Genomic DNA, 144,179 nt, shown 5'->3' with positions numbered 1-144,179 from the left:
GACCTCAGAGAAGAGACATGAAGACTTTGTTTGAAGAACGAATTCAGGGTCGTGGGAAGTTTCTGTCATTAATGAAAGGATATATTTCAGCACTTGAAAGCAGTCATCAGATGCTGCTGCACTAAGCAGAGGAAGAAGGAAAAATGTTCAAAGTCTCCCAGAGAAATCTTCTCTGAGTTACTGACTTTAGGCAGAATAAAACCCAGATTTGCTACTTTAGACATATGGAATGCATATTTTAACTTTGGCAGGAGCACACAGCTCCCTCTCTACTGTTGCCTTGCAAAATTTCACTTGCAGTTATTTATTTGACAAAGCATTCTCTGTCTAGTACTTTTGGATCAAAGTTTGCATAGCTTAGTGTGAAAAAAGACAAGAAAGCCAGCACAGAAGAGGTCACGTAAAGAAAAGATGTAAAAGTACATTCCTGAATTATTACTTTTCAACAGCAAAGTATTTCCACTGTTTACATTTTTACGATTGTCATGACAAAGAAACAAAATATTTCTGCAAAACAGTTGTGATGTCCAACAATAGTCACTCCTCGTTGAAATATGCAGTAATGCTGAGCTAAAGATATCCACCAGTTCCTCCATCTCCTTCAACAGTTTGAAGGCTGTAAGGAAAAGTAACAACTAGAATGAACTATTTAATGATTCATTGATGTTACTTTAAATCTTAGAATAACAGTTCTATAAATGTCTTGTGCAGCTGCACCTTCATATTCCTCATTTAGTGTTTGAAAAGTTTAGTAAAAGATGAAAATGTTCATTTGAAAATAGTTTATTTGCATGAACCTAACATGTCACACAGAGATTGTGATGAAGATAATTGTTCTTATCTTACAGCTACATAATTTAAATAATCCATGTTCAAATCCAGAGTTTATTTACAGATAGATATTCTATCCCTGAATAATTTGTCCCATGTGATTTGTTTGCAAAAGCCTCGACTCATTTTGTAGTTTTTGGATGCACATGCATTCCTGCAGACGGCAAGCCAACATACATGAACATACACACACACACACACACACACACACACACACACACACACACACACACACACACACAGAGAGACTAAGGAGATTTGTGTGATGAATCTATTTTTTACTCTGTACAAGTGACATTTCAGGTTTGTCGTGGTGAATAAAAACTCAATGCAAAATAGAATCTGGGTCATTTAAATTAAAAAAAGATGAGAGCAATGAATGCAAGCTCACACACTTGGAACTGAGTCAGTCCTGACTCGGTTCTAAACTGGAACAGACTGTATATAATAAGGCTCATTGTGTCAAAACGCCCCTTCAAAAGTTGAACAGTAAAACTTAGAGAGTATTTGTTGGACATGAAACGACATGGCCCTGATAGGAAAGTAGCTGCTTCATTGACAATGTTTTGGAGTCAAATCTTTGTTGTTGTTTCCTTTTCACAGAAATTTTCTTCATTCAGTCATTGAAAGATGAAATGTGTGAAGAGGTATTCGTTCTTACCATATTTATTTATAAAGCACCATTTCAAAATAGCATGGCAGCTAACCAAAGTGCTGTACATAAAAAGCCAAATGCTTGACCAAGAAACACAATAAGAACAGGCAAAATACATAAGAACAAAGCATAAATAGTCGGAGATAAAAATTCCTACTAAAAACAATAAAATAGGAGAACAGTTAACAGCACTATAAAATAAAATAATGCGACCAATGATAAAAACATGTGAAATGGCACTTATAAAACGAAATAAAATACCAGATGGTGCGAGGTGCCAAAAGTGAGCAACTAAATCATAAAAATGGAATGAAAAACTCAAATCCGGTGCTAGATTGTCATGAAAAGTGTCACGGAGGGAAGGCAATGCTAAAGGCCGACTTGAAACTGCTAACAGAGGGAGCCAGACGCACACGGAGGGGCAGAGAGTTCCAGAGTTTTGGGGCTGCATAAGAGAAGGCACGCTCCCCCGGTGATTTGTACCGAACCTTCTGAACAACAAGCAGCAGATGATCTGCTGACGGAAGGGCACGGGTGGGAACATATGGGGTCAGCAGGTCTGTCAGATAGGATGGGGATGGGCATACAAAGCCTTGTAAACATAAAACAAGACCTTGAAGTTAATCCTAAATTTGACTGGGAGCCAGTGTAAATCTGCGAGGATGGGTGTGATGTGCATGCGTCTGTCGGTGTTGGTTAAAAATCTGGCCACGGCAACAATGCTGGTGCTCACAAAGGCAGCTAAATAAGTCATGCATGTGCTTGTCTTTCTGTGTGTGCGTGTGTGTGTGTGTGTGTGTGTGTGTGTGTGTGTGTGTGTGTCTGTGTGTGTGTGTGTGTGTGTGTGTGTGTGTGTGTGTGTGTGTGTGTGTGTGTGTTTGTGTGTGTGAGAGAGAGAGAGAGAACTGGACAATACTGCCTGCATTACATGATTGGCACTCCCAACTGTCTGCTTGATTCTCTGCAGGCTCACACTCTACAGATAAAAGAAGCAGAGGAATTGAGATAATGCAGCCACGATATATCACACACACGCGCACACATACACACATGTGCATGCATGCACATGCACACACACGCATGCACGCACTCCCATACACACACACACACATACACACAAATGCACGCACACACACACACACACACACACGCACGCACGCACACACACACGCACGCACGCACACACACGCACGCACGCACGCACACACACACACACACACACACACACACACACACACACACACTATCCAGTCCCCAGAGAGCCAGCACCGTGATAGCCCCATTCCAACCCTGATTCAGTGACTCTGACATAATTACTTCACAACAGAGATAATCACAATCTGTATCAATGAGCAATTAGTGTATACATGAGCTGAGAGCTCTCCTGGGGATGATGCAGACCTGCAGGGAGGTTAGAGATGATCCGGTCCTTCGTGGAGGTTCTGAAAGTCTTTCTGACAGACTGTTGAATCTCAGCAGAGAACATTCAACCTCACCTGTCCTTACAGACATCTGGAGGAGAGAAACAATATATAGAAGAGTGGTGGTCAAGTGGAGTTTTGGTTTTAAAACACACAACTATTAATTGTAACACATGTCACAGCCTAATAAATTAAATGTTAGCTTTACTCAACCTTGTAATGTCCTCCAGACAGTTCCACTAAACCTGGTGTAAAAGCCAAAAATCACCTGCAACAAAAATCTACCACAGTCAAGTCAGCATTATGTTCAAATGCCTTCTATTAGTTTGAATTATTAATAAAAACTGATTTAATATGACCAGACCATCAAGTGCACTAAAATGAGCTCTAACAATGTGTTTTGTGCCTCTTGGAACTAATTCAAATTAATTAGATGCACTAGAAATTTAACAAATGTAGAAGGATTTTTATGTAACTTTAAAGAGGAAATGAGAATCTATTAAGGATTAAAATATGCACATGCAGTTGTTAAATACTCCGTATGTCCAAAAGATGTTTGAAAATGAAGGTGTTAATACAATCTCAGACAGTTTGTTAAACATTCACAATAAACGGTGGATTGAAAACCAAAAGTTTAGCTGAAAAATTAAGAACATTTTAAGTCTAATATTTAAGGACACTTTTAGAAACGAGGTACTTAGTTGCTTTAACCCTCCCAATGTCTTTATGGGTGACCCTGCAAGCAAAGTTGACCATTGAGCAGGATTGATGGTTTATCTCTTGAGGTCCATGTGGCAGGGGTGAGGTGGTGCTCACTCCTCACCCCTGCCACATGGACCCAAGGGATAAACCATCAACCCTGCTCAATGGTCTACTTTCCTCGCGGGGTCACACCCATTAGGACAGTGGGAGGGTTAAACTGTCTTTAATAATCTTTTACATTATTTAACAGAATTTGCTTTGTTAACACAGTCACAAACACTTTGGGGTTTACACAGAAATCTTGTGTAAAGTGTTTCAGGTGAGTTCTAGATATCCACAACATACGTATTCAATGTTTCAGCAACACGAGACTCACGTTTGTAACTCACGTTAGCAAACTGGGAACTCTTGAAAACATTTCAAGACAGTTTGAAAACTATCATGGGTGCCATCAACATTTTTTCACCAGTAGTTAATTTAAACTTACAGTATGATGAAACAGCAGCATATGTACATAATATATAATATTTTAAATAATAAATAAATCATATTTTTTCTTTTCTTTGTTTTAATGAAAGGCCGAGTCTCCTGTCGAAATAGAAGACATTTCAATAATCTAGACCAGTTTTTAATGATCAAGATAATTAAAAGAAAAGCTAAATTTACCCAAATCCTCAAGGACTTGTTGAACCTCAGATTTGACTTGCTTTGACTTGCTAGAAGTGGTTTAATATATATTTAATTTTTGCAATGCAAAACTCTAATTAAGATGACGTAATAAAGATTGGCACAAAGTCAGATTTGATTCCAGCAACCTCTTAGCCCAGTTAAGGAGGTTAATCTAATAGTTTAATGCCTGAACCATAATAACCATTGGCTCTATATCTCGCTAATCTAATTTAGTTAATGTTATTTTCAAAAAGGGAAACAGAGAATAAGAGATCCAACAACATGTTCAACTCTGATGCTCGTAGTTCAGAAATCAGGATGAGAGATCATCAGATTTCAGAACCGAAAGATTCTGATGAACACTCTAGAAACCAAATGTTGAATTTACTTAAAGCAAATTGGGAAACCAAATGAGTGTAAAGGGATGCTATGCAACTTTTTCATTTTTAAACCTAATGTTCTTGAGCCAGTATGTGCTAAAATGACCTTTTATAGGGTTAATGAAATGTCACTCAGTGTGTTTACATGCGCATCAGAAAAAGAAGAAAAAATAAGAAAGTGGTTTTCTTGCATTCGTCTTAAAACCTCCTCCAATGACACAGCTCACACCAAAGGCAAATATTGGATCATCCAGTTGTTGGTCTCACTGAACTGCTGCACTTACGCACTTCTCTGGGCTCTCCACTCATAATAATTACTCAGATTTGCTCATTTAGCAACAGAACACTACTGGTATGAGAGGATTGTGGCTCAATAATATCAAAGAAGAAGACATAGCTGGCTTGAAAACTGTGATTGTGTATAGCAGAGTTATTCTTTTCCGGTCCTGGAGGGCCGGTACACAGCACGTTTTAGTGGTTTCTCTGCTCCAAAACACTTCATTCTGTGGTTGAAGCACCTGTGCAACAGCTCATCAGGCTCTGCAGAAGCCTGTTTATCATCTGCTGAATGAAACTGAGAACTCTGGATACCGGCCTTCCAGGACCAGGATTGAATACCACTGGTGTATAGCACTCTCTTGTTTCCTCTGGCAGTGTGGGTTTCCAGTTCCGGTGGATGGGGAAGATACCTATGCTTCATAATCCATACTCATTTCAGCAGTGGCTGATTTAGCAATTTGGGGCCAAGGCAAACACAGACACTAAATTTTTGACAATGTTATCTGTAACTGGATTTGTGAAACTCTACCCTCTTCTGACATGTTATTTTGACTTTTTCTTAGTCCTCCTCTTTTTTCCTGTCTTTCTCTCCCTTTGAGTGCCTTCAGTATTTGCTCTGCTTTCTTCTTCCTGTCAGTGCTCCTGTGCTTTTGCCTTTCTTTGTTTTCTTCTCTTTTCCATTTTGGTCCATGTTTTCCTCCCTTTAAACATTTTCCATTGTCTTTCCTTTTCTGCTTCCTTTTGATGTTTGCATTGAAAAACAACGTTTTGTCACGACGTGCCGGTGAGTGGAACGGAGGTGAGGATCCACGACCTGGGGAGGAATCAGGCAGGTAGACAAACTGGGTAACGAAAAAGGTTTTAATAACAAACGCACGCAGGACATGGGAACAATGAGCCAACAGGAGACACAGAACTGGAGAGGTTTAAGTTTAAGAGGGCTGGGAGCTTGGGTGATTGGAAAACGAGAGGCAGGTGGGAGCACATGGCTGAACAGAATGGGGAGACAGGACAGGGTGTGACAGTTTTTTGGAAGCGAAGATAAAAGCTTTTTTAAAGCAAGGTGCTTCTTTCTCTTATTGGAGCCACTAGGATAACTCCTTTTCATGCTTAATGTTTTGACTACCTCTTCAAGTTGGTTACGAACGCTCCCATCTCTTTTTCTTTGTCTGCTTTCTCTTCTCCTTCTTCTTATTTGTGGTCTTATGGCACGTGGCAAACAACAATTTGGTGCATTACTGCCACCAACTGGATTGGAGTGGATTGACTACCATTCACTTCCTGTTTGTGCATCGGTGTCTTAAAGGAATAGTTCATTGTGGCATTAACAGCGGGGTGCCAGCAGCCAGGGCTAAGGGGCCTCTCAACATAAGGGGGCCCCAGGCGGCCGCCGACCTATGCCTAATGGTAAAACCGCCACTGCATTTCAGTTTAAATCTCCCGAACCACTGACTCATTTCTGATGCTTCGATCACAGAGAGAGGATTTTTGGCACTTCCACGTAAACATGAACTCGACTGTCTTTGACCTCTGACCTCTTGCTGCTGGATGAGACTCTGATGACACCACGACAGCTGTGGCTGCTATTCAGTCAGCTTGCCGACCGTGTGAATGGCACAAAGCGTTTGATGTGAAGGACTCTGTAATTAGAGATCCTCTCGGAGTGGGAGAGAGAGAAGGAGAAGTGAGACCTCTCTATAGACTGCTGCCAGTGCAGAGAAGATAGCTGTTCCTTCAAACATGATTTAAAAAAGAAATACACTAAAGTTGTATTCATCTGTCACTGAGGTTTGTCAGTTGTCATCCTCTGTGAGTCTAAAAATGGTCACACCTATAAAGAGCTTCATGAGTACTGCGTGAAGTCTGAACTTATGTAGAATAATGACTGTGGGGTTTGGGTATATGTCACAAGACTGATTAATTCTAACACAGGTTGACAGTTCTCCTGCAGTAGTGACATATACTAGCACACATGTGCAGCAGATTGGAGAGCGTTTAAACCGTTCACCTTTCTCCTGTGTCCCTTTAGCTTGATGGCCGTGAAGCAGCTTTGTCTCTCACAGTCTGTCACAGCAGGAAGAAACTGACTTATGTGGCTAGCCATCTTGTCAAGATTCAGAAAAATAACACACCAAAGTAAAACAAGGCTCAGGATGATTTATGATGCATGGAATGTTTATTTTATTTGGATGGGCATCACTTTAAGTTGAAGAAAGGGGTGCAAAATAACAGTCTTAACTTTTTGAGTGCATTTTTTTAAAGACTTTTATCCTCCATTTCTATTTTCTTTTTTTCATTGTATTAAATAAAAAGTTTATCTGTGGTTGTGCAACTCCGCATTCATGAACACAGGTGCTTAGTTATTATGCAGAAACAGCTGGGGAGATAAAAGCATTAAGATGAAGTAATGAGAGTAGGACAAGATGCTTTCATAACAAGCCTTCGTGTACAAACAGTTTACATATAGCTATAAAGGTAAATTAACCGTTTCAAACTCTCTATACAGAAACCAGAGTTTATTTTAAATTACTTTATGAAATTGTATATCAGCTCTGTATCAAAATGTGTGCTTTCAGGGTTATTTAGAAAAATGTCCAAAATGCATTGAAAATCTGTGAAATTTATGATTTTTAAATAATCTTTATTAACAGGAAAAAGTACAAACATGCTTTTTTTTAGGGGTTTTAGCTGACCAGAGTTTTTCATAGTTAATTTTGTAAATTTTCAATTTATTCACCATTCCATTCATATAGTGATAGAAATGGTGTCAGGACATGAAAGGCCGTACAGGCCTGAAATAGCCTGGAAGATAATATTTAGGGGTTGGAATTTTACACATTTTTTATGTTTAAATAATTCAGAAAATAAGTAAATTTTCTTTTAAATGTATGCATTTCATCACAGCTTGCACTTCAAGCGTGCGGAACGTTTTTCAGTGCGTGATTTCCTGGTACACCGATTACACTGACGCACCGATTCCACTGACGCACACAAAGCCCTGCCTTTAAAGCCATCCATAATCTCGCTCCCCCTTATCTTTCTAATCTCCTCCACATTGTCACTCCCACTCGCTCTCTCCGATCATCATCTTCACCTTCCCTGTCTGTTCCTCGCACTCGTCTCTGTACTATGGGAGCCAGAGCTTTCAGCCACTCAGCTCCAAAACTCTGGAACACCCTACCGCCTGACCTCCGCAATATAAACTCTTTCTCAACCTTCAAGTCTCAACTCAAAACTCACATGTTCCACCTGGCTTACTCAATGTTACTGTCCTCCCTCCATCTACTCTTTTTAGTCTATTATCCATTGTACTGCTCTCACTCTACCCTTGGGAATTACTCTTAGCACTTATTTCTTGTTGTTTGTATTGCTTGCTGTTCCTTATATTTTATCTTGTACAGTGACCTTGAGAGCTTTGAAAGGCATCTGAAATAAAATGTATTATTATTATTATTATCAATGGCTACTAAGATAAAGGAATTTGAAGAAAGCACTTTAAAGTTACCTTGGACTGATGTGTTTGAGACAACACATCAGCTGGACATTACTGTTTCAATATTGTCTGACAAAAAAAAGTAAAATCGTCAAACATGTTAGACTGCGGCTCCCTGCAGGAAAACCCATTATTGATCGGCACACTGGAAGAATCAAAGATGTTCAAACAAAACGTAAGATACATTTTTTTATAACATTTGTGCAACAATGAAAGCACCAGACAAAATTACGGTCTTATTTAAAGGCAATACCATTATGAAAATATACTTAAAATAGTACTGTACTGTTAGGTCTGTCCTATTTTTGACAGAGATATATTTTGTTTTTGGTGTTTTGAAGAGCTTCAGTTTGCAGTATTAATGTCCATGTCTGTTGTATGATTCTGTTTCTCACTAAAATATTTTAATTAAAAACAAAATCTTTGGTGATAAGCAATTAAAATGCGATTAATCAAGATTAATTAGTTACAAAGTCTGTGATTAATTAGATTGTATTTTTTTTAATAAAGTCCCAATCCAAAAGTAGACACATCTGGGACAGCAGTAGCACAGGAGGTAGAGCGGGTTGACCAGTAATGCATAGGTTGTAGGTTCGATCCCGGCTTCCATCAGAAAATTCTGCTGTTGTGTCTTTGGGCAAGACACTTAACCCGTCTTGTTTGCTGGTGGTGGTCAAAGGGACTGGTGGTATCAGTACATGGCAGCCTTGCCTCTGTCAGTATGTGGCTACATAGCTCATCATCACCTGTGTGTGAATAGGTGAATGCCTGATTGTGTTGCGAAACACCTTGGGGGGTTGTAGAACCCTATACAAGTACAGGCCATTCACCATCTAGTTATTCACAAATTCTGATAGAAGGGCAAGATACGCTTAATGCTCCAGTTCTGACCAGAACGAAGTCTGAAGTGTGTCTACTGATATGTGCATACACTCAAAATCTAATGTCAGATATTTCACTCTTGTAGTATTCATGTTTTCCCTTTAAAACAGTCTTTACTTCCCCTGTGGGGATGTGTTTACCATAAACAATAGACAAAGATTCCGAGCTGCAGGAAACAGACATCAACTGAGTTTTAACTCGCCTCTGAAAGCTGATTATGAGCTTCAGACCTCCAGGTGGATTTGGTGAGCAGAGGCCATTTTCTTTTCAAAGCCAAATCAGGTAATCCCATTAATCCTCTGCTCTGTGGCGTCCAGGTCCAGGAGAGAAAACCGGGAAACAAAAATCACCAGCGATCTTGATTAAAGCAGGAGGAAGTTCATCAGACATCAGGTTTGCGCCAATACATAATTTGAAACCTTACTTTTTTTTGTTGATAAAAGAACACAAAGACGAGAGATCAGGTTCTAAATGTGATATTTTTGCTGTGTATGAACACGATTTGACCACATCTGACACCACTGACGTATCCCTTGCTAATATATTTTAGAATCAAATGCCAAAGAAGACAGGCACACTGCAGTGTGCCAGCTGTGCCTCTCTGCTACTGTGCTCCTACCAGGCTGTGTGCAGAGGGATCTGGAGGGATTATAAAATATTAGACGCACCAAATAATTTGCCAACATGTTGACAGACACATCAGGCTGTCTACATCTGTAGCTGGAGCTAACAGCGCTTGCGAAACAATGATTGCACACATGTATTCTCTGTAAGATGGTGCACATCAAACAGAGAACATATTGACACTTTTAAGTAGGCAAAAAACTGAAAATCCTGCTGTTTCCTACTGCTGATTTGGAAAAAGATGCAAATGTTTATAATTTATTTTCAAAAATAAATAAAAGCTTAAGCAGTTTTGCAGATGTTGGTTGGGTCAGTCGTTTTCCTTACGTTAGCTTGTTTCCCCTGGGGGTCTATATGAGGATTTTTGTTGCAGTGTCTCAGACATTAATTATAAGCAAATCTAAACATGTCTCCGAGCTGGAGTGGATCCGCAAAGGAAGAACACGCTGCTTTAGGAAGTGGAAATCTTCAACATGGTGATCAGCAGTGAACCATACGTATTTCAGAGTTCATCTCTCGAGCTGCCTGGCTGCGGCTCAACACGCTGCAGAGCAGATGGACTTCCTTTAAGGTGCAAAGGGCAGAGAGTTTATTGAGCCAAAATCCTATGGGTATCTGTCTGACTGCAAAGGCAGGGGGAAGTTCATTCCACACTTCCATACACACATATGCTCACACCATTGAACCAAAAGTATACATGTTTTTTTTTTCTAAACAGAGGAGACATGGTGTTAGTCGGGAGGCTGCTGCACCTGGGGTCTGTCAACCTGGTCTGGAAGAGGGCCTCCAATTCACAGATGGCAGAGATGATGTGGGGTTTTTAATTACATGACCTGATTTTGGGGCTCGACGAAAGCCGTGGAATGTGGAAAACAGATTTTCCTGCAATTTATAGGGAAAACTAAAAAAAATCACAGCTTTCCATGGTCCTTTAAGAATGTGGTAATGTTTGAATGGCTTTGTGTAAATCTGTGTTTGAAATGTGACAATTATACAATGCTCGAATAAGGTCAAACTGTTTGATTTAAAATAAATTTAAAATCATTTGAATGATGTCAAATTTTCAGTTTTGTTTTTTCTACATGTTGTGTTTGAACTGTTTTACACTATTGTCTTACATTTACATCAAACCTCCGCTGACCTTGTTGCAGCTGGATGGAGTTCTTATACAGGTGCTGGCCAGTAAATTAGAATATCATCAAAAGGTTGAAAATATTTCAGTAATTCCATTCAAAACGTGAAACATGTACATTATATTCATGCAATGCACACAGACCAATGTATTTCCAATGTTCATTACATTTAAATTTGATATTCATAAGTGACAACTAATGAAAACTCCAAATTTGGTATCTCAAAAAATTAGAATATTCTGAAAAGGCTGAATATAGAAGACACCTGCTGCCACTCTAATCAGCTGATTTACTCAAAACACCTGCAAAGGCCTTTAAAAGGTCCCTCAGTCTTGTTTTGAAGGCACCACAATCATGGGGAAGACTTCTGACTTAACAGCTGTCCAAAAGACAATCATTGACACCTTGCACAAGGAGGGCAAGACACAAAAGGTGATTGCTAAAGAAGCTGGCTGTTCGCAGAGCTCTGTGTCCAAGCACATTAACAGACAGGCAAAGGGATGGAAAAAATGTGGTAGAAAAAAGTGTACAAGCTCTAGGGATAACCGCACCCTGCAGAGAATTGTGACGACAAACCCATTCAAAAATGTGGGGGAGATCCACAAAGAGTGGACTGCAGCTGGAGTCAGCGCTTCAAGAACCACCACGAGGAGACTCATGAAAGACATGGGATTCAGGTGTCGCATTCCGTGTGTCAAGCCACTCTTGAACAAGAAACAGCGCAAGAAGCGTCTCGCCTGGGCCAAGGACAAAAAGGACTGGACTGATGCTGAGTGGTCCAAAGTTATGTTTTCTGATGAAAGCAAGTTCTGCATTTCCTTTGGAAATCAAGAACCCAGAGTCTGGAGGAAGAGCGGAGAAGCACAGAATCCACGTTGCATGAGGTCCAGTGTAAAGTTTCCACCGTCAGTGATGGTGTGGGGTGCCATGTCATCTGCCGGTGTTGGCCCACTCTGTTTCCTGAGGTCCAGGGTCAATGCAGCCGTCTACCAGGAAGTTTTAGAGCACTTCATGCTTCCTGCTGCTGACCAACTTTATGGGGATGCAGACTTCACCTTTCAACAGGACTTGGCACCTGCACACAGTGCCAAAACCACCAGCACCTGGTTCAAGGACCATGGTATCCCTGTCCTTGATTGGCCAGCAAACTCGCCTGACCTTAACCCCATAGAAAATCTATGGGGTATTGTGAAGCGGAGGATGCAATACGCTAGACCCAACAATGCAGAGGAGCTGAAGACGACTATCAGAGCAACCTGGGCTCTCATAACACCTGAGCAGTGCCACAGACTGATCGAGTCCATGCCACGCCGCATTACTGCAGTTATTGAGGCAAAAGGAGCCCCGACTAAGTATTGAGTGCTATACATGCACATTCTTTTCATGTTCATTCTTTTCAGTTGGCCAACATTAGAGAAACAAACATTTTTTCATTGGCCTTTAGAATATTCTAATTTTCTGAGATACCAGATTTGATGTTTTCATTGGTTGTCACCTATAAATATCAAATTTAAATGTAATAAACATCGGAAATACATTGGTCTGTGTGCATTGCATGAATATAATGTACAAGTTTCACGTTTTGAATGGAATTACTGAAATATTTTCAACCTTTTGATGATATTCTAATTTACTGGCCAGCACCTGTAAATATTAGTATTTAATCCAAATCCTGTCAATCCTAATCTGTTACATGTCTTCTGCTGTCTGACGAAGGATCTACAGGTGGAAAGGACCAATATTAACTCTCTATTGTTGACATACTGGTATCTGAAAACTTAATAAAATAAACAGCTTTTAATCATTTCATATTTCAGGCTTTAGGATGTTAAATTAATTTAACTTTTACTCTGTTTGAACCAGATCTCTTTAAAGAGAAAATAAGAAATGTGTACCTTTAATTCCTGAAAATAAAATGATGTCCAGTTGTTGAAAAATGGTGGCAAATTCGTAACATATATAAAAATCATATCTAAAATACACGGGAGCGGGTCTGACTTTCTAGGCGACGCCATGTTTCCTTCTACGTGAGCTGGTGAGGACCAAATCCCTTTACGGGTTAGTAGCTCTATTGACTTGTTTTATTCTATTGACCTACTCCTAAATCCAGTCACACCAGCACACGTACATTTTATTCCGCAGAAAAAAGTATCATCAGATAGCAAAACTGATTGTAAGAATCATTTTTTGTCTTGTTTTTTTTTGTTTCTAGAAATTGTGCCTGATTCTACACACACGTCCACGATGTATTTAATGTGATTTTCTCTCTTCTGAGTTTTCATTACAATCTTTGTCCAGCTGAGAACTTTAGCTTGCATCCTCTAAGATTAGATGTGCTGTTTGTTTTGCTTTTTGACATTACCATTAAAACTAAAACATAAAAAATGGGTGATTCTATAATCTGGACTCTAATTGGAACCTAGAAATTATACCAGACTAAATAAGAACCTTCTGAAGGGGTGACTCCAGTCTAAGTTTTAAGCCACGCTCCATACTTACAAAAAAATTTGAGATTTTTCTGATTAAAAACATGCAGGATGCTTTAGCTTTCATTTTTACCAAGGTAGGTTGGAAGAAACATACTCTTTTTTTTCTGCAATATTCTTCCATCCCTGTGTTAACAATTGAAATATTCCTAGTTTGCGATCCTCTTTGCTTAAAAACTGAAAATGTTTGGCTGAATCTTTCCCACCCGCAAAAAAATATTGAATGTTTTGGCTCACATGACCATCTGAGTCATTTGGCTCCTTACTGGATTTTACCAACATGAGGGACTCACGTTGATGCTGACAGACTAGGTTTCCATCACTAAAGGTCCACAGTTCAGTAACTTTTACACCTACTGAGCCATTTAATATCCACAAAATTAATAACAAAGACCTTTTGAATTAATTTGAATATTACTATTTCCTATATGCATTATGTTTATTCCTAGATGTCTCTCGTGGCTAATAAAAGCGTACAGGTAGGTGCATGTTGACAATAAAGCATGCCCTCAAGGTCACAAGAGTCAGTGAAAATCCTATTTTAGCAGCCAAACAAGCCATCTGCCCTATCCCCACTCTTCCAGCAATTGGCTGCTTGCTGATTTACTTGCAGTTGTCCACTTTTCTGTCTCTCTGAACAAATTTATCATCATTTCAGAAGAACAAAAGACTCATATATATATCATAAATATGTGCCATAACATTTGAACAAGGTTTTTGTTATCGTCCTCATAAAAAGTTGGGTTTTAGACTCGTACCTTTGTGGCTACACTGTGTCAGTCAGGCCAAATGTGTCCAGCAAGCTTCCTTTACTTACTCTTTCCTGATGATACCTGACCCTGTTTGCAAACACAGAAACACCCACCCTACCTCATTAGTGTGCTTCGAGCCCGTGGAGACACCAAACAAATGTGGTCCACGGGTGGGAAGATTTACGGAACTGACAAGACACCATCCCGCTTGATAAAGTAACCGTGTGTGTGTGTGTGTGTGTGTGTGTGTGTGTGTGTGTGTGTGTGTGTGTGTGTGTGTGTGTGTGTGTGTGTGTGTGTATGTGCTGGCTGTAAAGCTCAGGATTCTTGCTGCAAGTGCACTCAGGCTTAAATGTGTCTGGAACGGCAGGATGGTGCCAGGTCACTGTGACAGGACACGTCAGCTGCCATATACGTTTGACTTGTGCTGTATGATGTTCAGCCTTCTCAACATTAATCAGCACACACACACACGCGCACGCACGCACGCACGCACACTCACACACGCACGCACGCACGCATGCACACACACACGCACGCGCGCGCGTACACACACACACACACACAAACACAGTGAAATTATAAAATTCATGCTTTGATGACATTCATTCCTGCTCTGTGTGAAGTTATCTCCAAACATGTCAGCAGAAAGAGATTTGTTTTTGTTTGAAACTGTAAAAATCTGTGCCTGTTTCTAAGCTTTTAATTTTATTATCAGGAATGTTAACAAAGAGTAATATCTCAATGAAAAAACATCAGTCTCTCTTTGCAGATTATTATAAGTTACTGTAAATTTAAAACACATGGAGTTAGTCAATAAAACATGTTAAATTTGACTTCCACTTGTTTTCTATAGATTTATCAATGTCTTTAAGTCATAATACAAAAGGATTACCGAATTCCATTGGTTGGAGGTCTAGAAACTGATAACTTACAGTAAAGACATTTCAATAAAAATAAATACTGAAATGACAGAAAACAGAGTCAAGAGGGTCTTGAAGCTGTTTGCGTTTTCTAATATGGAATAAAGTCAGTGTGATTCTGAATAGTTTCATTTACTTCAACAGATGGGCTTGTTTGTGGAATAAGCATGAGTTTCAATCAGCGCCAAGGAAGCGTGTGTGTGTGTGTGTGTGTGTGTGTGTGTGTGTGTGTGTGTGTGTGTGTGTGTGTGTGTGTGTGTGTGTGTGTGACTGCTTTAAAATGACAGGACATGTTAACCATGCTGGTTAAAGGAGGCACGTTGACACATTTTAGTCAAGCAGGTATAGATGATGCTGTGCTTGGGAGATGATAAAAGCTTGCAAAGTAAAAAAAAAAAGTGTGCTTGTATAACAATCCAACTCAATACATGAAACACAAACCTTTTCCAAACACTTGGCTCCAACTCCAGCTCTTTTAGTTTTTGACACAATTTTTCAATTGTGTCAAACTTTTAATATTCAATTACTTAGATGTTTTGGGGGCTATTTGTTAAATAACTGAATTAGGTTTAATGTTTTTGGATGTTAATGACAACAAGAACACACCTCTACCTGTAATAGATCATCTTTTTCCACCTGAATTTTTTTCTGGTGTGAAATAAAAAAGTAAGAGATGAAACAGTAATTATTGCATCTTTTCAAGCGGACATTTTATGCAAACTCATCTGTCGCATCCATTTGTGCTGCCATGTGGGTCTCTACTGTCTCTATAAACACTTCAAATGTAAAATAAATCCGTCCATCCGTTGTCTGTTGGTGTTTGGTTTTTGGAATTATGTGCCTAAAACAATCCGTTTCAAAAAGTCACCAATTGTGACATCACAAATGGGAAAATTGCATAAAGCCACCTCTCATGCTGCTTCTGGAGGAGCAGTGGCTCTACTTCGAACACCTACCAAATATCAGAGATCCTCACCTCATAGCATCCTAAGCAGGGGCTGGATGGCCACGGTCGACTCCAGCTTGTTTTCTTAAAGTGGCAGAGCCCTGGAACGACTCATTCTGGAAGTTTTTAAGAATTCAACTTCTGAAATCGCTCCATGTGAGGGCGAATTAGTGCAAGTAACTTCATGAACATGTTTTTTTACCAACTGTAAAACTATTATTACTCTGGAAAAGAGCCGTAATACAGCTCCTCTAATGACTCATGATGACAAGAGCTATGCATGTCCTTTTTTCTAATAACATCTGAAGCTCATTTGTTTGTGCACAACTCTGTTATGCATTTTAACTTGTTGCATGAGAAACCTCCAGAAGTGTTTCATCAACATGACAGAGAACACTTTGAACCGGTGATCTTAAAAACAAACATGTACCGTAGATTGGGCTGTTGCTACGGGCGAGCCCTCATCACCCTGCGTTTGAATTTCAGCTGACGTACATCAGTGCATCAGCAGCTCACTCCATGGCAGGCTGTCAGACATGCAAAAGTTAACCCTCCCCACTTCCCCATGTTCATGCATGCTGCACGGTAGGAGAGTGTCAGCCTTGAGCTTCATTAATATTAAAAGGTGAAGCCACCAGCAGGCGCCGAGCACAGCTGTGCCTGAGCTCGATTATTCCTCCAGCTGTGCAAATGGAGAGAACATTCCTGTGAAAGGCTGTAAACTGGTGGAAAAGGTGTGGGAATAATCTTTGGCTATCAAATCTGGGACATCTTTCTTAAAGAGGCACAAAAGGAAACACCCATGTGAGAGCAGAGAACCTGAGTGCTTCGGCGGAGATCCCTTTGGATGTACAGTAGATGATCTGCTGACTCTCACCTGATTATTTTATGTTAACGAGAGGCGACACTAAAGATCTGGCTGATTTCCAACACGGCCCCAGGAGTCGCTCTGCATTAGCAGAGATGACAGATGAGTTATGGGGAGGGGGGCATCTTGCAGAGTTACTCTCAAATGAAGGGAAAACACAAGTAAGGCAAAAACTCTGAGATGCAGGTGCTTGATTACTCCATTGCTTCTTCGCTATTTGCCACTGCAAATAAACGTGGGCACCCCGGCAATAATTTAATGAGAAAATGATGTAGATGTAGATAGTCCAGCTGAGTATCCATTAGAACTAGGACCATAAATGTGTGACTGTTGAAAGATGATGAGATTTAGTGCCAGCAAGCTGTTTGTTGAGATGTTGAATCTAAAATCTCTGCAGCAATGCAAAAACACTGCACAGGTCGGCATATTGTTGTGTTTTTTGAAATGCAGCCTTTTTCATGTTGATCTTAAACATTCTATGTTGGCATGTCACTGGCATTTTGCATGGAAAGAGCCTGGTGCTTCATGATTTCTTCAATCAGAACAAAAGCGCCTGTGCTCCTTTGTTGTGAGTCCAGCAGACCTCATCACTAAAACATCCTACTTTTCTTGACATTTAAATATCTGACCGCCTTTGTTTGAAAGTTTTGATTCAGTTACCTCCTTGTAAATTCTAGTTTATCGGTTCTGATGGCACTAAATAAATCAGAGCCTGCTGAGGGCACTCTGCTTCAGGGGGAGCTGCACGGTGGCTTTTGTTCCCATGAAGGGATTAGCAAACATTTGTTGATAACTGCTGCCTCCTCCTCAACCTCTTCACATTAGTTGTTGGTGTTTGAGAGTTGTTTCTCATCCTGAGGCATCTCAGCCCACCTCCTCGAACTGTTCAAAATCGAATAAACCGCATCCAATTAATTACCATGTTTGACTCAAATGGACATCCTTCAGCTGGATTTTAAGACCTTTCAAAAATGAACAACAAAGCAAGCACGCCTCGTGACATTTCCCATACATATCGCTTTACATAACACTGGTTTGGTAAGTAAGTACTGCAGGGTGAGGGGTCACGTCAGAGCTGACAGTGACCTGGGTCTTTGGTGTCTGAAGAAGGAAGTCTCAGCATAGTGCTGTCGAGTAGTTCAAACTGCAACTGTCTCTAAAAGTCATAATCCCTCAGAAAATGACAGATAATGTCTCCCCAATGCTGAACCTCTGTGACAAAAATCTAAAGAATCTCATGACTTGTAATGAAAGCTAATAAATTATCATTTGCGATACTCAAACAAATTTATTTTCCTGTAAGTACAGGAGGGACAACTCCAGTATGTTTGAAGAGTTTAATTGATTGAAAACGTATTTTTAAAGAACATTCTCACGACTAACTTTAGCCTTCAACAGTCTTCAAGCTTGAAAATCTACGGCTCCTGTTTGCAATGAAAATGCATCTAGGGAGTGACGCGAAGAACTAGTGATGAGAGTAGAATATGCAACATTAGCTACAGCGACTATGCAGACCGCTACTTTTTAGGGTTCAATTCAGAGTCTAATAAAATAAATGTAAACGGCAAAGCTTTTTACTCCTTTCAACATCGTTTTTGTAGTTAGCTGTTAGCTTTTAGTGAGTGATGACGTATGCTTTTTGGGGGTGTGCTTGTGACATTAGCATGTTCTGCTAGAGCAAGACGTCGTGCAGTTTGGCTCACTGAAATCTTGGGCTGCACAGTGTGCCACCTTTCTGGAGTCCTCACAGTGTGACATGAGCAGTCAATTCAATTCAATTCAAGTTTATTTATATAGCGCCAAATCACGACAAGAGTCGTCTCAAGGCACTTCACATAATAAACATTCCAATTCAGGTCAGTTCATTAAGCCAATCAGAAAAAAGTTTCCTATATAAGGAACCCAGCAAATTGCATCGAGTTACTGACTAGTGTCAGTGTCTTTACAGCAATCCTCATACTAAGCAAGCATGCAGCGACAGTGGAGAGGAAAACTCCCTTTTAACAGGAAGAAACCTCCAGAGGATTCCTGGTTCAGTATAAGCAGCCATCCACCACGACTCACTGGGGATCGAGAAGACAGAGCAGGCACACACACACACACACACACACACACACACACACACACACACACACACACACACACACACACACACAAAGTAATGTTTCCATGGTTACATTGAGATTTCTTAGTAAATGTTCTATTTGGTGAGAGATAAACTTTATTGTATTTATCCTAGTGGATCTATAATTAAACGGGTAAACTAGTAGTAGCACATTCAATGTCAAGGAAAGTAAATGTTATTATCAAGAAAGGGAGAATGGTTAAAAGATAGCAACAGTGTTCAAGACAATGCCCCCCTCCATGAGGCTACCACAGCTCAGCAGAACATCATCTGGGGAGACAAAAACTTAGAGAAAAAATAAGGTTAACAGCTGAAATTGCAGGAAATAATACAGGTAAAGAACAGATTGTCCTGTGCGACAGCCGAGAAACTGGGCTTAACGCAGCTAGACGGAATTTTTCTGGCACCATCTAGTGGCTGACAAGCAGATCACACAAAAAGTCTGTCGATCCATTTTATTAAGATGGCAACTTCACGTTTCTTGTTTAGTAATGTGCTTCTACAGCTGACAAACAGAGCCAAAACACGCTGTTTCACAAGTATTATTCTCATGTCATGTTGTGTTCCCATATATTTATGTTTTAGAGGCTTACTTGTCCATGAAAAGTTCATCAACTCTGTATCAGTTGCACTGCTTCCTTAAATTTGAAGCATGTAAGCGGTAGTCTAATGCTATTGGTTAGTTCTGATCGGCGCTCAGTTTCCTATTGCAAGGAGCTCAGCGGGCAGGGGGAGTGCTTAGCAAAAACACGGTGCAGCGGGCGTACATGCGTCATTTACCCAAACAAAGCCATTCAGTCCAACATGGCAGACGAAGAGATAGAATTCTTCTCACTGATCGGACTTATGTTAAGCATAATTCTGCGCACACGAAGACGCATAAGAGACCTGGATGATGAAGCTCAATGGTTAAAGGAATCACCGAAGCAGTGTGAAGCGCTCCGTCACGCGTCTAGACGGTACCGTAGGAGGTGAGCTGCCATGGTTCACCGCATGCTACAGGAGCGAGCCATCTAGGTGCGCACAGCGTCCCCCGGTCCACCCCTCCTCCCCTCCCTGTCCGGAACTCGACCTCACCAGTCTGAAGCAGCCACCTTGTCCGTGACAAGTCCGGACCTGTTACTAGGGTCGTCGTCCGGTTTAATTACGGAAAACGTTATCCGGATGTTTGTATTCAGACACAAAGGTCTTACGGACAGAGTCCTGAACATTTCCGTTTTTCATGGCCTGTCTGAAGGGGCCTCAAGTCAGGGCGCTCAGAGGAGGGGGAGCATAGACCCCCACCTCCAATTAAACACTACCTGTAGAGTAAGTAAGTAAAATGTATTGATGTAGCGCCTTTCACAGATATAAATCACAAAGCGTAACATGATAAAGATCAGGGCAAATACCTCTAACCAATAAAAACATCCGAAAAACAATAGCAGTGATAAAGTAGAAAATAAAATCATGAGTATAAACAAAGTGAAGGTGTAGAGCGCCCAGGAAGAACAGTCGACCACCGCCCCTGGGGCAGAGGGCTCCCACAGAGAACGCACTGGATTAAAATGAGTAAAAATATGAAAATAAAAGAGTTACAGTGCAGAAGGTGCAGCTTCAAAGGCTGATGAAAACATAAAAGTTTTTGGTTTTGATTTAAAAGTTTCTAGAGTTGGAGCACATTTGAGGGCATAAGGAAGCTGATTCAATCTGTGTGCAGCATAGTAGCTAGAAGCAGCGTCACCCTGTTTGGTTCTGACTCGAGGTATGACTAATGATTCTGCTTAGTTTTGTAAATTTATTTATTTTAAAGTACGAAATGATAATTCCTAGTTTGTGAAATTACTTCCCTTTTATTTTCTGACAAAATCTCACTTGTGACACTATTTTTCCAGACTGTGAATCCAGAATAGTGTAGGATGAGATTTATTGTTTTATATTGTTTGTGTCTGGTGAATGTCTCTGGCGGAGTGATACACCTGAGAGAGGTCGCTGTTCGGTCGGTTTAGAGCTAGCGGAGGGGGAGAAGAATAGGGAGAAAAAAACAAAGGTTAATAAAGTTTGGGCTGCAGCTCTGATGAAGATGTTTCCCCGTGTTGTTTCTTCAATCTCTCTCCACCCATGACCCAGCTCACTCAGAGTTTTACCCTGGTGGCAGCGGGTTGTGTGGATTACGAGATGTGAAGTTTGCCGGGGCACTCTTTAAGGATGCGCTGTCGAGTTTTCCCTCCTCACCCGGACCTGCTTAGCTGGAAGCTAATGCTAAGCTACTGTTGCCTGTTTCTTTGAGAGTGGATCACGACAGAGAGGCTGTTGGACATTTGTTCAGCATCACGCCACAGGTGGACTATATTAAGGAGTGAGGACAAGACACAGTGACGGCTAAGTTCCTTCTTTTAGTGTAGTTTTTTGCCCATAGCTGTGTAGAGACACGCTGCGTGGACTAGTGCTACAGGACAGACATCAAGGGTACAGCTCACTGTTATGGCTGCAGCGGGTAAAGATTGGAACGAACTGCCTTTTCATCCTGCTGCTCCCACCTTAAACATGTGGAATTTTTACAAGGGCGATTTTGCAAACGTTTTCATGGGAGATGGTAAAGAGGACTTTTTGACGTGGTGTAGAAGATTTGAGGTGGCTGGCGAGGCTGCTCCACAGTTTGAGGAGGACAGTTAAGATAAGTTGTTGCCTACAAAACTGGGTGGTGCTGCTTTTAGCTATTGGGATAGCTCACCAGAGCCCTTTCAGATAGACATTCTGGAACATTTGTGGACAATTCAATCTGGTTTTTAACCGGAACTGTGTTTTCAGACACACCACTTTTGTATCGGAACTTGTCCTTTCGGCTGCGTTCACACAGCAGGGAAAAGTTCCAGATGTCGGGGGGGGGGGGGGGGGGGGGGATCGGACTCATGTTAAGAAGAAGAAGAAGAAAATATCATTTCTATAGCACCTCTCAAGATAAAAATCCCGAGGCGCTTAAGCATAATTCTGTGCACACGAAGACGCATAAGAGACCTGGATGATGAAGCTTAATGGTTAAAGGAATCACTGAAGCGGTGTGAAGGGCTCCGTCGCGCATCTAGACGGTACCGTAGGAGGCAAGCTGCCGTAGGAGGTGAGCTGCCGTGGTTCGCTGCATGCTACAGGAGCGAGCTATCTAGGTGCGCACAGCGTCCCCCGGTCCCCTCCTCCTCCCCCTTGTCCGGAAATCGACCTCACCAGTCTGAAGCAGCCACCCTGTCCGTAACAACTCCGGACCTGTTACTAGGGGCTTCGTCCGGATAAATTCCGGATCACGTTATCCGGATGTTTGTATTCAGACACAAAGGTCTTCCGGACAGAGTCCGGAACATTTCAGTTTTTCATGGCCTGTCTGAAGGGGGCTCTACTGAAACGAAATCTGACTTTGCAGCTGTGAAGGATCAACGTAAAGCTGTTTTTTGGACAGACTACTTTTCTCTCTACTTTCCAAAGTTATGTTAATGCACGCACTCATCTGCCACGGGAACCATTACCGGTGTTTGCTGCAGAAATAAGCCGAATGGTGGAGGAAGTTTTTCCCGTCTAAGAGAAAGATGTAAAGGATGGAGAAAAGTTCCGGCAGTTTATTGCAGGCATTGAGCCATATCATCAGGTCCAATGTCACGAACAGGGCTTAAATACGTTAGAGACTGCTCTTCAGTTTTCCATACAGATTGAAAATGTTCACTAGGTGAGAAGAGTTTTTTTCTGCCTCAAATTTTCAGCTAGTTTGTACTCAGAGCAATGTTTCACCCTCTTTTCCATCTGGATGTGCCGCACCCCTTACTGTGAATTCTGTAACTTCAGAAGATTTTCAGAGAATGCAGAAGACGTTGGATTCTCTGTCGAAGAGGGTGGAGCAGCTACAACTGCAAATGCAATGCCAGAAATGGGACACACAGTGCCAAGATGACCACAGACCACGTCAGCGGAGCCTTACTCCTGACCATGAGCGGGGATGGCATTCTCAATTCTCTTCACCAAGATCGGCTCACTCACCTGATCGAAGAGAAGACAGGGGACGGCCCAGACATTCTCCTAGTCCTGGACATATCCGGTTCCACTCTCCTGCATGTAACACTTCTGACCAGGTAAACTACCAGTAGTTGGTAATGAGGGCCAATTACCAGCTGCTGAGCCTACCCGGGCCCAGAGTGAGGAGAATGGTGCATCACAGACAGATGGGGACACAGTGAGCATATCGGACCTTGATTTGTCTTCTAGATATGTGTCACTCGTCATTGAGAGCATTGTTGTGCATGCATTTATTGACACCGGTGCTGATATTTCACTGTGAGTGAGGACTTTAGGATGTGTAACTCTGCTCTCCGGAAGAAGCCACTTCTGACAGATTTCACACCCCTTTCCAGTGTTACTGGAGCACCTCTTGACTCTGTGGGTTCAATCACTGTGAATCTAAGCATTGCACACATACCTATGTCACATACCCTCCAGGTTGTGAGAAACTGTACAAAACCCCTGATTTTGGGCTGGGACTTTCTAGCTGCTAATGGTATTATTGTAAATCTAATGTCTAAATGTCTTGAAACAGAAGACACGGTGCTCCCATTAGTCAGCCCACGTTTGTATGCTCCCAAGCTTAGTGAGGTTTCTGTGTCTTCAACCTTATCAGTTCCATCTATGTCGGAACTAGTCATTAACGCAAAGCTGGATGCACTACTTACGGGTTTAGTGCCCACAGGGTATGTCGGTGTGTTTGAGCCACATTACACTTCTAAATCAGAGACGGGTTGTGCATGGACAGTTACAAAGGCTGAACAGGGTTACATCAGTGTTAAGGTGGCTAATCCTTCCACAGATGAGGTTGTGTTACATGCTGGGACTCATTTCGGGACTTTTCATGCTGTTTCAGAAGGTGAAAGGGACAGGTATTCAGTAGTGGAGGTGTGTAATATTAACAATGATGTGCCAGTAACACCTTTTTCATTCCAGCAGGAAGACGTCTCAAATCCCGATCTCACGGCTACACAACAAAATCATCTGAGAACTCATTTTATGATGTTTTTAGCCAGCACTCCCATGATTTTGGATGCACAAACCTGGTTACTCACAAAATTCACACTAGTCGTGACAAGCCAATCTCACAAAGGGCGTATCGTACCTCTCCTTCCATGAAAACTGAAATCCACCGTCAGGTGGAGAAGCTGAAAGCTCAGGACCTGATTGAAGACGGCACGAGCCGCTGGGCCAGCCCAGTAGTGATGGTTAAAAAGAAGGATGGTACGTACAGATTTTGTGTTGACTTCAGGAAGCTGAATTCAGTGACCATCACCGATGCCCATCCTCTTCCTAGAGTTGATGACAGTTTGGATGCACTCTCTGGGTCTCAGTTTTTCTCCACCATGGATATGTCGAATGGATAATGGCAAGTGGACATGGAACCTGCCGATAGACCAAAAACTGCATTCACAACAGGTGATGGTCTCCCTCAATTCAAAGTAATGCCCATGGGTCTGAAAAATTCACCACCAACATTCCAACGGTTAATGGAGCTTGTTCTGAGGGGTCTCCATTGGACAACATGTGTGATTTATTTGGATGACATCATTTGTAGGGGCCGCAGTTTTGATGATCACCTGGAAAACTTGACTGCCATTCTCACACAATTTAGGAAGGCAGGATTGAAGCTTAATCCCAAGAAATGTGATTTTTGCAAAACGGCCTTGAAGAATATGGGTCACATCGTCTCATGTGATGGATTGAAACTAGATCCTGAAAACAGCAAGCACATATGTGAATGGCCTGTTCCCACTGCCTCTTCTCAAGTCAGAGCTTTCCTTGGTCTCTGTTCCTACTACAGGCGCTTTGTACACAAATATGCCTTCGTTGCTCATCCTTTGCACAGACTCACACAAAAAGATGTGGCATTTGAATGGACGAATGAATGTTCAGCTGCGTTCCAAACATTGAAAGCTGCACTAACCAGTGCTCCTATTATGGCTTTTCCCAACTTTCATCAGCCATTCATCCTCAGTACTGATGCTTCCAATTATGCTGTGGGTTCAGTGCTGTCACAGGTCCAAAATGGGGAGGAACGAGTCATTGCATATGCCAGCCATGTTCTGACCCATGCAGAAAGGAAATGGTCCACATATGTTAAAGAGTTCTGGGCCATTGTCTGGTCAGTCAGACATTTCCGGCACTACTTAAGTTCAAACCCCTTCACAATCATCCCTGATCATCATCTACTACTCAGCCTCAGGAAAATCGATGTTACACGTGACCCGACAGGACGGAGAGCTCGTTGGACATTGGAACTGGATCCATTTGTGTGGACGATCATACATAAGGAGGGACAGAAGCAAGGAAATGCAGATGATATGTCACGTATCCCGACCCAAACCCAGAACCCAGAAGATACGGAGGAAAAACCACCACCCCCTCAAGGAGATCCTCCTGCTCCTGTCAACCTTGAACCGGAAACTGCTCAGGGGTTAAACGTTACACAGTCACAGCTTCCGTTTGACATTAACACGTCAGCTTAAGTTTGTATTTCACAGACAGTTATGCTCCTCAACCTGATGATGCAGATGGAGACATTCTGACGCATACATTTTCTAGCCAGAGAGGTTACATTTTGGCTGAACAGTCGGCAGATCCAGTTCTTGCTGAAGTGTATACATGGGTACAGGGGAACAAAATACCTTATCTCAGAAAAGTTAAAGGAAAGCTACAAAGAAAGCTATGGTGGCAGTTTCTAAAACTTATGATTTCAGATGGGTTACTTTGTAAGCAGGCTAACACTGCACCAGGAAAGCCATCTGTCATTCGGGTTTTAATACCCCAAAAGCTTATTACAGAGACTTTACGTATGCTACATGGAAATCCATCTTCTGGTCACTACAGCGCTGACCGCACACTTAGTAAAACTAAGTATGTGCTATTGGCCAAGTATGAGATCTGATGTTTACCAGTTTTGCTCAGTGTGCCCCACATGTGAGGCTTACAGGAAACCAGTTCCACAGAACAGGGCTCCCCTACAGTCCATACAGGCACACAGGCCTTTCCAGTTGGTATGCGCAGACATCACTGAACAGCCACTCACCTCGAAGGGGAACAGATATGTACTTGTAGTGCAGGATCATTTTACAAAATATGTGAAAGCGTTTCCGATGCATGATCAGAGAGCACAGACTGTTGCAGAGCTCCTGTGTGAATGTTTCATGCCTGAGCATGGGGTTCCGGAAGAGCTGTCTTCAGATCAGGGACGGTAGTTTGAATCTGAAATTATGCAGACAGTCTGCCAAAGGCTTCAGATCAAGAAATGAAGAACCTCACCACATCATCCTCGTGGAAATGGGATGGTTGAGCGGTTTAATAGGATGTTGAAGGAACAGCCAGCGAAACTCATTCACCAGTTTGGTGGTGAATGGGATCCCTTATTGCCAGCTGTGGTTCTCTCCTTTAATTCCACACCTCATTGAGTGCGTTTACATGCAGCCAGTAACCCTTTTAAAACCCGAATATTCACAACAACCCGGGTCAGCAGGTCCTTGAAAACACCGCCAAAAACCCGGATATGCTTACTACACCTGGGGTAACCCTTTTCTAACCCGAATGTTTGGTCGTGTAAACGCATATCGGGATATCCCCATCAAAGCGTGTGTTCTGCGCATGCACTTTTCGCAAGGAATCTTGGTCTTTTGAGTAGCGAGACGTCTTGTATGCGCCAGAACACCGGAAGTAAACAACAAGTTGGGAGCAAAATGGCGAGTTGCGGCACAGCACCACATTTTTGGAGTGACGAAGAAACTAAAGCACAAACAAACGCGGTCGCTATCTCTTCCGAACTGGGAAACATGTTGTTGTTTTCACGGATACCGGGACAAGAAGAACCGGAAATGAGGCATATTGCATCTGGACGTAGTCCATACGTCTTGACGCTACCCCAACGTCCGCATTTAAATCGGGTTATGCAAGTTAGAGGTAACTCTTTCTATTTATGCTTGAAAACAGGTTATTCTGATCAACTCAGAAACCCGAATACCGACCTTAACCCGGATATTGGCTGCATGTAAACGTAGTCATTCAAGCACAGGTTACTCCCCTTACTTTCTTGTCCACGGTCGGGAACCCCGTCTACCTGCTGCTGTGTCTCTGTCTACACTGGGTTTGCAACGGACTCCTCAGAACTATGGCGCGGAGCTGGTGAGTCATCTGGATGCAGCATTCGAGGCCCTTCACTTTCATCGCGAGGATCATAGGCTTAGGCGTGAGTATTATTAGGACAGACATGCAAGATTCAAGCCATATGAAGGTGGTGATCTCGTGTGGATGGACGATCCCACAGCACAGACAAAGAAACTGGAACCAAACTGGACTGGGCCTCATCAGGTCATTTCCTCAGACAATGATGGATGCATTTACAGGCTACTGGATTTGAAGCGACCTGGGCCTGACCATAACGTCATTCACTATGATTGCCTAAAACCATACCGATCTACTTGGGAGGGATCAGACACATACATCGATCGGCCTAAAGGTTTACAACCTGTGGACAGTGTTCCACGGTATACTGCATTGTCAGGTTCCCTTCCCCTACTCTTTGGGCATCCTGACCTAGGGCAGGGTGTGACTCCTCCACGCCCATCTGTACCTGTACAAAGCGAACCCTCGGAGGCGCAGTCCGCTCCTGTGGTGCCGGCACAGCAATGGTCAGGAAAGACTCATTCAGGTCGTGTGGTTCGCTGGCCAAAGCGTTTGATGCTGTGATACCCTTGTATTAACTGATTAAAAAAAATTAAATAAACGTTCTGATGTCACGGTTGCATGCTTTGTTTGGAAAGCATTTTATGATCCTCCATTTTATTTTGTGATGAGATTGTTTTTTTGTTCATCTAGGCCTGAAATGAGGACATTTCATTTAAAGAGAGGGAAGAACGTAGGATGATATTTATTGTTTTATATTGTTATATTGTAAGAAGAGGGAGAAAACAAAGAAGGTTAATAAAGTTTGGGCTGCAGCTCTGATGAAGATGTTTCCCCGTGTCGTTTCTTCGATCTTCCTCAAGTGGAGTAACATTCAGCTCACCCAGACTGTTACAATAGTCAGATGTGGTTATCTCTGATTTTCAGAGCCGCAGTAGTAGTTTTTATTTTTCAGCACCCAGTTGGCGGTTAGCTCTCAACAGCTGCTGCGTTCCATGAACTGACCAAACAACTTATCACATCAATCGTAACACTTTCGGCTTTTATCATCCAAGATGCATGTAGCATGACACACGGCGTGCTGGTTGCACTCCAGCATGGATTAAATGTGATGTACTTCATATATCTGCAGGGGCTGTCACAAATGTGGGCTATTAAAAGCTAACACGTTTCCCTGAGCCCATCCTCGGCTCTGCAAATAGCCTAAAATGTTCCCATCTTTTGCCAAAAGCACTTCTCAATTTTATCAGCCTCGGATTTTTGCATAAGTCAGATGCACTTTGGATTACGTCAGCCAGCATGTGGAAGATTGTTGGGAGTCCTTGTCTGCTTTGAGGGATGCTAGTGCAGCCTTGACTGGCATGCCTGTGAGAGTGAGCCATCCATGGCTGCTGTCCTGGGCATCGTGCCACAGGTCTATTGCTGGAGACGTGAACTCTTGGGAATGTTGGGATGAACAGTAGGTTGCTGTGTGATTGCAGCACATGTTCTTCTTTTTTCTGTAACACAACAACAGTAGAACGGGGACAGGTCTGTGCAGACGAATATCTGCTTGGTAAGCTAAATGTGATACTGGAGAGCCATTATCATTAGCTTCAATCACAATATGAGGAACGACCCGGGCCCTGCTGGAGACGCCAAGAAGGAATTAGTGGTTGTGAAAGAAACTTTATATCGTATTTGTTTCAAAATTACAGTCATCAAATTGTTAAAATAATTAGAGAAGTTGGAGGGTTTGTGTTTTTGGGCTTTGCTCTGGGAAATCTGTTGTCAACGCAAAACAAAATAAATCAGGAAGTCAACATGAGTTCAGCCCCACTGGCTCTATTCTTTTTTTATTTGGGTATCTTTGTCTCTTGTTTCTATTTTATACTTTAGGAATAAAAAATGAAGTTGAATGTTTAACATAAGCTTTTTAAAGAGTCATTCAACATACACTCAACAAAAAAATAAAAGCAACACCTTTATTTCTGCTCCGATTTTTCATGAGATGGACTTAAAGATCTAAAATTCATTCCAGATACACAATATTACCATTTCTCTCAAACATTGTTCACAAATCAGTCTAAATGTGTGATAGTGAGCACCTGTGCTTTGCCGAGATAATCCATCCCACTTCACAGGTGTGCCACATCAAGATGCTGATCTGACATCATGAGTAGTGCACAGGTGTACCTTATTCTGCCCACAATAAAAGGTCACCCTGGAATGTGCAGTTTTTTGCTTTATTGGGCGTCTGGGGACTCTGAACCGGTCAGTATCTGGTGTGACCACCATTTGTCTCATGCAGCGCAACACATCTTCTTCGCATAGAGTTTATCAGATTGTCAATCGTGGCCTGTGGAATGTTGGTCCACTCCTCTTCAATGGCTGTGCGAAGTTGTTGGATATTAGTGGGAACTGGTACACACTGTCGTATACGCTGGTCAAGCACATCCCAAACATGCTCAATGGGTGACATGTCCGGTGAGTATGCTGGCCATGCAAGAACTGGGACATTTTCAGCTTCCAAGAATTGTGTACAGATCCTTGCAACATGGGGCCGTGCATTATCTTGCTGAAACATGAGGTGATGTTCATGGATGTACGGCACAACAGTGGGCCTCAGGATCTCATCACGTTATCTCTGTGCATTCAAAATGCCATCAATAAAATGCACCTGTGTTATTCGTCCATAATGCCTGCCCATACCATAACCCCACCACCACCATGGGCCACTCGATCCACAACATTGACATTGGCAAAGTGCTCACCCACACGACGCCACACACACTGTCTGCCATCTGCCCTGTGCAATGTAAACCGAGATTCATCTGTGAAGAGAACACCTCTCCAACGTGCCAGACGCCATCAAATGTGAGCATTTGCCCACTCAAGTCTGTTACAGCGACGAGCTGGAGTCAGGTCAAGACCCCGATGAGGATGACGAGCAGGCAGTTGAGCTTCCCTGAGACGGTTTCTGACAGTTTGTGCAGAAATTGTTTGGTTATGCAAACCAATTGTTTCAACAGCTGTCTGAGTGGCTGGTCTCAGACAATCTTGGAGGTGAACATGCTGGATGTGGAGGTCCTGGGCTGGTGTGGTTACACGTTGTCTGCGGTTGTGAGGCCGGTTGGATGTACTGCCATATTCTTTGAAACACCTTTGGAGATGGCTTATGGTGGAGAAATGAACATCCAATGCACGAGCAACAGATCTGGTTGACATTCATGCTGTCTGCATGCCAGTTGCATGCTCCTTCAATGCTTGTGGCATCTGTGGCATTTTGCTGTGAGACAAAACTGCACATTCCAGGGTGGCCTTTTATTGTGGGCTGTATAAGGTACACCTGTGCACTACTCGTGATATCGGATCAGCATCTTGATGTGGCACACCTGTGAGGTGGGATGGATTATCACATCAAAGCAGAAGTGCTCACTATCACACATTTAGACTGATTTGTGAACAATGTTTGAGAGAAATTGTAATATTGTGTATCTGGAATGAAATTTAGATTTTTAAGTCCATCTCATGAAAAATCAGAGCAGAAACAAAGGTGTTGCGTTTATATTTTTGTTGAGTGTAAATGTTTCATTTGAAAGAAGTATCTGACAAACAAAAAATGTGTTAAAAATTGCATTAGATGTTGAGCAGTGTTTAGGGTTGTTGTCGTGTTGAAAGATCCAGCCCCGATGCAGCTTCAGCTTTGTCACTGATTCCTGGACATTGGTCTCCAGAATCTGCTGATAATGACTGGAATCCATGCATCCCTCAACTTCAGTCCCTGCATTGGCCACACAGCCCCACAGCATGATGGAACCACCACCATGTTTTACTATAGGTAGCTGGTGTTTTTCTTGGAATGCTATATTCTTTTCCCTCCATGCATAATGCACCTTGTTATGCCCAGATAACTCAGTTTTGATTTCATTGGTCCACAGCACCTTATTCCAAAAGGAAGCAGGCTTGTCTAAACGTGCTTTAGCATACCTCAAGCAGCTCTGTTTGTGCTGTGGGTGGAGAAAAGGCTTCCTCTGCATCACTCTCACGTGCAGCATCTCCTTGTGTAAAGTGCTCCGAATAGTTGAACGATGCACAGTGACTCCATCTGCAGCAAAATGATGTTGTAGATCTTTGGTGCTGGTCTGTGGGTTAACTCTGGATGTTCTTATCATTCTTCTTCTTCTTCTTCTTCTTCTTCTTCTTCTTCTTCTTCTTCTTTTTCTCCTTCTCCTTCTCCTTCTCCTTCTCTTTCTCTTTCTCCTTCTCCTTCTCCTCCACCAGCTCCTCCGGTAGGACCCCAAGGCGTTCCCGGTTCAGTTCGGAGATATACTTTCATCAACGTGTCCTGGGTCGACCAGGGGGCCTCCTGCTGGCAGGGAATGCGTGAAACACCTCCTTGGGGAGGGGTCCAGGAGGCATCCGAACAGATGCCCAAACCACCTTAACTGACTCCTCTCAATATGGAGGAGCAGCGGCTCTACTCCGAGTCTCTCCCGAATGTCCGAGCTCCTCACCCTATCCCTAAGGCTGAGCCCAGCCACCCCGCAGAGAAACTCATTTTGGCCGCTTGTATCCACGATCTTGCTCTTTCGGTCATTACCCAAAGCTCATGACCACAGGTGAGACTGGGCGGTAGATCGACTGGCAAATCGAGTGCCTTCTTCTTCCTGTACTTCCTTTGCCTCTGCTTTTAATTTTTTCTCCTTGTTTATTTTCTTATCATTGTAGAATGAAATATTTGACTCTTTTTGTTTTTTAATCTTCTATTTCTTGTTCTCTCTTTGTTATCCTCTTTTTCTTTTTATTCTTTTTGACACCTTCTTTCTCTCCATTGTTTTTTCTGCTGTACTTCTCATTTTCTCATTTTTTCTTCTCCTTTTGTTCTCCTCCTGTTGCAGTGGCGCTATGTAGCTGAGGATATTGTTATTTTAAAGTTCCTGTCATGGAAACTAACAGACAAACTGAGGTTTTTAGAAACAAAACAACCGAGGGCGGTGAGCATAAACTCATAGTGTCGTTATATTGTCCAAAACACTGAAACTGGAAAATGGCCTTGAAACTTGCAGGCTCTCCCCGTATCCTAACTGTTATCAAAAACTTTAGGCCACAAATTGCTGCTTTTTTGTTAATCAGTGACACAGTAAAAATCTTCCAGTCAAAAAGCAGATAAATGATTTTCTCTAAAACAAAGTGAAAAAACAAAAACTTTCACGAACAGTTTAATGCCCAGTTTTTGTTCAACCAGGTAATAATTTAGTTCTGTGTGCAGAAATGAAGCTCTCGTATTAATATTTCATGTGTGCACTGACAAAATTGAGTTTTAAGCTCTAAGGAAATGTTTGGATCCATGCAGGAAAGAACACCTGACCTTTAAGGCAGGAAAGCGTCTCGACACACGGGGGAAAATGTAAAAAAAAAAACCACATGAAAAGGTCTTAAACCACCTGCTACTTATCACAGCAGGTGAGTCTCTTTCCGACATGAGTTAGATGCTATCGTTTGTTTCAGTGATTGGCAAGAGGCTTGACGAGGGCTCGGGGAGGGGGCTGTTAGACCCACTTGGTATGCCGTGGGCTCTCAGGGGGCACAGAGTCAGGACGGGGTTTCAGACTAAGCTAATCTGATTGGCGGATGACTGACGTCCCCCCCGTCCATCAAAGTGTGACCTGGGGCGTACTTTTAATGAGATCCATTCCACATGACAGGCGCCACCTCTCCCTGGGCTGTCTGACTGATCGCCTCCTCTGTTTCAATCAGGTTGCCGTCTACATGTGTTGCTGCTTTGTGTGTTATCCCGACGTGGCTCCTTGTCTATCGAAACGTCTTAGAAAGGAAAATTATGTTGAGATTTTCCAACAAAAACTGAATTAACTTGTCAAACTCAACACCAGCCTGTCAGCCGTTCCTGTTGGAGTCAGCAATCGGAGTTCTGTGTTGCTTTCTCTAACGTCTCATTTGAATATGAAAATGAGTCTGTCGGCTTTGTAAAAGTGTCTTTACAGTCAGGGTGAAACACTCACACTGACAAGGTTTATGCTGTGTAACGGATAAAAGCAAGTTAGTCAGTTTTATGTGATGTAGAAGAATTTATGTGCACAAGCTGACATCCTTCATACGATCAGAAAGAAGCACGCTTGTTGCTTTGTTTGACTTGAAGCAGCAGCGCGTCTCGCTGAGACCCTCAGCAGTAAACTGACAAAGGCACAAACAATTAAAGGATACAGATCAGCACAAGGAGAAGCACATGGTCTCGTCCTGCCTCTCGCACTCTTTTCAGCAACTCTTGCATAGATCAGCCCATGTGGACAACAATAATAGTAACGACGTCTGCTCGGTGTGAGTTACCTGCAACAAATGAAGAAACTTTCGCTCCACAAATTACAGTTTCACACACTCACAAAAAAGTCTTGACCTATCGTGTGACAGAGGAGCTAATCGGGAGAAACGCAGAGATAAATTATCTGGTTGGCATCTTCACATAAAGGAGATAATTAGTTTGGCTCACGAACGATGGAACGACTGGTTCAACTGGAGGTATCTTGCTTCTTTTTGGTGGGTCTGAGAACCAGATGTGCCCATTGCTGACAGCTGTGTGAGTCTGGACACCGTCCCCAGAGATTGGCTGTAAAACAGTCAGCATATTGGCAGGCCTGAGCTGGAGAAACTGAGCAGATATTGGAAAAACTTAGCAAAAATGAAACAATCTGAGCAGAATACTATGTTATGGAAGATTCAAATGAAAGTGACTCAGATGTGAATTACTGATGCTACATGATGTGTAACTCGTTTTTTTGGAGAAGAGGGCACTGATGGGAGCACAGACGGTAATGAGCCCGAGTGTCTCTCCTCTGGGATTAACTGGAGAGCCACCGACAGTTGTGACATCCCTCCAACAACATTTCCACTGTAATTAGATTGTGGACTAAGCTGTAGAGAAATACTTCATTTCAGTGATGCTCTTGATCTCAGATGTTGTCTGCAGACATCAGTTAGCTGAAACCTTTACAACACAGCCGGTGCTGGATGTGTATTACAAACAGATGTCCTTGACCATTCTAGGTCTTTCTGCAGAAAGGCCCAAATCTAGTCAGTGCTTTTTTCATATAAAGTAATTATCTTTGCAAAAGTATATCTGTTTCAAATTAACTTTATAAAGTCTGTTCTGTAAAAGGTCCAATCTGCCATAGCCTCAAATTCTTTCTCGTCATGTTCTGCTAAGTTTAACTTAATCTAAGAGTGTCCTGAAAGCAGCAAGAAGAGTCTGGAATAACCAGATTAGTTTGTTATTGTTGGGTGGTCTTCCTCACTCGTTTTCCTCTCCTGTCTTTAAAGGACGTGCAACATTCTTCTCTGTTTCTCTCTCTCTCTCTCTCTCACACACACACACACACACACACACACACACAGTTCGGTCTCTGTCTCTCCTGTCATGTTGAATTCTTGAGCCACCTGTTTCACGGTCTCATCAGAACAAGTGATGACAGGATGATGAGAGGGGAGGAGTGGAGGGAGGAAGTCTAAAGGACATGGCTGGTTCACCAGCAGTGGATGCAGATGGGAAGGAAAGACGAAAAAGTAATCTTAGATAGACTTGTCATGGAAGGTGGTGGTTGTTTGGGAATTAACTTGAAATTCTCTAGTTTTTACACCTACCTGTTATTAAAGGGGACATATTATGACTTTTTTATTAAGTCATATTAGTACTATGGTCGATGTAAACACCGTTACAAAACTGTTGGCACTAAATCCCTCTCACATGAAGTGATCTCAGCAGCTTTCGTCTTGAAAATTTCAGTACCTTCCACAATGAGGCATTTCAGGGCTCAGTCGCTTTAGGAAAAAAAGCTGGAGCTAGCCACGCCCACCCACCCCCCACACAGGCTGCTATAAACTGAGAAGCTCCAACGTCAGGCTCAGAGTAGAGCTGCTGCTGGAGGACCAGCAGCTCTTTCTTTCATGTGATAGGTTGATTTAATCTAATTTTTCCATTTGTGACATCACAAACGGGATTTTTTTAAACCAGTTGGTTTAGGCACATATCCTAAAACCAATCACTGACAGAAAACAGATGGATGGACTTTTTTACCCTTGTGGGGTGTTTATAGAGACAGTAGAGACCAACATGGCAAAACAAAAGGATATAAAAGGTGAGTTTTGTATAATATGTCACCTTTACCTTTCCATAAATATGTAGTTTTGTTTAAAAATCTGTTTCACTTTATCAAAAGAAAAAACTCACAGACTGAAAGACTGTTAAAAACCTGTCATTTAGGAGCAAAAAATACTTATTACAAAAATTTTGTGTGCTGTGATTTTTTAAAGGAAAAATTCTCCCTATTCCCCCGACAGACCACAGACTGCGGCAGGCCAAGTTCGGCTAATGCTCTCCACTTTTGAGTGGAGTGACGAGACCCCTCATTTCCCCTCCCGTCTACAGTATCTCCCTCCAGCCGGAGACCTGCGGTGTGGCTGAAGCCTCATGAAGAACGACACGGACAGACCAGACTCTCAGGAAGCTCTCCCCAACAAACACTGCCTGGGAAAAACTCCTACACAGTCTCCTCCCTATCAGCCAATCACAGGTGGCAGGACTCAGGCACCATCATCCATAAAATTATATTAAATATGAAACCACTGTTTCTGTTTTGGGAGGGATTTAATGCATGAGCTAGAAAAGACAAGAAAGAATAAGACTTAAAATAACATAATGCACTCTATTGCTCGGGTTGAAAATGGAGGAGATAATCCAGCATGCGAGCAGGGGACAGAATCAGACCCCGTGGAGCCTGTTAGGAAACAGCTTTAATTCATACCAAATCATCCCACCACAGCTGCCCTCCTCCCTCTGTTCCCAGGCAGAATTCATCTCAGCCAGATACAATGAGACTAACTTTTTTGTCATTTATAAAAGGCAGCTGTCCCATTTTTAGCCCCACAAAGCTCCAGCTGAGTCATAGTCAGACTCTGACAACAAACACAGGCAGAAAAATTACAATCAGCCAAACACAATGAGATCTAATGGGCCAAGTATATGTACCAAAATAATAATTGAGAAAGAGACAAGAACAGAATGTATGGCACAGGTTTAACCTCTACTTACAATTTCAGTTGTGAAAAACACTGAGGCTGTTTCAACAATACATGGTATTAAAATCAGCTAGACCAGCATTGTGTCTGGCCAAGAAAAATAACAAAATCCTGACTTCTTTTTATAGTCAGGGTTCACAAACAGTGTGAGGTTTCAGTGAAAATCGAACAAAACGGGCTGAAAGTCTCTCCTGCGGGCAGAAACAAAGAATAACAGACAAACATTAGTGTATTTATCAGGCCAACGCGCAATGTGCTTATAATATTAACAAGACATCTGGAAGCTCTCCAAAAACAAGACGCTGACCCCAAAGTCAGCGTTTTCTTGTTCAGATTTCTCTTTTTTTAACCAATAAAATATACTTTTTACATATTTCTTGCAGTGCTGAAAGTAAATATTAGCTTCAAACTAAAACAAATAAGAAGATTAATTAATTTAAGTCATTTGTTCTTCAATTTATACATAAAAAAGCTGTCTCAAATGAGTAAAAGTTTTAGTCTTCTCGTTTATTTTATTATTTTTTTCCCTGCTGTCTGGCAGCTTTGTGATGGAGGTATGACTCTGAGAAGTGCAGAGTTATCTTTTCCCATTTAAATGCTAATGAGCATGCTGCCATAGCAGTCAAAGCGCTGCAGAAACAGTGTGAATTTTTAATATCTTATCGCACCAAAAGGTAACAGCTCTCCTGGTGAGGTGGAGGAATGAGTGCATGTTCCCTCATTAAGTCCAACACAATTGATGTGTCCCTCCGAGTGTGTCACGGCACTTTCAACTGGTGTGCTGTACGTACATGTGTGTGTGTGGGCTTTCACATCTGTCTGTGTCATTTAGGCATGCAGATGTGCACAGCAGCTCGTTTCTCCCCATTGACGGTAATGAACAGCTGTTAATTGCCTCCTGATCGTGCGGGGAAGCCAGAGGACAGAGGTGGAAGTTGTCACAGCCTGTTAATAATTACTTTCTGGAGACGTTGGTGGCAAAAGGTTGGAGGGAGAAGTCAGTAAATGTAATAACACCCTTATTAGATAATGACCTCTGCTCATCTAGTCCTGTATTCCCCGCTGAGGTATGCAAACCACTTGTGGAAAGATTTGATTTAATATTTGTAAAGTGCATAGTCTGCAAAAGTGAGAGCATGTAGCTGTGCACTTTTGTGTTCTCCAACAAAATGACAACTTTCTTAAAATAGATTTTTAAAACTATTTTCACGGCTCCACGACATCTTTAGACAGAATACGACTGGAGTGATGTGATTTCTGTGACAGAACTCCTCAGGAAGGTTGAAAATATTTCCCCCTCAGTGGCAATCAACGAGAGATTTATAAACCCGGTTCCTCCTCTGCAGAAGAAAAGACCTTAACGTCTGATTTCACATCATCTCAGTAACTGTTTTTCCACCGTCTCTTAGTACCCGGCGGTGATCTTTGGTTTCACTGACATCTTTCACTCCTCGGATTGTTACCACGGAAAGCTGAAAAGGAAAGCAAATGGAAAAGCATGAGGGACTTCTGTGAAAGCTGGGGCTGCCTAAAGCCAGGATTCAATAATTGCTTTCCTCTTGTCTCACGCAAGTGACAGATGGTGAGGCCACCAGAGGCCTGAAGATGGGAATAATATTGTTGATTAAAAAGAAATATAGGAAAACAGCATGCAGCTGTTGGCTAAGAGACAGAGAAAAAGGAGGGATGGAAGAGAGAAAATGAGAAAAGGTTAACAATGACACAATAAGTCTCAGCTGGCCCACACACACACACACGCACACACACACACACACACACACACACACACACACACACACACACACACACACACACACACACACACACACACACACACACGCACGTTGACTGGTGGTTTTATCAACTACTGGTGTGTGAAGTTTGGAGAAATTGGCAACTAACTCATAACTTCTTGTTTATTCCAGAGTTTTGATGCTGACGTTCTTTAGGGATGTTTGGATCTCATATAGCAAAGGAGTTAAGTGTGTAACCGAAGGGTTGCAGGTTCAAGCCCCTTCTGTTGCAGAAGTTGTGTCCTTGGGCAAGACACTAGTTCTGAGGAACTAGTGATACCTGTGTTAGGCAGCCTCGCTTCACCAGTGTGTGTGTGTGTGTGTGTGTGTGTGTGTGTGTGTGTGTGTGTGTGTGTGTGTGTGTGTGTGTGTGTGTGTGTGTGTGTGTGTGTGTGTGTGTGTGTGTGTGACTTTCTCACAGTTTTTTGCTCATATGAGAGAAACATTAACACCTCTAATATGAAACACTGATGCTGTCTTTTCTCTCTCAACATCAAAGCCTGCAGCCAAACTGCGAAGCTACTTTTGTATAAACTCGTGTAAAATTCCTCTAAACGTTTCTCAGGATAGAAATGAAAACTTAAAACCTCAGACCAGATATCTAATATCCTTTTGTTAGGATAAAGATGTCTCAGTGGCCTTTTATTTAAAATATTCATGAAAACAGATGTGAAAGTAACAGGTTATAAAACTTTTTATGATCTTTCCATAAGACGTTTTCCGTAGGACAATATGTTTCGTTGCTTTGACCATATTTCAACAATATGTTAGAAAAATCAGCAAAGAAAAACATCCTGCTAGTACTGACTCCTCGTCGCTGTAATTCTGTTGTGACGTCCTGCAGCTACTGTATCCATCGTTGTTGGAATAAAAAAGGACTGAGTGCTGTGTATGTTGTCTGGATAAGAAGCAAAATAAGCCAATGTGATCGGGCAGGAGGAGGAGGGGGAATCAAGCCAGATTAAAAGATTTAGGCTCCATTTGCCCAAGAATATCTGAGGCGAGAGCCGCTGATCCCTCATCAGGTCACTGAGGTGTTGGAGGAAATCTGTTCTTATCTGCTTCTGGCCCTTTTTCAACTCTTGATTTCTCTCAATCGAATGATATTTAAAACAAAAAGCTTCATATCTGCAAACCAAGCTGATACAAATAATTGCTCAGCTCAGACTTCACACACTCAGCAGCTGGTGATCACTGCAGCTAATTAAAGCTGTGAACTGACCTCAGTCTGATCCTTCTCCACTGGTAAAACAAACCTCCAGTGGTTCCTCTGAAACTCTTCCACAGATTATCCACAAATTCCCACAATTCTTCTGCTCTGCAGTGTTTTTAAGCAGGAATCTCCTATTTTCAATTTATCCTAATCAGATCTTTTGTCTGAAGCCACAGGTTTTATTTCAGTTTTTATGAGCAGCTGAAATGTTTTGGTGACGAACAACCAGTCATTCACACACACACACACACACACACACACACACACACACACACACACACACACACACACACACACACACACACACACACACACACACACACACGCACGCACGCACGCACACACACACACGCACATTATGGAAAATGTGGTTTGATACTAACTGCCAAACGCAGACTGTGAGATTCCGGATGCAAACACAATAAATCGCTTAATGTTTTCGTGGAACCGCTTCCGTTTTATTTTTCCTGAAGGTATAATTGCAGGTGGCCTTGTGATGGATGCAGATTTGATTTGGCAACTCAGCGAGGCGGGATGTCGGAATGAAGATGAAGAGAAAAGTCATTTTGTTGAATCAGAATCTTTTTTGGGAGGAATGATGGGAGTATGTAAGGTAGGTTCCCTCCCCCATGGGTGTGTCCACAGCTGGGGGGGGGAGACCTCAGCCTATCCACCTGCAGGATCCGCTCCTCTCCACTCCACATCGGATCTCCTATGCGCGCGGCTCGACCTCCGTCTCCAGGAGCAACTCTTTTGTTTTCTTTTTTAAAATCACATCCTCCACTGGGAATAACGGGATCTGTTGCTCCAGTTTAGGTGAACACCCGAAGTTGAGAGGGCTGCGTGAAGGTAAATTAAATCCGAGCTTTGTTGGGATAATCGGCCAGGATTTGCGGCGGATACGCCTGCGGACGGAGCAGCTCAAACAATCTGGATGGATGGTTATAAATGTTCGCCGGCTTTAGCGCTGTATTCCCCGGACGTGACTAAAAAAGGGTAGGTGAAACGCAAATGTGATGTGTTGTCTGACAAGTACAAATAAATCATAGAAATGCTTCTGACATGACGTGCATTCGATTGCACGCGTTTTGCGTTCTGTGTGCGAAATACATTTAAAGTTTCTGAAAATAATCTAATCAAAGAGCTAAAATTCAATTTTAAATTTTAGGTTGTCCTCCCTGACGCGTGGGGGGGTCTCTTTTATTGAGCCAGTCCAAAATTCTGTTGCGGATCCTCGCCAGACGCACGAGCCGTGCGCTTTTTTTGTGCGAGTTTAGTTGGCTATTTGTAGATTTTCTGACATTTGAAGTTTACTCTACGTGCACGTCTGTGGATTATTTTCAAACTAAATGTATAAATAGTCTTGAGCTGATAACTTGGATGATAAAACCCTTGATTGTGTGCTTATGGCACGTGCGGGCACGCGTCCTGACAAACCCAAAGCTCGGCTTTATTTTGGTGAAGGGGCATTTCTTTGGATTGCTGCCTTCTGGGGCTCAATGTGGAAATTGATCTTAAACCCTGACTTTCAATTTGACCCCAAACTCTGACCTACAAGTAGATCAGTGCCATGCATGCATGATCACAGCAAAAAAATAAAATAAATAATAAATAAATCCTCCCCAACAGCTGATTTATTGTCTCCAAACCTCCTCGGAGAGCAAGTTTTTTCCACAGTGCGCAGTTGATCCAGCTCGTCCGCACATGCACGCTGATAACTTGGACAGCCTTCAGATCCTTTTATGAGGATATTATCTCAGCTCTCTTTGTGGCGGATAACAGCATGCTGATGCGCTTTGTGATTTAATCTGCGAGCGCTGCTGCCAGAGCGCACCAGGCTTAAGAAGCAACTGCACTATTGGTGAAATTCAGCTCACGCTGTGCAACAGAGAAGCAATCATTTTTTTAAAGTAATTACCATCCATTTGCAGCTCTCACAAATACTTGTGATGTTTCAGCTGAGGAGCTGCAAAGAGAGAAGGGGGGAAAGGTTGAATGATTCGCCCCTTTAGAGTTGCAGTAGAATGATGAATTCAGCAGAAAAGCAGGGTGATGATGACCAAACAGCAGATTGGTTCAAAAGGACAGACTTCATGACTTCATGAGATTCCAAACTAAAATGAAAAGTTACAAGTCTAACACTTTTTGTGAATTAAAAAAGGGACACCAATAGCTCTGCTCTTTGCAGTTGTTGTGAATTGCTTGATGCTTGTCTTTGTCTCTCAGCTACTGCGGACACCCCTTCTCTTTTGTTAGCAGAGGGACAATGTTGTGGGACAAACTGTCCTGGCTGTTGGCCCTGCTGGCCTTATCGTCTGGGGGACTGCCTCCTTCCAACGAGCCTCTCTCAGCTCCCAGAATCTTCCTGTCCTTCAAAGGTAAGACCCTGAAAAATGCTGTGACCTACTTTGTGCAGGTTTTTGCAGATTTCATTTATTGTGGCACAATTCCGTTTCGTTCAGTGTAAGGAATGAGTTAAACATTGGCAACAGCTGAATTTATGTCCTGGCGAAGCCGGGCTTTTTGTCTGCTCGGGGCTTAACTGGAGTTTGATTGTGTGAGTGGGGCCAACAGGAAGAATGAGGAGATGTGCCAGTGATTGTCCTGCCTGTTTGGGGCTGGAAGATTTGTCTTCATCAAATCACATGGCTGCTATTAGTTCTCCAAACAGGCCTTGGTGTGACCTCGGCTCCCTTCTGAAATCAAGTCAGATTTAACACTTGGCTGTGCACAAACACACACACACACACTCGCTGCACATCCAGCATGTTATGAATGTTGGCTGGTGCCACATGAGACCTCCTGAACTGTCCCATTAAAATAGGTCCCATCTCCTGCTGCTTTGTCATTCCAGCGCAGACACCATGAGGGTTGTGTTCTCGAAGTTTTATCGCACCTCTGGAGAAGACTTTAATAAGGTTATGAGTTCAGATTCATGTTGTTTTATCAGATCAGGTCAGCTGTTTGCCATAAGTTTGTTCACGTGTGAAGATTCTGGATTGCTAAAAGAAAGCAGGAGTTTGCCATGCTTGAAAAGTCTTTGTTGGAGATAATCTGTATTTTTTTTCCCCCCGATCCAATTCAAAGATAAAGATGAAGAAACATGTATTTGTCAGTTGGATGTTTCTATGTGGTGTGGAAAAGTGTTTGACTCTTACAGATTCCGTCTGTGTTTGCGTTTTGGGCGAACTTGAAGCTACAATGGAAAATCTGCCAAACAAGCTAGCTTAAAAGTTGGTTTCATGCTTCTTAACATTCTAACATAGTATAGCTATGAATATATTGTGGAGAAAAAAAAAGGAATAAAAGAATGAAGAGGTTCTCTTACATTTGTCTAAAAACCTCAGCCAATGACACAACTCGGTACGAAACCAATGGTTGGACCTCACCGACCACCGCACTGCTGCACTTACCTGGGTCTCCCACTCACTGTGCGCTCATGCATTTTGTAACAGAACACCACTGGTGTGAGAGGTTCCCCGCACCATTTAGCAGAACACATCTTGATGATACCGTTATGGCAAGCCGAATGAGCATTTATTCAGATATCCGGATATCAGGCAAAATTGTCATGAACATGTAAGCAATTTCTGTCCACTGGTTAACTAGAGGGCCATGTTTGTGTCAACTAGTTAACTAGTGAGGGTCAAAATGTGCACACTAGTTAACTAGATACAGCAGACATGTGCACTAGTTAACTAGTGAACACATTTTGGCTTCACTAAATAACTAGTAAAGGCCAAAATGCGTACCAGTCAGCTAGCTGAAGGTATTTGTGTCTCACTAGTTAACTAGTGATGGTCAAAATGGGCACAGTAGTTAACTAGTGACAGCAGAAATGCGCACTAGTTAACTAGTGAATACATTTAGGCTTCACTAGTCAACTTGTTGACACAAAAACATCTTACTAGTTAACTAGTAAAGGCCAAAATGCATACCAGTCAGCTAGCTGAATATATTTGTGTCTCACTAGTTAACTAGTGAGGGTCAAAATGTGCACACTACTTAACTAGTGGGAGACAGACATGTGCACTAGTTAACTAGTGAACACATTTTGGTTTCACTAGTTAACTAGTTGACACAAAAAAATGGCTCACTAGTTGACTAGTAAAGGCCAAAATGCATACCAGTCAGCTAGCTGAAGGTATTTGTGTCTCACTAGTTAACTAGTGAGGGTCAAAATGTGCACACTAGTTAACTGGTGGGAGACAAAAATGTGTACAAGTTAACTAGTGAACATATTTTGTCTTCACTAGTTAACTAGATGGCACAAAAATGGCTTACTAGTTAACTAGAAAAGGCCAAAATGCATTCCAGTCAGCTAGTTGAAGGTTTTTGTGTCTCACTAGTTAACTAGTGACAGCCAAAATTGTCCACACCTTCACTAGTGAAGGCATAACTCCTAACTAGTTAGCTAGTTGGAGTAAGTCAATGCCACTAGTTAACTAGAGAACCCTAAATGGCTCACTAGTTGCTTAGTTTATGCATCCTTTGTCCAAACTAGTTAACTAGTGAGGGTCAATTGTGCACACTAGTTAACTATTGGGAGACAGACATGTGCAGTAGTTAACTAGTGAACACATTTTGGCTTCACTAGTTAACTAGTTGACACAAGAAATGGCTCACTAGTTAACTAGTAAAGGCCAAAATGCGTACCAGTCAGCTAGCTGAAGGTGTTTGTGTCTCACTAGTTAACTAGTGAGGGTCAAAATGTGCACACTAGTTAACTAGTGGGAGACAGAAATGTGTGCTATTTACCTAGTGAACATATTTTGGCTTCACTAGTTAACTAGATGACACAAAAATGGCTTACTAGTTAACTAGAAAAGGCCAAAATGCATACCAGTCAGCTAGTTGAAGGTTTTTGTGTCCCACTAGTTAACTAGTGACAGCCAAAAGTGTCCACACATTCACTAGTGAAGGCATAACTCCTAACTAGTTAACTAGTTGGAGTAAGTCAATGCCACTAGTTAACTAGAGAACCCTAAATGGCTCACTAGCTAGCTAGTTGCTGGTAGCAGGCTCACTAGTTAATTAGTTTATGCATCCTTTGTCCAAACTAGGTAACTAGTGAAGATATAAATGTATACTAGTAAACTAGTTCAAGCCTACATTCACACTAGTTAGCTAGTTCTGCAGAAAACTAATTAGGAGGTGGAGAATTTCTCAAATTGAGAATTTCTCTTGGCTCCCTATGTCCAAATAAAATATGACAACCAATCACAGCGCAGAATTTCACAAAATCCCACCCCAAACATTTGCATGTGGCACACAAGTTAACATGCTGGCCAAAGGAACCTCAGCTAGTGAACTAGTGGCTTAAGTGTGACACTTACATGTAAACTTGTGAAGGCAGAACTGCTCACTAGTTAACTAGTGAGGGTACAAATGCCCACTAGTTAACTAGTAAGGTGCAAAATAAGTGTCACTAGTTTACTAGTGGGCCCAAAAACGCCCATTAGTTAACTAGTGAGGTGCGGATATGCTCACTAGTTAACTAGTGGGGTGCAGATTTGCTCACTAGTTAACTAGTGTGCCCCAAAACACCCACTAGTTAACTAGTTAGGTGCAAAAAAATGTCACTAGTTAACATGTGATGTGCAGGTATTCTCACTAGTGGGCCCCAAAATGCCAACTAGTTAACTAGTGAGGTGTGGATTTGCTCACTAGTTAACTAGTGTGGTGCAGATATGCTCACTAGTTAAATAGTGGGCCCCCAAACACCAACTAGTTAACTAGTGAGGTGCAAATTTGCTCACTAGTTAACTAGTGAGGCGCAGATATGCTCACTAGTTAACTAGTGAAGTGTGGATATGCTCACTAGTTAACTAGTGAGGTGCGGATTTGCTCACTAGTTAACTAGTGGGCCCCAAAATGCCCACCAGTTAACTAGTGAGGGTGTTGCAGACCTTACTAGTTAACTAGTGGCATGCCTGTTTTGCTCACTAGTTAACTGGTTACACCTAAAAACACATACAAGCTGACCATTTTTGTCCACTAGTTAACTAGTGGAACAACTAAAGTCTCACTAGTTTGCATGTGTGGCAGTGCAGCAGCCCACTAGTTAACTAGTGCGCACAAGACGCACACTAGTTGCTGTTTTTGGAGCTATCTTGTTCACTTGTAATGCAAACATGTGCTCTTACTAGTTAACTTGTGACAAATTTACCTTCACTAGTTAACTAGTTGACATATTTGGCCTTTCTAGTTCACTTGTAATGGGACAGGATGGAGTCACTAGTTAACTAGTGAGCATATATGCATTATAATTTTCTCAGCAGCTTATAGAGGGCAAATTGAGCATTACATGTTAACTAGTGAACACAAAACACTGTCACTAGTTAACTTGCTGCAGAAAAGTGCCCCTAAAACTAGTAAACTAGTGGATTTTGAATAAATACACACTTGGCTGGCATTTTGTGTAACTAGTTAACTAGTTGGCAGTATTGCGGTTGCACTAGTTAACTAGTGAGCAATATCGGCCTTCACATGCAAATGAAGAAATGCGGAACAATGTTGTGATTGGTCCATTTAGGACTGAGAAACATAGAAAGTATGGTGGACTCCGTTCAGGCTGTTCTAAGAGAAAATTTGATAAACTAAGATTGTTTGAGCATAAAAATATGTTTTGACAACATTTGTAGAGAGAAAGTTGTGGTGTATTGCTGTAATCTTTGTTCAGTTAACGTGTACAGTCTTTAGTTTTTCAGTTATTAGTCTGAAAAAGCCTGCAGTCGGAAGGCAGCGGCAGACAGCATGTCTGTTTCTGTTGACAGGGAAGTGCAGAAACTCTGCAGAAATCTCTGTCGGATATATTGTTTTACATTTGTACGGAAGTGATAAGTTTAAAATACGGTAATAAAAAGGGCTCTATTTCACATTCATTGCTATAAAGTTGGCCAGCTCACATGTTGCTTCAAAGCTATGAATTTGCGATGGGGTTGTTGGGACTAAGAGCTAATGGTCTGGTGGTTTAAGTGTATGGCTGAGATGGTAAAGATTGCGGGTTAAAGCCCAGCTCACATATGTTAGTTTTGTGTTTCATTTAAAATTTTCCTTTTACAGAATTTTTGTATGCATGTCAATAAAAAAAAAAACACTTTAAACTGTGAAACACGTTAATCCGTAACGGATTAGTGGGCAGTGTTACTTCGTTCATCTTCATACTGCTCAACAGAAAAACACCGCAATCATTGATCAGTGTGCACAGCAGCTGATTAATTAATAGTGCTGCTGTGTGCGCTGAGGAGGGATGACGCTCGGCCAGAGAGGTAAATATGTGCCAAAATGCATATAGCTGTAGCTTGTGATATGAACACTTGTAGAATACAATTTGAGAACTTGAGTATCAGAAATCTGAAGTTACATGTCAAACTTATGCCTGAACACTTGTAGAATAACATTGGAGAACTTGAGCAACAAAAATCTGAAGTTGTATCTGAAACATCTCAGCGAGCAGAAATAAATCACACAGAAACTGAATTTCAAATTGCACTAAAACTCCAAACATCTGGCACCCTGTGTGAAAGAAATGTACTTCTGTGTCTGATTTTACCTGGAGAAAACTTTCACATAAACCTGTTCTGAATAAATGCTCAAGCGGCTGGCCAAATTGGGCAAAGTTAACAAGTGGGATTTTGACATACAGTAGTCAGCTAGTACCAATTTTTGTATCTTACTAGTTGACTAGTAAAAAATAAACGTGTTTAACTAGTTAACTAGTGGACATTGAATTGTCCACTAGTTAACATGTTGAGCAATACTAGTTAACTAGTATGATATGAAACATTTAAACTAGTTAACTAGAGAGCATTTGGGTCTTACTAGTTAACTAGTTGACATTTAGGCTGTCACTAGTTAACTAGTTGACACAAACATGGCTCACTAGTTAACTAGTGGACAGAAATGGCTTACATGTTCATGACAATTCTGCCTGATATCTGGATATCGGAATAAATGCTCATTCGGCTTGCCATATACCCCAGACTTTCTCAGGTCAGGAAAAATGTGAACTAAAACTAACTACATTTTAATAAAAAGGTCATACCAACAGTCAGACACAGTGGTGGTTGTGTGATGTTCTGGGCCTGCTTTGCTGCTCTGTTGTCCTGGCAGGGAATTGTTTTCCAACAATCTGCTTCTCTCAGATTATCTTTGTCAGAATTGTGCTTGCTGATCTTAAATGTTTAAATGTCACAAAACAGCAAAAGGTGAAGAAAAAATAAAGATAATCACAGCAGATCCAGATTTCTACCATAAAATTTCATTTTTTTCCTGGGGGTGGTCATGCTCAATGAAGTTCCTTCAACATTTCTTTGATGGAACCAGACTGCTTCTTCAGATTCCTTCTCTTGAGTCTCTTTTTCCTTCCATTTTCTAACCACGTGTGGGGTTTTTTCCCACACGGTAATGGTCTCACATTTACTTAGTGGAAAGACTTAATCTAGTTTCTAATCTTTTAATTTAGTTTTTTGATTGTTTGTTTGTTTTTAATTAGTTTCCAGAGGATATTTCATGCCTGACAGAGCAGCTGGAGACTTGAAATGCACCTAATCTGAGCGTTCCCTGATTGTATTGATTTTGCACTCCACCACTTGGAACCCCCTATTAATTTTTGATGTGCTTGTGTACTTAACAAACAAACTGGCGTCAGGTTTCATGATTGTGGCATACCTACCGCTGCCATCACTTATGGGTAACATAACTGATGTGTTTTTAACACTGAGGATAAAATAAAACCAGAAGCTGAGCAACAAACGCTGCCATAAGTAGAAATGTTGAATTTAATTTCTTATATCACCGCATTCCCACGTATTGGTCTGTATTTAATTTAGTACCTTCTAGAGTCCTAGGACCCCCCAAGGCACTTTACAACACAATAAGTCATTCACCCGTTCACACATACATTCACACCCAGGTGATGATGATCTACAATGTAGCCACAGCTGCCACGAATAACACTGATGGGCCGAGGCTGCCACTGGCACCACGTTAGCGGTGTTGACTGAGAAGGGCTCGAACCTGCAACCTTCCAATTACGGTGCAGACACTCAACTCCTCTGACACCTTCACTCCATGTTTGCATGAAGTGACGGTGTCCACTGAATATTTACAAAGATGTTGCTACAATTGGCTGAAATGCAAGAGTTTTTTTGTAGTAAAATGTCTCTTTACCATTCTGATATTTGCCCTACAAACACTGTATTGTAAAGATAATGCCCATACACACACATGCGCATGCACGCACGGACACACACAACTACAGAATTAGATAATTTTATTCTGATAACAGAGAACAAATTGTCTTATACACATTATTCTCCCTGGTGTTCAGCTGTGTGTGACAGATTAGCACATTTTTATTTTAATAATTTAGTTTATATTAGAACATCCAACACGGTTTGGCTGCTATAGATTTACAATAGTTAACTGATCTTTGTACTCATTTAGAGTGTTGTGTCATTTTTTTAGCACAAAAACAAAAGCATTCAGGGATCTTGTTTTGTGCGTTTCGGCCTTATTTAATCTCCATCATGTCATGAGATAAGCCGACCCCAGATACGACCACATCAGATGCCAGAAACAACCACTGATAAATACATCCAAGCAGTGGTTCCATCATAATTCAGAACACCTCTGAATTTTATGATGGTTTAAAAAAATGGCTTTAATTGGATAATTTTGGGACATAATTGTAATTTTTTGGTGTGGTCTCTTAATAATGGTGCATCCAAATAAAAATAAACAATCAAGCCATCTCTGTTCTAAAGACGTATGTAAAATTTTCCAGACAAGACATGGATCATGTATTGGTGGAACATTATAAAATAATTTTTTTCGGAAGTTCAGTGAAACTCATAATATCTGATTATAATTTGCTATTAATAATGAAGCTGAAACATTTGGACCTCCCACTTTTAAGGTCCACTGAAGGATTTTGAATCTGGGAAAGTGTCTAAAACACTCACGGAATGAGGAATTTTTATATTTTTGGGGCAAAAAAAAAAAAAACAGATTGTGTTTTCTAGAGTTAGTGGTGACTTCAGACAGCCAAATATTTTTAAAAGGCACATTTATCATCATCTTACACCTTTAAAGCCCAAGAAGATCCAGTAAATAAAGCTTTAGTGACAGCTCTTGTGAGAGAACGTTTATGTTTAAGCTGCCACTTTGAACCTAAAACAGATATGTTTTGCCTCCAGAAGCTACTGAGACTGTTAGTGCAGGCTGAGTTATTAACTGTGATAAGGACCAAGAGAGCAAACAGAGGGTAAGACCAAAGGAATGTCCTTTCAAGCCGATCTTCATCCCAGACTTCAAAAGAGCTGAAAAAGGCTGAACCAGAAACACATAGATCCAGACAACCATTTGTCTCCCAGAAAATGAAAACTGAAGGACCAACTTTCTTACACAGCGCACAAACTCAAAGCGTAGTTCAGGTAGAATTTCTTTCCCATCGTGTTGCAGAATCGGTCCCGTTAGTGCAGACATGTACCTTCTAACTAAACGAGACTGGTTTGTATCAGCTGCTGAGAACTCCTATATTTACTCTTGAACCTGGTCTGTAATCACTCTCTATTTTAGTGCTCAGTGAGGTTGTGACCCTTCAAACAGAAGCCGGTCGCTCTCGAGGTTAACTGCCTGCAAACTGTGGGAGAATGGCACCATATTAACAAGTAATAGCTTGTTAGGGTAATCCTCGGGCACATTTGAAAGTGTTTAACTCAGTTTTTCTTTTGTTCTTCAGCCTCTGTAGTTCACGGGAGAACACCTGGGCACAAGGTTAGCTCTGGGAAGGGAAACCTGGAGAGAGCGCTGTAATTGGGCTAATTCTCAGAGACCGTTTTAAGGTTCCTCCATCCTTTGTAGTCCCCTTCTGTCCCGCAGACAGGCCTGTCATGTCTTTAATGAGCTGACCAAAGACCTCGCTGTCCACCCACTTCTCCTCCGGCTGTCTTCAGGGTTGAGATCATTTAATGATCAGGCGATGCTACTGAGTTTGAACCTTCTATTTGCAGCTCTTCAACAACAGGCAGCTTCCACAGATTATGTTTCATTGGCAGATTTGTAAGAGACCTTTAACTTCCACATGTCAAGTTAGTGTGACATTCCTCTTTGTAGGTGGTCCTGCATGTTGGCATCTTTTAGTTTGGGGAAAATCTTTCGCACACACAGCCGGTTTGAGATGCAAAAATATAAATGATGCATGGTAATAAGACAAGTCTAGAACAATTAAGTGAAATATAAAGTAGGCATATTATGAATGTAAACAGTAACATGTTGAAGTATCCGGATTAGCTTAATATAAAGGTGCTGTAGTGCACTGATTGTCCAGCAGAATCACTGTTAGTGTGACCTCCTGGCAGCAACATTCAGTTCAGTGATGCTCTTGTATAAAAGCTGTTTATCAGCCTGGTGGTGTGTGTTTATTGCCCAGTATCATTTATCAGATGGAAGAAGTTAGAAGAGATGGTTAGCAGGGTGGGTTGAGTCCTTTCAGATGTTTGTGGTTTTTCGCAGGCAGCGAGTGGTGAAGATGTCATCCAGGGCAGGCAGGTGTGTGCTTGTTGTTTTCTCTGCAGTTTTGATGACTCTCTGCAGGGCCTTCCTGCCAGCTGCAGAGCTGCTGCTGTACCACACCAGGATGCTGTAGGTCAGGACACTCCCTATGGAGCAGTGATACCCCCACACCAGCAGTTTTTGTAGCAGGTTGATCTTCCTGAGATCCCCCAGGAAGTATAGTCGTTTTTCCTTCGTTATCAGACATTTGGTGTTGTGTCCATGGGAGGTCCTCTGATATGTTTGTGCCCAGGAACCTGAACTGTGTCACCCTCTCCACCTGCTCACCATTTATTGTGAGTGACTGGTGCTCCACATTTTTCTTTCTTGGGTCAATGATGATTTATTTGGTTTTGTTGGTGTTCAGGGTCCGGTTGTTAGCTGTACACCAGTCTGTCAGTTGCCTCACTTCTTCCCTGGATGCTGACTAATTTCCCTGGCTGATTAGGCCCACCATGTTTGTATCAGCAGCAACCTTAATGATAGCATTGGTGTTGTGGGTGAGCATACAGTCGTGTGTACAGGGGAGTACAAGAAGAGACTCAGCACGCAGCCTTGTGGGGTTCCTGTGCTGTGGCACAGAGTGGAAGAATGGTGGGGGCCTAACTTAACAGACTGTGGTCGGTTTCTTAGAAAGTCATGCATTCAGAGGTAGCAATCACCCATCTTGCCTCGTGACGGGGAATGCTGTTATTGGTTTAGCATCCAAGAAACAGCAAAGAAGGTCTTGGCTAGTAGAAGCTAAACATTAGCATTAGCATCTCCACCCCATGGCAGAAATCCTTCAGGCTTGTGTTTTTGTGGAGATAAAACATCAACGTTGCAGAGCGAAGGAAGTCAGTGGTGGAGTTGTATTGCTGTTAGCCAATCAGAGGTGAGATCTGAGAATAGCATGAATAATAATGAGTAAAACTCCAAACCCTGCCATTTTCTGCCCCCTCTTATCCAGCTAACTTCTACTTCCAGAAACAAGAGCACCATAGCATTTTTCAGAGAACAACTCACGAGGAATTTTTACTTACTTACTTGCTTACTGCAGGAAATTAATATTTATCATCAAATAAGGAGTCAGTTGTTACATATGTTTATTTTTAAAATTAAAGGTAAAAACATATAAATAAGAAAATAAAGTGTGTGTGTGTGTAATGTTTTAAAATAATAGACTTAAAAATATGCTTGAAATAAAAATAACTACCCCTTTATCTTTTTAAAATTCCACCCTGAAACATTTTTTTCTATTTATTTACCTCTCTGGATTCTTCTGCATCGAGTGGGTAACAAATTATTCTTTAACACTGATCTGCATGAAATCTGTTTCTTAGAAAATACATGGAGGGTTCAAGGATTTTATTAATGTGCTGATGCTGGTTTATTGAAGCCAATTAGACCCTTCAAAATGTTTCAGTGCTTCCACTGTGCAATACTAGTATCTGTCTCTTCCCAATCTTTTCTTTAAAATGTCATGGCATTTTAAAATGTTTCCACAAAGTAGTGTGTGATGGATGAGACGCTTGGGCCGTTTCTCCCCTGAGATGCTGCTGCTGGCGGAGAAGATGAGGTGTATCCCAGCAACCTCTGCTCCATAGGAAACCTGATGTCAAACTCTGATTATTCAGGAGAGCAAAACAGAAGGTGACAGCTCTGCCGCTAAATATAGTGCCTCTCATTTCTGTTTCTTTATACTTCTCTGCCTTGTCATCCTCCTCCTCCTGTGCCTTTACGCTACTCTTACCCTCTCTATCTGCCTCTTGATGAGAGGCAGCTGAACAAGGAGAGTACCCAGTATGCTGCCCACAGCAGGGGCAGCATTTTATCGCATGCAAAAGGGAAAAAAAATGGGAGTCGGGTGTTTAAACTGAATGTAGAAAGAAGCAATGAGTGGAAATCCGAGGGGTGAGAAAGATTTTACTTGCAGGCTCAAATAGCAGCAACATGAGATATTTTAGCCTAGTGAACTAGACCAAATTCTTGCTTTGCAAAGAATGGTCTAGGCATGCTCCATTGGAACCTCAGCAGCTCCTACCAGGACTCTGGCTAGCCAATCACAGCTCTCTAGAGGGGTTTCAAACACATAAAGAGCTGTGATTGGTCCATAATGGTGGACCAATCATAGTGCTCTATCTGCTTAGTGAACAAATCACAAAGCTTTATCTGCTTTGTGGGCCAATCAGGGCCCTCTATATGCCTGGTGGGTGGGATGATGCAACAGAGTGAAACAAGAGTATGTCACATTGATTGTCCAGTGGAATGCGGAGATCATTTGAAAGACAACGGTAGAACCCGCCCCACAACCGAGAGCCGTCAATGGAGCATGGCCAGACTAAATAATACATTTATTTAGTCTGGCTTGCCAGGCTAGAGATATTTTGCATCCGTGCCTTGAATATTAATATATCCATATAGGTATTGGACATGATACTCTTTTGTACATTTGTTCTGTGTGAAACATCATAATCTATTACTTTCTTCTTTTTATACACAGATCAGTTAACAGCTTCAAGATAAACAAAACTTTTTTTTTACTGTGCTGTGTATAACAAGAGCAAAGTAATGGTATGGGACACTCTTTGTCACAGCGGCTTAAGAAGTTATTGGCTTCCTGCTCTTTAAAGTGGGCAGTGTTATACAAAAGTCACCGTTTGCATTTTGTGTTGCCATGTGGGTCTCTACTGTCTCTATAAACTCTCCAAACAAAAAAAAAACCAGTCCATCCATTTAAGTCAGTGTTTGGTTTTAGGAATTATGTGTCTTAAACAAGCCGTTTCAAAAAGTCCCTGTCTGTGATGTCACAAATGGGGAAACAAGCTTAGAGCCACCTCTCACATGCAATAGAGAGCTGCTGCTGGAGGAGCAGCAACTCTACTCCAAGCCCCTCTTTGATTTCAGAGCTTCTTAGCATGTAGCAGCTTGAGTGGGGAATGGGTGGGTGTGGCCAGCTCCAGCTTTTTGTCTTAAAGTGACAGAGCCCTGAAACGACTTTTTCTGGAAGGTACTTATAATGTCAAAAATAAATTTGTAGATATGGCTTTACATGAGAGATAGCACAAAAACTTCTTAAACATTATAACTTTTAAAATCATAATATGTCCGCTTTAACATCACAAATGCATGTTGTTCTGATATGGACAAAATAACAGAAACATTTCCCTTTAATTATTTATCCACCTTATGTCAGGCGTGCTGGTGAGTGAGACGGAGGTGAGGATCCACATGCGGGTGAAGAAGGAGGCAGGCAGGCAGGAACATTAAAACAGGGATTTTAATCGGGAACACGCTAACATAGAAACAATGATCCAACAAGAGACACAGAACTGAAGGGGTTTAAATACAAGAGGGCTGGGACCTTGGGTGATTGGGGAACGAGAGGCAGGAGGGAGCAATTAACATGGACACAGGACTGAACAGAATGGGGAGACAGGACAGGGTGTGACACTTTACAAATCTATTGCTAATCAAATGACAAATTCAAATCCAACCAAATTTTTTAATTATGCCTTTCTTGCAGTAATACACCTTGCTTGTCACCTTGTTATGACAGAGTTGTAAGCTAAAATCAAATGCAATTTGTTATGACGAGACCTTGGGCTTAATGTTACGTGATGTTGCAAAATTATATTGTGTGCTGCATTCCTTTTAAGCACAGGAAACAGCTTTTTTATTGTCTATTTCAAATCTAAAGCATTTTAAAACAGTGTTTTATTAGTTATGACCTCAACTGTTGACATAGAGTCAGTTTTGCACATATTTTCTTGGTGATTTAATCTCTGAAGCCCTTTCCAGAGGTTGTATCTGAGTTGTTTTGCTGTAGGAGAATTTTAAATAGCACTTCCACTTCTGCTGATTTGAGGAGAAATCCTGAGCAGGAGCTGAGAGACAGCCACAGTGATGGAGATGTGTGTCTGTGAGTTTTAAGTGATGTGTGAGTGTGTTTGTGTGTTTCGGTCCCTGCTGTAGCCACTTTTTTAGATCGAAATGTGACAGACAGGATATAAATAGACGTGAGCTACAGCGGCACATCACGCCCATGTCTTCTCATTTTCTCGGGTTGAAGAAGCAGTAAAGTGTTTGCTGTGGTGTTTCTTCATTGTCTTCTTTTGCACCTTTCATCTCTTTTATTTTGGAAACCTGAATATTTGTGTTACTAAATGTGGTCGATTAATATGCAGAGTGTGATAAATGACATCAGCAGGAAGAATGAGATAAAGTAGACACAGAGTTCAACACTGTAGTGGGTTTCACCAGGGGTGGTTTGATAAAGATGTAAAGGGACAAGGAGTGTTTTATCATCCGTTTCAAGTCCATGTGGTTGAGGCTGCATTGTTTTTTTATAATGCACGTGTGTGTGTGTGTGTGTGTGTGTGTGTGTGTGTGTGTGTGTGTGTGTGTGTGTGTGTGTGTGTGTGTGTGTGTGTGTGTGTGTGTGTGTGTGTGTGTGTGTGTGTTCTCACATGCTTGCAGAGCTTCTTCTGCTGTTTGTGACTCTGCCTTGGTTTGGTTGCCATAGCAGCCTCTACCTGTCACTCCTCACAAACTGAATCAGGTTAAAATGATCGTCTCCACGGAGAGGAGGTGGGATGCAATCAGAGTCTCGTGCTTATTTCCCCAGATGTCTGCTGTCTTGTCTGCAGCAGGAAATCCTAAAGAAGCACCCGTTCTTTTTTTTTTAAGGCTTAACATAAATAAGTGTGAAACAATAGACTTTGATGAGGTTTGGTCTTCAATGTGGGGTGAAGCTTCACATCCGTGCAGACGCTCCAGCTAACTGGAATTGACCTCCAGATGTGGCTGAAGTGTGGGAGTCCTGGACGGCGGGGGTGGGGATTTGGTCTCAGCACTTAAATTAAGGAGACAGCAGGTCAAGGGCACCTTTCCAGTTGTTTACCTTTGGCATCTATCATTCGTTTTCATACATCTGTCAGTGTTTGTATCCTGTTACCACGGTGCCGATGACCTCACCGTTTTGGGTCGGTGTGTTTCTCAGGATGCGTTCTGTCAGCTGTGGGCACTCAGGTCTGGAAATATTTGGAGAAGTTAGAATAATGAAAAAAAAAAACATTTCGACAGTGAAGATCAGGTACACAGGATGTTTATCTCTAAGGATATTTTGCATTTTAACACACTGTTGCATGAAGACACCGTCTGTTTTGAATTATTTTCCCAGTCACACTTGTATGATAAATGCTGAATATTAGACTTAGTTGTTTCTACTCTGTGCACTGCAAATATATGTGACGTTAACATTGTGCGTTAAATGACAGCATCTTTTCTTCAATTCAGCATTAGCCATTATTTTTACTTTAGTCAGTTCTGTTTTCTTTATGCTCATTAATTTCTCATTACTCCACCATCACACCAAGTCTTAAACATAAGCAGATTTTGGGTTTGAATTCAATATTATAAAGCATTTTTCACGCCAGCAATGTCAGATATTTTAAAAGTATGTTTTACCTGCAATTTATTCTTTTTAAAAGGAACAAATTATACAAAACCCACTTTTTGCATCACTTTGTGATGCCATGTGGGTCTCTACTGCCTCTATAAACACATTAAACATAAAAAAGAATACATCCATCCCTTTTCTGTTATTTTAGTTTTAGGAATAATGAGCCTAAAATGAGCCATTTCAAAAAGTCCCCATTTTTATGTCACAAATGAAGAAATTTGCAAACACCAACTCCTACCTCTCCAGGTTATAGGAGCAAAGATTCTACACTGAACCCCTCACAGTTAAAGCTTCTCAATAGCAGCATTAGCGGGGGCGTGGTCAGCTCCAGCTTTTTTTCTTAAAGGGAGAATAGGCTGTTTTGGTTTTAGCACCCCCTAGTGTCCATTTAGTAGAACCGAAAGCAAAACTTTTCTCCTTGCTGTGTGTTTGTCTTTTTAACACCTTAATCTAACAGCTAAAACTTCTCCCGGCCTTCATTAGTGTCCACAGGAGTGATTCATCACTAAATTAAACAAATCAGCTGTGTTTGTGATCTAAAACATGCTGGAAGCAGACTGCAGCATCAGGTATCTCAGCTCAGTCCAACAGACAGAAGTTGCTAATGCAGTATTCTGGCCACAGGGGGTGGCGGAGGTCTGAGATGCATTTCATTAATCCTGTAAAGGATCATTTTAGCTCAAGAAAATGATTTTAAATTTTGAAAAAGTTGACAGTATCCCTTTAAAGTTACAGAGCCCTGAATCGGCTCATTCTGGAAGGTACTGAAACTGAAAAAAAACCTTCTGAAACCACTTTATGTGTGAGGGATTTTATGCAAAAACTTCTAAAACAATTTATTTTTAACCAGTCATAGGACTATTGTATCTTCTTTTCTTAGTAAGTCACACGTCTTCTTTAAAATAAGTTGAATTTCACTTTTTGGATACAGATGCACTCAGCAAAAAATAAATAAATAAATAAAAACTTTGTATAGTTGAAACAGAAATTACATTAATACCTAAGTTTTGCATGAGTCTTGTGAACTTTTTATGCTTCTGCTCAGACATGTAGGAGATGTAGAGAAATAGCCAGAGTCAGACGGTGGCTGGTGGAGAAATAAGGACTATCTGGAAGATGAGCTGAGAGGAAGAAAATGTGAGGGGAGCAGCGGTGCAGAATCAGACGGCGCTCTGAGAGCGCTAATGGACTTACAGGGCATCAGTGTCAGGTTTGCTATCTCAGCCAGAGCACAGATAAGTGGAAGGAGTTGAGAAAGAAAAGGAGCAGGGGAGCGTGGGTGCACAAAGGCATACTCAGGACAAATTGTGTGTCTGCTTCCCATTAGCTGTGCGTGAAGGTTGGAGGAGATGGTTTACTTCAGCTGGTGACTGCTCAGACAGCCTCCACAGGTCAGCTCGGTGCCAGCGCCTCAACAATAACCTTAAGCTACAAAGTTTGTTATTAGTCAATCCACTGACTTTATTCACACTTGCATCCAGCCACATGGACTCTTTCTCTGCTTGAGGTCTATTTGTAAATTGGCACTGGATGGCATTTTGTCCTTATGCCCAGATGTAAACAGTTTTCTCTGAGTGTTAAAGTGATCACCGTCCAGCGCTCTGCCAGTTTAGCTTTGCTTCATGGGATCTCACCCATTGCAGTCTGTCAGGGTTATTCAGGAGCTGGATATCAGGTTTTGAAAGCATTTATGTGTGCATGTGTTGGGTAAGGACCCAGTATTTGTGTGTGACAGACATAAATCCATGGCTGACCCTGAACTGGATTTTTGTGGGAGGCTACAGCGATGGTGTCTCTTGTTGGTCCTAGAATTCCTCACTTCTGCACGCCTCCCAACAGAGCTGCAGTTCATCATTTTGCCTGTCACCCTGTCCCACCTAGCTCTACACTCTCTCTCTCTGCATAAAGAAAACACTGATGAAAACTGAGCCTCTGTCAGATGCTAACCTGATTACAGGTTTGAAATGTCAATGCTCAGCAAGAACCAGAGTCTTCCTTGTCAGACGTGTATTTCCTTTAATCGCTGCGGCCTCAGCCGTGCAACTTTGAGGGCCAGGAACTCTGAGTGAGAATGAGCCTAGAAAACCGGAACTCCCCTTGTCCTGGAAAGACAACATAGGAAAATTTGGGAAGGGCAGCACGAGCTTCCAAACGTTGTTTCTAGGTTGGTACGTTGTTCCTGAGACGAGACGGCCTCTTAGTTCGAATCTTTGTGGAGGTAGCATTGACTGGATGCCAAGATCTTTTCTCCAAGCCAGCCCCTTTGCCTCTAAGCTTTGTTAGTCGACCACGTTCTCAGGAACCTTCTCTAGGTGTCCTTAATGGTATGTTGGTGTTTGTGCCATATGTTTGTCTCTGTGTTCCTGCATATATGAATGAGAAATGGGAGTAAGGACCTCCTATGTTGCTGTTGTTATTGTTGTTGTTGTTGTTTGTGTCGACGCCTCTCTCATCCCTGTGAATGGACTGCTTGGACTCAATAGGAATTGTGTGGGTCGACTCCATCATTCATGTCCCCGGGGAAGCGGAGGGGGAGTGGAGCTCAACTTTGGCACGGCGTTTATTTGCAGGGCATCTCTGCTTGTCCTCTTCCTCTCCCTCAGTTCGCTCTCTATCCATCCCTCATCATTTGTGTCTCTTCTATCCTTCTTTTGGAGCGAAACAGTCATCAGTCTTCCTGTGATCGCGGGCATTCGTGTTCTGCTAGATTTCGTTTCAGATGAAGCAGTGCTCCTCTGGATGCCGGGCTTCGCCGCACCACAGACAGCCTTTCTTTGGACTTCCTGGCATGAAGGCAAAACTTTTTTGTCTCCGTACTCCACTTTTAACGTGAGGAAGCACAAAACCCTGTTCTTCACTCAGAAGATCTCCAGTGTAATCACATTAAGAAAGAATAAGATGATTGGAATTCATTAATGGTCAGATTATGTTGGTGTCACTGACAAACAGGATTGGTGCACAGTGTGAAATTCACCTTTTCTATGCCATTGCTGGATTACGGCGCCCTACCGAGCCATCTGTGCAGGATTAATTAGTCACAAATCATTCCAACTCACAAAAAACTGGAGTGAGTTCATTTATCTCAGCCTTGACATTGTGTGCTTTGTGTTTTAACTGAATGCGTGTGTGTTGTTGTGTAATCAACATGCACAGATTCATAGATCCTCACAAATAGTCTTCTTCGGCTCAGTTGTTTTTAAATAATGACTAGTTTAAATGCTAAACCTCTAAATGTGCAAATTTGTTGTCGATTTTTTAATCTGTGATATTTAATTAGTGTGAAACTTTTGACTGCATTAGTTTTAAAAAGCTTTGTTGCTACGTTTTCTTTCATCCAAGACGCGATTTTGCTCGACCATCAAACAGATTTCCTGTCAGCTCTTTGCTCGTTTGTGACAAAGTTGCAGATGACTCACACAAGCTTTTTGGGTGATTTTAACCAGACTACTGGAAATGCAACAGAGAAGAATACAATAAGTAAATCCAAAGCATAAAGAATAACATGTCTGCTGTTCAGATGAATAAAAACCAGATAACAAAGATAAGAAAAGAGGGAGGGTGAGAAGCTGCTTTCAGAGACAAATATCTTTCCATTTCTGGTGTAGAGCTATGTGAATTTGGATGCCTTACCAGTGCTGAGTGGATGGTTAAGCATTGATTTATGACTAGATACGACTGATGATAAGAGGGTTTTAAGTCTGACCAAGATTCCTCTCTAAATTTTGCCTCTTTCAAACTGAGAAAAGTCTTACCTTCTTCTGTTCTTTAACACATCAGTCACAAACTTGGCTCATCCAGCTGATTCTGTTAGACTTTTCTGAGAGGGATTTATGAGAATGCTGCGCAGTGGCACAGTGGCTAGAGCTGTTGCCTTGTAGCAAGAAGGTCCTGGGTTCGCTTCCCGGCCTGGGGTCTTTCTGCATGGAGTTTGCATGTTCTCCCTGTGCATGCGTGGGTTCTCTTCGGGTACTCCGGCTTCCTCCCACAGTCCAAAAACATGACTGTTAGGTTGATTAGTCTGTCTAAATTGTCCTTAGGTGTGTGTGTGCATGATTGTTTGTCCTGTGTGTCTCTGTGTTGCCCTGTGATGGACTTGCAACCTCTCCAGGGTGTACCCCACCTGATTGCCCGTTGACCGCTGGAGATAGGCACCAGCCCCCCACCCCCTGCGACCCTGCGTGGACAAAGCGGGTTCAGAAGATGGATGGATGGATTTATGAGAGTAATCTTAGTGGTCAGAATATTTTTATGTTGTGTGATTTTTAGTCACGAGCTTTGGGTAGTGACCGAAAGAATGAGATCGCGGATAGAAGCGGCCAGGTGGCTGCAGGGTGTCTGGGCTCTCCCTTAGAGATAGGGTGAGAAGCTTGGTCATCCGGGAGGGGCTCAGAGTAGACCCACTGCTCCTCCAAATCGAAAGGAGCCAGTTGAGGTGGCTTGGGCATCTGGTTAAGATGCCTCTCTGGTGAGGTTTACCAGGCGTGTCCTACTGGAAGGAGATCTAAAGGAAGACCCAAAATTTGCTGGAAGGACAATGTCTCTCGGCTGACCAGGGAACGCCTTGGGATTCCCCTGGAGGAGCTGGCCCAAGTTGCTGGGGAGACGGAAGTCTGAGCCTCTCTGCTTAGGCTGCTGTTCCTGCAACCTTACCCCACATCACATTCTCACACCCTAAGCATCGGAAACAAACACTTGGTCAGCCACCCTCCACGTCAGACTCCAGACGCTAAAAGTGCCCTTTTTCGTTACTTATGTGCGAAAAGGGGTTTTTCCCTTTTGTAACTGCAGATCCCAATGCAGCGTAAAACTGACGTGATGAGATATCCGCTGATGCGCCACCGAACCAGCTCATTTAACTGCACCTAAACCTTAACGTTTCACTATTTATTACCTTCCCCTCTCCCTCATCCTAACCTTAACCCTCTTGCTACCTAAAACGTTACTCTCACTGTGATCAAGCGTCTGTTTCCCATGCATTCTGACTCTGACAGTCAGAGACTGACTGTCAATTTTCGTATTTGCCGCCCAAGGGGAACGTTAGAACATACCATCTGGCGAGGGGAGGTCACAAATACCCTCTACTTTTAACCTCCACCGTGGTAGTTGAAACCTCCCCCTCGCCTTGGCTCGGTCCAAACTCGACCAATGACGAGGCAGCTCTCGCCGTTCACTTCATAGAGCTGGCTTTTAGAGCGATCGACACATCAATAACGTATTCGCTAACAAGATGGTTAAGGTTAAGATAAGGGTGAGGGGAAGGTTAAATAAGAGGATAAGGTTAAGGTGAGGTACAATGAGCTTGTTTGGTGCCCTGGCTGCGGACATCCCATCGCATCAGTTTTACGCTGCATTGGGATCTGCAGTCAAATAATGGAAAAACCCCTTTTCACACATAAGTAACGAAAAAGGGCACTTTTGGCGTCAGGGGTCTGACGTGGAGGGTGGCTGACCAAGCGTTTGTTTTTGACGCGCTGGAAGTGTGAATGTGTTGTACCCCGGGTTTGTTGTTAACTGTTTGGAAGATTTGTTTACTTTAATATTAATTTGTTTTACAGATTAGACTGGATTAGGCAGAACATTAATGGGATCGCTAAAATAGTCAAAACTGCAGAGTTTTTTCCTACGGGCGATGGTGGCAGAGGAGTGCTCTCTCAGAGGATCGTAGGTTTGAGCCTCTTCTTTCTCATGCCTTGCACGCTGGTGGTGGTCGGAGGGATCATTGTGCTCTGTGGTTGACAGCCATCGCTTCCGTCAGTGTACTCCAGGGCAGCTATGACTATATTGTAGCTCATCACCACTGTGTGAACGTGTGTGCTTGGATAAAAGACTATTGTGTTGTAATGCACCTTGGGGAGCTGTAGAAACCTAGAAAGGGCTATGTCAAATACAGACCATTTACCATTTATAATGATAAATGTCTGAACATCAGTACCTTCTGCTCATTTTCTGACTAGGGTGCCACAACTGCTGTGCATTTTGGATGTGACAGATCACATGCCACAGGCCTTAAAATGGTTTGTTTAAGTCCGCCATGTTGTCATCTAATATCATTTTAACTTTCAGTCTTTTCACTCCGTTCTACAAAGTCTCCCCATCAATGTCAGAATCTGATATGAGAAACATGCCAATATGATTTTGACTCTACTGCAGCTAATCCCATCTTCTCTTGGGTAGCAGACGTCCTTTGCATGTTGACCTTTATAGTCTCGAGTGAAACAAAGGTCACGGGGTCACGGAGTAGGATGTCCCAGCTGTCGGTCAAAAACAAGAGACGCCAAATTAACAGGCAGTTGTGTTTGAAAAGGTAAGGGTGAGTGCATCTGTCATTCTGAAAAGTTTTCCAACAGGATTACACAGACAGACAGTAATCTATAGGTCTGTCACTCAGCCTGACCACGGGTTGGCTTCAGTTTAATTGCAGGGTGTGGATTAGAGAGTGGGGCCCAGTTTTTGCAGACAATTCCCATTACCCATTAAAGATGCAATGGCTGCCAACAGGTTTCATCTTGAATGGCAAATGCTTGCCTTTAGGAATGTAAATGATTGTATTCAGCTTGTAATTTTTTTCAACAAAGGGGTTTTGTGTTTTAAAGCATTTGGCCCAGTCATGTTTAAAACGTGCTGGGTTCCTCACACATTTAAAGCTGGAGTTTAAATGTTTAAATTTGCTCTTGGAGATTTGATATTTACTTTATTCTGCAACTGTATGTTATAAGGCGTCCTCTGGAATCAAAATAGAAACCTATAGATGGTAAAATGTCATGAACAGCAATGTAATTTGGCATTTGATTATCACAAAATGTGTTTACAGATGTCTCCACACCCTACTGTTTGCATAACAGTAGTATTCCCACTTCCTTCCTTCCATCCACCCCTCCCCCTCTTCTGTTTCAGTCTCATCATCTTAGTTTCCCCTAAATTCCCCTACGGCCACGTCTGTCTCACAGTTACATAGACAAAATGATTACCCTTGACTTACGGTCATCATCCCGCACTTCCTGCTTATGCTAAGCAGACAGAAAGTCAGACAGCAGATGCGAAAGTTAACATAAATGTTCAGCTTTCACTCAGTCAGCTGGTTTTTCACCAGGCAGCAGTTTTACTTTGTTTTTCTTTCTTTTTTTATGGTTCTCAGCAGAATGTCCTGATGATTTTTATTAAATCTTTCAATCAAATCCTCTTGTCTGGATTAAGCTCCTGGGATGTTTGCAGATTTTTCAAAGTAAAGCTCCAGATGACAAACAGTATGAGCTTGGTGAACCAGTGGGATTTATCATATTTCTTTATAGATTTATGTGATCAAGAATACCTCAAAAGCCAAGATATTAGAAGATAAATTAACTATTTATTCAAGTCCTTAACTTGAAATATTTTCTTAGGATTGTTTCTGACTACCCTAGTATTACTTAGAATAACTTGTCAGGAAAAATCAGCATGTGTTTGTTTGAAATGGCTCAACAAAAGTAAACATTTAGCTGATTAGCTTGCTTTTCTTTGTTAAGTTTGTTATTGCAGAGCTTAAAAGCCTAGATTTTCTTCCGAGTTCAATTACCGTCAGGGTCATCCAGGGGGAGTTGATCCCATATTGATCTGTTGATTGGCCAGTATCCCATTCTACAACAGTGGAATGGGTTACTGGAGGAATGTTATGATTGATTAATTTTGCAGATGAAGAATGTCCCTGGAGAAAAATCTTGACCTTCATGTAAGTGTAAATTGGCAAAATGTCTGCTGGACCAAACCTTTATATTTCATTGGCTATCACTGTATTTGAGCTTTTAACATTTACCGTAATGACCATTTTGTTAGCAGTTTAACAAACTATGGATTTCTTTAGGAGCATGATGTCACGTTTAATTCATGCATAAGGGACAACGTCAAAACCCATGCACAAAAGCTAACTAGTTTCTAAGCTGCAACCTGCTTGCTGCAGGGCAACAGCAGGCTGTCCTTTTCAAATTTGGAGATGAATTTATTGTAGTTTTCATAAATATGTTCTTTTAATAAATGCATTTTAGTGAATGTAAAAAAGTTGTACTTGTTTTGAATAATGAAAAAAGCCTTTGCAAAATTGTGTGTTTACCTGAAAAACACAAATATGATATTTGTTGCTGTGCAATATTTCATATTTTAAAGCGACGTGCCAGCTGATTTGAGAGTTTATTTTTCTTTAGTTTGTTTTGACCAGTCCTCACAAGCCTTAGACATTGCTGGTTGTCAACAATTAAATTGTGATTTGTCCCTTTGGACTTTTTGATGCACGGGTTGGCTGTAACGTATTTGATTGGGATTTGACCCCAGGACTTCTTGCAAAGCTTTATAAAAAGCTATACATGTGGCTGATGAATTCCAGCCTCTACTGTAGTCCTAAACCAAAAGCCTAAATAAAATAATGGAGATTGCCAGTAACTTTCAAAGTGGACTAGCTAATGGCAGAAAAACAATTAACAAAAAAGACTTCCAGTAAGCTCTGAAAGAAGAGTTAAAGTAACAATAGATCGTTTTTTAAACTTTAAGCTAGAGCTTTAACATTGATCTCAGTTATTGTTGAGTTAGAAACTTGACCAGTTTCATATTTGACACCACTCAGCTTCATGGAGCAGGTAGGCGCCCTACAGGGGGAGCCCTTTACCTGCTTTATGGTTGTTAGCTGTAATGCTAACAGTTAGCATTTGTTGAACGTCAATAAAAATCACACGACAAAGATTAAGAAGTTTGTTTTTCCTTTTGGCATCATAGTGGAGCCTGGAAGTAAAAGTAAGAGAGTAAAGCTAAAACCAGAGTGAACATCGCAAACTACACTAGTTTGAGGGAGCTAACGGAGGCTGCAAAATCATGGACTGATGGTGACCTGGCTTTGTTGCTACTGGACTTGTAAGTAATAAGATATTATGTTCAGTAGTGTGGGTCCTTTTACTCCGTAATTTATTTTCGAATTATTTAGCTCGTGTTAGTGTTAGCTTGTTTTAAGCGCTAGCTACAACATGATTGTTGTAACTCCACTTTTAACCAGCAGGGTGGAGAAGCAGGAAACTGCCATTACTTTAATGTTAATGCATAGGGGTGTGTAATACCTTGTGCACATTTTCATTGGTTTTATTGATAAGATTATACAGAATTTAGCAATACAAATGGACTATTACTAGATCTTCCAACACTGTGCTTAGATGCCATTTGAATTTCCCAAAGGTACTCATTTAAAATTCAAGACTCCAACAGTCATAGAAGTAGCTAATTTTTCTAAAATCATTTTAGTTTTTTTAAAAGGTCAATAAGGCCATTCTGGTTTTGGCACATCTTTTCGTTCTGACATCAAGTTCTCACTTTAAGCATGACACCTCACCCAAGCACTACTAACCAGCTGCACAAATGTCAAGTATTATCTGGTTGTCTCCTGGTTGTCATGTGGCATTAGAGCAAAATGCTCGACAGGGTATCTGCACTGACATATACCTGGTTGGGGGGTGACCCTGCCTTTGTGCAGCGCTGACGTGGGGTCAAGTGGGTGCGCACAGCAGGGGGATACGCAGCATTATGTCAGCCAAGCAGAGGCAGATGGGCTTCTGACACACATTCATTGTGTTGTAGTGTTATAACCTCACAGATGTCGATGACTCCAGAGCTCAACTGGGAGCTCTGTTTTACCGGCGAAAATACTGTCAGATTTAAATTCACGTGATAAGCCCTAAAGCTTAATGCTCTGAGCAGTGCGGTGCAACAAGTACAAAACACTTTAATGCGTTTAATTGCATTTTTGTGCATCCAGGATTGGTTTTCTTTGAAATTTATGTTTGAAAACCAAATTGACCATAAAAATGTTGCCATCTGTCTGAAGTAAAGTGTCCTCATAGTCAAAGAATACATTTTATACCCCTAATCAACCCTGACCAGGACCTTTTATTCTATTCTTTTTTATGTCTGTCCGCTGAAGTGCCTACCATTAGGACTGATGCATGACCTAATTAGACATGACACTTGTCAACCCTCTCTATTAATGCATGAGTCGAATACCTTCGGTGGGGCGAAGCACGGATTTAGTTGTTCTAACAAAACTTATCATGACTGCATAAGTGCACCCCCCTCCAGCCGCCACCTGTGGCATACTCTGTGCCAAAAAAGGAGGGGAGGATCAGAATGATGCCTTTGTTATCTCAATGAACTGGTATGCAGACAGAGGCTGGTGCATCCCGACAGGATCAGACAGGCCAAAGGAAAGCATAGGTGTCGGAGAAGGAATGGAGATAAGTGAATTTAGGAGGGATGTGGACGCTATAATTTCTGTCTTGGCTCTATGATAAAATCTTTAAGGAATTCTCACAACGTATCAGGAGATGTGGTTTGCTGCTACATGATTGAAATTTGATCTTGAGATTAGTTTCCCCTCACTGAGAGATGAGGCTTAATAGGTTTGGTTTAGTAAAATAGAGAAAGTTGAATTATAGAAATCTGGCATTGACCATTGCTTTGATATCATCTAAACGATTTATTCAAATGTTGAAAATTACTTTTTTTGTAAACTTTGGGAGAGTTTTGTTTTATTGCTGCATGACATCATTTTCAAGCTTAACTCAAAAAGTCACGCTTAGAAGAACCCTTATAAATAAAAGCAGAGCATTTTTCCAAATGGGAACATAATCTGGAAGGTCATCCGAAACTGTGTTTTTCTAACTTTTCTGCTTTTGACCAAAAAATTACAGTTACTGATGATTTAACGATATTTGTGACCCCAAATAACTCATTCTGATATTCAGACGTTGTTAAAAAGTTAAATAAACACATTAAATATGGGCTTAATGATAACAGAAAAAGCTCCAACTCATTTATTCATTTATTGTGATTAGCTTTTACGATCATGAAACTATTACTGCTGATCATCTGTAGAGTCCCTTCTTGGTGTTTTACAACCCAAAGTGGCGTCATGACCCCCACCTTTCCAACTAATGATCTAAGGCAAATACTGAAATACTTTAAAATATTTTAAAGTGGTCCTAGAATTTTAACCATATTTACTTTGTAATAAACCACAGCCAGGTCTGTGCCACCTCTGACCTGCTTTCTGATGTAAATGACTAATGTTGAAATGGCCACGTAGAAACGGTTTGTCCGGAGAAACATTGGTTTAACTCGTACTTCAACTTCAGCAAAATATTTGGTCACAGGAATGGTACCTGCAACACAAAGCTAGCCCAAGCTACTGCTAATACTAGCCTGGGCGACTGCTAATGCTAGTCCAAGCTACTATTTGTTCTAGGCCGAGCTACAGCGTATGTCCTTGTTGGATGAGAGGAAACAACAACAATGGATGCTGGAGAACCAACACGTTCTAGGACACACTGGGATTATCCAGACTGTGAATGAATGCTAGATTCACAGCTTGGGGTCCTTGTCCTCTTCCTCGTTCGTTCGAAATCCCACACTCTACAATCCGCTGGACAGTCCCTTTACTGAACACTCACAATGCAATATTTGTATTTGGTTAAGATTATTTTTTAAAAGCAATTGAACAACATAGAACAGAGAAAACACAAGATATAGAATTTCCACCATTTACAAACCTTCAAAATCCCTTGAACTGTGAACTTAAAAGGCCACCATTAAGATGCACCAAAGTTCTACGGCATAAAAAGCCTTGGTGAGTCCTACTGAACACATTTTTATGAGTATTTAACACTTTTGTGTTTATGTTGATCACAGGGGCTAAGAGAGGAAAGCAATAAGGCGTTCTCCATCAGGCATGGCTGCTAAGTATTTAGATGCCATGTGTGTATCTGAGCGGTTTTAGAAATGTTAATTTTATAAATCTAGAGATTGATTCCTATTCATAATAAGATGTTGGCTCCTGGATAAGAAATAATAGAGGAAACCAGAGTCACCCTGACCTCTTCTCTTTCCTTTGTGTGACAATTGAACAATGTCCCTCTATTTCTCCTGAGGGACTTGAGTCCTCACGCTGGGAGACATTAGTGTCTCTCACACGACTTTGAGGACATTTGCAGAAACAACTGGTTCTGTTGTTTTCCTTCAAAGGACTATCTTCCCTCCCACCACGCTCGTTCTCGGGCCCTTTCCTTTCTTCCATCTGGAAAAATATTTCCTTGAGAATCTGAACCAATATTGTAAAATCAGCAGGTTTCAGTTTTTACAAATGTTAATGGAGTTAAACTCAAACTGACTGAGCAGAACTCCTCACTATATGAATGGTTACATACTTCCATAAACCAGCTGTAGCTTCTTTATTAAGACTGATATTTGAATAAAATAATCCTCAGCTGGTTTCTCAGATACAGGGGTGAATAACTCTGTGGTTGGATGTGATTTCCATATTTGTTTTAGCACCTAGCTGACCAATTTGTCCCAGTTTTAGAGATAAACTCAACTTTTAACAACCATGTCTTCTTTTTTTACTACCTAAGCTGACAGCTGAGATCCTAATCAGTGTTTTTGTCTATTTGAGCCCACAATCAGTGTGTTTTATCCTCACACCAGCTCATGATTAGCATCGAAGTGTCTCTGTGGGCCTTTGTGAGCTTTGTCTCTTGCCCCTTGAGCTTCAGCAAAGAGAGATCTCTCTGGGACTTTGACTCAGACTTTCCGTGCCTCTCCGCTGCCTGCTTTTTGATAAATGGAAGTTCTTAGGTTTGCTGTCAGGCTCCTCCACCCTCAGGACTCCTCCTTCCATTCTCACCCCTCTACTGCAACATTTGCCGTTGTGGGTGAAAAATGAGCAAAGGGAATGGATTAGATTGTCAGATTGGAACACCCAGAGAGGGTGGAGGTGGCTGCTGTCCCCAACAGACTCCAAGTCAACACTTGCTACTAATGGTCTAGCTAAATTTACCTTCTAATTACCCCCCTCTAATTGCCCCCAGCTAGAAGCACACTGGGGTGACCTTGAAACGGGAGGAAGCAGAAAAAATGTTTTGGAAACTTTGCTTTGTTCAAATCTGCTCCAGATCAGGAAGTAGAGGACTGATATATAAACAACTTGGCTCTGGAAAGGTGCAGATTTCAGTGCTTCTAATCAAATCATGCTCTATAAATAGGAATGAGGAGATTCTTCTGTGCAAACACGCTACATCTGGCTCAGTGTTAGCACAGCTGATGGAGCGGCAGAGTTATTTGTTCCAAGCGCTGGGTCAGAGGTCGGCCAGGCTGAGGAGGATTTTTCACTCATTCACACCCACCCGGTCTCATTATTCAGCCCCGTCCGTAATCCCTCTAAACAGCGCTGTCACCACTGACCGCCGCCGCCTCCGTGCAGGCGACAGCACAACTGCAACAACAAATACAGCTTCATCATCATCCTCTTCATCATCCCCGTCCCCGCAGCATCAGCGTGACCAGTGGCCCACCTCCACCTAAACACACATAAACAGTTGTGCGTGCAACAGTCAGCCACAGGCCCAAACATCACCAAGGGGAAAAGCTGTAACCAAAATAAAGAAACAAACTTCATGTTCTCCTAGAGTGGAGATTAGAGCTGGTGAAAATAACGACGTAGATCTTCAGACAAGAAGAAACGCAGGTTGTTTAAGTTTTCCCTGAAAACTGGAAGGTGTGCTTGGAAATATTGTTTTGCTTCCAAACAAGGTTATAAACATACATTTGATCGTTTACATGTCCGGAGCTAAACTGAAAGGTTTTGATGTTGTAGCAGCTTTCCAAACTTCTATTATAAAATTCTCCATTTTTTTCTGTTGTTCCTCAAAACCTCTTTGGGAGCTGCAGTCCTTTCTTCCCTGTTCTGATGTTCCATCCCAGTATTTTTATGGCCACCCAGCTCTCTGGGTCATAAGAGGGCTATGATGAGCTTTCACCTCAGACCTCTGGTGTCCTTTAACCTTTCACCTGTAGCCCGATGAGGACAGCTGCTTGTGGTCGTGTCTACACAGAGAATATTTAGTGCACTGGTCTCAGTCCCTCCTCTAGCTGCAATTGATTTTATTTCAGTGCTACAACCTGTAGTGTAAACAAAATGTTTTCAATGTTTTTGTTTTTTCCATTTTAGATGTGAGTTTTGACATTTGTACTTTTGTTGTAATTTGGACTAAGGTTGTATTTGTAGAAAAGAAACAAAAAGTTCAAGAAACAAAATCACCTTTGCTGTCAGATCTGATCCAAAAATCTTCTCCCTGTGCTTTAATTAACCTCTGCTGCCGTGAGACAGCACAAACAAATTTGTTGTAATCTCTCATCTCCAACCAGGAAGTGAATTTAAATCAATCTCTCTGTGCTTCCAGTTTGAGCAAAGGTGTCTCTGGTTTGATGACAGGATCAGACAGCTCAACTTTAACTCCTGTAAACACACACACACACGCGCGCACACACACATACACACACACACACACACACACACACACACATATATATATATATATATATATATATATATATATATATATATATATATATATACACACACACACACACACACATATATATATATATATATATATATATATATATATATATATATATATATATATATATATATATATATAAATATATATACACACACACACACACACACACACACACAGACTATCAGCGGCAAACAAGCGTGAAGAGCCCGCGAGTGACAGCATTCGGGGTTAAGAGATAAGACATAATCTTGCAATTATTTTCTCCTCGACAGGCGCAGGTAGAGCCTCCATCATCTGCAGGGACATGTGTTCTGAGTCAATAATCCTAAGTCCAGTAGGTGCTGAGAGGCTTATATTGAGGTGTTGAACAATGGCAAACACAAAAGACAAACACTGTGACGGTTAGAGCCGATAAGGCTTCCTACTGCTGTCTAACCTTTGATATCTGAGGTGACCTCTCCATCCTGCCTTCAAACAAAGAAACACCAACCTCAGATGTTTCTTTTCTTTTTGTGTTGGTCTAAACACAGAGACACATTAGATTCATGTCCGTACTCGTCTATGAAACACTGAAATGAGTGTTATACCAAACGTATCCATGCAGCCAAGATGCCAACCATTTTCATTCACCTAATTTGGCTGCATGGTGACACAGTTAGCACTGTTGCCTCACAACAAGAAGGTTGCAGGTTCGAAACCCAGCTGCAGTCTTTCTGCATGGAGTTGCATGTTCTCCCTGTGCATGCATGGGTTTCCTCCGGGTACTCCGGTTTCCTCCACAGATCACAACATGCACTATAGGTTAAAAATTGTACGTCAGTTTGGATGAAAGCATCTGCCAATTAAATGAACATAAACATAATTTAAGTCTCCCATTAGATCAGCAGTGCAGCTAAATAACTAGCTAACATCCCTGTCTCTATTTCCTGTTAAAGTCCTTCTTGGACCCAGGTTTGACTCACATCCAGTATTTCTCATGCTTTTCTTGAGATACTTCACTTTTTGGACACAAAGCTTTCTTTCTTCGAACCTAGCCATGATTCTAATGACTTGTTTTGGCGTAAAGTTGTGAAAAAGCTAAAAATCCCCAACACAGAAGGACTGCCATCATTGGCAATCAAAGAACTTTTATCTACTTTAAAGTAAAGAGGCTTATTTGGGTCATTGGCAAGCTGTAAATGTTGTTTTAATAAATAAAAAGACAGAAATGAGCATTGCTTTATAGCGTTCTATTAGATCCTAATGTCCTCCTCATGCAGCTGCTGGATGTTCAGTACATGCCACTGATCGGGTTTGTTGTGAAGTTTCCACAGAGATAAACTACACAATCTGGAGGTTTTGCAAGCTCTTTGTTTTACAGCGATAACGATCAATTAATGGCAAAGCTGATGATTTTGTAATTAGCTGGTCAATGAAGGGTTTATTTGCTTCAAGCTGGTATTTTGGTCCTAAATGTTCAATTATAGAAAAACTCTGATGACATCACTTAGGAAAATGGTTTTGCCATCACACTAAATCATTAAAAGTTCGTTTTGTTGCATAGTCAGGAGTTGGTTATGCATGTAAACGAATGATGTCATGTTATGTAAGGTTTGGTTTCATTTGTCTGCACGTTAAAGTCTGTATTAGGACTCTAGTTAGGACAAACTAAAGCAAAGTCCTGCACGATTCTTTAGTAACAGTGGAGATGTAAGAGAATACCGATACACTAAAATATCATGATATTTTGTGTTATGATACCTAATAGATTTTATGTTTATGTTTATTTATTTAGCAGACGCTTTTATCCAAAGCGACTTACAATTTATAACCTATAGGGCATGTTGTGACCTGTGGGGGAAACCGGAGTACCTGGAGGAAACCCACGCATGCACGGGGAGAACACGCAACTCCACGCAGAAAGGCCGCAGCCGAGCCGGGTTTCGAACCTGCAACCTTCGTGCAGCAAGGCAACCGTGCTAACCACTGTGCCACCTTGCAGATTTTATAAGAAGTGTATTGGTTTTATTAAGAATTTATATGCAAACTTAAGGCAAGGCAGCTTTATTTTTATAGCACATTTCATACGAGGAGAAAATTCAGTGTGCATAGCCAGCATGGCACGAACATGAAAACACAATTAATATACACAAATGAATTTAGAACAAATTAAATACACAAAGCAATTTCAGATTTAAGAATCAGATAAGAGGCAAAGTCACAGTGCAGAAGGTGCAGCGTAAGAAACATTCATTCAGAGGCAGGTGAATACATGAAAGAGTTGAGTTGAGGCACATTTGAGGTCATGAAGAAGCGGATTCCATCTGTGTGCAGCATAGTGACAAAGCAGCTTCACCCTGTTTGGTTCTGACCCGAGGTTCTACCAGCTGACTGTTCCTAAGGACCTCAGAGACCTGCTGAACTTATATACTGCAAGGAAATCCAACATGTATTCTGGCCCCATGCTACAGAGGTATTTCATAAACTAGTAAAAATACTTTCATCGTATTTCTTTTGTGGAGTGCAATTGAAACTCTGACTGCTAGTCGGCAGCAGTTTTTACCACCTTCATTCTGAGAGAACAACAAGGTCTTGGGATAACATCGGGTGTTTAGTCTCATCTCTACTGCCAAACTCTTGCCAGTACACACTCGGTGGCTAACAGGCTGAGTTTAATTTCTATTCTGATGCCCTTGTGGCACAATTTGTTGGGAACGTGACGATATCAGGTCAATGGGCACAAAACTATCAGAAACAGATTCCTTCCTACCTTTCGGGCATTCATGTTATTGAGGATACACATTGGCTGCATAGGAGTTTACATTTGTAAATTAAGCAAAGAAAAATGGCTGCAGCAGCTCCAAGATGCCCACCAGCTACTACTAAGGATTTCCAACAATGGTGAGCAATTTCTTTAAGATCTGAGAGATGCTGGTTTTACTGATCAAAGGAGCTCAAGTTTGACTGTTTCAGTTCAACCTTAGTCAACCATTTCAACTTACCAAAAGTTTTCCAGACAGTTTCAATGAATTTAATTACTTCTAGGGACGCATCCTTGCATGCTTGGCTGCAGACAAGATTCAGCAAGGTGGAGCCACACCTTTTAGTTTGGGAGACAGTGAACATGAGCAGATTGGGGGAATTCAGGCAAACATGCCATGGATGCCTGGACAGGTATTTTGGATTTTCTACTCGCTGCTTCCTAACCCCCCCCCCCCCCCCTTTTTTTTTTTCTTTCTTTTCTTTCACTCAGAAGACAAAGTATTGTCAAAGAGAGAGGGACTAAGCTTGTGAAAGCATAAAAAAGGGGTGGTGGTAGTGTCTAGGTGGTGCATCCTTCTTCATCTTTTCACAGATTCAAATCAGGGGTCACTTGGAGGGTTGAAAAGAAAACCTGGTAGAAGGTCTTGTGAAGGGAGCTTTGCTGCAGAATGGAGCAAAAAGAGCGAGAAATGTCACCAACAAGCCTCAGTTTACTCAAATGTCTTTCATTTATCAGAAAGCAGCTTGGTCACACAATAAGAAAACGTTTTTCTTAGTGTCTGGTATCCATTACAGAGACCTTGCAGGAACTTGGGTGAAATACACCAGATCCTGACATTTGTGCCCCATCAATGGCCGAACTTACCGGCTGGCTGTAAATTCAACCATTTAACACGATGTCAAGGCTTTATTTTGTTTGGAAACATTTTTCTGGGCCTCACAAGGATTTCTTTTCTTTTTTAGATTTGCTGACTCACAAGACACGTGGAGGATTTTGTGAGAAATACTATTTGTCGACACTAAAGCGCACACACACTTTAAGTGGACTGTTATCATACTGCGTTTCTTATCTTGCCATTCTGTGGACTTTTGTCTCAAAGTTAAAGCTCGTCAGGTCGTGCTACGTCTGTTCATTTTTATTACCATACTTGCTTCTTCTGTCACACTAATCAAAAATGTTTAGATGAACACTGAAAACCCATATTTTAATTATCATGATTATAATTTTTGATAATTATGGGTCACTCAAAGCTTTTCATGCAGGCTTAACATGAAAATAGTCTCCTACACCCATCTCCTGCATTAGCTTCTGATAGAAAACGGTGAAACTCTAGAATTAAAAAAGCCTGACGGATCTATGTCACACTGTCGCTTAACATTCATGAACTCACCCATCTTGACGCAAGATGGCAAAGGCTGTTGTTGGTTTACCGTCCAGGAAACAGCAGAGAACCTTTCGGCTAACAGAATCTGTTAGCATTAGCAACTTCACCACATGGCAGAACTCCTCCAGGCTTGTGTTATTTATGGAGATAAAACATCAAAGTTGCAGAGCAAAAGGAGTCAGTGGTAGTTGAGCTGCTGTTATCCAATCAGAGCACATTTAACTAAAAACATGATTTCACATATCAAACTTGGATTGAGGATTAGGATCTAATATGCCGTAACTGTTGCCATTAAGAAGTGTTACTTTTTACTTTTTTTTTTCATTCCTGTTGCATACCACCTGCTATACAGATGGCCAATCAAATATTTAAACAGAATCACTCCCAGCTAAATGTAGAAGCTTTTTTCTCCCCACATTTTTTCTCAAACTGAGTCACCAGTACTCATGGTGACTTTTTAACCTCTTGTTTTAAAACCATGCTACGCAACTTTTTCATAATTTTAAAGCATTTTCTTGAGCCAGCATGTCCTAAAATGACCCTCACAGACCCCCACCACCATCTGTGTGCAGAAAACCGCATGTGCAAATTCTGAGTGCCTGCCCAGTCTGTTAGAAAAAAATGAGGCTGACCTGGCACTACAGTCTGGTTCCAGCACGTTTTCTGCATGTTTTAGATGATGAACACAGCTGATTTGTTTCCTTTAGTGATGAACCGCTCCTGTAGAAACTAATGAAGGCTGGGTAGACATTTCAGCTGCTCACAACGAGAAGATAAGTTTCACTTTTGGCTTTACTAAACAGACACTAGGGGGTGTTAAATGCAAACAAAATTGCCAAGAATGACTTGCCTGCCTGAGATTTGGGGGGAAACGTTTTTTAGCATAGTTTTGAAAGAGCTCTAATATTACTAGAATAACTGCTACACTATATCTTTCCTTTCACTTCCTGCATGTCAGATTTCTGCAGCCTGAACAGAACGTTTTGGTATCTGTCGGAGCTCAGTGTTGCAGCATCTCAGAGGCTTTTTCATGGAGGATTCGTGTCAGTGCTTCAGCACATCTTAGGCAGGTGGGGAGCTTCAGGCTGTCTCTTCCTCCCTCGAAACTAGGATCACCTTTTCTTCCAACCTCTCTGGATGCATGGAAGCTCGTCTAGCTTTGGTTGTGTCTTGGTCATTATCTGTGGCTGTCAGACTTGGCTAAGAGTGGGGGCAGGGGGGCTGCCAGAGATTTTGGGCCCCATGAAAAAATATCAAGTTGGGCCCCCTGGGGGCTTGACCATAGCTGGAGCTGGGGTTCCACCCTCCCAGATTCGAAGGGAGAAAAAAATATAATATATATATACTTTATATTAGTGTTTCAGTTTTGCTTAATTATGTAGGTCTACATGCATTCTTACTTATTTACATATCATTTTCACCAGCTGTCTCTCATTAAACAGTGAATTTCCTTCAACAGAATTAGCAATATCACTGCTGGAAAAAGCAGGAAATGCACATGCTGAAAGGTGTTCATCTCCTTTTCCCTTTTACTCCCTTAAAATGTGTTTATTTATTCTAAAATTTTATTTCATGATAAAATTCAAATTTGGATATCTAATTAAATTTCCATGTTGTGTCAAAGCTTTACATAACTACATTTTCAGCTGTCTTTCCTCTTGAAATCAAGTATTTCTGTATGACTGACAAAAATTAAGGATTCACTGCTCACAAGGTGACTTCTTTAATAAGACTCCATGGCTTCATCATAGACACAAAATGAATGAGCACACAGTTCAAGCCGGAGTCAGTTAGGGTTACATAAAATTTTAAAGTTGGACAACTTTGCATGAATACGTATATACTTTGTCCTGAGCAAACCTGACTTTGGGAGGGTCCAGGCTCTGTACATAATGAAATTGATTTGTGTGTTACAAAATAGGCTATCATTTGTGACAAAATCTTTATCCAAGTTACAACAGTCTTTAAAATTAATGCACAACAGGGAAAATGCAGCACAGACTCCTGCAGGATATTAGCTGTAGTTCTCCATAATCAATACTAGATTTCATATTTTATTGTGTTCAATGTTATATTAAGTTTATTTATTACAATTATTAATAGTGTTTGCATCATTTTTGCTCTCTGGTGAATTATTTGGAAATTATTGATTTTTGGTTTGTGTTCTAAAAGCTACATAAACAAATTACATCTTGTAAAACCTCTCATAATTCAGTCAGATTCAAAACATTTCATTTCAAGGTGTTTAGTAGATGAAGAGATTTTCTTTCTTGTATGGTGCGTTCAAAAAGGTGCTTCACAGTAATAATCTCACAGTAATTTATGTTACATTACAGACTAAATAACAATGCTTCAACCTGCCCAGCATCTAAAACCATCTATACATTTTTACTGATTGTTTTTCCTTCATAATGATAATTATATATATCAATGTGTTTATCACCAAAAATAGCCTTTTTATATTCCTTTGTTATAGTACTGATAGAGACGAGAGCCTTAAGTGATTCCCACAGACCCCCTTAAATGAGGCAGCTAGCTAACATGCTACATTGCTCACCTTCTTGAGGTTCATTGGGTTGTGAGGGGACACCTGCTGACATATCATCAGCTGCTGATTCTGGTAGGGACAAGGACAACAACCCATTTACCATAATTAGCTGAAACATGGTTCCTCTCACTGTGGATATCACAGCTAGCAAACAGGTTGAATTTAACCACTCACTAACTAAACCCACCTTTCTTTGAGAAAAACTGTGTGACATACTGACGCCCTCTCTTCTGCCTGTCCCCTTTCTCCTTTCTTTCTTTCCTTTTCTTCGACCCAGACTTTGTTTTTGCAAACATAGTTTTACTGCAGCCTTGATGCACTCTGCTGTCTGACTGCTGCTGGCCTCGCCTGCTACGCGCCCCTCGGCCAGGTGGACTGTACCATTTTATGCCGTTGGTGGTGGTGGTGGTGGTGGTGGGGGGCGTTCAAATTAATTAGTCAGAATATAGTAGGCACCTTTGAATAAATATACATTTAATAAAGACTAAAAGATTGTTTAATGTCTTAAATGAGAAAAAATAGTACTTGTGATTTTTAAACTAAAATTTTTTTATTCATCTTTGAAACTTTTTTGGGCCCCTGACAGCTGTGGGCCCTTAGAATCTTCCTAATCTTTCACCGCTTTACGGCGCCCCTGAGTGGGGGCGTTTGTCTGGTCCCAATCAAGAGGAACTTAAGAGGTTCTTAATTTTTCTTCTTTCTTTTCTAATACTGCCGCAAAAACACAAGCTCAGAACCTTTTGTCCCCACAAAGTTTGAAAAGGAGAAATAAAAAAATTAACACCTAAAGCTGGAATAAGGATAATTAAAAGGGGAGATGCCTTCTTCACCAGGTTTCTGAACTGGCTGTTACTTGTAGCTGTGACATGGAGGACAGCGTTTTGTGTGTGCTCTCATACGCCCGTGGATACTCTGCATCTTTTATGCTATTGTGTTTACTCAGAATTTAGAACAATAGATTAAAGCAAATAACTCTTTGTCTATGCATTCTTTGACAAAAAAGAACAAAAGGTCAGACTTCCAAACCGCTGGCATTATCAATTATCTGGCTTTTTGTTAGCGGAAGCATGTCATGTGACTCCTTCCAGTTGTCATAACCATTGACTGATCCGCTTCTGGTCTGTTGCCATTCAGCTGAGATTCTAAAGGGTCAGTTAATGTCTCCAGTGCATCCATAACCTCATTAAAGCAGGATGTAATTCAAAGAGATGAAGATGAAACAGCTCCCGTAAATTCATTTAGGAGAGTCTGTTTGTGGGATCTTTAGCATAATACCATACTAATAATTTATACAGCTTTTTGATGTGCGAGCTTATGCATTTTTTGTGTCTATAGTTTGTGTTTTCTTAGTTTATTGTGTTATTTCCTCAGTAATTACAGGCACAGTAAAAACAAAACCTGTTATTTTCCTTTTTTTTTTGTCCTTTTTATAGAGTTAAAGTCCACCGGTACAGCTCACCACTTCTCCTTTCTGCTCAACTCGACCGACTATCGGATCCTTCGCATGGACGAGGACCACGACCGCATGTATGTGGGCAGCAAAGATTATATTCTTTCTCTGGATCTGCACGACATCAACAAGGAGCCGCTCATAGTAAGAAAGAAGAGCTCGAGGCAAACATTAAACGCAGCTAGCTCATCGTAAGTTTGAGGCTAAATCGACTGGTTTGTTTTGTTTTCCCTGCCAGATCCACTGGCCTGTTGCATCCCAGAGGAAGACTGAATGCATCTTGTCAGGGAAAGACATAAACGTAAGCCATCAGGAAAACCAAACACAACAAATCTGATAATCTACGGATGTCGTTAGTTTTTCTGAGCAAGCTTTGCAAGCTTTTTGGTTCCAAGTTCACAAATAGAAGGATGGAATTTGGGATGATCCAAAAATAAGTGAGTGGCTAGTAAAGCCCTAAAACCTTACCGACTAAAGAATAAACACAAGGCAACGCATGCAATTTACGTGTTTTTTGTTTAATTTTGTGATGCCAGGCTATTTTTTTTCTCTTGAGAAACGGCAGCAAGGGCAACAGTCGTAACTTCTACAGTTAGTTGTGGTCATTCATAAAGAAAACCAGTAGTGGACGCATCAGATACATTTTTTTTTTTACATTCATCCATAAAAAAGAAAAGTTGTTCAAAACAAATACACTATTCAAATTTTTGATGAAAAATTAATTTTAAACACCAAGTTCTGCTACACTATTTGGCATTTGGAGTTTAGAAAATTAGATTTTAAAGAAGCGTTGAAGTAGGGTTTTTTTTTTTTGTTCCATTCTGCTTCATCAGAACTTCTTCCTATTTTACAAATGCTGGTTGTTTTGGCGGCTTACATTGATGTTATCGTCCCTTAAGTCACAACCAATCAGCATGAACACCAGTCTTTGCTGAGCGACTCCACCGGGCCTTTTCCAAGTACATACACTAGTCCAGGTACTTGGTTGGTCCCCGGAATGGCTTGAAAACGGTCCTTTTGGGCCAGCCCAGACATGTGCATGCTGCAAAAGTCCAGTACCTGGAAGTTTTGATGGTGGAAATGGGCCTTTAGGCTATTTATAAAAAGGCTGTTTAGGCTTTTTTTTTACGCCCCCTTACACACATCTCTTGTCAGGCCAGCAGGGAGAAAAACAAATGTACATGTTGTACATTTGTAGATTTTAGTAGCTTTTAAAGTACATATTTAGTAGATTTACCCTCCATCCCTGCTAAATGACTGAGTGACTTCAGTGTGCCTTTGTGTTGATAGCGATGGAGTGTTTTAAATATGGCACCCGGATCATTACAGGAGATTTCTGAACCGCTCCCCAGCGTGTGACTCGCTCTGAAGCTCTTACTCATTGTCTTTGCGTCCCTGATTGCTGATTGCATACAGCTGCCACCAATTAAGCTCTTGCAGGGATTGGAAAACGTGCAACATTTAGTCGTCTGCAGGAGAAACCCAAAAGCAAATATTTCCATTCAGCTTTTAGCATCAGAATCGCTTTTGCACAGTAGTAGTTTCACCCTTTGTTTGTCCCTAAAAACAAATGAAACGAGCTGGCCAGTGGACTCGACAGTCCCGTCTGAAGTGTTAATAAGATTCAGACATTCATACATAGCCACGCCGCCCCAACTGCCAACACGAGATGGAAACGCATCAATGAAATTCATACATAAACCAGATCCGTCTCTTTTGATTGTGTTCACACTTTGCACCACTCCCTTCAAACACACACTCTGAAACACACACACACACACACACACACACACACACACACACACACACACACACACACACACACACACACACACACACACACACACACACACACACACACACACACACACACGTGTTTCATCAGGGCTTAGTGTTAGGGCTTGCAGGAGCACCACACGAGTGATGGAGCTCTGGCTAATCGCCCTGCTCCACCCTGCTGGGAGTGACCGCTGTTTATCCAACTGGAATGTGCATTTATCCGTGTTTGGTGACCCGCGCTGCTCTCTGCCTGTGGCTACATTCTACCCATATTATTTATGTGTGTGTGTGTGTGTGTGTGTGTGTGTGTGTGTGTGTTAGACTTTAAATTGAATCACTTGTTGGAGAAAAATGAAATAAAATTGCAGGATATCGTGACATTGGTCACCTCTCTGTGAATGAAAGACGATGACAACAGTTATCAAGAAAAGGACATCAGTTCAAGCAGGAGGTCAGAGGCAATCATTCCCGCCTCCTCCTGTGGCTTTGACCGCGGCTCCGCCTGTCCTATTGGTTCCGCCCTCTCTTGTGGCTCCGCCTGTCCAAGCGGCTCTGGATGGAAGGAAGCTCGTTCTGAATCCTTGAAGCGTTAAGATAACGCCAGAAATCTCAAAAAGTTTACAAACTAAAGCTGAGAGACTTTATTTGATCTGCTCAAACGATGGCCCTTTGAAGCTAAAAGCTAAATGTTTGCATGGTGATGCCTATTCCCTACAGACGATCAGGTTATTTACCATGACATGGACGTTTGATGGTTGCTGAAGCGCCTCATGTTAAAAAGGATATTGTGATATTGTTCACCTCTCTGTGAATGAAAGACGATGACAATTCAACAGTTATCAAGAAAAGGATATCGGTTCAGGCAGGAGGTCAGAGGCAATCATTCCCGCCATGCACAAAGTGTGTGAGTGTGTGTGTGTGGGGGGGGGGGGGCACACACGTGATGATGCATGCCCTCAAACCTCTGACTTGTGCTTCAGTCGTGTTGCTAAGAGCTGCCAAAATGGCTCATCCCCCTCATACTTTGTACAATTTCTTTTTTCCGGATTCCTGGCACATCCATTCTGTATCACCAGCTGTCACTATGACAGGAAACATGACAGGCTAATTCAAACGGATATCTTGCTTTACGGAGCTGGAGGTACTAGTTGGGAGGACTAGAAGCAGCTGTTCAGAGAGATTAGCGCGGCCTCTAAGTGCATTCCCTATCAGTACCAACACGTTCACATCATTGTCTATTGTCCTCAATTATGTATTTTTGTGTAAAACCAATATTTTCTTACAGTAGCCCAGCTCGGTCTAACCAAGATGTTTTTCAATCGCCACGTTTGAGTTGTGTTTAACCTCAACCCATTCAGCAAAAACTCCCACAACCTAAAAGCACCAATTTTCTTGCTTTTAACCCCCCTCCCCCTCACCCAAAACACACACACACACACACGGTCACTTATATGATGTTTGGGAATGTTTTTGCTCTAACAGTGCGGTCTGAAGCCTTGGGCGAAAACCAAAGCAGCAAAAATAAATGCAATCCTTCCCAACTGAAAAGACAAAGCATGGGCCGTATTTAAGCCAGGCAAAGACATTATTAACCAGAACAGAGAGCGCTGCAGCGCTATGTCTTATATAACCCGTTTTATTGCTTTTTTGTGATCAGATTGATCTTTTTTGCCATAATAAAACCATAATCTGGTTGCATTATGCTCTGCTGTCCCTCAGGGGGAGTGTGGAAACTTCATCCGTCTGATTGAGCCGTGGAACCGGACCCACCTGTATGTGTGTGGAACCGGAGCTTACAATCCCATCTGCACATTTGTGGACCGAGGACGCAGGTCACAGGTAACCAAAGAGTTGGGACTAGGCACCTTTAGAGACATTTTGACCTTTGGCTCTTAAAGATCTAAATCAGTCAACCAATCTCCTGCAAGAGCTAACGAGGTTTCTCTGGCATTATTTGGGCCTTTTCTCTTGTCCTATCACCAGATTTCCATTATTTCAAAATGGCTATTGAAGAGATACCCGTCAGTTCTAAAAAGGAAACATCAGATCTTGTTATGTATAGCTCTTTGAATGGAGGGAAACAAATTGCTGTGACTTACTGCTAGTCACAAATGTACATGTTGGGGTGATTGGCTTGGTGTTGTGTGTGCTGCTCGCGGACTAGTCTCTATGCCGCCAAATGCGAGAGCAGGGGGGGTTGTGTCTGCCCAAACTGGGCAAGCGGCTCACTTGGCTATGCGGCCCACCGGGACAGTGCCAGAATGCCAGGTAGGCCAGTCCACCCCTGGAGTGGAACAAACTTCATTTGAGAGTTGATGATTTAATCAGACTTCCACTTCCGTGGTCTCGCCACTTCTGGAATGCGAGCGTCCAACCATTTCAGCTCGGCTAACCCGTTTACATGCAGATTGTACTCGGATTGCTTCAGTCAGTTCGCCATCAGCCAGACTAACGCGTTTACATGCATTTAAGAAAAACAATGTAAGTCTTTTTAGGGCAAAACGTCAGTTTTCTGAGGCACACGTAAACGCTTTGACTGGTCAGTATCGGCCATCAAACCCTGAATCGGTGCATCTCTTATAGAAATGTCCCCTCCTCAGGGGTCCCCCCCACACCTGTTTACACACAGCAGATCTTTCCAAATGTCTGGCTGAGAGCCATCAGTACTGATGGAGCTTCTCATCCATCATCAGCCTTGTAGTTCACCCCTCCCTCCATGGCAGCTGCTGGACAGGTTATAATCGGCATGCTTGCATTCAACACGCTGTCTGTTTAGTCTCACTGTTCAATTTGGAGGCTTCAGATTTCAACATAAAGGTCAGTCTGCCTCTTGTCATTCTGCTTCTCTCTCGAGGCCCAAATGTTGTGTTACTTCACACTGTAAAGATTTTCCCCTGTAAGAGGAGACGTAAACATAAACCACCGGTTCAGTGATCCCTCTCTTTGCTCCAGTCCTCTCTTCTGCTCCGTCTTTGTGCCTTTCTGAAGCGCTTTCACACTTTCCCAGCTGGTATTTCGCCAACATGTGATCTAATGTCATAAGTTTGAAGGAAAATATTAAGTAGTTTTACAAATCAATTAGACAAAAATAAATGTTTTCAATATTTTGAAGGTGCACAGAAATAAATTTTGATGTCATAAACGTGTTTTGGAATTTTCTAATGAAAATAATCATCTTCTTTTGACATTTGTTAGCATTTGTGATTTGAGTCAAACAGACGTGAGATATTCTTAACCCTTTGATGCATAATGGTCACTACAGTGGACAGGTACTCAAAATTGTAATTTCTTTATTTTTGCTATTAAGCACAGCTGTTGAAGACTTTATTGCATGTGAGCCTCTCCATTTGGACTTCAGTAAGTCAAGCCAACATATTTCATGTTCAGAATGCACGCTGTCCACCGAGGTGGACATGTAATAAATAATTTGTAAATTATTAAATGTTACAAGAACTATTTGTTGAAATTTGTTTCATTCACACCTAAAGATGAATGAAAAAAATTGTTTAAAAAACCATGGTTGAAGATCTCATAATTCATGCATCAGAGGGTTAATAAAGGTCTAATTCTCATCTTTTAACAGTTTCTTGAAACAGGTTTGAATGCCTTTTCCATGTAAATACGTTTTAAGTGCTTTTTTTTAGGTTTTTCATCTTTTTTTTAATAATTTAAACAAATTTTTCCTCTTTTCTTGCTCGACCTCATCCTGCACGTTTACATGGAGTTTCCAGCCGTTTGCATGCCACTAAACAATCACACACTTATTGACCTTTGTGCCGTTGTGTCACCTCCACTGTAAACTCCTTTCACCCTCTTTTCTCCATTTCCAGACCTTTTTCTTCTTAGTTGAGTCTGTTCAGTTTATTTGTTGCTTTTTTTTTTTATATCCTTCTTCAGTTTCCACCACGGTTATCCTCAGCTGAATCTCACCTTCCTCTGGGTTGTTAATTGTTGTTAACGAAGTGGCCAACTGTGCCATGTTTCTGTTTTTAGGGATTCCAAAACCTTCGGGCAACTCAGTCAGGAGGGAGAACAAATCGAGCAGCAGACTCCTTCACTACATCAGAGCCTTTGAACACAAAGGTGGGCTGGAGGGGTTTTTAAGACTTTAGTGCCCACCTGGAGAACATTATTTCAGTCATAAATGGATAAGTGGGGGTCATTTTTGCTACAATATTATGTTATATAATGTAATTATGTTAAATTTGATGAAAGCAAACAAAAACTGAATGATTATTTTTGTTCTAATTTGCAAAATTGCCGACAGATTAGAGCTTTTTTTAAGTCACGCTACAGGTTTGCTCTGCTCTGACCAACATTTTTCTACCTGTCAGAGATCACCAGAACATCAATGTTGACACAGACGTTTAGCATGTATTCTTGCACTGTGGAATAATGAATATTTGTTTGGGCGACTAACCTGAGCAGCATGATGGATGAGTTTTGGATTCAGTTGGATTTATTTTATTTTTTCTTCAGCAGAGCCAATAAGTCTGTGAGAGGGTTACTCAGTGCCTTGAAATCATTTATTATGTCCCAATCATTGTTGCTTTATTTGAAAGTATTTGATAAATAAGATAAATTCCATTACAGGAATATATTTTCCGTCTGGAACCTGGAAAAGTGGATTCTGGAAAAGGAAAATGTCCCTATGACCCTAAACTCAACAGTGTCTCGGCATTGATCAGTGAGTACCTGCCGTGTTTTATTGTGCAGATGAGCACAAACCCACAAAAAGCATTTGATAAAAACCAAGTCAGCAATATTTGTTGTGTTTGTTTATGTCATGTTCGTGCAACTGCATTAAAGGGATACTACGCTGTGCTAAAACAACTTCATAGGGTTAACAAAATGTCAGTCAGACCCCTACTGCCTTCTGTGGACAGAATGCTGCATTTGCAGCTTCAGAGTACCCCTTGATTTGTGTGTGTGCATATGTGCTGCGTGCGTGCATGTGTGTATATGCTTCCGTATGTGGTGCGTGCATGTGTGTGTGTGTGTGTGTGTGTGTGTGTGTGTGTGTGTGTGTGTGTGTGTGTGTGTGTGTGTGTGTGTGTGTATGCGTATGTGCTGCGTGTATGTGTGCGTATGTGCTGCGTGCATGTGTATGTGTGTGTGTGTGTGTGTGTGTGTGTGTGCGTATGTGCTGCGTGCGTGGGTGTGTGCGTGTGTGTGTGCGTGTGTTTATGTGTGTGTATGTGCTGCGTGCATGTGCGTGTGTTTATGTGTGTGTATGTGCTGCGTGCATGTGTGTGCGTGTGTGTGTTTATGTGTGCGTATGTGCTGCGTGCATGTGTGTGTGTCTGCGTGCATGTGTGTGTTTATATGTGCATATGTGCTGCGTGCATGTGTGTGTGTGTCTGCGTGCATGTGTGTGTTTATATGTGCACATGTGCTGTGTGCATGTGTGTGTGTGTATGTGTGCGTGCATGCATGCATGTGTGTGTGTGTGTGTGTGTGTGTGTGTGTGTGTGGTTACGGTGATAGTTATTTTTGACTGACGTGAGTGTGTGAGACGTGCTCTGTCTCTGTAACCTTTCTGATGAGATGTTATTAAAACCTTCGGACACCAAATGATGTTTCTGTCACTCTTGGACAGCATGTTGTGTTTTACTTTGTTTTTCTTTCTTCATCATTTCCTGTTTTTCTCTTTTGTTGTTATTTCTGCGGTCACTGACAGATGGGGAGCTCTATGCAGGAGTATATGTGGATTTCATGGGAACAGACTCTGCTATCTTCCGTACTCTGGGGAAGCAGACAGCTATGAGGACCGATCAGTACAACTCCAGATGGTTGAATGGTAATGTCTCAACTCGCCGCTCGGTCTGCGTTTGGCTTTATTTCTTTCACTTTGAATCCTTTTAAATGTCTTCCTCTACTGCTTAAAAACACTGTCTCACACGTTTCTCTTCAGAGTAATGATGACGCTTTCTGCTGAACGGTTTATTCCTAAATGAATTGTGCTTTTCTAATGATCGTCTACATGCCCGCACACTCTGCAGCTGAGTCAGTCATGACTCTGACGGCCTTTTCTCTGAAATGAACCATGATTGTCACAGTGGAATTACTGCTGGTCGGGTGCTTTGGGTTGATGTTGCCCAATCGATAACCCTCCCCTGTTGGCTCCCAGATTATTCACTGACCCAGTTGCCCTGACAACAACCCCCTGCCTGTGATGCACTAAATCACGACACCTGAGTCCCCCTAATCAACCATTTGAAATGTCTAGGATAACTCCCTCCCCCATGCTTTAGAGGAGCACGTTACTCCCCCTCCTCCCGTCTTTTGATTTGTCCCAATTTGGGATCTGAGTTTTCCACAGTGGGGAGGAGGAATTTGTGTTGGCGGTCCAGTGGTGACCCAGTGAATCGTCCAGTTTGATACAGATAAGGTTTCTCTGTACTATAACCTGTAGGTTTTTAGGGATATTTTGTATGTTCATCTTATTACATGTAGTCATGTGGAAACTTAAACAAGTTTTGCTTGACTGACTTATTAGTGACACCTTTATTCAGTTAACAAATCCAATTCCAGGGTCAACGGGTTGATGAAGAAATCCCTGGTTTTGGTTACCATAACCCCTCTGATGGTCAAAAATGGAAAATCAGCTGTCGGTGCACCCCAGAGCATTTGAGGCTACATCATAGCTCCTCCCCACCGGCGTGTGAATGTGTGTGTGAAAGATTGTGTTATAAAGCATCTTGGGAGGTTGTAGAACCCTAAGAAGGCACTACAAATACAGGCCATTTACCATTCGTCCAGTAAAATGGATTTATCCATCAAGAAACAAGGAAGCCAACAAATGCATGCTGTTCTCTGTGTTCAATATGGTTCAATAAGATTCTTCCAGGATTTTCAGAGTTTCTGAGGCAATTGAAATATTTTTTACAAAACATTTAATTAATTTGTTGCCATTGATTTGTTTAAAGTATTTCAAGCAATGTGGCAAAAAAAATTCTAGGAAAACAACTCCCACAGCACCTTTAAATATGTCCTTCATTTATTTATTTAATTATTTTTGTGTGTCACAAACTTGTCGTGCAGGTGGGATGTGCAAGAGGAGTCTTTTAAATGAATGTCGTGTGTCTGTTTCACTTCCTTCAACAGCTACACCAGTATCTCACTGGATCTGTTGGACACTAGCTAGCTAGAGGCACAAAATTGTGAAGCACAATCATAAGCACACCAGGCCTGCTGGTGGCAGTAATTCCCCAAATCGCAAATTTCTTGGACTTAGAATAACTAGGTGGCGGGCAATGATTATCCTTAACAACGTACTGTGCCTGTGTCGTTCTACATAAAGCAGTAATTGAACTTGTAAAAACAAGCTAATGAGTGTGGTGTAAACACAAATCGCACATGTAATGTCACAGCATTTTTGTTGGGGGCAGGATTGATTATTATTATTATTATTATTATTATTATTATTATTATTATTATTATTATTATTGTTGTTGTTGTTGTTGTTGTTTTTAAGTCCTGTGACTGACACACGGACATTGAGAAACCCTCTTAAATGTTTTGAAACTCCTTCACCAATGCTCATGTCTTTAGAGATGTGGAGGGTTTTCTTAGCAGATCAATCAATCAACTTTTATTTGTATAGCTCTTTCCATCATCCTCAAGGGGGATTCAAAAGGTCTAAACGCAGCCCAAATAAATGATAGGAAACAAGAGACCAGTAAAACTAGGATTAGAAAACAAAATCATTAGAAGCAAACAAAAATCTAAACTATTAAAATCAGATAAAACAAGTCACCGAACAGATTAGGGGAAAGCCAGACGATAAAAATTAGTCTTCAAGTGACTCTTACAAAGCAGCCAAATATGGAGACAGCTTAGGTAACTTTTTCCAGAGGGACAGGGCTAAAACAGACAAAGCCCTATCAATAGACCTGGAGCGAGGAACAGTAAGCAGGAACCAATCTGCAGAGCGCAGTGACCTGTTAAAAGACATGCACCCAGTGTCGGTACAGGATCAGCTCGGGTGAAGGATCGGCTCGGGGTCCTTCGACTGCCGATGACGTCAAAGTAGTTGATTGGCTGAACATGAAGCTTACGGAAGTTACGTTATCACGTTATGATTTTGATTGGTCAGAACAAATTTGCGGTCGTAGTCTTATCGGTTGTAGTCTTGTAGTCCAAAATCAACATATTTTGGAGAAAATATGTTTGAATTTCTAAAGGAAATGTAAAATATAAGCAAATGATAAACGGTGACCCTCAAAAGCTCTTGATGTTGATGAAATGGGGCAAAATAAAATATAAGAACTTTATTGAATGTATTTAGATAACAACTAAGGAAATATACAGACGAACTCCACATTTATACAAACAGATATGGCTTCACATATAAGAACTGTTCTATTGTTTGTCTGTCCAATGTTGGTTTTATGCAGTTTCACATTCTTTACAAAACAAAGATAATTATGGTGTTTTATTAACAAATTACAATTATAAAGAAAACATTTAGGTGTTAAGAACAAGAATTTATTAACACAACTGCTGATGTCTTTCCAAAACGTATGTGTGAAAGCCGAGTAGATTTGCAGTAATGTGACGTCATCGGCAGTCGAAGGACCCCGAGCAGATCCTGTACCGACACCGGCATGTCTTTTTAACAGGTCCCCAAGGTATAGAGGGGCACTGCCCAGAAAAAAACTGAAAGACAAATAAAAATTGTTTATACTGTGCCCGTTAAGGGACCTGACGTCAATGGAGTGTTGCCAGCACCGGACTCATATGGTCCCATTTCTTGGACCCCAACAGAAGACTGGTTGGAGCAGTCGGACCCAACCCAGTGTACAGAAAGTTACAGTAATCCAGCCTTGATATCACAAAGGCATGGAGTAATCGTTCCAAGTGTGACCTTGACAGCAACGGCTTAATTTTAGCTAAGCGACGTAAATGAAAAAAGCAGGAACGTACAGCCAAGTTGATATGGGCGTCAAATTTGAACCCAGTCATGCCTAACACCTAGGCTAGTGACAGCTGGTTTCTGACATGGTGAGAGAGTATCCAGGTCAAAGATAATACCCGGGTCTGACCTAGAACTTGGGTTGAAGGTGATGAGCTCATTTGTATGCTCATTAACATGCAGATAGTTTGCAGCTAACCAAGACTTGACTGCATTAACACATTTAACCAGAGGCGTTACAGAGGCACCATTCCCAGGACATAGTGGTGAGGAGATCTGGCAGTCACCAGCATAAAGATGAAACTCAACACCATGCCCACAGAAGATGGACGCCAGCAGAAGCAAATAAATGGCAAATAAGAGTGGACCAAGAGTTGAGCCCTGCTGAACCCCTAACGCAGAGCCTCCCAGGAGGAAAGAACCTCTCCCAGTTTCACACAAAACCTCCTACCATGGAAGCAGATAACTACTTGAAAAAGAAAGAAACAATCCTGTTATTTTTTTAATGGGCAAGAGAAATCATTACAGCTGTGAAAACTGTTTCACAGATATTTAGTTTTTATTTCAACTGAACCTTGTAGAGAAATCTGGAAATCTTTATGAAGTTCATTCCAGGTTCTAAGTCACATTTCAATAGTTTTTTTATTTCAACTGCTTGTAGATTCACTTATTTTTTTGCTCCTTTTCCTCTCTGTAGATCCCACTTTTGTTCATGCACACCTCATCCCAGACAGTGCTGAGAAGAATGACGACAAGCTTTACTTCTTCTTCCGCGAGAAAGCCTCTGAGATGGGCCAGAGTCCCATGACACAATCCAGGATCGGTCGGATCTGCCTGGTGAGTTATTGCACCAGTCAGCAAACCTCGCCGGTGAAAGCATTATCTGTCTCCAGAATGCCAAATTATGGTCTTTGGATTGTTTTTGTTCTATTTCTTTAGTTTCTTTGAGGCCAAAAAGAGACATACTGGTGTGATCAGCATAAAACCTAAACCCACCCAGTTGCTGGTTAAAAAATGAAATATTATCATTTTGTTTCAGCCGATATGTTCAAAATGTGTTTTTCTGGAGAGGTAGGAATGTTGACACAGATGGAGACTATCTTCATGATCAGGCTTGTAAACATGCTCTTGCATTAATGAGATGCATCCATTTACAAAGGATTTTAGAAAACCTGAATTAAACCAAACTAGTTCAACATAATTAGATGTTGATTTGTCTTAAATGTCTATTTTGACCTCAAGTATTTCTAACCCTTGCATCAGGTGTTTATAGGGCGAGTAACACCTAAATCAACTATTTTGCTGACAATCTGTATAGATGAGTGTCTGGTAGTGTTGTAGACATGTGTAATCATTCTTTTGGCAGTTTAGTGCAACTTACTTTAAATTTAATATTTCAGTCCAAAACCATAATTATATCTCCATCTTCAGGTTAAAACTATGCCCCACATTGATTTAGAATCAGCCACAGCTGATTGCTCTAGCCCTTTGATGCATGAATTATGAAATCTTCAACCATGGTTTTTTTAACAATTTTTTTTTTCATTTATCTTTAGGTGTGAATGAAACACATTTCAACAAATAGTTTTTGTAACATTTAATAGTTTACTAATGATTTATTACATGTCCATCTCAGTGGACAGCGTGCATTCTGAACATGAAATATGTTGGCTTGACTTACTGAAGTCCAAATGGAGGGGCTCAAATGCAATAAAGTCTTCAACAGCTGTGCTTAAAAGCAAAAAAAATAAACAACTATTTTGAGTACCTGTCATCGACATACATATATGGGCATTGGGTTTCCATAGCCTCCAATAATAAGTTTTTGTACTAAAATGGGAGGTGGCCACCACCGCCATTTTGACCGTGTCACAGGTTTCGTCAAATAAGCCCAGACAATTCCATAAAAGGGAAGAGAGGTGGAGCTGAGGGTGGGGCTGTAAGGCTGGGATCAACTGACGACACCCGGTCAAACTAGCTACAAGCTAACCTGAAGCTAACCCAAAGCTAATGCTTAGGTGGGAGCTAAGCTAACGGAGGTAGCAACCTAGCTACAACCGGAGTTAACTGTGCACAACACCAGAGCTTCTGAGTCAGAGATACGCCGGGCTGACCGCTGCGTAAAACCGGGTGGAACACAGAGGTCTCCCGAGACCTCCACAAGCCGGCAGCCGCAAAGCAGACAGAAGCCGCGATCAGACAGAGATGCGCCGAGCTGCTGGGAGAACCAGCTGTCAGCCCGCGCAGCACACAGTAGCCGCGACCCAGCCGTCAGCCCACGCAGCACACAGAAGCCGCGATCAGACAGAGATGCGCCGAGCTGCAGGGAGGGGAGAACGGGTGGAAAACAGAGGTCTCCTGAGAGCTCCACAAGCCGATAAGTCGGAACCCAGCTCCACCAACATGTTATATTTCAACCCATTTTCTAAAGTGCAGCATTATGTTAAATGCACTGGGTTTTACCCTATTACATTTAAATTTCATGGTTAAACAGTACATGTTAACATCTAAGATCAGCTCGGCAGTGACCTAAAATACATAAATATAATTTCACTTACCGAAAACAATGAAGTGGAGACTCCTTGGACGCTCTATTAGTGCAATTAATAATAATAATAATAATAATAATAATGCATTGAACTTATATAGCGCTTTTCTAGACACCCAAAGACGCTTTCACACACTCTCATAATTAATGCCACAGTAAGTCATTTTGTCCAACAATTGCACAAAAAATATCAAAAAAAGAATACACACACACACAGTTTCCAAATCCCGGAGCAGTTTCCAAGCCAGACCGAGGCTCTACTGAGGCCTTTCCACGGAGCTAGCTCTGTGGTCACGTGGGTCTGATGCTCATTAATTATACAGAATTTTAGGCTTTTAATACACTTAAACAGAATAGTGAGAAAAAAATTCACCCCCCTCAGAGTTGTCATGAGTGTAAACTAGATCATTTCAACCAAAAACATGTTCTGGTACCAGGCTGTAAACATGTTTATTTCTGCTGTGAAATTGGTATTTTTAACATGGGAGTCAATGAGGATTTGCTCGCTTCTGACACCAGCCCCCAGCGGATGAGGGTGGAACTGCAATTTTTGGTACTTCAAGGTTGAGACCAATTTTAGAGCCGCATTGTGGGGGCTTGGTACCTGTCCACTATAGTGACCATTATGCATCAAAGGGCTAGAGCTGCAGGATGATGTTGTCTGTACCATACTACGTGGCTGCACTGCACTGGACTCCCGCTGAGTCTTGCCGCACCTCCACCTGGGTCAACCACTCACCTGCTGATATGACATGTTGGCACTCAGAGCCACTGGCCTCCTTACGAAAAACGCCCTACCACCCGTTTTTCTAATGAACGCGATGAACAGGAAATCTTCCTTCCTGCAGTCAGTTTCTGTGTCTGCTCTTCTCCTGAGTGGTGAGTCTGCTGTTTGTGTGTGCGAGTGTGCACGCACGAGTGTGCACGTGCGAGTGTGCACGCACTTGTTAACGATTCCAACTGAGAAACTCCAAGAGGGCATGCAGGGGGATTCACGGGGGTGCTGTCAATCATTGCCTCAGTAGATCTCTCTCGGTCCTCCAGGCAACGCCTTTTTTCCAGGTGGTTTTCTAACAGGAAGTTTGGTTGAAGTAAGTCCCCACCCATGGTGTCACTCCCACTTATGACCAAGTTTACTAGTTTTTTCAACGCATTTGCAGTAGTCTCTAGTATAAATAAACGCCCTGTGAGTCAACATCTGTGAGAAAAAAATTCTGAAGCTCCTAGTAGAAGTTAGTTGGAGGAGAGGGAAGCAGAAGATGGCAGGGTTTATTATTCATTTATTATTTTTATTGAAAGTTTTATTCATTATTATTTCCTGATATTCCTAAATTTCATCTCTGATTTGCTGACAGCAACGTGACTCTTCCACTTGTTGTTTGCTCTGCAATGTTGATGTTTTGCCTCTAAAGGTAACCCAAGCCTGAAGGAGTTCTGCCGTGTGGTAGAGTTGCTAATGCTAATGGTTAGCTTCTACTAGCCGTGACATGCTCTGCTGTTTCCTGGACACCAAATAAACAACAGCCTTTCTTGTTACTAGCCAAGATGGGTGACTATGAATGCAAATTTTAGTGCGGCATAGATCTGGGCTGCTTTTCTAATCCAAGCATTTCCCCGTCCATGTTCTAGTAGCGGCTAATGCAGGAAATAGGAGTAGAAGGCTATTGTCACATTTAATTTCTCAGTGAACTTGGCCTTTAAAATTGTTTATAATTTATTTTGATTTCTGGGGATGTTGGAAAATGTTTAGAAATAAGAAATCTAACAAAATCATTGATAGCAGCTGGTTGACCTTGTGCAGAAAGGACAAAGGAACCAAAATCTTATTTGTTCCTGCTGACTGCCTTCCAGAAGGACCACTTTAAGTAAAAAGGCCAGTTGTTCCAAACAGCTGTCAGAAATTGTTTGAGTCATCCTGCTGAGTGATTATTTGAGGATGACTTCTGTGTCTGTCTTACAGAACGACGATGGCGGACACTGCTGTCTAGTCAACAAGTGGAGCACGTTTCTGAAGGCCCGTCTAATCTGCTCTGTCCCTGGAGCGGACGGCATTGAGACTCACTTCGATGAGCTGCGTGAGTTAGAGCATTTTCCCACTTTCCCCCTGGTTTTAACTCAGAATCTGGTATTTTCTGTAACTCTGAATGTTACACACCGCATCTCCCTCATCAGTTGAGTCCTGACTTCATCACCTGTTGGTCATTTGTACTCTTCAGACAATCGGAAACTTTCTTTCTTGCAAGGAAAACAAACTGCGGCTGTGGCATTTTACAGATCGATTTCCACAAATTGGTGGAACCTGTAATGGATCTGCTGGGAGGCAGCGGGAGCCACATAATGAACATGTTTCTGACCTCTCAGAGAAGCTAGCAGATGGAACGTGAGCATTTCTAAATGAGCGAGTAATCACAACTTCTCAAAACAAGCGTCTGCAGATGGACTCCATGTTGACAGATTCAGTATCAACAACTTTGTCATTTCTAGAGTTCACTTCACATTTGTGTTGCATAGTTCCAGCATGATGTTAATCCACATGAACTCATGTTTTGCAGCACCGTGTGTGTGTGTGTGTGTGTGTGTGTGTGTGTGTGTGTGTGTGTGTGTGTGTGTGTGTGTGTGTGTGTGTTCCAGCTTTAAATGAATGTATTATTGCCACATGATGACATCTGATTTTGCTTTGATTAATGTACTATCCAACTATGCATTGTTTTTTTTGTTTGTTTTTTTTTTGGCCAAAAAGTTGAGCAAATAAGACTAAATAATGAGTAATAATAGCAATGGGTTTCTGGGATCAGCCCAGCTTCCAGCAGATCATCTGAGCCCAGCTGTCATCCACATGACTGACAGGATTAAGTAGGAATATGCTGGATTCCCGATATTTAAATGTCAAGTGGTGTTAGTGGATACTTGTGAACATTTTTATATAACCTGTAGACTACTTTCTAATTTTTAATATATGTGTGTGTGTATATATATATATATATGTATATATATTTTTTTTTTCAATTGGAAGTTAGGATTAATGACAAAAAAGCTAAATTGATGTCAAAACCAAGCTCAATTTCAATTTTTTCAGTAAAAATAAAAAAAAGCATAAAGAAAACAATCAATAAATTCTGTCTTTTTAGGATGCAAGTTAATGTTGAGACAGAATAATGACAAATTTACAAAAGGAAGTTCAACTGGAGGCTAACAATACAGACTGATTAAGTGACTCAATGCATTTTGGGTAAAAAGTCTGCTCTTAATCAAACCGCATTGAGTAAAAGGATGATTGTGTCATTTTATTTAAAAAAAAAATCTTAAAGGTGTGGATCACGGTAAAAAAAAATTGGATTATTTCTGATTAATCAGTCACTGCAGTCTGAACATGAAAATAGTCTCCTACACCTTTCTCCTGCATTATCTTCTGATAGAAAATAGACGGTGAAAATCTAGGATTTTAAAATCTTCGCAGATCTACGTCACACTGTCACTTAACATTCATAGACTCAACCATCTTGGCTCATGATGTGAAAGGTTGTTTTTGGTTTATCGGAAACAGCAAAGCATGTCTCAGCTAGTTAACCATTAGCATTAGTAAATCCACCCCACAGCAGAACTCCTCCAGGCTTGTGTTTGTGGCGATAAAACATCAGTTTTGCAAAACAGAGTGAGTGTCATGTTGCTGTTATCCAATCAGAGTCGAGATGTCCAAATATAAGGAAATAAGACACCAAATCCTGCTATTTTGTGCCGCTCCACACACCTGAGTAAGACTACAAAGCAATCATTCATACTAGAAACGACTGCAAATGTACTGATTAAACAAGTGTTTAAAAGTTTAAAAATACTTTTTGGGGGGGCAAACTATGACGGCATGTTGGGGTCACTCAGAAAAAAAAAAATTACAGCTCATTTTTTCAGCGGTACATTTAATTTTTTTTATTTGTCAATTAATTTATTAAAAACTACTAAAAAGTAACTTTCCTGAAAGTAATTAGATATATTATTTCACATTTGCCTATTTGTTTTGTTTTTAAAAAGAGAAAAAAAAACAATACAGTTTGACGTAATATGGATTTTTATTTTCACACGCGATACACATAAGTTTCCTAAAGTTTCTTCCTCTTAAAAAGCTACAGTTGATTTGAAATTTACGAGGTGGCTGAAGTTGGGTTCACTGTTTTTCCTAAAGACATTGACATGTGTGGACTCGCCCCACCAAGAATTGACCCAATGACCTTTAGCGTTGTAGACAACCGCTTTTAATCCTGAGTTACAGCCCTCGTCTTGTTGCTCCCTCATGGTTCTCAAGACCCTTACGCCCTGGATGTTTTACATGTTTCCCTTCTTCACCACACCAAATTCAAAATGTGAGGGTCAATATCCAGATTCTGCTCTGCTAGATGACCCATTTATCTGTGTCAGGTGTGTTTTGATCCGCAGTGCAAAGCACTGATGCTCTCCGTGACTCTGAGCTGCATCTATAGCAGCTGTTCTGGGTGCTTGATGAAGCTTTGCAGAGGTTTTTAAGCTTTAAGAGCACTCAGTGTCTGTGACAGAAGAGCACTCCTCTGTCAGTGTTGCTATACTTTTTGTGGTCTTTCCACGGTGCAGCATGACAGCTGCAACCTCGATGCAGATCGGCACTAATGGTGAGGTTAATGTGAGTCCTGAGGTGCAGCGTAACAACCCACAGCGCTGCAGTGGGTCCTCCCACAAACCACAGACAGTCTGGTAGAAATGTACGCTGTCTCCAGCCCCGCTAGTCCTGATGGAGCCTGTATGAGGACTCTGGGGGGAGAAGAGTAGGGTTGATTCATATGGCAATGTTAATGTGTTTTGCTGAGGGACAAGAGGAACGTAAAGGGGCACGCAGTTGCAAAAGCGATGAAAATGTCGTCCCGGCAAAAACATGAATGAATTCACGAACCATAAAGTTTCACTGCTCTTTTCTTTTCCTGACACGTCTTAATGGACTGAAAACATTTCAGTTCTGTAGATCCTAAAATTTCAGATGTTTAGTTTTCTAGTAAATTCTGTGTTAATCATAGATTATATGTAATCTAAAATCTTTCTCACCTCGAGTGAGTTTTTAATAAAGACACAGCTCCTTGTTGTGTTTCCCAGTCATCTTATTTATTGCATCGCTGCCAGCAATTAGACATGATTCTCACCAAAAAGTGCTGCCTCATCAAAAAATCAGAAAACAAAAGTCAGATTGATGCAGCCGGTTCCAGGTCGTTGCTGATTTATTTCCTCTCCCTCCCTATAGCCAGGAGCTCTGTCAAGCTGGCGTCAGATGGGTTATGAATCACAGCTTAGTTTGCCAAAAGTTCCTTTTTGCTGCAATCAGCAGTCGTTACCTGTCAGTTCACACCTTGGTTTTATCAGAAGGTTTTTTTTTTTCAAATAATGGTATCTTGTTTGTGTCTTTTTAATGTTATAGATCTGATTGTACCTGAGCCATGTGTGAGGTTTATGTAATCAGTGCCCTCTCACAGAGATCGAGGTCATTTCAGGGTAGTTTTATGGATGATCCTGGAAAAGATCTCTGATTATAAAAGGTAGAATCGAGTTTTGTTTGCATTTGATGAAAGATAATTATTGTCCAATTTTTAGGAAACCTTTTCAAACGAGCGATCTGTTTTTCCAAGTTTGTCACTGAAGCGAAGCCCTATGTGAACATATGCAGAATCAGGCTGTCCACTTTAAATTTATTTCGGTTTTCCTCTGTTTTGTTTTTCGTGAACTTCTGTCTCATGAAAACATTAGAGGATAGTCGGGGTGTAGCGTTGCCTCAGTCCCACAGTCACTGGATGCATATGGCTCCTATTAAAACCGTGTTTCAGCAGACATCTCCGTTTCACTCCTATTCCCTGCTGAGACTCAGACGCTGTAGTCTCAGGTTTGGAAGAGTTCACATTCAGGATCTTACTGAAGGCTCCACTAACCACAAGTCATGGGAAGCTCGTTTCTTAACTCTACCCCCCACCCCCACACAAAGGAAGCAAAACCTCCCCACGTCAGAATAAGGATTACATGGGTTTCAACTATCATAAAGTCTTGGGATCGTTTCATATGAGACACTAATATTTTCTTTTCAAGTAGAAAGTTTTTTCTCTCCAAACATCTTGGTTGGTTTAAATTCACTAAGTGTTCCTCATCAAAATGATTCTATAAACACGATGTCGAAATTGATGTTTTTCTCTACATAACGTCTCAGAATGGCAACTAATTACAATTTATTATGTCATTATCTACAGGAGATGTGTACATCCAGCCAACTCAAGACACCAAGAACCCAGTCATCTATGGAGTCTTCTCAGTTTCAGGGTGAGTGATGGCTTTCTTTTCTCCGTTTTCTACCAGATGGGTCACTATGGTAACGTATCGTCATTTCAGGGCTGAAACCTTGTGCCTCCATTTTCAGGTATTTACATTAAAACTCATCTTTTGCATCATTTTATGCTACCATGTAGGTCTCTACTGCCTCTCCAAACGCAGAAAAAAACTTCCATCCATTTTCCGTCAATATTAGGTTTTAGGGATTATGTGCAAAGCAATTTAAAAAGTCCCCGTTTGTGACATCACAAGTGGGGTAAGTAAAATAGATGTGCAGGAGGAGTAGCAGCTCTACTCCAAACCTCCCCCGATTATCGGAGCTTCTCAGCTTATAGCAGCCTACGCAGGGGGTGGGTGGGCGTGTTTGATAACACAACACAAAGGTAGGAGTGGAGAAACTATGGATTTATTGTAAAGAATTATCTGAATCACTCAGGAATACTATCTCAATTGTTCTACTCTCCTAACTCCTTCTGGGGGATACTAAAGCATTCCCAAGTTGGAGAAAATAATTATTCCCTCTAACATTTCTGGGGTCTGCTCCAAAACAAAACCCTCCAGAGGAGACAACCAGGTGGATGACTGAACCAACTCAGAAGACTCTTTTTGATGAGGAGGAGCTGCAACTGTACCCAATCACCTTACAGAGGAAGCTCCTTTTATCCAGTCATGATATACATTTCATGACCATGACTCGGCTCGCCACAACAGGCCAAAGCAAAGTCCTTCCTCTTTGAGGTGAGGCATAAACTGACTTCCAGCCAGGAGAGAACATTCCACAGTTTTGTAGGAAAAAGTTTTTTTCTTCTTCTGTATGAACATGAAGTGACGTTGTCTGCTTGCACTTCTTCCAACCATCTGACTACAAAGACAAGACAGGAAGTGGATGTGCTTTCTTCTGAGAGTCTGACAGAAACTGCAGTTCTGCACAAGCCGATAGCAGGGTGTCGCACGCCACTCAGCATTCAGCATGCATGCTGAGGTTCCGTCAGTAGAGACATAATAAACTTGTCTTGATTAATGTATTTGGAAAAGAAACCTTGTTATTGTTCCTGTTCTCGTCAGAGGCATCAAGCACATTCAGGCCCAGCTGATAGAAACACATGTGGTGCTAATGATGGGGGTCCATGACAGGAGTTACAAACATACTACACCCACCACCCAGCAACAAGAGCCTGAACCGCGGCCATTCTCTGCTCTGCGTGGGTGTTTGTATGTCAGACAGCTTGACTCGGCTCGAGTCAGCCGGTGTTTGTGTGTGCGTCGTCGTGTTTTAGTTTGTTCCTGGCTGACGATGTGGAAAGGAAGTCTGAGGAGTCACAAGCCGCAGAGAGTAATTATCTCAAGGATGGAGGTTGACGTGTTCACCTGTTTTCACTTGTTTTCCTTCAGATCTGTGTTTAAAGGCTCGGCGGTGTGCGTGTACTCCATGGCTGACATCCGCATGGTGTTCAACGGGCCGTTCGCCCACAAAGAAGGGCCCAACTATCAGTGGGTGGCGTACCAGGGGAAAATTCCTTACCCTCGACCTGGCACTGTGAGTTCAAAATGAAGAAAATCAATGTTACTGCCATCAGATCGAAATAATAAATGGTAGCGGAGCAGATCTGACCTTCAAATTATCAATCTGTCAACAGTGTCCCGGAGGCACTTTTACTCCCAACATGAAATCCACCAAGGATTACCCTGATGAGGTTATCAACTTCATGAGAAATCACCCCACTATGTTCAATGCTGTATACCCGGTGCACAAGCGCCCCCTAGTGGTCAGAACAAACGTGGATTATGAGTTCACCACTATTGCTGTGGACCAAGTGAGAGCTGCTGACGGGAGCTATGAGGTGCTCTTCCTGGGCACAGGTCGGTAGTTTGGAGGATTGTAGAAAAGATAAAGCGTTGAAATGAATGAAGATTAAGAAAGAATTTGCTTTTTCAGATCGTGGGACGGTCCAGAAAGTGATTGTCCTGCCAAGAGATGACCTGCAAACAGAGGAGCTGGTTCTAGAAGAAGTGGAAGTGTTCAAGGTGGGTTTTTCCGGTCTCTGATTAGTCCGTTTTCCTCTTTTTCCTTCACTGGTTTTGGCTAATCTGTCAGAAAATAACGATCTGTTCATCTGGTTGTGTGCCTGTAGGTTCCCACCTCAATTACCACCATGAAGATCTCATCAAAACGGGTTAGTAAACTTTATTAAAACAAAACATTTCCACAGGGAATTTAATCAAAAATAGATAGTTTTTAATTAATAAGCAAGATATTGAAGCAGAAGTCCTCTAGGGACGAATTGCAGAATGCAGAAAAAAATAAAGCTTTACTGAAAAAGTCAGATTGATTATGCATTAAGTTCAGTTCATTATGCCAATTGGTTAAACGTTTCTATGTAAGAAAACCCAGCAGATTGGATCGAGTCACTGACACAAGTCCTAGACTTTACAGCAATTTCCATATTAAGCAAGCATGTAGCGACAGTGGAGTGGAAAACTTCCCTTTAACAGGAAGAAACCTCCAACAGAACCTGGCTCAGCCTTCACACACACACACACACACACACACACTCACACACACACACACACACACACACACACACACACACACACACACACACACACACACACACGCGCACACACACACACACACTCACACACACACACACACACACACACAATGGGTAAACTAGCAGCAGTACAGTCTTTGTTTAAGAAAGTATAAAGTTAATACCATTATTAATGATCAATGTCATTTAACTTGTCTTTTTATGAATCATCCACATTCATCAGATGTCTTTATTGGGGATTGTTCTTTTCTGTTTCTTTTAAAAGCAACAACTGTATGTGGGATCTGTCCTGGGCGTGACCCATCTAGCACTCCACCGCTGTGACGTGTACGGGGAGGTCTGCGCTGACTGTTGTCTGGCCCGAGACCCGTATTGCGCCTGGGATGGAAAATCCTGCTCCAGATACTCTGCTTCACAGAAGAGGTGAAGATCGAAGCAGCACAGATGGCTGCACTTTATTACAATCTGATCATCAACGTAGATTGATGTTGATGGGTTGATGATTCTTAATTTTTTTATTATTTCTGGCTCATTATTTGACTCTTTTAGACGAAGCCGCCGACAGGATGTCAAGTACGGAAACCCGATCCGCCAGTGCAGAGGGTATAACTCTAACAGTGAGTATTTTTGTTCTTTAAGACTTTAGACTTCAATTATAGGTTTTAATGGAGAATTAAAGCTTTAATGATCACGTGTCCACCTAATGCTTTGTAGACAATAAGAACACTCTGGAGACGGTTCAGTACGGGGTGGAGGGAAGCACTACTTTTTTGGAGTGCCAGGCCCGCTCTCCGCACGTCTCTCTCAAGTGGCACCTGATGAAGGAAAACAGTGATAGAAGGAAAGAGGTGAGTGGCAATTTTATTTTGAAGCAAAGTTTTGACCTTGATATGCTCTCTTTTTTTCACAAGAGAATTTTAAAACAGTACACAAAGGAGGTTGGAGGTTTGAACTTTCAAAAACTCACAATGTATTTCTGAACCTGACTCCCAGAAAGATTGACAGTAATGAACATCTTCAGGAATATGATCAGAGCATCAAAACCCTCAACAACCTTCAGGAAAGAAGGGTTGATTTGAAAATCAACACACAATAATGGAAATGTTAAGAGTTTGTTAATCCACACATTTGGGTTGAGATGTAAATAATCTTCAGGAAAGTCAAAATTTCAAAAAGCAAAAAAGATCACCACGTCTTGGATGAGTGAGAACCTTCATTCTCATTTGGTGTCCGTTGTTTTTAGGTTGCCTTTTTTTAAGTTCACTCTTTCTGTTCACTTTAGATCCGCTCAGATGGTCGCATCCTAAAAACGGATCAGGGTCTCCTGATCCGCTCCGTGCAGTCCTCCGACAGCGGCATCTACCATTGCACGTCCACAGAGAAAAACTTCAAGCACACTCTGGTGAAGCTGCAGCTCGTGGTCCTCTCCAGTCGCACCGTCAACAATGTGCTAGTGGAGACGGGAAGTCCGGCCCTTCCTCCGCTCCAGTCCAGCGCCTGGACTCCGAGTGCAGGTCAGTACAAAGACCTGCTGACCATCTTGAGCCAGCCAGAGATGGGCCTGATCAACCAGTACTGCAAGGATTACTGGCAGCATGGAGACGGGAACCTTGGGGAAAGCAAAGCCAAGAGTATGAAGGAGCTGAAAGAAGAGAAGAAGCCTCGCAACCGCCGGCATCACGACGATCAGACGAATCCAGCCGAGACATGAAGAGCTGAATTACGTCCTGTCGCATACCCAAATGCCGCCCTTGTCCACCTTTAACTTCACAACCTCCCAGACACCACAACCCTCCATTAAGAGCAATGACTCTGGTTAGCTGACAACGCAACAGAAAGCATCAAACTGTTTCCATGTAACTGTTGGGGGAAAATATTTATTGTAGGTTGTAAAAAAATAATTCTTTGTACCTATATAGACATGTTTTTTGTGAATAGAGAAAATCTGTGCAAATATTGTTATATTATTATTATCATTATTATTAGTGTCATCACATTGTGTTATCATGATGAGAATATCTTTCTTTTTGGAGCAACAATTACCCAGAACTTTGCAGGGTGTGGACACAGACTCGTGAACTTAACTGTTGGATCAACTGACTGCTGGCAGAATTTAAGGTCAAAATCGAGTCTCTCAGACCGCCTTTAGCGTCTTCAGCCTACTGTAAACCAGATGCATTTTTTTACAACAAAAATGGCAACATCCGGCATCTCACAGGACATATGAAGATGGTTAGTAATGCCCACAGACTGCAGCTGCAACAAGTCACACACACACACACACACACACACACACACACACACACACACACACACACACACACACACACACACACCACACACACACCACACACACACACAAAACCTGTCCTGTGAATTTAAAGTCGTTCGTTCTTCCATCCAAACTCTCCAGACTGGCCTCAAGTAGAGATCTTGAACCACTCATTCATATTCTTCCACAATAAGTTGCTGCCAAGTGTTTTTTTTAATGTTTTTATGTGAATAACACACCTCTTTGTTGTGTTCCAAACGTGATCTCTGTAAGCTGTTTTACTGGAGCGGGGGAAGATTTTCTAAAGGCACAAAAGCTAAAATCATAACATTGCCTTCTCTTTTCTTTATGGACATTTTATATTCCGGCAGGCAGCTAAATGTGAGTTTGTAACTGTTTGTGATTGCCGACAATATTAGACAAAGCACCTTCTGTTGCCAAATTGGTACATTTTAAAATAAAACTTGTAGTAAATCTGATTTTTAGGCATAATGGACATTATGTCCATATTAGAGGGGATATTTTTTTGCATTCCTACCATGTTATTGTAAATACTCGTAAAACTCTAAAACAAATGTGCAGATTCATTATACGACTATTACGATTGGTGCTGTATCATCTGGTAACAACAGAGACTTTTGTGCTGGTTCAGAGCCATCTTCATGCTTTTATTATTGGTGCCACGAACTGGAGAACCGATCAACTTCAACACAATAATCAGCATCACAGGTTCAACCACTAAAAAGATGACCTGGAGAGAAAACCACGGTCTTCGGAAGTGGATTTTCTTCGTGCATGGCATGTACAGCGTATGTATGTTTGTTGTAATCGTCTAAAATGTTGCTGTGGATGTCAGTGAATGTGTGTCATGTTGTGGGAATACGGATCCCTTTTTTACCATTGGAAATGCTGAAAGTTTAGAAAGATTGATTTTATTTTTGAAAAGAAAACAAGTTTGCATAAATTTCAAACATGTTTTCTGTGTTTGACAGCTCTTTGAGGTAACGTACGAAATGCACAGTCGGTGTTAATGTGTAACGACTCTTTTCTTCCTTGTCATTGTTGCAAACTAATAAATTAAAGCTCTATATTTTATAATAAAACATGTTCTCTTTTGTTTGACACTGCCAAACATGTTTTACTGTAATAAGTACAGAAGACCGTTCCTCTTCGTATAGCTGTGAGCAAACATGTTAAAGTGGTAAGGTGTGGTTTACTTCTTTATTCAATACATTTGCATTGTTATCTAGTGAAAAGCAATGCCTTATGAGTCATCTAACAAAAAAAAACTATGATGCTCCTGTTCTGAGACGCAGAAGTTTGCTGGTACAGAGGTGGCCTGAAAACAGCAGGATTACTCATTTATTATTGATATGCACACACCTCGCTTCTGATTGGCTAACAGAATGTGTTCAGCCATGTTGCTTAGTCACTATCACCAAGAGGCCCAATCCTAACACTCGCACTTCCACCCTTGCACCTCTTCAATTGTGTGTTCCCATCCGGGGGTGCGAGAGCTCAGGGTGTCCCCATTCTCAAGTTCGGAAGTTGACCGTCCCTTTTGCACCCTTGATCTGCACTTCGTCCAAGTTCACATTGATGCAGACTTTGACAAAGGGTATTATCCACAATTCATTGCTAAGGGAGCAAGGCTCACGTCTTTTCTGAAAATACATATTTTCTAATGAAAGTATTTCTTTTTAGGACAATTGATTGATGTTCTGTATGTTTTTACACAAATATTTAATTGTTTGGGATGAGAATCAGCACCTCTAAATCTGAGACCATGGCCTTGATTCGGAAAAGGGTAGAATGCCTTCTCCGGGTCAGGGATGAGGTCCTGCCCCAAGTGGAGGAGTTTAAGTAACTCGGGGTCTTGTTCACGAGTGTGGGAAAACTGGAGCGTGAGATCGATAGGTGGATTGGTGCTGCATCTGCAGTCATGCAGGCGTTTTACCAGTCTGTCGTGGTGAAGAGAGAGCTGAGTCAGAAGGCGAAGCTCTCGATTTACCAGTCGATCTACGCTCCTACCCTCACCTATGGTCATGAACTTTGGGTAGTGACTGAAAGAACGAGATCGCGGGTACTAGCAGCCGAAATGAGTTTTCTCCGAAGAGTGGCTGGGCTCTCACTTAGAGATAGGGGGAGAAGCTCGGTCACTCGGGAGGTGCTCGGAGTAGACCCGCTGCTCCTCCACATCGAGAGGAGCCAGTTGAGGTGGCTCGTGCATCTGATCAGGGTGCCTCCTGGACGCCTCCCTGGTGAGGTTTTCCGGGCATGTCCAACCGAGAGGAGACCTAAAGGTAGACCCAGGACACGGTGGAGGGACTATGTCTCTCACCTGGCCAGGGAACGCCTTGGGATTCCCATGGAGGAGCTGGCCCAAGTGGCTGGGGAGAGGGAAGTCTGGCCATCTCGCCTTAAGCTTGGTTTATGCTTGACGCATTCACTTTCCGCTTGGTGATGCAGCTTGCGGATGGAACGCGCTTCACAACTCGCAGTGTTTATGGTTCATGCGGCTCGTCTCTGCGGTGAGCCAATATTCTCCCAAATTGAACGGGACAGCATGGAGCTCTACGGCATGCATCCAACACTACACCATAGTAGAAGTAGAAATTACTGTTTACAACATGGCATTTTAGCATTTTTAACAGCGTCCTCGTCTTTTCTGACAGTGCGAGCTATTTTTCTCCAAGAATTATTAACAACATGTTGATCACGGTGATCTCTGAGAGCTGAATCATACAAATGTCTGTATTTACGAACCTCTGCCATACTAGTTCTTGCCGGTCCGCCATGTTTTTCCACGTCCGACCGTCCTCGTGGTTAGAAAATTTCCTAGGTGCGCGTTGCGGAAATCTTGGGTCATGCGGAGGCGCGGTGGAGGGGCGTGGTTGTTAAAATGACGCAATTTCGCCGCGCAGAGCCGTGCGGAACTCGCGGACGCGTCAAGCATAAACCAACCTTTAGGCCACTGCCCCCGCGACCCGACTCCAGATAAGCGGATGAAAATGGATGGATGGATTTAATTGTTTGTTTGAAAGTTTGTTTCTTTAGAAGCAGCACAGCGACCAACATCCCGGCATTTGTTGCGGTCAATCACGCAATGCTTTCTGTCCCATTTCAGTAATTATTTGCTCACATGTGCAGTACGAGCTCGAAGCCTTACTGCATACTCCCTCCAAGTGCACTTCACAGAAGACCGTAGAGCATGGTGCAAGTATTGTGATTGAGCCACACACTCCACTCTCTCTCCTCGCTGCAAAAAAATGTTTTAAAGCCTTCTTGTGGGCGGGCGTGAGCCAAGATGGGCGAAGCAATGAATGCAAATTCACAGTATGAAATAGATAAGTGAGGATAAAATCTTAGCCTTTCACCATCTATTTTCTATCAGAAGCTATCACAGGAGATAGGTGTAGGAGTCTGTTTTCACATTCATCCTGCATAAAAAGCTCAGAGTGACCAATTATACTCAGGAATAATTGGTGTGTGTGTGTGTGGGGGGGGGGGACCACACATTTAAGCGTTGCTGCTTTCATTGTGTCAAACATTGCAAGACACACACACACACACACACACACACACACACACACACACACACACACACACACACACACACACACAGTTATTACATCCATGCATCACTGAAGAGAGTAGATTAGGATTCTTTCCCTCCTTCAGATTTAGGTCAATGAGATCTGTTTAGTGAAACCACTAAGCCCTTTAAGTACCTCAGAACTCACCATTTAATCTGAAGTATCCAATAAGAAATGTCTTATTTTGTGTTTGCATGTATACTTTTCTATGTGTGGCATTTTTGTTGCAAGTTTTATTGTGTATTTTGCTGTAGTACGAGGCTGTTTTTGTGTTAAATGTGTTGGTTCTTCACCATATTGCACAAATAATCATTGTCATATTGATTTTCACTTTCAGCTGAGTCCTAACATGGAATTAATTAGTTTTGGTCAACTATTTAGCTTCTTCCCTTTTCAAGACATCTAAGAAGAGCATGAGATAAGCACTTGAGCCGATGCTCATCTTCCGCTGAGCACAGCAAAGTACCCTAAAGGCTAGAGCACAACTATGGTCCTCCGCTCCTCATCACACCTCTGCCCTATAACGTCCCTGTCCTTGTGCTCCATTGGCTACCACCGGTCAGGTGGGTCGAAGGTTCCCAAAATCCGCTCCTAAGTCGGAAAAATACTCAAACCTCAGGCAGCTGTAGGCAGTTCAGGCATCAGCTGTGCGGTTGAAGGCACCAGCCGGGACCTTCTTCCATTTTTCCTTGACACTTGGCTTTTAAACAGAAGGGACCTAAGCCGGGAAAGGTAGGATGGGGGCCGGAGCTAGCGCTGAGGAGAAACGCTCCAGGGAGCTGGAGAAGAAGCTGAAGGAAGATGCTGACAAGGATGCAAGAACTGTCAAGCTGCTGCTGCTAGGTAAAGACACCCAGCTTCAGATGCTTCAGCAGGTCCTGGTTCATTTATATGGAATCATGATGCTTGCATTTCAAATATTCTGCTGTTAGGCATTAGAAGGTTTGCAAGAAAATTACAAACATTTAAATAAACATTTGTAACAAGCATAAATACTGTTGGCTTATGTTTAATTGTTGCAATGGATACGTCTCATTATTTTTACACAACTTGTTTGAGTCAAGCGAAGGCTTAATAACCTGTCACTGAACTGCTGAGACACTTGGATTATCACTCAAGCCAATCCTCTATTAATCCTGACACAACAGGTCCAACAGCACAAAGGGCTTAGCAGAGAAGGACACAGATATCAAGAAAATCCAAACAGAACCAACATAATTAAAAAGAGAAAGTACTCGCGTGATTCAAAACTTGATATACAATTGAGCCTAGGTTAGTTTTTAATTATATTTTACAAGTTATACAGACAAACATGGGTTTGTACCTGAAACAGTATCTCAGAATTTATAACTCTTGCCGAATGCACAATTGTTGACCTGGTTATAAACAGACATGCCAGGTTATTCCATATATTTTTTGTGCACAGATCCACCATCATCTAATAATGTAGGTCAAGAAAAAGATTAGACATGAAATAAGAAGTATTATGACTTGTTAGGATCATCTGTCTGATGAAATATGTCATCTAAGATAAACCCAGGTCCTCTTCTGGAAACAATGTAACCAATAAAATTACTAAACAGATGTAAGGGTTCTGGAAAATTATGGAAAATCTCAATAAAACTGGCTTTAACAAACATCTACTGATGTTGGTGTTCTCTCGTGTAGGTGCTGGAGAATCAGGCAAAAGCACAATCGTCAAACAGATGAAGTAAGTTGGACTTTAGGCCCTGGTAGCTTTTATTTCTAAATGTAATCTGTGCCGTAACGCCGCATTTTCTCTGCAGAATTATTCACAAAGATGGTTACTCGCTTGAAGAGTGCTTGGAGTTTATTACCATCATTTACAGCAACACCCTGCAGTCCATCATGGCTATTGTAAAGGCCATGACCACACTCAACATTAACTACGGCCACCCCGATCAGCAGGTCGCCACAAACGTCCATATAAATGTTCCCAGTTTGTTGGCAAACAAACAGAACTATGGGTTAAATGTATTTTCTTTGACTCTGTCATGCAGGATGATGCCAGGAAACTCATGCATCTTGCAGACACGATCGAGGAAGGAACCATGCCCAAAGAGCTGTCGGACATTATCCTGCGTTTGTGGAAGGATTCTGGTATCCAGGCATGCTTTGACAGGGCTTCAGAGTACCAGCTCAACGACTCAGCTGGATAGTAAGAACTCTGAATTGTGGAGGTTTCAAGTTTTGTTTTTGCATTACTCAACTGAAACTCTTTTCCTCACAGCTACCTAAACGATTTGGAGCGACTGATCCAGCCAGGCTACGTGCCCACTGAGCAGGATGTGTTGCGATCAAGAGTCAAGACCACCGGTATCATCGAGACCCAGTTCTCCTTTAAAGATCTCAACTTCAGGTGTGTTTCTGCATCACTTAGGATTAGCTGAGCTACAGAGTGAAGACTTCAGATCAAATGTCTTGGTTTTTCTCATGCAGAATGTTTGATGTGGGTGGCCAGAGGTCAGAGAGGAAGAAGTGGATCCATTGTTTTGAAGGTGTCACTTGTATCATTTTCATTGCTGCTTTGAGCGCTTACGACATGGTGCTGGTGGAGGACGATGAAGTGGTATGGACAGTTACCTATTTTTAACTATTTCATGCCAAGTATCAGATGGTTATAAAGATCTTCGTCGAACTTTACTTCCAGAATCGAATGCACGAGAGTCTCCACTTGTTCAACAGTATTTGCAACCACCGCTACTTTGCCACCACCTCCATTGTACTCTTCCTCAACAAGAAAGACGTGTTTGTGGAGAAAATCAAGAAAGCTCATCTCAGCATGTGCTTCCCTGAGTATGATGGTGAGATCTTATTTTTTTAATTATGGCATTTTTTAAACAAAAATTGCAAATTACTTCATTTGACATGGTCTCACATAGGACCCAACACCTATGAGGACGCCGGTAACTACATCAAAATACAATTCCTGGACCTAAACCTGCGTCGAGATGTCAAAGAAATCTACTCCCACATGACCTGTGCCACGGACACGGAAAACGTCAAGTTTGTGTTTGATGCCGTAACCGACATCATCATCAAAGAAAACCTGAAGGACTGCGGTCTCTTCTAAAAGTTGGGCAGAGGAACTAAACAAGGGTGAGCAAAGAGAAAGTGAGCAAAGATACAGAAAAAAATAAAGCCGCTTAAAGCTGTGGTCCGTAGCGTGATGTCATCAAGGAAAGAAGCAGATTTTGAGGTTTGATTGGCTATAGCTCCCACCCCTGCCCCCCTTAACATTCTGGAAGGTAACGCTGTACTAGCCAACAGTAAAGGCAGCACAATTATCTCCATTTTTATTTATTACAGTTATCTAAAGATAAATGAACAGCTTAGTATTTACCAGTCCATTAGAAACTCGACCAACTCCATCAGTTTTGAGCTCTTGTTGACCTCAAATTTTAGTCCATCTATTAAAAGCATCTTCAATGTAAATTATGCTCAACTGTTGTAAACGTCTCACGGAGTTTCCTCCGAAGAGCTCATAAATGTTAAAATTTTCTTTGAGCAGTAGAAGGCTGTCGAGGAATCGGTAACTTTGAGAATTGTTTTGGTGACTCTGTTGCAAAATCTGGCTACTTCTTCTTCTTTGTTGTTGTGCTAAACTGACTAGGGTGCTTTCTCGTTGACTGACTGCTGCCCCTTGTGGATACGAATATATGTTGGTCAACGCTCTAGGATAGTGTGAAGGATTCCTTTTGATGTAGAGGCCAGGGTAGGGACTTAGGAGAAATATAAATTTTGAAAGATGACCTGCATTATATATAACAGGGTCAGTTTCGAATTCAAGCATTTTTTCAAGTTACTTTAAAATGTTGAAACTACATACCCTAGCTTTAACCATCTAACCATTGGGATTCTCTTTTTGTTGTCGTAGGGTTCTAACATAGAAAGTTCCTCAAATCCCTCCAGTAATTAAACTGAGGACTGAAGATGGAAATTGTCCCCTTGAAGTCATCTTGAAACAGCAAATGCAAAAACATTTATTTCAATTTGTGTCACAAAATAACTTGCAGCTTTGACCAATAACTTCTTTTCATCTGAAACCGACATCTAAAGACAGAACATCCTTTTCTAATTTTAGGACAAATGTTATGTCAAACTTTTCTCCGATGTCTTTGGAGGGCCGTGCAGTTTGTCGTTCCGGTTAATCCAGGTAAACTAAGTAATTTAGAATGTTTTAATAGACAGATGTGAATAAATGTCCAGTCTTCAAGCTCCAGTTTTGTTAGTATCCACCAAAAGAAGACCACAGTCAACTCACCACCTGCAAATGCACTTCAGTCTAGTTTAGGCATTTTAATAAACTTCCACTAGAAATGGCTTTAATATAAAAACACACAACCGTAAACTTTGCAGCACAATTAAAGAACGTTTTTGAGTGAAGCACTAGGGGATGTTTTTCCAGTAGTTGAAAAGGGCCGTTGTATATAATTATTCAGATTTCTAATGAAGTATCAAGTTGTAGAAAACTCCATTTAAAATTCTTTGTTTGAAAGACTTTGAAGTATTTAACTTGTACAAAGACACAAATGGTACAAATTGTTTTAACTTATTAAAGCTCCTGTAGAAAACTCAAGTGTTGTCATTTTTCACAAGTTAAATATCCATCCATCCATCCATCCATTTTCACCTGCTTATCCGGAGTCGGGTCGCGGGGGCAGTAGCCTAAGTCGAGAGGCCCAGACTTCCCTCTCCCCAGCCACTTGGGCCAGCTCCTCTGGGGAAATCCCAAGGCATTCCCTGGCCAGGTGAGAGACATAGTCCCTCCAACGTGTCCTGGGTCTACCTTTAGGCCTCCTCCCGGTTGGACGTGCTCGGAAAACTTCACCAAGGAGGCGTCCAAGAGGCATCCTGACAAAATGCCCAAGCCACCTTAACTGGCTCCTCTCGATATGGAGGAGCAGCAAATCTACTCCGAGCCCCTCCCGGATGACAGAGCTTCTCACCCTATCTCTAAGGGAGAGCCCAGCCACTCTGCAAAGAAAATTCATTTTGGCCGCTTGTATCCGCGATCTCGTTGTTTCTGTCAGAACCCAAAGCTCATGACCATAGGTGAGGGTAGGAACGTAGATTGGCTGGTAAATCGAGAGCTTCGCCTTCTGACTCAGCTCTCTCTTCACCACGACAGACCGGTTAAACGCCCGCATCACTGCAGATGCAGCACCAATCCACCTATCGATCTCACGCTCCAGTTTTCCCTCACTCATGAACGACACCCCGAGTTACTTAAACTCCGCCACTTGGGGCAGGACCTCATCCCTGACCCAGAGAAGTCGTTCTAACCTTTTCCAAATCAAGACCATGGTCTCAGATTTAGAGGAGCTGATTCTCATCCCAGCTGCTTCACACTCGGCTGCGAACCGCTCCAGCGAAAGCTGAAGATCACGATCTGATGAAGCCGACAGGACCACATCATCTGCAAAAAGCAGAGACCTGATCCTCAGGCCACCAAAAAGCATGCCCTCCACACCTTGGCTGCACCTAGAAATCCTGTCCATAAAGGTTATTAACAGAATCGGTGACAAAGGGCAGCCTTGGCGGAGTCCAACTCTCACTGGGAACGAGCCCAACTTACTGCCGGCAATGCGGACCAAGCTCTGACACCGGTCATACAGGGACCTAACAGCCCGTATCAGAGGGCCTGGTACCCCATACTTCCGGAGTACCCCCCACAGGGCCCCCCGAGGGATGCGGTCAAACGCCTTGTCCAAATCCACAAAACACATGTAGACTGGTTGGGCAAATTCCCACTCACCCTCCAGGATCCCCCTAAGGGTATAGAGCTGGTCCAGTGTTCCACGACCAGGACGAAAACCACATTGCTCCTCCTGAATCTGAGGTTCAACAATCCGACAGACCCTCCTGTCCAGAATTAAACAAATTAAATAGAACACATTAAAGTCTTGTTCGGGATCTGTCATATAAAGCTGCAAAAGCAACGAAAATGGTGACAGAACGCGCCCCCCTCAGTTATCATTCCTCAGCCACGTCTGCCGAATACCAGACCCCACATTGCTAGAGTAAACAAGAGAGCGTTAAACACCAGTCGCCGTTTTTTACGTTCAAACATCTTTTGTTGTCCGTTACTTCAAATGGTGTTTCTTTTTGGGAGTCTGCTAGTTTATCCAAAGTGGAAATGCTAACAGCCGGCTGTTTCTCCCTCTGATAATATTGAGCCACGAACCTCTCACACCAGTGGTGTTCTGTTGCAAAATGTGCAAGTGCGTAATGAGTGAAGGACCCAGGGAAGCATGGAAGTGCTGCGGTTCAGTGCGACTGACAACCGAATAGTCCAATATTTGTTTTTTGAGCCGTTTTATTGGTGGAGGTTTTTAGACAAATGTGAGAGAACCACTTCATTAATATTTATCTTTTTTTTTTTTTACCTCCCTAGTTAATTTATAGCTATACTGTTGTGTTCTGACACTAGATGGCAGTACAGTGCAATGTAGATATATAGAGGTGCAGCATAGAGTTCTGGAGTAGTTCTGCTACAGCACATGTGTCAGACACAAGGCCCGCGGGCCAGATGCAGCCCGCGGAGCATTTTTATGTGGCCCGCGAGATAATTATCAAAAATATATTAAAACTGACCCACTGGCTGATTTTACCGCAAAGACTTCAACTCCCATGAAGCTTTGCGGCATTACCGCAGAGCCAATGCGCCCCCTCCTTTGTGTTTTTTCCAGCGCCTGCTGCCGGTGTCTGCAGCTCTGCTGTCTCGGACAAACTACACTCCTCTCACTCAGCGCCAAGTTCACTCAGCTATTTTCTGACGTTGAAGCCCAGAAACGGAGATTCTAGCCGCTCAGTAATGTGTTCACGACTGAAAGAGAAAGTTTTCCAACTAACGCCCAGACAGAGCTGATATAACTCCAGCGAACAGCGACACGCTCAAACCAGCATGACTCTGTGGCTGCTGTCGTTGTGTTTCCTCCCCGACACACAACGTGGTCAAGCTGCTCAGACATGTTCAGCAGCACAAACCTATGTGAGCACCTGTTGTCATCTAATGTTGTCATTATTATGATGAAGATGAACAAAACAACAGGAGTCTCCTCCTCAGCTCAGATCAACCCCATAATGCAGGTATCTGGCTGGAACAGGTGAGCATCATAGTAAACCAGTGGAGCAAACTGAGCTTTAAATATGTTGGTTTTATGCTCTTTTTCTGCTCTAAAACATGAAAGTTAACAGGTGAGATGTTGCATTTTCCTTTAAGATAAAATGGTAGTTTTATTTTGTTGTTGGCCCGTGAGAAAATATTTAACCTACAGTAAACAGGAAATGGAAAGGCTGCAGATAGATGAATAGAATAGAAAATCCCTTTATTGTTCCTCAGTGGGGAAAGCTAGATGTCACAGCAGCGATGACACTTATTACAGGAGAAAAAGAGGAGCATAAAAAATAAAAAAAATGAATAAACAAGAAAACATAAATCCTGAATAGATTTTAAAAATGCTGATTATACCACAAGTAATGAATACCACTTATGTCTTTTATTTAAAACTGACTTGCTCGTGTGTAATTTGGTTATTCCACATTCAGCGTTAATGCAGAAAAATGTTTGTTTCCAAATTTAAAGATTCAAAATTGCATATATGTTGATAAAGAAAACGTGCAAATTTGCCGTCACTTTTTCAAAGAATATTAAGTTTGGCCCCCGACTCCGTCCCAGAGTTTCATTTCGGCCCCGTGTGAGTTTGATACCCCTGTGCTAGAGTGCGGCTAAAATGGATGCCTGCATGTTCCTACCAACTACAAAACATGTTAGAATGTTAAAAGACATGAAAAAAAATGTTTAAGCTAGCTTGTTTAGCAGATTTAATGATTTCTACTTAGTTACTTAGCAGCACTGAAACCTGTTGAGTTCAGCACAAACAGATTGAAGTAGTTTTAAAACTGGTTAAAGAACTTGTTGTTGTTCCTTTATTTGTACTGAAACAGATCGAAATTACACATGCCTCAATAAAAATGTCATTGCATGATTAAAAGTCGCTTTTTAATTCAAATGTAAAGGTCTACGTTCAAACAAGCTGAACTGTTTGATGCAGGGACTTAAACGAGACAAGAACGTATCCACTTGCTATCCTGTTAGTAATCATTTATTTCATTAGTTCCTTCGTTACTTTGTAATTTTAGAATAAAAAATCCTTGGAATTTAAACAAAAATTTTGTTTCACATAAATACTGTCAAGCAAAAAAAAGTGGCTAAATTTCCAACTAAATTTTTTAAGAAAAAGTCTGTGTGAATACCGTGTGGCATAATTTCTATTTTCTAATGAGCCACTGTGACTTAGGCCCAATCCCAATTCTCTCACTTCCACCCTTGCGCCCTTCAATTGCGCGATCCTGACCAGGGGTGCGAGTGCGTAGGGTTTCCCGATCTCAAGTGCTGAAGTTGATCATGCCCCTTTTGTGCCCTAATCCTAAAGCTCCTTGTCTCAATTGTGTACTACGCACTCGAAGCCTTACTGCACACTTCCTCCAAGTGCACTTAGCTGAAGACCACAGGGTGAGTGCGAGTATCGGGATTGGGCCTTAAGACACCACAAAACCCATTTGGCCTTAGCTTTGATGTGACTAGCTGTTAGCTCATCAATCAGGCCTTTTTCTCCAGTCTGTTTAAACAATTTAGGACATAAATTGCTCATTGCATTTACCCACTTTAATAGATTTGAATCATCACTTTAATTTCTATTTACAATGTTTACAAACTTCGTAAAACCATGTAAAATAATATTGGATGTTAACCATGCAGCTGTATGTCAGTGCTGTGACCCCTCTGGCAGCATAAATACTGACGGATATTCTAAAACATACAGACAACATTTCAAAAACATTTATTTCTTAAAGCATTCATTGACTTTTGTTTTTCTATTAAACCCTGAGTTCCTTCTCTGTGATAATAATTAGGTTTGATGTGCACTTAAAACAAACAGCAACAATGCAGAAAGAATACAACAGTTATTGTCTGTTATTAAGGATTTTAAAATATGGCTTAGTTTACATGTCTAAAAAACTTTTGTTACGTGATAGTAACGCAAAACTGAACAAAATATGGAATCAAATCATTTTGTAACACCAAACATGTTTGACAACGTTAACAGAAGGCACTTAAAGATTAAACCTGAACGTCACTCTCGTGAGGTCATGGCACATCTTTGTCCTCTTTGTAAGACATCGAGTTTTCAGAGGCTTGAGGAGTCAACACTTGGTTTTGTGAGCATGCAGGATGAAGTTCAACCTAATATTTTTGTTATTACACGGAAGAAAGTAACTTTTTTTTTATTTTAAATTAATTAATGCGAGAAAGCAAATTCTTGCAACATCCTCAAAGCTGTTTATGTGGGACAATGAGTAAAAAAAATGCAGCAGCTGTTTCTATTAATGCAAACCATAGGATGTCTTCCACAGGCACCATAAAAAACAGAATTTTACTTTATATGTATAAATCTACTCTTGTTACTTGTGTGTTGTTGTTTTTTTTGCAGCCCTTGATAAGAAGCACTGATCAAGTCGCGTGAATCGACTGCAAAAAGGCACTGATCATCGTATTTAGGGATTGTTTTCCTTTAGAGCGAGTGTTCCCATAGGCTATAAGAAGACAGATGACACCTTAAACCGAGAATAACTGTCAGAATTTACAGCTCAGCTGTAACTTCCAACTCACACACACATTCAACCATTCATGCATCACCACACATATTAGTGAGTCAGTCTAAAACCACTTAACTTCAACTCGTCACCAAACTAAAGGTAAATGAAAGGCGCCTCATCAATTTCCAACAGAAGAGTCGTCCTTTTTGTTGAATTTAGGCTCAAGTGTTTATCTTAATACAGTAAGTATTAAAACTGTTTTCTCAGGATTGTGTTGCGGTCCGCTTCCAGTCTGGATCCAAAGCCGACGAGACAATGACCTCTAAGATCACTGCGCTGAATGTCTTTTCGAACCAAACGTCACTACATCCGTCCACGTTTTCAAAAAAGTCCGACCATGTGATCGATCTGTCTCATGTAGACGCTCTTTAATGGCAGGGCATACCTGCGCTCCTGTGGGAAACGGTTACACTGCAGGAACAAAGAGGAAAGCGTGAGTAAGACCAAAGACTTTGCATCCTGTTATCATTTTAGGTTGCAGACGGTAAAAAAGGTCATAGTTGAGCCTTACGTGACTGATGTTGCCTGGAGGTTGCTGGTTGCTCACATCAGTTTCTGCCAACACTACATCATCACAAGGAAACAAGTCGTCCCACTGTTTCTCCCTGAAGCGCTTGTCTATAGGCACAACATGGCCCTCGGTGGTGAAGATGTACTTGTGATCAGACTTGTGAAGTGGGTTGTCCTCGTCGAACAGCTACATAAAAGACAAAATAACTATATAAGGATTAAAAGTGCACAATGTTTGATATTACCTTTGTTTAAAATGCTGACATGAGAGCTGGTGGCCGATATGCTTTCCCTCATTAGCCTTTAATAACAAATGTTCCTGGAAATCTAATAAGAATTTTATTAGCGTACAAACAGACGTTATAGTTTACACTTTGTGTCTTTTCATTAGGTGTTTAACAGAAGCTCGCACTTTATCATGCAATTAAACTGGGGTTCCAGAATGAGAATGTTTCAGTCCTCGTTCACTGAGAAAACGTGTAATACTGGTAATACTAATACTAATAATAGACGAGAAACCGATCAGGTCACAAGAAGTCAGTCTCTTCTATTTCACAGGGTATATAAGATTTGATGGCCTCGTCCACCTCGACTAGTGACAGCAGAAGGCTGTTTTTGATTTAGCATCCAGGAGAGAGCAGAGCGCATCTTGCCTCGTAGAAGCTAACTGTTAGCATTAGCATCCCCACAACATGACTGAATACAATCAAGCTTGTGTTATTTGTAGAGAAAACATTAACTCTGGATTTCTACCCAACAAACAAACATGAACGTAGGCAGAGCAAGAGTAGTGCTGATGTTTGCATTTTGAATTTTTAATGAGTAAGATTTCAAATCCTGCTGTTTCCCAATCCCATCCTCCCACCAACTTTTACCTCCAAAACAGGAGCAGCAGAGCTTTTTTCCCCAAAGAAATCGACTCACAAGGCTAACACTGGTCTTTGGGGCGTGCTGCCCTGCATATTTTAGATGTTTCTCTACTTCAGCACACCTGATTTAATCTGACAGATAAGGCTTTTGAAGAATTTCATGCCAAACTGTTGAGTTTGGTTTGTTAGTGAAGGGATTGCTCTAAAGCCAGGCAGGACAAAAGTCACACTCATCCATTTCTTCCCCAAACGTGTGAGAGACAGGTTTTTATCCCCACTAACCAAGTAAAGGTATTTGCAGGTCTCACTGAGGAAAAAGCTCTCCATGCGATCCTCTTTGGATTTGTCCACGACGTGGTGGAGAGTGGCGTAGCCGCATCTGCAAATAAAGCAGCTCAACTCAACCCAAAGTAGACATGTTGGCGTATAATAGGATCTCCTGAGAACAAAGCCTGTTGCGTAACAAGAGTGACTACAGAATCCACACCTGACTTTGGCATTTCTCTCAAGGCTCTGGAGAATATCCATCCCAACGTGCAAATAGAACGGGTTTTTGGTTGCCTGTGATAAAGAAGAGTATTCAGACAACAAACAGCCCCGCTAAAGCCGAGTAGCAACAGGTTGGCAAATCCCACCTGGTACAGCAGGTAAGTTGACTCCACCAGTTCTGGTCTTAAAGGGTAGAAAAGCACATCAGGAGCCTGCAGCTGCCAGTTATATCTTTCTGGCAGAGCTCCAAAGCGTTTCCAGATGGCATAGTAGAAGGCGTGTAGGCAAATAGCGTCATCGATATCCCCGTTCAGCACCTGAGATAGAAGAGGATTCTTGATTTTATTTTACACAACATGAACTTCTTAGTAAGTTCTCAAAGGAGCGAGCCTACAGCCTCACCTGCAGCCCAGGGAAGAAGGCCTGAAGAGAGTCGATCCAAGTGTTCATTATCTCACCACTAAACATGTTCACATTAACGTAGAGGGGCGGGTCTCCCTCTCCTTCGTTGCAAGACTCTCGCCTAGAGAAAAGCAGGAAAAGGAACGAGTTTCACTTTTGTCTTCTCTAAAAAGTTTCTTGTTTTATAAAATAAATTTGTTTCAAGATTTTAAATATAAAAGTGATGAGTGCTAGTTAGGTGATAACATGATCACACATAATCCCTCCAGCTTGGGACTCACCCCCGCCTCAGGTGGTTCTGTATGCTCTCATAAGCAGCCTTAAACATCCGGTAGTCCTCCTTTTCACCAAAAAGGATGTACGACTTTAGTAAATACTCATAGAATGAGTCCATACCGGCTCCGAGACCACTCTGCTTCCCGACCCACTGGCCTGTTTGGATATTAACAACATTCCCTAAAGGAAGAGATCACAGGAAAGTGTTTTTGTAGTACATGGAAATATCACTGAAATAGGGGAAGAAACTAAAACAAGTCAAGGAGGAAATGCCTCCCACCTAACACCCAGGCTCTACTCACCCAGCAGACCAGTTTCGTTGCTCCTCAGGCTCCACAGAGCTCTCACCGCCCGTCTCGCCACCCATTCAAATGTCGAATCTCCAATCAAGCGGCTCAGAATGCCAAATTCCACAAGGAGGGACCCAGCTCCTGCAGTGCAAGTCTCGTTGATACCGTCTTCAGGAACTCCAGTCTTCAGGTTCACCTGCAGGAAAGATACAAATGATGCTGCTGAGCTTTGATCTTCACATTTACTCTCCTCTGATCACAGCGGCCACCTCACTCACCCTGGGGTAAGGAATGCCCGTGCTAGTGTTCTCAAAGGCCGGCAGCAATCGGACGGCCAGATCGTGAGCCAAGTGCAGCAGCTCATTATCATAATCTTTAAAGCCCACTTGTCCAAAGGGATGCTTTGGGTCAGTCAGGAGGATGTGGGCTGAAATAAGACTTCCCAAAATTCTGTGAAGACAGGTAGGTCGTTTTAGAAAGCCTTATCGTACGGAGCTCATAGAAACGAGATTCAGAAGCATCCATACCTGATATTTGCCTCAAAGACTTGCACAGTCGAGTCCTTGTCAAACGAAACCGTCTCTATAACCAGTTTGACAGCTCTGTGGAATTCTGTCACATTGCCGAGCACCTGGGACAAAAAAAATGAATTGCCCCGTTTAGATCTCCCGGCTCCTTTTGTGTTATCTTCTGCTTGGGAATGTGAACGCTGCAGCTGGGTGACGAAAAAGGAAAACACCTGACCTCAACGGTTTTGTGGCTGACGCAGCAACGAGAATTTCACACCTGCTTTAATGGAGGGCAACTCATGAGATCCACAGCTTACAACAGGGGAAGTGTTAGCCTCATTTAGAGTGAATGTAACACGGGTAACAGCATTTTAAAGTTGTTTTTTATTTTTTACTTTATCTAACCTTTATTTAGCCAGGAAGAAAATCCCGTCGAGATCAAAAACCTCTTTTTCAAGGGAGACCTGGTCAAGGGAGACCGGGTCTTCTCACTCAGCTCGTCAAAAATGACACGTTTAGAGCTCAAACACCAACAAACACTTTTCTCAGCTCTGCAAAAATTCTAGCTGGACTTTTTTTTTCCACAACTTTTGCTCACTGAGTAGAATTTAGTGAGAGAAATTAAACAGGAAGGAAGTGGAAAACAACTCACCAGGAGAGTGTCCAATGTGTCGATGAGTGTAAGGGAATAGTTCCCCAAGACATCATTGATGTTGATGTTCGACCTGAAACCAGAGGCACAAGTGGAGGACTTTATCACCAAAGCACACAACGGGAAGCACATCTTTTTCTTTAATAATATATTCGGCCAGACTTTAGATGAGTGTGCTCTGAGACTCGGAAGGATTAGCAGATATTCCGTGAAATGGGTGACCTCACACCGTGTAAACAGGATTTGTTAAAGCTTTAAAAGATAAAGAGAAGTGAACATGAGGGTTAATGATCGCCCTCCATACACTGTTTTATCCAAACAGGCTAAAAACGGTTAGAAAGCAGAAGAAACCCATCATTAAATCTCATTTATCTGCCTTAAAACAATCTACCACAGCATCAAAATAACACTTTGGGTCCTAAATGTGCACCTAAACATCAGTTTGGAACCTCAACATCAGCAGAAACAAGAACTTTTCCACCCAGACATAGTTTTAATAACCTACCATGACTGGAGAACAGCTGTTATCGTCCTATACACCATGATGTTATTAGACCCTATTTCTAGTCATAGTGTTCAGAGCTATCAGCACACAATAACTATATGTGGTTGGAAAACAGAGACAATGTCTCAGCTACACTTCATTTTATCCCTCTGAATTTAAAATATATTTTAAAACTACTTTGTTTAGCCTTTTAAATTAACTTAGACATTATTATCTGATGTCACTTAGGGTCATGGGATGAGCCACAAACATGATCTGTATGATGAAGATCACCTCAACTCTAAAACTGAACTGTAACTGTATTTTGTTGAATTACCTGAAAGACCGAGAGGATCAAACTAATCCACGTTTGTTTTTCTGTTTGCTGCTCTACCAGAGGAAACCTTTGTGACCTTTGACCTGTTTAGTGCTGAGTAGCACGCACACTAACCCACCAGTGACAGCTGGACGGTCCTAGAAGCTAATTTGACAGTGAAGTAAAAGCAGATCTCCGTCTGAAGGAGACTGGTAGGACCTGACAGGACCAGGAGCAGCAGTGACTCACGGGTTGAGGACGTCTGGACCTCTCCCTTCACAGTCAATGGGATTCAGCTCGTCCTCTGGGAAGGCATATTTCATGTAGTTCTCATACCCAAAGTAAAACATTTCTTTGGCCATGCCTTTCATTTTCAGTTTCAGCGTGTCCGGGAAGGAGCTGTATTTCTGGACGTACTCGTCCTTGTTGCCATCGAAGAGGCTCAAGTAGGATCTTTTGGAGGACTCCTCTCCAATCTTAGAACAGCTCGTCGTCGACTCTTCATATTTCTGTCCTTGTATTCGTTGAGACCAAGAGTTACTCTTCGGCTCGGAACCCCGTTCCTCCCTGAACAATAAATCTAATTTGTGCAAATTAAAACTGATGGGGAAGTGAAACCCCCAGCTAACACTTGGTCCCAGTCCGAATGCTAGCCACAAAACACAGCTAACAGAAAGTCTCAGTACCACCAGACCAACTACTATCGACCTCCATTGCATCTTTGCCTCTGACCGGTCTTAAAACGCATAATTCAAGTCCGCATTTCTTCCCAAGGTGTGTCGAAACGCGAAGACCGCTGTTCGTCTGGATGAAGACCAAAGACACGAAGTTGTTCAGTAGTGATTCCGCCTCACACACTTCCTGTCAACAAACCAGCCCCTCCCAGATCCTGCTATGTGATTGGCTAGTGTTTCACAGAGTACGCGCTGATTGGTCAACAACTAGCTGTCAATCTTATCGCTGAGTTTCGTGGCACTCGGTTCTTCCGCACCAATAGAAAACGTCCACACGTGTGAAACGTTCAGGAGCCGAAACATAATTTGGTTAAATTTACATTCTGACATATAAAACGTTGGAAAGCACCCAAGCGTGAAGAGCACACAGCTATCTTCAGATTTTGCCCACCCATCCTCCACTCAGACCGGTAAAGGCTGAGAAGTTCCGATATTTTAAAAATGTGTATATATCCAAAAGGATCTCGTCAGTATTCCTGCATTTTCTTGTTTAGCCTTTTGTTTCTGTTGTGTACATAATTGCCGCTGTCACACCTAATTGGTTCCACTAAAAAAGGGTCAAAAAAGAGATTTCTATTTTGTTCTATCCACGAAGGTCTCAGAGTAGAGCCTCTGCTCTTTCATCAGCAGCTCTCTCTTTTACAGGGGTAGTGTTTTATTCTGCTTTTTCCATTTGTGATGTCACAAACATGGGCTTTTTGAAAAGGCTTGTTTTACACACATCGTTCCTAAAAACAAACACTGACAGAAAATTGATACAGGTTTTTTTTCATGTTTGCAGTGTTTGAAGAGGCATATATGTATATATGTAAACATATTTTTGTATTTTAGTATAAACACTAGAAAGAATGCTACAGGGTTTCAACTAAATAATATGCAAAACAGCCACATCTAAATTTAAAAGCATGCCTTTTTATTCTTTAATACATATTTTTGAACTCTACCCAGGTAGATGCACCTTGCATGCTGCTTTCCTTCAGAGGTGAGAGACGCTACACAAGGCACTTTGAATTCTACCGTCCTCTCAGTCCGGATGCAGCACAGACCACATTATTTCACCAAAGCCATGATACAGAGGCCAATAGGAACCACACAAGCCTGTACAGCTTTACCTTTTGTACATTCAGACATTAAATAGAATCATATATTCATACACACACACACACATCCAAACATTGGTAAAAATTATACTAGCTTAATATTTGTACAGACCTGCTTAAATGCACATTTTTGTAAAACAAAAGTTAAGCAAAGAGTGGCAGCCATCAAAAACAATCACAGAAAAGAGCTGAACAGAAACAGGAAAGTTGTCTACATCACACCCAAAATTTTATCAAAGTGAGGCCCATCTCGCAAAGTTTATGTTGTTACAAACCCATGTGGGCATGACTATTTTATAACGTTCCTGAAAGGTAAAATTTGGCAACAAAAAATAACGGTTTCTTGTATTCAAGTAAAAGTACAGCTTTACAAGACCAACAATGCCAACTTAACGCCTTACATTTGGAAAGTTTAAGTAGTGCATTATCTGGGTTTGTGAAACAAGCAGAACCGAGCTGCAAGTGAAATGGAAATACAACTGTACATCATCAATGCAGAGTGGTGAAGGTTTGACATGACAGGAACATGGCAAAGACAGCTGGGAAACATCTGCATTCAGCTCCTGCGAGATTTTGAGTGTTGGATGAGCCACTGAAGTGTGATATCTACAAAACCAAACAAAAAAATAACAGAACTATCAAATCAGTCAAAATAAAGAATTCCACTGGTTTCGAAGGTAACTGTACACAAATACTTCATTAGATCAATATTTTAGTAGAAACAGAAGAAAAAAACTGAGAAGAGTACATTTGCAGACCTTCTACATTGGCATGAAATTTAAACAACAGATTTAAATAAAGGACGAATAAAGTTTTAATAAAGCAATCATCTCTTGTCAAAAGTAAAGTTACTGTAGTAATTAATATCAACTTGCCAATGTTGTCTTTCTCTTTGCAGGAAACAGAGTAGCAGCAGATCTCTCTGTCTTGAATAGCTGCTAAATTCCTATAAACAGAAATAATGACACATGAATAAACATGACAAGCATGTCTCCAAGCTCATAATCTGCCTCATTCTTCTGGCGTTTTAAAGATGCGTGCAGAGTTCTAACATGCCAAAAGAGGGAGCTAGTGAGCCACAGATGAAAGCCACTAAAAGAAATTAAGGTTTGGAAAACTACTGATAAGTTTTTATCAAACAATATACGGACATGTAGACAATATATATTGAGTTTTTTTTAATTTAAAGTACATATAGTTTATTTGTGATTCTACAGTAGACTAGGGTAGTTTGTCATTAAATTTAGGATACCAAATCTTTTTAAATGTTCATACTTACATTTTCTCAATAAGCTGCTTTTCATCTAACGCATCTGGAAGATCCCTTTTGTTACCGAGTACCAAAACCTAAAGGGAGGAGAGACAAAACACTGAAACTGCAGGGATGCAGCTAAAGACAACCACACAAAGTTTTCCCTGACTACAACAGAAATGACTCAGGCCTACACATTTACATTCAGGTGAACACTTACAGGAATTCCTTGCAGCTGAGGCTTGTCTAATAAATTATGAAGCTCATTCCTGGATGCCTCCACCTTTTCTCGATCTGCAGCATCAACCATGTACCTGAAAAGAAGCATTATCGAAAATCCGTCTGGCACCAGGCATAATTAATAGAAGGCATAATTAATAGAATTTGGTTTTCTTGGAAGATGAATCATTTTGAAGTGTTTTGGACACTCACACGATTGCATTAACTCCCCGACAGTACCGCTCCCACATGCTCCTGAACCTTGGCTGTCCTCCTATATCCCAGATCTACAGAATGAGGAGTGGAAGACAAACTTTCCAACATCAACAATGTAAACGTTTTGTGTTTATTAAAATAAAACACATCAGTGTTCTTTTAAAGACAGAGTAAATCTGAACCTTGATGGTGACGTTTCCTTTAGTGACTTTCCTCATGTTGAAGCCGACTGTTGGGATCATATCTTCACTGAAATGCCCCGACTAAAAGGAAAGACGACAAGACGGAAAACAGTGTTCTTCATTTGTTCACAATCAGCACTGATGAAATGTTTTTAAAACTCATTCACTCGTTTTTTTCCCCAATAAATCTGTAGTGGTCTCTGGTAGATATGAACGCTTTTTAAGTCATGCTCTAAAAAAAACTCTGGCGCTCCTGTTTCAGGAAGTAGAGGTTAGCCAGAAGACTGGGGAGCAGAAAACAGCAGGATTTGCATTCTTATTAATATTCATAATATTCAAACATCTCACTTCTGACTGGCTAACAGCAACGCAACTTGATGTTTTAGCTCCACAAATAACCAAAGCGTAAAGAAGTTCTGCTGTGTGGTGGAGTCGCTAATGCTAATAGTTAGCTTCTACTAATTCAGATTATCTGTGGTTTCCTGGATGCTAAAACAACAACACAAGTCAAGATGGATGACTCCATGAATGTTAAGTGACAGTGTGACATAGATCTGTGAGGCTTTTCTGACCCAAGCATTTCCCCGTTTATTTTCTATCAATGGCTAATGCAGGAAATAGGGGTAGTAGGCCGTTTTTACATTCAGTCTGCACATTAAAGTCAGACGGACCAATCATATTTCAAAAGTAACAATTAAAATAACTGTTTCTACAGCCCCCTTCAGACAGGCCATGAAAAACGGAAATGTTCCGGAATCTGTCCGTAAGACCTTTGTGTCTGAATACAAACATCCGGATAACGTGTTCCGGAATTTATCCGGACGAAGCCCCTAGTAACAGGTCCGGACTTGTTACGGACAGGGTGGCTGCTTCAGACTGGTGAGGTAAAGTTCCGGACAAGGGGGAGGGGGAGGAGGAGGAGGGACCGGGGGACGCTGTGCGCACCTAGATAGCTCGCTCCTGTAGCATGCGTCGAACCACGGCAGCTCACCTCCTACGGTACCGCCTAGACGCGCGATGGAGCGCTTCACACCGCTTCACACCGCTTCAGTGATTCCTTTAACCATTGAGCTTCATCATCCAGGTCTCTTATGCGTCTTCGTGAGCGCAGAATTATGCTTAAGCGCCTCGTGATTTTTATCTTGAGAGGCGCTATAGAAATGATATTTTCTTCTTCTTCTTCTTAACATAAGTCCGATTCACACACACACACACACACACACACACACACCCCCCGCCGCCAGACATCTGGAACTTTTCCCTGCTGTGTGAACGCAGCCGAAAGGACAAGTTCCGGTACAAAAGTGGTGTGTCTGAAAACACAGTTCCGGTTAAAAACCGGATTGAATTGTCCGCAAATGTTCCAGAATGTCAGTCTGAAAAGGGCTTTAGTGAACTGGTGGTGGTGAAACTAGCTGGTGGTGGTCGGAGGGACCGGTGGCGCCAGTGCTCGGCAGCCTCGCCTCTGTCAGTGCGCCCCAGGGCAGCTGTGGCTACATCGTAGCTCATCACCATCAGCATGTGAATGTGTGTGTGAATGGATGAATGATACACTGTAGTGTAAAGCGCTTTGGAGTTTTTACTCTGAGAGGCGCTATACACATGGTATCTGCAGGTTTAAGGGAGCCAAATTTAAGACATTTTAAGACCTTTTTAAGGCCACTTAGACCAAATTTAAGCTATTTTTTTAAATAAAATTTAAGCTATAATTTCCAGCTATTGCCTGGAACCGGTGCTAACCACGTCGCAAACGTGGGATTAGCCATCCAGTTACATTAAACTTGCACTTCCCCATGGTGCAAGTTCCCACTAGCTTAACCAGCTAATGTGCTCATCTAAAAATAGTCCCCTTTCACAACCAACTGAATGTGTACGATTCCGCTTACGCCAATATCGTACACAAAAAATGCTGAACACTAACGAGAAATTCACAAAAATTTTATAGAAATGAAACAATCCTGTTTATTGGGTCTTTGGTCATTTAAGACCTTTGGAAACTCTATTTAAGGATTATTTGTCATTTTTAAGGATTTTTGAGGCCTTAAATTTGGAAAAGCAAATTTAAGACTTTTTAAGACTTTTTAAGGACCCGCGGATACCCGGTATACAAGTGTGGGTCATTTATCATTTAACATGTAAATCAATAAGTTTGTTTTGGTTTTATCTTTATGCTAACAACAAAAACAAGGATCACATAAAGTGCATCAACCTTGTGTTTTCACTTTAGATGAACATAAAACAAACCAAGATCCTTCTGATCTTACCTTCTGATACCTTAAAAAGTACCTTTAAACTCTTGTCAAGAACCTGTTTAGATGGTATTTGATATGGTGCCAAACTCAACTAAATCCAAATCTACATGTTTCTGGCTTGTCTGACAGCTTTTTCATGACTTTAACGCTGAAGAGGGATGAAGATCTGAGACTGAGTCAGTGGCATTCCCCTTCTATGTTTACGTCTACAAGATTGTTTCCCCATCTCCTTTATAAACTTCAACACACTCACACGCCACCAGATATGCACATATTTCACAGCACATGACTTTCTGCAGTCACCTGACGCAGCTAAGTGGAAATGAGTGCAGCGGTCTTATGACTGGGAGGAGGAACCACCCATGCAGCAGCCATTCATGACATCACAACATGACAAACTGGCCGGGTAACTTTCACAACTCTAAAGACATAAAAGAGCCGAGTCGAGTTTACACCTTTATTTGACGTCTTCCACTGATTACCTGCTGTCTGATTTTGAATTCAAAACAATCCAAGCTGACATTTTTTTTCTTGTTTCTAATCATAAATGCTCAATTAAACTTTCCTAAGTGAATTTTTCTAATGTGTGGCTCCTAAGATGGCAATGGTCACAGACTGGATAAATGCATAATATTTCTCCATTGTTAAGTCAATGTTGACAAATTTAGCAGCACATATTCATAAAGACTTTTGTTGGAAAGTATTAAAAGTAATCAAATCTGTCTATGTTTGGTATTTTTGATGGAGAAACAAGACCTGCTTGATCAATATTCATTTATATGTTTTCTGTTGTTGATACACTTTTAAGATATCGCTTTAAACATACATAAGCACAGATTTTTAAAATATAAAAACAGGAAACTTTATTTTGGAATTGAAACAAAGCAATATAAATGATTTTAGTGGAATTAATGTATCAATATGGGAATAGTATTGTCAGATCTGCATGTCAAGTGAAATGTGCAGTAATGTAAATGTGCATGAACATCAACCAGTGTGAACACTCAGCTTAGAGCTGCACTAATGAACAACTGCAATTGTCATTGGGGTTGGGGTTAGCTGATGGGTGGTCTGAGCTGATGAAGCAAGAAGATATGCAAGATCTATTCTGAGTCTCTAATAGCTCTTTTCCATCGCCTAGTCTGGAACGGTCAGGACTGGGTATTATGGACCAGTATGTAAGCCTTTTTCAATGAACCCTCATGCAAAAAGGAAATGTTGCACAACAGCGATTTGGCAATTAAAATTGCTTCATTAGGAGCAACCTGCATTTCACACATCTCTGCAAAAGTTGGGTAAGAAACCAATTAGCTTGTGCAAATAAACCGAATAATGTCACACAGGAAGACATCTTTATCACACTTTGCATCTAAACTTTGTTTCAGACAACTTCTTGTTCTTTGTTTGATCTTAAGATTTAAAAATTAATTAGAATTAAAATAATTTAATTTTCAAAATATGAAATTAGAAATCAAGTACTTTTTTAATGAGGATTTTCTCAGCTTGCTTCCATTAGAGCTGGGAATGGAACGACTAATTTAACATTTTTTTAATATTAACTTTTTGGAGTTAACACGATTTCTGCAAATCTGCAAACAAAAGATGACACCAAAGTATCCAGATGACTGTGATCCATCCTGTTTATCTACACTTTTGCAATAATCATCAACTTTTTCTAACTTCCTGGTAACAGAGAAAGACATGTCTGTCTGACAGCTTGAAATTTCCCATCGTTTGGATGCATTAAAACTAAGAATCACTGCCACTTTTTGATGTTTACAGTGAGTAATCCCAGTTTGCAAGCAGCAAATAAGTTAGCCAAGCTGATGTGTTGACAAACACCTCCAAGGTGACTTATCCGCAGGTGTTTTACAAATGCAGCAACCGGCGGGGTTACGTTTTTTCGCCTCTTGTGACAAAAACACAGTTTAAGTTATCCCTGACCCAGCTTGGACACTTTTATACCATTATTAGCGCTAAAGCTAATAGCAATAAGCTAGCAGTGTGGCTAGTAGCTGCTTAAGACTTACAGCGATCACGTTAACAAATGTTGTTTTCCCAGAGTACTGCAAGCCGACCAACGTCAACTCCATTTCTTCCTTCCAAAACAGGGACTTAAACCAGTCCAAAACCCGATTTATTAGTGCCAGCATCTTGAGGTTAGGTGGTTACGCTCCCCCGTGGTGGTATACGTCTCCCTCCCAGCGATGTGGCGTTTTTTTTCCAGTAAGGAAGTGGGACATCAGCAGCTGTCATATGATCAGTGAGACAAAGCCGGACTAGCGCCTCTACTGGAAGACAGAGAAACTACAACAACTTTTAACTATTGGAGCGAGCTTCAAACATTTAAAAATTTTATTGTCCTTCTCTACAAACTATGGAAGCCCATTCCTATGGAAGCCCATTCCCGCCACTCAAATAAAAAAATTATTATCTCATGATTATGACTTAGTATCTCATAATTATGACTTAGCTATCTCATAATTATAAGATTCTATCTCATTATTATGACTTAGTATCTCAAATTTATGACTTAGCTATCTCATAATTATGAGATACTATCTCATTATTATGACTTGGCTATCTCATAAATATGACTTAGCTATCTCATAATAATGAGATATTATCTCATTATTATGAGATAGTATCTCATTATTATGAGATAGCTAAGTCATAATTGTGAGATAATAATTTTTGTTTTATCTGAGTGGCGGGAATGATGGTATCTCATTATTATGAGATAGCTAAGTCATAATTATGAGATAATAATTTTTGTTTTATCTGAGTGGCGGGAATGATGGTATCTCATTATTATGAGATAGCTAAGTCATAATTATGAGATAATAATTTTTGTTTTATCTGAGTGGCGGGAATGGGCTTCCATAACAAACAGAGCATGTAGTTGAATGAAATATATTTTATGGAAGCTTATTACTGCCACTTCAAGACTAGATAGAATAACTTGTGAGTTTTGAAGTACTGATAACTTTCAAACTCATACTTATTTTTAATTTTTACATCCTTAGGTGTAGGAATGCAGGAATGTGTCTTAGGAATTTTAAAGTCTTACTCGATATTTAAAGATAAATTTATAAATCTCAGTTACATTTTTTGAGTTATTGTCATAACTTTGAATTTTAAAGTCATAATTATGAGCTCCGAAATCACAAACATACATTTTTGTGTAATAATTTTAAGTTTTAACTATTGTAGATTACTTAATCAAATTTGCATCCAACCATTTCTGGTCTTAAATCAACCAGAGGGGGTATGAGGATTAACACCATATTTAAAAACCTGCCACAACTAGTATTACACATTACTACTGCTTATTAGTTACTGTTGTTTTTTTATAATGACAACTTAAAATTAAACTGATCAATATTTAGTTGTTAACATTGGCCAATTAATAGATCTGTTTTAATATCTAGATATTATTAATTTTATTTCAGGGATGAAAGGGTTAAAGCCATATTTATAACTTTCAGAGTCACGTAAGATAGAAAATCTTTATTGTGACACAAAATGTGTCTATTTTTTTTAAAGTGGCAGAAAGCAGCTTCCATATATATTTCAAAACAACGTTTTACTGAACAGAAAAAAATAGAATGACAAGAAGGGCTTGGTTCCTTGGTCATTTGTTCCACGTTTAGATTAGTGTTCTGTTTATTTGTTTGTTTGTTTGTTTGTTTTAGATGTTACTAGAAAAACTGAAACATCAGGAAGCATTTTAAAATAACAACTTTGTCACGATCTGCCCCTGCCCGCCTGACTGTGTTCCTCTCCTGCTATGATTACCCTTATTGTTCTCACCTGTCCCTCGTTTGCCTGCCCATGTTTCCCTAATTAGCCCTCTGTATTTATACCACCTGTTTTGCCCCTGTCCTTTGTCAGTTCATTGTTGTTAATGTTGTTTGTTGGTGTTCCTGTTCATCCCATCCTGCCATTAAACCATTTTTTACTTTTACTGAAGCCTGCATTTTTACCTCCTGCTCAGCTCATCCACACATGGTCCGCCGTCTCCACCTCCTACACCATGACAAACTTACAATATGTCTTAAAAATGTTTGAAAAAACACTGCTTTCTTTTTCTATTTGTTTGTTTTTCTTAATAAAAGATTTTTAAAAATTAATGATCGGATTCAGTCACGTAAAAGCAAACAACATTAAAAAATAACTAAATTATACTGAAGAAAATAGAAGATTAAAGATCCTATATGGTTTTCTACATATTTTCTCCTGATCACAGTTTCTTTGCAATATATCATATGTACAAAGATCATTGCCTGTATCCCCTTTATTCTTTCATAAATAATTTTTTAATGAATTAACAAACTTACATTTTTCACCTTCAGTTTTAATCAACAGCAAATACGTTGATTTCATTCATGAATAGAGGAATTTTCCATACCATTCTGAAACCTAAAAATAGATGGCAAAAGATGATTCCATATAAATTAATGCAGATAATTTTATTCAACTTTGAAATATTTATCATCATCCCCCTCTTTATTCCATGCAACAGTTGACTGAAATGTTTAAATAAATACTGAATATTTAAATTGGTGCAAATCACACATACAGGTAAAAATCCTGTTATAGAAAGTCTAAGTTCACTCATTATTGTTTTTTCAATATTTTTTCAATAAAACTACAGTGGTTTCTAGAATAAATGAATGCCTTGTGCTTCGATCTCCATCCATCCATCCATTGTCTGAATCCGCTTTGTCCACGTAGGGTCGCAGGGGAGCTGGCGCCTATCTCCAGCGGTCAACGGGCAATCAGGCGGGGTACACCCTTGACAGAGAGCCAGTCCATCGCAGGGCAACACAGAGACACACAGGACAAACACACACACACACACACACACACACACACACACACCTAAGGAAAATTTAGACAGACCAAATAACCTAACAGTCATGTTTTTGGACTGTGGGAGGAAGCTGGAGTACCCAGAGAGAACCCACACATGCACAGGGAGAACATGCAAACTCCATGCAGAAAAAATAGGATGCAAACCCAGGACCTTCTTGCTGCAAGGCAACAGCTCTAACCACTGTGCCAATGCGCAGCCATGAGTCATCTCTTGGGAAAAAAAGCTCTGACGCTCCTGTTTCAGGAACTAGAAGGGAGACAGAGCAAAGGGGAGCAGAAGATGGCAGGAGTCTTATTTTCTGATATTTGAACTTCTCACCTTTGATTGGTTGTCAGCAACAAATTCTACCTTTGACTCAATTTGCTTTGAAATGTTGATGTTTTATTTCTACAAATAACACAAGCCTGAAGGAGTTCTGCTGTGTGAGGGAGTTGCTAATGCTAACGATTAACTTCAAGTAGCTGAGCCATGCTCTGCTCTCTCCTGGATGCTAAACCAACAACAGCTTTACCCTTGTTGCAAGCCTATGACTGAGTCCATGAATGCTAATTTTCAGTGTGACAATGTGTAGTTTACTTAAGAGAGTTTTTGCATCTATTTACTATCGGCTAATGCAAGACATAGGGGTAGAAGACTATTTTCACATTTAGCCTGCATGTTAAATTGAAAGAGACCAATCACAGGACTGCCAGCTTTCATGAGTGTGAGACTCATGCATCTGATCCTCTTCACACGCTCTCATGCCACACCTGCACCCTGCTCTCACGTGTCGAAAAGTTCAGACGTTGGTAGCCCTGCAATCATATTTTTATAAATAAGTAAAAATTGTTTCTCAGTTAACTTGGTCTTAAACAAATAACTTAAAGGTGTGAATCACTGAATGGCCATTTTTAATGATCATTTCTGATTATAACTGGTCACTCTGAGTTTATCATGCAGGCTGAACATGAAAATAGTCTCCAACACCTGTCTCCTGCATTAGCTTCTGATGGAAAATAGATGGTGAAACTCTGGGATTGGAAAAGTCTGACAGATCTACGTCACACTGTCACTTAACATTCATGGATTCACCCATCTTGACTTACGATGGAAAGTGCTGTTGTTGTTTTAGCGTCCATGAAACAGCAGACAACTTCTCAGCTAGTAGAAGCTAACTGTTAGCATTAGCAACTCCACCACACAGCAGTGTTCCTCCAGGCTTGTGTTATTTGTGGAGAGAAAACATCAATGTTGCAGAGCAAACAGAGTCAGTGGTAGAGTCGCATTGCTGTTAGCCAATCAGAGGTCAGATGTCCAAATATCAGGAAAGAAGACTCCAGATCCTGTCGTCTGAACCTCTCCTCTGATACGGCAATTGTCTAGTTCCTGAAACAGGTGCACAAGAGCTTTTTTTCCCAGAGTACGATTTACAAGACATTAATTCCTACTAGGGACCACTGCAGATGTATTAATTAAATGAGTGCTCTTTCTTAATAAGTGCTTGGATGTGATGTTGCTACTTTACCTCCCTAACACTGATCTGATAAGAGGTTTAGCCTTTCGTTCCCTTTCCTCATCGATCAACTTATCGAATCTTTATGAAAGACATTTGAGACACCAAACAAAATAGATTTTTACATCATCTTCCTGGCTGGGGCTGATTGGGATGACCAATGTTATGAAAGACTGGAGACTTTTTCCAGATCCTCCATGCTCAAACTGCTACTGTCCTTGGATTCATCCTGGATGACGAGCTGAAATCCACTCTCCTCCTTTGACAGGTGAAAGTCACTTGTTTTACACTGGACTGCTTGGATGGGCTTTTTATCTGAGGCAGAGATGGTCGGTGTTTTAGTGACAGGATAAAACTTACATCCTCGGAGCAGATAGACATGCCAAATCACTTCAGATAAATGATGTTACCTGCCTCACAGACCGCTTGTATTAACAATGTCTTAATTCTAATCGGACCAAAACCTGAATTTTTTAATAATGTTGTGAGTTCATGTGCTTCTCATTCACATTTTCACAGTTCATTTTTATTTTAAGCCATATCGACAGATGTTCTTTCAGTCTCTGCATAACAGGAAATTCACAGGAAATAGTTAAGAAGGAACACTTTGTTATTTATTTCTCGTCGATATATGTTGGTTTTGGCCACATTGCTGTGTAACTGATTGATTAAAATCATGCTTGTGTTATAATAAATGAATACCACATGCACCTCCTGGATCCGGTAATGTTTTTCATTAAGGGCTTGCTTACTTGCAGCTTGCTTCCTGATGTTCCTCCAGCAGGTGTGAGACACAAAGATGAAGAGGGTGAGGGAGAGCAAAACAAAGCCAAAGCAGAGGATCATGTACACCGAGTTGTTGTCATCTGGAGAGAAATCACATTAGAATGAACATTTTCATCTTTAAATGGTGGGCCAATCACAGCACCACAGTTTGTGAGCGAGATGTTACCAATACAGAGATGGCGACAGCTTGTTTGAAACGGTTTTGGCATCAGCTTTGGACTATTTAGACTTGGGCTTTTCTTTGAATCAAGAACAGGTGGAGGTACTTAAATTTATTTAGAAAAAGGACATATTTGCATCTTCTTTGATGGAGTATAGTGGACTTCCTCGGTGACTAACATTCGTAACAGCAAGTACATCATGTTGTTTGTTATCCAATAGAAGAGACAGCTTGAAAGACAACAGTAGATCCCGCTCCATGACTGAGAGCCATCAATGGACCATGGCCAGACTATGTATTCACATATATAGGATGACTTGCCAGGCTAACCTTATACAGTATATATAGCAAATTCTAAAATACATCATAATGTTGTTGCTGCAAACAGGATGTGATGCTGTGGTAACTTACGTGGCTTTTGACAAATTGAGTCATGGGTATTGTTTCCAGGAATCTTTTCAACGAGTCCAAGAGTGATGCATCTGTTGACCAAAACATGTTACATTAGTAAAGGAAAGGAAACTTTTATCATTCATTCTGCCAAAAGCATTTTTCACTATATTTGGATTTTGTGACTAGGAAATTTTGCTAAAGAGTAAAACGTTTCTTGCACCAACCAAAGGTTTGATGGTTAAAACTGATAGGTGCCACTGATGTATGCCAACAACCACGTTATATGAAACAATAGCAGTTTTAGTGTTTTGTCAGCCACAACACAGAACATCAAAATAGTTTATTTATTCATCAAAATTCAGCAACCAGTCCGAGCGTACTGTTTATTTCCACCAAACCTGACTCATTCTCAGATGACACCCGTCTGCCCATTTGCTATAGAAAATAAAGCACAAACATTTAAAACCAGTAAAAATTTCCACTATTTTGCATTAAATGAGACATGTTTTCTTTCAGTCATCAACAAACCCAGCAGTCCACCCGTCTAAAAGTCCGTAACAATTTTGTGAATAACTTTTGTTTCTTTTGTCCTGCATTTTCCATCCAGTCCTTTCATCTGAAGAGCAATTTTTTTGTAATGTGTGCTCAAAAATAAGCAACAAAAGTGGAAGACAAAAGAAGAAGTGTCCTTCTTGAAGGACTTTTTATGATATAGCTAAAATCTCAGAAAAGACTTGAGAAGTGAATCGTCCTTAAGTTGATCATGCCAGGTTTTCAGCTGAAAGCTCTCATCGTGGTCAACACGTTACATCGTGTCAGTGAAACGCACTGCGTGGGGTAATCGCTTGAGTTGTGGGAGCACCAGCTCCCCCAAGATCCTCATAAGGATGAAGCAGTTCATATCCATTTTCCTCCATTTCTCTGGGGTCGGTTTCCGGGAGAAGCAAGCTAAGTAAAGAGGCCCAGCCTTCCCTCTCCCCAGCCACTTGGACCAGCTCCTCCGGGAGAATCCCAAGTGTTCCCTGGTCAGGTGAGAGACAGTTCCTCTAGTGTGTCCTGGGTCTACCTTTAGGTCTCCTCCCAGCAGGACGTGCCCGGAAAACTTCACCAGGGAGGTGTCCAGGAGGCATCCTAACTAGATACCCGAGCCACCTCAGCTGGCTCCTCTCGATGTGGAGGATAAGCAGCTCTGTTCTGAGCCCCTCCCGGATGACCGAGCTTCTCACCCTACCTCCAAGGGAGAGCCCAGCCACCCTGCAGAGAAAACTCATCTGGGCCGCTTGCATCTGAAATCTCATTCTATCAGCCACTACCCAAAGCTTGTGATGGTAGGAACTTAGATCGACCGTTAAATCGAGAGCTCTCTCTTCACCACGACAGACCGGTACAACGCCCGCATCACTGCAGATGCAGCACCAATCCGCCTGTCGATCTCACGCTCCAGTTTTCCCTCACTGGTGAACAAGACCTCAAGATACTTGAACTGCTCCACTTGGGTCAGGACCTCATCCCTGACCTCTGACTCAAGACCATGTCTGAAACCCAAGTTCCCTAAGTTGAACAACAATAAGGTAAATGCATCATCATCATCATCATCATCATCATCATCATCAAGCAAGTGGGGTACACCCTGGTTGCCAGTCCATCACAACTATTTATCCTATCCTGTCTAATCCTCTAAGTTGCATCAGGTTCATCTGAAAAATTCTGTTGTATTCAGGTGTGCCTTTTTGTCTGACACTCCACTCATCAGGAATAATCTTCAGATCACTATCAGCTTTTACAATTCTCTCTCTGTTAAAGTCTGTTGCAACCATTGGAAACTTTTAAAACATTATAAAAATACAAGTGATTGAGATAAAAGAAAACCCTTTTCAATGCATCTTACTGTGTCTTTGGCTTGCAGGTGTCCTCCTTTGAATCAAAGTATTGGTATTCAGGACATTTAGGTTCACACTGATATAAATACTGACCCGGTGGATGCTCTAGACAGACAGACAGACAGGTCTTTGGTTATTTCCATTATGTATCTGTGGTCAACCCCTCTCACCACCCACTATCATCGATAAACAAAAGCAGTAATGTATGCATTTCTGCAGGCTTAAATCTGTTTATGCAAAGTATAGATTAAATCTGACTTTTTTCTTTCATCTGTCAATTCTCACCTGTCCTTTTTGGTTTTTCTTCAACTGAGCATGTGTTCATTTCACAAACAGAGCAAGTGCTGTTGGAGCACAGGAAACCAGAAGGACATAGACAGGTTCCGTTTGTTCTAACGCACTTCCCTGTAGAATCAGCAAAAAAAAAAAAAAAAGTAAGAGTTAATACCACAATCTTGTACAACTTCAGCGAATATCTGTGTATATCATTATTGATATTCCAGCAGCGTGTTACCGTGTTGGCATGAGCATTGTTCACAGCGGTCAAAGGTGTTATGTTCAGGGGAGTAATACCCCTCCTCACAGGGTTGACAGATAGTTTGATGATCCACAGAACAAAAGTCCTTCATGTAAGTACCTTTTACATAAGACACACATAGATTCTGTTCTCTACCACACTGATCACAAATGTTTTTAACAAAACAGAATGTTTCATGTACATTTAATGTGAAACCATACATGTATCCAAATTACTAGATCTATCTATAAGTCAGCTGCTTACCTGGGGGGCACTCATTACAGCAACGTCCATGTATCCTTCTTTGTAAAGCAGGACATCCTATGTTCTGTGCGATAGTGCAGAAGCTCAGTAAACACGCTGATAATAAAGCCATGGAGAAGCTGAGAGGACTCATTGTGATCAGTGCTCTTTATCTTCTCTCTTGGGTTTTATATAACCTCTTCTCTGACGTCAGTTTGACTCTGGAGGAAGTGAGAGACCACTTGTGACGTACCTCAAACTTTGAAGCTAGAAAAACAACATAAGATGAATTTGGTCATTTTATTCACAAATCACTCACATTTAATACACTTTTTGTTCTTTGTTTTGCCATTATTATTATTATTATTATTACTACTACTATTACTATTATTACTATTATTGTTATTAATTCAATCCAATTCAAGTTTATTTATATAGCACCAAATCACGACAGGAGTCGTCTCAAGGCACCTCACATAGTAAACATTCCAATACAGGTCAGTTCATTAAGCCAATCAGAAAAAAAGTTTCCTATATAAGGAACCCAGCAAATTTTCATCAGTTACAGCAATCCTCATACTAAGCAAGCATTTAGCGACAGTGGAGAGGAAAACTCCCTTTTAACAGGAAGAAACCTCCAGAGGATCCTGGCTCAGTATAAGCAGCCATACACCACGACTCACTTATTATTATTATTATTATTATTATTATTATTATTATTATTATTATTATTAGGGCCTCATGCCTTGAGATTTTCCTAGAAACTATGTAAAAAGTATGTTTCCTATTGAGCGTCATTTTTAAGAAACTAGACAGATTTACTGTATATGTGAGTATTTGTATTCAACAAGCTGACATTTACATATTTTTTTGGAAATAAAAGTTCCACAGTTGTACCTACTTTTATTTAATCTAATTGGTTAGTAATTGTTTGGTTCTCTTTCAATTGGTGAGAATAAACTGATTTAAGCAAAATGCAAAAACAAAGTTTAATCAGTATGGAAGAGGATTAGAGCCACGGGGGGGGGGGGGGGGGGAGTGGGGGGGTGAAAAGAAAGGGAATTCTGGCTTATTTTTTCCTCAAATTCTGACATTTTCTCAGAATTATTAAATGGTTTCCATAGCGTTTTATCTTCTTATATAAAGCAAGGGCTTTAGTAAAGTTGAGCTTTATAAATTCACATCTATTAAACTTCCCCTGACTTATATGAATTAGTTTGCAAGCAGCGTAGAATGTCTACTAAAGAATTTGTTTACTTTTTATTCACATCATAAAAAATTGTTGACTTGTGCTAGGAAATCAAATGTGTCTTTACTTGGGGTAGTAACAAAATCTCCTTACCTTTGTGTCATGGTGCGCAACACAGCAAGTACTGCAGAAACGGAGAGTATGGTGTCTGCACTCTCTGTGCAAAGCATGAGTGTGCATGCATGCATTGGTATGGAAAGTACAGGTATGTTGCAAGAAGCACATTTTCTCGAAAGGGCATGTGCATAATATGTAGTGGTAAATGTTATGTGTGGAAAGCTTATTTAAGCTCAGAGTGAACCCCAAAAACGCCTTTAAATAACAGATCTATTGAAACATGTTGTTATTAATTTCTTTACAATTACCTTCACGCATTTTTTACTTTGTTACACCTTTTTTAAAAGTCTATCTTTATTGGATAATTGTTGGTCTGAAACTGTACTTTCCTGCCTTAGACAACAACTCACTTAGTAGAATCAAATATATTCTTATGAATGACTTTTCTGAGTATCTTTGTTTTGAATAAAAATGTACACCAAAGATCTTAGTGTTAGTAATATACAAACATCCATGGTCATGCATTAATTTCTTAGAAAACTTCACTGAGCTTCTCTCTGTTATCACATCAGACTTCAATCATCTTCTCATAACTGGTGACTTCAACATTCACGTTGATGATGCAAATGATAAAGCTGCAATACAATTCCTTGGAATACTTGAACTATTTGACACTGTCCAGCATGTTCCAACACACACTCTAGGTCACACACTAGACAATCTTAACCAAAGATGTTGATGTACCAGACATTATTGTTAAGGATGTTGGCCTCTCTGATCATTTCTGGTTTTTTCGGAGATATCCGTTTTACCCTTTATCCAGCATAACTCAGCTGTTCTGAAAAAAAATGTATTTAATTGATAACACTGCATCAGTTTTTAGTGAACTTATGATTATGTCATCTCGTCTGCCAACCAACTTTGTTGATTCCCTTCTAACACTTCAACAGCAAAACTCTAGGGGCCATTGATGCCATCGCTCCAGAAAAGTAAAAAATTGTCCCTGGCAAACAAAGCTCTATTCAATTCAAATTCAATTAAAAAAAACTTTAATAATCCCCAAGGGGATATGGAGGTTCACTAAATCAGTAACAAACCAAAAGAGAGAATGTTGCAAAGCTGAGCATGAATAAAAAGTAATTTTCTTGATCACTACCAGTCCTACAGACAGCAGCTGCGTACTTATAACTTAGAATTAAATAAGGCGAGACAAGCTTTTTTCTCTAAAGTGATCAACATTAACAATTCTCGTGTTCTCTTTGCCGCTGTCGAGAGGCTAACTCATCAACCAACACAGTTGGCTCCTGATTTCATGTCCCAATCTAAGTGTAATGAGTTTGCAATTTTTTTTCTATGAGAAAATCTTAAACGTTAGATTAGCCATTCACTCCTCCATGTCAACCAATACAACCACACCACAGCTACAACCACACAACACTCTAGCTGGCTGGCTAACACTAACTGGCTTGAATGCCAGTTTTCAATATGATTAGTTCCAAAATACTAGAGGACTAGTTAAGAGCTTAAAATCATCTACCTATTGTCTTGATTTACTACCAAGCATAGGCGTCATTTTAACCGGGGACACCGGGGACATGTCCCCGGCAAAATTTGTGATTGGCAGCTGTGTCCCCCCGACTTTCAAAAACGCCTGCTGATGAGGATTTTTGTTTTACCAGCTCAGATCTTATACCAGGGGTCGGCAACCTGTTCCCATCAAAGAGCCATTATTACCCATTTCCCACAGTAATTTTGGACGGACCTTAATAAGCAGTGACTTAAGTGAAGCAGGCAGGTCGCGCTAGAAAATTTCGTTTAAAAAGACGTCATAAATGTTTTCCCCCGTCATTTTTATTTATAAAATATGAAGTAAAAACTCACAATTTAATTTACATTCATTTGTCATTAATATGTAGTCTACACCCATGCGTTAAGTGGACCATCTTCCAGTAAACGCAAAGCATCCAGCCCACCTCTCCAAATGCGTAAAATGTGCATCAGCCGCTAGTTAGGCGCGTCGCGCGCACCATCAGCTGATCAGCCCAGACAAGAGCAGAGCAAATAGAGACAGAATAGAGGATAATTGTGTCTGGATGTGGATGGAGATTACATTTTACAGCAGCCTGATCATCATTTAAATACGTAAACCATCACCTGGCTTCTAGTCCACGCTATGAGCATTATTTTAATTGGTGTGTGTGTGTGTGTGTGTGTGTGTGTGTGTGTGTGTGTGTGTGTGTGTGTGTGTGTGTGTGTGTGTGTGTGTATGTGTGTGTGTGTGTGTGTGTGTGTTTGTTTGCTTGTTTTCCACTTCAAACACTGGTCTAACCAACCAGACCAGTGTGTCCAGTAACATATTAATGTTACAATTAAACAGTTTCACTTCATGTAGGCTAGGAATGTTTCACCTGCCGTGGCCCGACCGCTTCTGCTCCACATAAACTTTGTGCGTGATCAAATGTCTCTACGCGTCATGCGTCTCCATATTAGAGACGGAAACAAGCGCTGTTCAGCCAAAGTTTCATAATTTCATAAAAAGAACATTTTTCCAAGTGACACATCCCTCAGAGAGACCGGGTTTCCAGACTGTTTCAGTGGGAGGAAATCTTATCGCATGCGGCGTGGTTCTGCACTGCGCTGCGAACCAGATCTTCAGCTCACTGTCCACCGTGGGCGCTCCGAGCCGCGCTGAACACAGTGTCCAGTATAAAGCTCTGATGTTCTGATGGGAATATTTTACCTCCGCGATGTGCGTTAACGATTAAAATGTCAGCTCATCCATGCGCATCAGTGTGCGTCTGGGTAATTATTTCAAACCAAGCAACATCCTTGAGTTCATCTGTCAAAATAAACAGTCAAATGGAAATATCTGTAACCTGCCATTTAACTGTTTTGCCTTCCTGTGAAGATTGTTGCAAAGAGAAACAATTAAACTTGATTAACCCCAGAGAACTAGAGCGCATGTGGAAGGTTCCTCCCACTGAAGCGAGTGTTTTCCAAACCCTGTCTCTCAGAGAGACTTGTCACTTAGAAAATGTTCCCTGATTATGAAACTTTGGCTGAATAGTGCTTGTTCCTGTCTCCAATGTGGCGACACATCCAGGAGCCGTCTGAGGAGAATCCCAGAATCTCACATCCTCTTCAGCTCATAAAGCGCCTATATGATTACGCACAAGCGTGACGCGCCAACCCGGTCTCACAGTAAGACCGGGTTGGACCTGTTCAGGTTTACGCAGACAATCTTTACATTTAGAATAGGCATACAGATGTAAAATTAATGCAGTAAAATATAAAGCATTTTATTTAAATATCCATTCATTATTTTACAAGCAGAGAGCCGCATCAGATGGATGGAAGAGCCGCATGCGGCTCCAGAGCTGCGGGATGCCGACCCCTGTGCTAGCCTACTTTATTGTCCCCAGCAATTCTGAAAACAAACTGACGCCCTTGCTACCAAGTAACTTTTTTAAAAATGTCTTTGATTGCATGAAAGTTGATGTACAGAAAATTGTTAATTTCTCCTTAATGTCAGGTATTTTTCCTAATTCATTGAAAACTGTTAAGCCTCTTCTGAATTTCTTCTCAATTTCTAATCTGCCCTTCAATGGAAAATTGTTGAAAAGCAGTTATGATCCAGCCGAAACACTTCTTGGAGACAACCTCCTGGGTGGTTTTCAGTCAGGCTTTAGACAACACCACAGCATGGAGACTGCACTGATGAAAGTATTAAATTATATCAGTATTAATACAGATTCAGGAAAAACATCTGTTTTAGTGATGCTCGATCTCAGTGCACATTTTGATACTGTGGACCACCACATCATTTTTTATAATGATTTGACTAATGAACTGGGTGGGACTTTCAGGCACACCCCATAGTTGGTTCCAATCATACCTCGCAGACAGGAATTATGTTGTTTCCATTGGTGAACACAAATCAAGGCAAACCTCCTTGACATGTGGTGTCCACCAAGGCTTGATTCTTGGACCACTGCTTTTCAATCTTTACATGCTTCCACTGGGCCAGGTCATAAACAATAACATCTCCTACCATAGTTAAGCAGAAGACACCCAGACCTACCTAGCTCTATTGCCTAATGAAGCTGGTCCCCTAGAGAGCACCACCTCCCCCCTGCCACGTGGACCTCAAGGGATAAACCATCAATCCTGCTCAATGGTCAACTTTCTTCGCGGGGTCACCCATGAAGACAGTGGGAAGGTTAACCCTCCCCAATTCTAGTAACTTTTAGATCTAGACACCCCGTTTCCCCTGACTTTTTTAAAAGTGTCATACGATTGTTATTTCAATAAATTTGCTCTGCTCAAGTAAATTTTGTGTCTCATAGCACGAAGGTCTTTGGTTCAAATCCTACTTACGGTATCTCTGAGTGGAGTGTATCTTTTCCCCACCAAGAACCTTTGGAGTTTTCGGTGTGTGTGTGTGTGTGTGTGTGTGTGTGTGTGTGTGTGTGTGTGTGTGTGTGTGTGTGTGTGTGTGTGTGTGTGTGTGTGTGTGTGTGTGTGTGTGTGTGTGTGTGTGTGTGTGTGTGTGTTCATCTTTACTGAAAGTCTGAGGCTCCTTTAGAATGATGACATGACATTTTCAAAAGCTGCCTCTTTCTTTAAAGAACTCAACAGTGTGACCTTTTTCTGCAGATCACTAAATACAGACATGTGATGAAGTGTGAAGTGTTTTCTCTGAGATCTGAAAGAAACTTTTTACCACTGGGGATGAGGTTTGGGGTTTCCTGTTAAATAGAAGAAGACTATAAAGGTCTAGAAATTACTCTATACGATGAGCTCAAACATGCTCGCTTTCTAAAGACGGATTAAAACATGTGCTCAAATTAAGATTATTCTTATCATCTTAGGTTATTTATCAAAGATAAAGGACCTGATTCTAACTGAAGAGCTTCAATAGATAAGAATCTGTAGTTTTGGTGTGAATATTAAAAACATATTTGGCTGGTGTACTGTCACAGCCAGAAATCAGTGAAGCATATTCTCTGGTGCTAACTATTTAGTTCAATCAAACATTTGCAACATAGAACAGCGATCACAGTTTATAGTCTTTTTTTATTATTATTTCAAAAATTCAGTTTTTTTTTGTCCACAAATATAGCACCAAGGTACATAATGGTCTGCATGGCTCTTGTCCCAGAAGAAAGGGTTTCCTATGATGATGCAAAA

At 41.3% G+C, this 144,179-nt stretch overlaps 5 protein-coding genes across 8 annotated transcripts; 2 read left to right on the top strand and 3 right to left on the bottom strand.

Annotated features, from left to right (window-relative positions):
- Positions 1 to 40,131: 40,131 nt before the first annotated feature.
- sema3fa (sema domain, immunoglobulin domain (Ig), short basic domain, secreted, (semaphorin) 3Fa) lies at positions 40,132 to 102,957 on the top strand. 3 transcript variants are annotated; one of them, XM_015958936.3, is made up of 19 exons: positions 40,132 to 40,412; positions 41,676 to 41,794; positions 78,890 to 79,050; positions 79,145 to 79,207; positions 82,405 to 82,524; positions 84,679 to 84,768; positions 85,279 to 85,372; positions 86,366 to 86,485; positions 90,300 to 90,439; positions 94,111 to 94,225; positions 98,399 to 98,468; positions 99,870 to 100,014; positions 100,115 to 100,337; positions 100,414 to 100,502; positions 100,610 to 100,651; positions 101,295 to 101,452; positions 101,579 to 101,646; positions 101,744 to 101,877; positions 102,312 to 102,957. In XM_015958936.3, the coding sequence occupies exons 1-19, from the start codon at positions 40,351 to 40,353 to the stop codon at positions 102,738 to 102,740; spliced, it is 2,442 nt and encodes an 813-aa protein (XP_015814422.1). In that variant the 5' UTR covers positions 40,132 to 40,350; the 3' UTR covers positions 102,741 to 102,957. The 3 variants fall into 3 exon arrangements, with proteins under 3 accessions (XP_015814422.1, XP_015814421.1, XP_015814420.1); XM_015958935.3 differs by having other exon boundaries at positions 41,673 to 41,794; XM_015958934.3 differs by having other exon boundaries at positions 41,643 to 41,794.
- A 4,526-nt stretch (positions 102,958 to 107,483) lies between these two features.
- Positions 107,484 to 111,484, top strand: gnat1 (guanine nucleotide binding protein (G protein), alpha transducing activity polypeptide 1). The gene is made up of 8 exons (XM_015958937.3): positions 107,484 to 107,740; positions 108,566 to 108,608; positions 108,685 to 108,826; positions 108,919 to 109,076; positions 109,149 to 109,277; positions 109,358 to 109,487; positions 109,569 to 109,722; positions 109,801 to 111,484. Exons 1-8 carry the CDS (start codon positions 107,635 to 107,637, stop codon positions 109,989 to 109,991), a joined length of 1,053 nt encoding a protein of 350 aa, XP_015814423.1. The 5' UTR covers positions 107,484 to 107,634; the 3' UTR covers positions 109,992 to 111,484.
- Positions 111,485 to 115,567: 4,083 nt separating this feature from the next.
- Positions 115,568 to 122,257, bottom strand: edem1 (ER degradation enhancer, mannosidase alpha-like 1). Of its 2 annotated transcripts, none has more exons than XM_070549393.1 (12): positions 121,628 to 122,257; positions 120,579 to 120,651; positions 119,945 to 120,132; positions 119,696 to 119,867; positions 119,430 to 119,613; positions 119,133 to 119,307; positions 118,852 to 118,972; positions 118,596 to 118,766; positions 118,448 to 118,521; positions 118,243 to 118,339; positions 117,093 to 117,278; positions 115,568 to 116,992 (listed from the first exon to the last, which is right to left on the bottom strand). In XM_070549393.1, the coding sequence occupies exons 1-12, from the start codon at positions 122,095 to 122,097 to the stop codon at positions 116,903 to 116,905; spliced, it is 2,001 nt and encodes a 666-aa protein (XP_070405494.1). In that variant the 5' UTR covers positions 122,098 to 122,257; the 3' UTR covers positions 115,568 to 116,902. The 2 variants fall into 2 exon arrangements, with proteins under 2 accessions (XP_070405494.1, XP_015814426.1); XM_015958940.3 differs by having other exon boundaries at positions 119,945 to 120,048; positions 121,628 to 122,256.
- A 747-nt stretch (positions 122,258 to 123,004) lies between these two features.
- On the bottom strand, positions 123,005 to 129,578 carry arl8ba (ADP-ribosylation factor-like 8Ba). Its single transcript, XM_015958942.3, has 7 exons — positions 129,364 to 129,578; positions 125,082 to 125,162; positions 124,897 to 124,970; positions 124,685 to 124,778; positions 124,492 to 124,559; positions 124,088 to 124,158; positions 123,005 to 123,818 (listed from the first exon to the last, which is right to left on the bottom strand). The coding sequence occupies exons 1-7, from the start codon at positions 129,484 to 129,486 to the stop codon at positions 123,769 to 123,771; spliced, it is 561 nt and encodes a 186-aa protein (XP_015814428.1). The 5' UTR covers positions 129,487 to 129,578; the 3' UTR covers positions 123,005 to 123,768.
- A 4,089-nt stretch (positions 129,579 to 133,667) lies between these two features.
- tnfrsf18 (tumor necrosis factor receptor superfamily, member 18) lies at positions 133,668 to 137,885 on the bottom strand. Its single transcript, XM_015958943.3, has 7 exons — positions 137,705 to 137,885; positions 137,438 to 137,560; positions 137,209 to 137,328; positions 136,932 to 137,028; positions 135,062 to 135,132; positions 134,457 to 134,570; positions 133,668 to 134,019 (listed from the first exon to the last, which is right to left on the bottom strand). The coding sequence occupies exons 1-7, from the start codon at positions 137,835 to 137,837 to the stop codon at positions 133,868 to 133,870; spliced, it is 810 nt and encodes a 269-aa protein (XP_015814429.1). The 5' UTR covers positions 137,838 to 137,885; the 3' UTR covers positions 133,668 to 133,867.
- Between the last annotated feature and the right edge of the window lie 6,294 nt (positions 137,886 to 144,179).

This window comes from Nothobranchius furzeri, chromosome 3, assembly GCF_043380555.1.
Source record: "Nothobranchius furzeri strain GRZ-AD chromosome 3, NfurGRZ-RIMD1, whole genome shotgun sequence".
In the NCBI taxonomy this organism is placed as follows: domain Eukaryota; kingdom Metazoa; phylum Chordata; class Actinopteri; order Cyprinodontiformes; family Nothobranchiidae; genus Nothobranchius; species Nothobranchius furzeri.
This window is presented reverse-complemented; position numbering and strand designations above follow the sequence as displayed.

Coding starts and splice junctions, on each gene's coding strand:
- sema3fa (XM_015958934.3), top strand. CDS start 40,351: ATGGATGGTTATAAATGTTCGCCGGCTTTAGCGCTGTATTCCCCGGAC. Junction 94,226..98,398: donor GACTCACTTCGATGAGCTGC/GTGAGTTAGAGC, acceptor CATTATCTACAG/GAGATGTGTACATCCAGCCA. Junction 98,469..99,869: donor GGAGTCTTCTCAGTTTCAGG/GTGAGTGATGGC, acceptor GTTTTCCTTCAG/ATCTGTGTTTAAAGGCTCGG.
- gnat1 (XM_015958937.3), top strand. CDS start 107,635: ATGGGGGCCGGAGCTAGCGCTGAGGAGAAACGCTCCAGGGAGCTGGAG. Junction 107,741..108,565: donor TGTCAAGCTGCTGCTGCTAG/GTAAAGACACCC, acceptor TCTCTCGTGTAG/GTGCTGGAGAATCAGGCAAA. Junction 109,278..109,357: donor TTTAAAGATCTCAACTTCAG/GTGTGTTTCTGC, acceptor TTTCTCATGCAG/AATGTTTGATGTGGGTGGCC.
- edem1 (XM_070549393.1), bottom strand. CDS start 122,097: ATGCAATGGAGGTCGATAGTAGTTGGTCTGGTGGTACTGAGACTTTCT. Junction 120,133..120,578: donor ACACATTGGACACTCTCCTG/GTGAGTTGTTTT, acceptor TTCGTCACCCAG/CTGCAGCGTTCACATTCCCA. Junction 119,868..119,944: donor GTCTTTGAGGCAAATATCAG/GTATGGATGCTT, acceptor CTGTCTTCACAG/AATTTTGGGAAGTCTTATTT.
- arl8ba (XM_015958942.3), bottom strand. CDS start 129,486: ATGCTGGCACTAATAAATCGGGTTTTGGACTGGTTTAAGTCCCTGTTT. Junction 125,163..129,363: donor CATTTGTTAACGTGATCGCT/GTAAGTCTTAAG, acceptor CTTTCCTTTTAG/TCGGGGCATTTCAGTGAAGA. Junction 124,560..124,684: donor CTCAGCTGCAAGGAATTCCT/GTAAGTGTTCAC, acceptor TCCTCCCTTTAG/GTTTTGGTACTCGGTAACAA.
- tnfrsf18 (XM_015958943.3), bottom strand. CDS start 137,837: ATGAGTCCTCTCAGCTTCTCCATGGCTTTATTATCAGCGTGTTTACTG. Junction 137,029..137,208: donor AGAAAAACCAAAAAGGACAG/GTGAGAATTGAC, acceptor CTGTCTGTCTAG/AGCATCCACCGGGTCAGTAT. Junction 134,020..134,456: donor CATCAGGAAGCAAGCTGCAA/GTAAGCAAGCCC, acceptor TCTCTGCCTCAG/ATAAAAAGCCCATCCAAGCA.